The 144179-nt window shown below is 49.1% G+C and overlaps 1 protein-coding gene and 1 long non-coding RNA gene across 13 annotated transcripts; both read left to right on the top strand.

Annotated features, from left to right (window-relative positions):
• The first annotated feature begins 973 nt into the window (after positions 1 to 973).
• Positions 974 to 96190, top strand: LOC142924618 (uncharacterized). Of its 12 annotated transcripts, XR_012941725.1 has the most exons (7): positions 2307 to 2735; positions 33488 to 33544; positions 39068 to 39100; positions 44891 to 44943; positions 48258 to 48320; positions 91341 to 91561; positions 92831 to 96190. XR_012941725.1 is itself a non-coding variant. In XM_076067175.1 (6 exons), the coding sequence occupies exons 1-6, from the start codon at positions 2663 to 2665 to the stop codon at positions 92933 to 92935; spliced, it is 384 nt and encodes a 127-aa protein (XP_075923290.1). In that variant the 5' UTR covers positions 2307 to 2662; the 3' UTR covers positions 92936 to 96190. The 12 variants fall into 12 exon arrangements, 4 of the variants coding, with proteins under 4 accessions (XP_075923288.1, XP_075923290.1, XP_075923284.1 ...); XR_012941727.1 differs by lacking the exons at positions 39068 to 39100; positions 91341 to 91561 and adding an exon at positions 987 to 1708 and having other exon boundaries at positions 2691 to 2735; XM_076067175.1 differs by lacking the exon at positions 91341 to 91561.
• Positions 96191 to 122653: 26463 nt separating this feature from the next.
• On the top strand, positions 122654 to 124984 carry LOC142924625 (uncharacterized). Its single transcript, XR_012941735.1, has 2 exons — positions 122654 to 124038; positions 124329 to 124984. It is a non-coding gene; the product is annotated as an uncharacterized LOC142924625 (long non-coding RNA).
• The last annotated feature ends 19195 nt before the right edge of the window (positions 124985 to 144179 follow it).

Raw genomic sequence — 144179 nt, forward strand, 5'->3', positions numbered from 1 at the left:
TCACTCTCTCCTGAAGCCTTCTCGTTAGACCCCGACACTGACTTCTCGCTCCTGAACATAGCCCCCCCCCCAGCCACGCCCGGCCTCCCTTGTCGACCGCGTGCCGATGTTTACACCACAATGCACCGGGTGCTCGCTAGAGGTTGAGCCGATCTACGGGAGGCACCGTTTCAGACATCAGCCACTCTTGTTGGCTGTGAGCGGTAATTGAACTCGCGTCTTCTCGCGCTGGCCCCTACACGCAAATTATACAACGCGTGCACACGTCCAAAGATGCACACAATATGTATGTAAAGTGCGCGTGCGTAATTGCACGTCTTGTATGTGTGTCGGCATCGGCCTCTGCCGAAGGAGGCATTTGAAGGCAGTCGCTCTCCCAACAGCAACAACAGCAGCGGGCTGCAGGAGCGACGGGCGGTTATAGCGCTGCTCGCACGCGGTGGTGGTGATTGTGGTGATTGTGGTGGTTGTGGTGGTGGTGGTGGTGGTGATTGTGGTGAACCTGCCGATCATCTTCATCGTCACCTGACCCACGGCAATCGGGGCCTGTCCCGTGACCTCCTAACGGCGAGCCGGCGACGCTCAACGCCCTGCGTTCAAGCGCACCTAGCCTGGCACAAGCGCCCTAGTCACGTCACCGGCGCTTACTGACAAATGGCATTTGTTGTTGTTGATGATGATGATTATGATCTTAATGTCCACCCACGGCGAGAAGGTGATGCCGAACGAACACCGCGCGCGCGCGTGAGTTACGTAACCCGGAGTCGGACTCGAACCGCTCGGCTGAAACAACCTCGGTAGGGAACGACGGGTGGGGCGGAGGGGGAGTGGATCGAGGGAGACAGGGGGCTGGGGAGTGGAGACCTGGGGGTCGCGTACGTGGGAGGGTGAGAGAGATGGATGGAGGGAGCGAGGGAGCGTGAGAGGGATGGAGGGTAGGGAGCGATGGAAGGAGGGACGGAGGGCGGGCGGGAGGGAGCGCGCGAGGGATGGAGGGAGGGAGCGAGAGAGATGGAGAGATGAAGGAGGGGATGGGTGGGTGCGTGGTGGGAAAGTGCGGAGAAGCCAAGGGGCGAATGAGGACACCCCGAGTCTGCAGTCCTCGCGCGCAGGCACAGAGACGGCCGTGTCTCCATTCATCGTCTCCCTCCCCCCCCAACTGGTCACGAAGACACCGTGTCTGTCTGTCTGTCTCTCTCGTACGGACAGGGATGAGATCGTGAATGATTTCGTGTCACGCAGGTGACCGGGGGGGGGGGATCGAGACTGCGTCTTCTCGAGTCTCGCGGCGAGATCGAGTGCTCCTTGCGTTGTCCCGGCTGCTCGTCTCGAGAGAGACAGAGACAGCGTCTGGGACTCGAGACGGATCGATCGTGAGATGTAGAGACAGACGGCCAGCCCGTCTGTCGAGTTAAGAGCGCAGGGGGCGGCCAAGATGGGAGATTCGCTGATCAGAGCCACGAGGCGTAGAACTCGAAACAAGGGACTCTTCCACGTGACTGGGCTGCCAGATGAGCAGTTCTATAGGCGATGGAAGGTGCCATCAGCAGCATCAGCAGCAGCAGCCAAGGTCTATCCACTGCTGGATGAAGGCACCCCCCCCCCACCTCCGCTCCACCACGCCGTCGTCTTGCCGTGACACGATCCATCTCTCATCCTCTCGCTCCATCTCCGCAGAGGTCGTGCTCTGGGAGGAGGTTGCCCCCAGGTCACATATACTCTACATACATGCACACACATGTACATGCACACACATGTACATGCACACACATGTACATGCACACACATGTACATGCACACACATGTACATGCACACACATGTACATGCACACACATGTACATGCACACACATGTACATGCACACACATGTACATGCACACACATGTACATGCACACACATGTACATGCACACACATGTACATGCACACACATGTACATATAACAACAACCGCCATTCGCCACTAAGTGGCGGTGCCGTCAACACGGCGCTTGTACCAGGCTATGTGCACGTACACGCGCACACACGTACATACACATACATACACACACGTACACACATACCTACGTACACACACACACGTACACACATACACACACGTACATACAAACACGTACACACATACACACGGTCATACATACACACAGTGTACAATAAAACACATACGTGGCAACATATATATCCATACAAACAAATCCTAACACTGATTTTTAAGCAGAAATATATTTGTTAAATATATAATGATGATATTATTAGACACACATACACAATACATTTAAAATGTTGTGGATTTGCTCTCCAACACACCGGTGTGCTGTACTAGTTACGAATTGGCCATGTTTTGTTTACGTGACAACCCTTACTAGTTGGCTGTGTCGGGTGGTGGCGGGTTTAACGACACATCTATATATTTACGCGATCTAACCCAGAAAACCTCTATTATGGATATGATGATGGTTTGGGCAATGGTTCTTTTTCAGAGCAGAAATGAGAAAGATAGGATATAATATTTTTCAGTATTAATTTTTAACATTGTGCATGTGTATAGACCTGACATATGCGGGTACTATTAATACAAATGACGTAGCGTTAGAATATCATATACAGAGCCGGCAAAAATACTGAATCCCAGGTTTAATTAACATAATTATAAAATGTGTTTTAATGTTTACAAAAATAAATACATTTACAGATTCGCATGAAGAGGTTGACTGCATTACGACGTTCAACTGGCGTGGTATGTTATTATTACACACACACACAATACATACACACGTGGTGTGTTATTATTACACACACACAATACATACACACGTGGTGTGTTATTATCACACACACACACAATACATACACACGTGGTGTGTTATTATTACACACATACACAATACATACACACGTGGTGTGTTATTATCACACACACAATACATACAAACGTGGTGTGTTATTATGACACACACACAATACATACACACGTGGTGTGTTATTATTACACACACACAATACATACACACGTGGTGTGTTATTATTACACACACACACACAATACATACACACGTGGTGTGTTATTATCACACACACACAATACATACATATGTGGTGTGTTATTATTACACACATACACAATACATACACATGTGGTGTGTTATTATTACACACACACAATACATACACACGTGGTGTGTTATTATCACACACACAATACATACACATGTGGTGTGTTATTATTACACACATACACAATACATACACACGTGGTGTGTTATTATTACACACACACAATACATACACACGTGGTGTGTTATTATTACACACACAAACAATACATACACACGTGGTGTGTTATTATCACACACACACAATACATACACACGTGGTGTGTTATTATTACACACATACACAATACATACACACGTGGTGTGTTATTATTACACACACACAATACATACACACGTGGTGTGTTATTATCACACACACACAATACATACACATGTGGTGTGTTATTATTACACACATACACAATACATACACACGTGGTGTGTTATTATTACACACACACAATACATACACACGTGGTGTGTTATTATTACACACACAAACAATACATACACACGTGGTGTGTTATTATCACACACACACAATACATACAAACGTGGTGTGTTATTATGACACACACACAATACATACACACGTGGTGTGTTATTATTACACACACACAATACATACACACGTGGTGTGTTATTATTACACACACACACACAATACATACACACGTGGTGTGTTATTATCACACACACACAATACATACATATGTGGTGTGTTATTATTACACACATACACAATACATACACATGTGGTGTGTTATTATTACACACACACAATACATACACACGTGGTGTGTTATTATCACACACACAATACATACACATGTGGTGTGTTATTATTACACACATACACAATACATACACACGTGGTGTGTTATTATTACACACACACAATACATACACACGTGGTGTGTTATTATTACACACACAAACAATACATACACACGTGGTGTGTTATTATCACACACACACAATACATACACACGTGGTGTGTTATTATTACACACATACACAATACATACACACGTGGTGTGTTATTATTACACACACACAATACATACACACGTGGTGTGTTATTATCACACACACACAATACATACACATGTGGTGTGTTATTATTACACACATACACAATACATACACACGTGGTGTGTTATTATTACACACACACAATACATACACACGTGGTGTGTTATTATTACACACACAAACAATACATACACACGTGGTGTGTTATTATCACACACACACAATACATACACACGTGGTGTGTTATTATTACACACATACACAATACATACACACGTGGTGTGTTATTATCACACACACACAATACATACAAACGTGGTGTGTTATTATGACACACACACACAATACATACACACGTGGTGTGCTATTATTACACACACACACAATACATACACACGTGGTGTGTTATTGTTACACACACAATACATACACACGTGGTGTGTTATTATTACACACACACACAATACATACACACGTGGTGTGTTATTATTACACACACACAATACATACACACGTGGTGTGCTATTATTACACACACACACAATACATACACACGTGGTGTGTTATTATTACACACACAATACATACACACGTGGTGTGTTATTATTACACACACAATATATACACACGTGGTGTGCTATTATTACACACACACACAATACATACACACGTGGTGTGTTATTATTACACACACACACAATACATACACACGTGGTGTGTTATTATTACACACACACAATACATACACACGTGGTGTGCTATTATTACACACACACAATACATACACACGTGGTGTGTTATTATTACACACACACACAATAAACACACACGGGGTGTGTTATTATTACACACACAATACATACACACGTGGTGTGTTATTATTACACACACACAATACATACACACGTGGTGTGTTATTGTTACACACACAATACATACACACGTGGTGGGTTATTATTACACACATACACAATACATACACACGTGGTGTGTTATTAGTACACACACAATACATACACACGTGGTGTGTTATTATTACACACACACAATACATACACACGTGGTGTGTTATTGTTACACACACAATACATACACACGTGGTGGGTTATTATTACACACATACACAATACATACACACGTGGTGTGTTATTAGTACACACACAATACATACACACGTGGTGTGTTATTATTACACACACACAATACATACACACGAGGTACGTTATTATTACATACACAATACATACACACGTGGTGTGTTATTATTACACACACACACAATACATACACACGTGATGTGTTATTATTACACACATACACAATGCATACACACGTGGTGTGTTATTATTACACACATACACAATACATACACTCGTGGTCTGTTATTATAACACACACAATAAATACACACGTGGTGTGTTATTATTACACAGACACAATACATACACACGTGGTGTGTTATTATTACACACACACAATACATACACATGTGGTGTGTTATTATTACACACACAATACATACACACGTGGTGTGTTATTATTGCACACACACACAATACATACACACATGGTGTGTTATTATTACACACACACAATACATACACACGTGGTGTGTTATTATTACACACACACAATACATACACACGTGGTGTGTTATTATTACACACAAACAATACATACACACGTGGCGTGTTATTATTACACACATACGCAATACATACACACGTGGTGTGTTATTATTACACACACACACAATACATACACACGTGGTGTGTTATTATTACACACACACAATACATACACACGTGGTGTGTTATTATTACACACAAAATGCATACACACGTGGCGTGTTATTATTACACACATACGCAATACATACACACGTGGTGTGTTATTATTACACACACACAATACATACACACGTGGTGTGTTATTATTACAAACATGCACAATACATACACACCTGGTGTGTTATTATTACACACACACAATACATACGCACGTGGTGTGTTATTATTACACACACAATACATACACACGTGGTGTGTTATTATTACACACACACACAATACATACACACGTGGTGTGGTATTATTACACACACACAATACATACACACGTGGTGTGTTATTATTATACACACACAATACATACATACGTGGTGTGTTATTATTACACACACCCACAATGCATACACACGTGGTGTGTTATTAATACACACAGACAATACATACGCACGTGGTGTGTTATTTTTCCACACACACAATACATACACACGTGGTGTGTTATTATTACACACACAATACATACACACGTGGTGTGTTATTATTACACACACACAATACATACACACGTGGTGTGTTATTATTACACACACACAATACACACACACGTGGTGTGTTATTATTACACACACAATACTTTCACATGTGGTGTGTTATTATTACACACACCCACAATACATACACACGTGGTATGTTATTAATACACACAGACAATACATACACACGTAGTGTGTTATTTTTACACACACACAATACATACACACGTGGTGTGTTATTATTACACACACAATACATACACACGTGGTGTGTTATTATTACACACACACAATACATACACACGTGTTGTGTTATTATTACACACACAATACATACACACGTGGTGTGTTATTATTACACACACACAATACACACACACGAGGTGTGTTATTATTACACACACACAATACATACACACGTGGTGTGTTATTATTATACACATACACAATACATACACACGTGGTGTGTTATTATTACAAACATGCACAATACATACACACCTGGCGTGTTATTATTACACACATACATAATACATACACACGTGGTTTGTTATTATTACACACATACACAATACATACACACGTGGTATGTTATTATTACACACATGCACAATACATACACACGTGGTATGTTATTATTACACACATACACAATACATACACACGTGGTTTGTTATTATTACACACAATGCATATACACGTGGTGTGTTATTATTACACAAACACAATACATACACACGTGGTGTGTTATTATTACACACACACAATACATACACACGTGGTGTGTTATTATTACACACACAATACATACACACGTGGTGTGTTATTATTACACACTCACAATACATACACACGTGGTGTGTTATTATTACACACACACAATACATACACACGTGGTGTGTTATTATTACACACACACAATACATACCCACGTGGTGTGTTATTATCACACACACACAATACATACACACGTGGTGTGTTATTATTACACACACAATACATACACACGTTGTGTGTTATTATTACACACACACAATACATACCCACGTGGTGTGTTATTATCACACACACACAATACATACACACGTGGTGTGTTATTATTACACACACAATACATATACACGTGGTGTGTTATTATTACACACACACAATACATACACACGTGGTGTGTTATTATTACACACACACAATACATTCACACGTGGTGTGTTATTATTACACACACAATACATACACGCGTGGAGTGTTATTATTACACACACACAATACATACACACGTGGTGTGTTATTATTACACACACAATACATACACACGTGGTGTGTTATTATTACACACACAATACATACACACCTGGTGTGTTATTATTACACACACAATACATACACACCTGGTGTGTTATTATTACACACACAATACATACACACGTGGTTTGTTATCATTACACACACAATACATACACACGTGGTGGGTTATTATTACACACACACAATACATACACGTGGTGTGTTATTATTACACACACGTGAATATGCGCACGTTTTAAACAAGATTGGTGATGATATCATTCGCCACTGATAGAAGCCGACATTCATTTTGCAGTGCGCTAATCACTGCGCCACCGCTGCCCATTATTCTTATTGTTATTTCTGTAGATATTCTTGTAATGTTAATTTATCGTATGGTAATGGTACGACACGTACTTTACAGTGAACGTGGTTCAATGTTGACATGTCTGTTCACTTAAACGTCACACGACATCCCAATAGATTCAGCATTACACTTTTAAAGGTCCAATATTGAATTCAGTCTGAAGAAATCGTCGTGCCAATAATGATAATGAAAAAAAGTCATTTAATTTATTTGATTTAATTACAACAATCATAATGATGTTAATAAAATCATTTTATTTATTCTCCGATTCATAAGATGGTCCGGAAAGTAATACGCATCTAACGTTCTCCGCTCCTGTGTCAATAAAGTTATACAAATCTGATCTTTCTCACACACACACGCACGCATGCGCCTATCGGATTATAAGACGCACTCCCAAATTTTGATTGAAAATACAGAGTGGGTGGGAGGGGATGTGACGGGAGGGAGGGGGGTCTTATCATCCAGAGAATTCGGTATTCATCTGGTAAATGAGCAGCGTAAGGTCTCATGGGTTCTGCTGTTGGATGTTTGTCCAAATTCCTTTGCTTAACATTTGTTTGGGCCTGTTCATCGCGGTGACAAATCGGACCACGTTGGGTCATCAAAGTGTTGCTCTGTGTTTGACGTCGTTGTTGTTTACGTTATAAACTTGACACACGACAGTGAGAGAGATCGGAAGACTGCAGTCGGATAATGACACACAAAGAACACGTGGTGGTGGGGGGGGGGGATATAACACTCGAAATGTTCCGCACAGATGGGTTCACGATCCCCCCCACCCTACCCCACCCTACTTGCTGTACTACCGTCTCCTGTCCAGTGGGCAGCCTCGTCCCGACGTTAATTCCATGGATTTCTTTCCCTCAAGATCCTCTTTACGTGATCCGACCCACAGCTCGCCTCCAAAGCTGCGTGTTTGGAGGCGGATTATAAGACGCACTGTCAACTTTTGCTTGAAAATACGGAGGGGGTGGGAGCGGATTTGGTGGCGAAGGAGGTAGGGGGTGGGGTTGTTAGTGCGTCTTATAATCCAGAGAATACGCGATTCACATCGTAAACTTGCAGCGTGAGTCTCACGGGTTCTCGTGGATTCTGAATGCACGCAAAGACTACGTCCGGAAACCCCTCCCCCCCCTCTCCAACCCCCCCCCCCCCAACAAACACGCGTTTGTACACGATGACGTCACTTGTTTACAAACGTAAAACAACGCGAACAACAACAACAACAACAGGTCAACCAAGGAGCAACGCTTGATACAACGTGGTCATAAACACGGAATAGTCGAGGCTGTTGCCTGGCCGGAGGACACCACAAGCGCCGACGCGATCCGCAATCGAGCGAATCTTTGTCCTTCTCAACAAACACACAAACACCCCCTCCCTCCCCCTCCACGAATATTGTCTCACAAAACCCCCCGTGAGTCGCTCTGCGAAGGGCCTCTCCGTTCAGCACGAGCGGCCACGCACGGTGCGAAATAAATTCGACGCGCCGTGCGCACGGCACCAGCAGGATTATTGGCTCAGCGACAGCAAACCACGGGGAGGGGGATCGGTTTCGAGACACGGGCGGCTCTACTCGTCGGCTTTGGCAGCCTGGCTCGAAGCGATCGCTTGTCCGGACTGAGCCCAGGTGTTTACTGACGAGGGACGTCTACGTCTGACGTGGGGGGTCCTTGTCCATACCCGTCAATCCCTCATCAGTGCCCCCGCCTTATTACAGACCAATTCAGACCTTATTTGGTCATCCCCCCCCCCCCCCCCCGTGCGCTTATACATCTTCAATCGCACACAAATGAGACATTTTATTTCCTCGACTCAAATTTCCCTGTACAAGAATACGGGGTAAACCATATGTGTTGACAGCTATGTGATTACACACTAGGATACACTACACGACTGTAAACTACACTACTACACACTACTCTATAACACTAAACTACTAGACACTAAACCACTTATACACGATATTACAACACACCTGTCAACCCCGTATCAGTGCCCAACCTTACCGCAGACCAATTCAGAGACCTTATGGGGTCACCCCGTGCCCTTGTAAATCTCAACGTTCATCCTACAAAGTCCCATCACGAGGGAGAAACTCAAACAAATAGACAATTTGTGTCCCTATTGAAGCGGATGTACGCCGTATGGACCTGAGAACTCAATGTCCCTGTACATGAACACGGGGTAACCCGTATGGGTTGACAGCGATGTTTTTTTTTCTGATGCAATAACTTTTACCGTACACACGCGGCACAGACACCTCCTTCTCATGAATGTCATTCCACGTGAAATAAATAAACAAACGAGTATTTCCTTACCAATACCGACCAATACCCCGGCCATTCGTCACTAAGTGACGGGGAATTCACCACGGCGCACTGCCATGCCAGGTGCACTTTCCTTACGCAACCCGCAACATTTGCATCAATGCCCCCGACACGTACAGATCTCCGCACGTGTCCTTCACATTGGAATCTTCTAAACACCCCGCGATCAATCAAAACAAAGCTCCACCACGACGATCGTGATTCATAATGGAGGTTTTTTTTTTTGGCGAGATCGCGTAAAATATAAGTGTGTCGTTAGACCCGCCACCACCCGACACGGCCAATTAGTAAGGGTTTGTTACGGACACAAAACTCCAAATCGAGCATTCGAATGAGCGTACTCGAATTGTCGTGGGTTTACTCTCCAACACACCGGTGTGCTGATCTAGTAACGAATTTGCCACGTTCTGTTGACGTGACACAACTTCACTAATTGGCTGTGGCGGATGTTGGCGGGTTGAACGACACATTTATATTGACGCAATCTAACACACAAAACCTCTTTTATGGATAATATGGGTCGCGAAAGCCTACGTGTTACAATGAGCATGCTTAAACCAATAACACCACCACCGACATCGCCACCACCACCACCACCACTACACAAAACGTAGCTGTAAACGTACCCTTATGAAGCTACGTGTGAAGGGTCATGCATAGATATATGTCTAGCACGATACAGTTATCATTATAATTGCAGAATAATTCAATCGAATACACACGAAGCGACTCGGGCTCTGACTGACGTAAATGGTAAATTATGTCCCGCGATGTACATTGAAATCTGACTATTGGCACAAATATTATCGGTTGTGACTGCTTGCAACTCGAGGAAACGTCCCAAACGCTCCGTTTTGCGAATATTATTATTAGCTTAACCAATTTTTTGTAAAAAGTTGCGGCGAGGAGGCTGCCGATTGGTTCAACTCGTACGGGGCAGGGTCAGCCCTAACGTTTCGCACCCCCCACCCCCATACGGAACACACTACACACACGCGCATTGATAGCCCTCGCCTAGAGTGAACCGAGCCATTCGCCTCGTGTGTAGAGCGACGCTAAAGACGAATGAAAGCCCGCTTACGGGCATTTGTTGTTGATTTTTTTTTTAAATACAGACTTCTCTGTGGATATCGCTGCATGCTCGCTGAATAGAAAATTGCTCTGGAGCGTGTCAAGCGATGGGACTTATTGTGTTGTGTGTACGGATACAGGCAGGCAGCGCTTTCGCTAAGACGACTCTGATGAAGTCGGGCATATTACTCCGTCTTCATGATGTACTTATACACCTGTTTACACGATTAAAGGATTATAGGATGTAGGATTAGTACATCGGCGTATTATTGAAAGGCAGAATGTGTACTCTCGTGGCAGTGCCTTACGCCGCTAATTTCCTATGTATTATAGGCAGCGTTCCAGAAAAAAAATAACAATTAAGGCCTACATATGCGCACTCACAAATACGTACGAATATATCACAATAGCTACATGTATGAAGTCATAACATGCATGTGATAACTGTTTACATGTGTATACATATTTAAAAATGAGCTTTTAATGGTCGATAAAGTACGTGTGCCAGGTTCTCGAACATCATCGGAACTCACGTCTGTCACTGAATCACGATTGTCCTATACGTATCGATAATTGCATGCCGGTAATAATCCATGCAAGTAGGTCCTGTACGAATAGAAATATCAAACCGCATGAACACAATTTCGCTTCTGATGTTGTAGCAGCGTGAAAACGCACACAACGTCTACACAACGTCCACTCACACACACATACAAAGACAAAGATGCCCCGTGTAGCCTGCACAGGCTGCGGGGGCAAGTGCTTTAAATGGAGTTCAGATACCTGTGAGACACATTACTTGGTGGTGATCTCTGCTGCAGCAGCAACACTAACAACAAAACGCAACCACAATAGGCGGCGTTTCAGGCAACGGCCCTTCTTCACGGCATCGATGTATCAAGTCCGGAATAGTTACGCGGGGTGTTGAAGGGGGTGCGGGGGGTGCGTTAGGATTGAGAAGGGGGGAGGGGGGTAGTTAGTGCAGCTCGCACGATGGCCCGGCCACTTTTGTCTCCCTAGTGCTGGTGCGCATTCCCTGCACGAGGTAATCAGTTGAGGCTGAGTCGACCTTGGGGAAGGCCTAGGCTCGGTTCGGGTATTTGCCGCTGATTTGAGCAGTTGCCGGGATTTCAACTGCGTCGGTTTAATTTGGTAACACTGCGCTAACCCTCTGCGTCACAGTTCCCCACAGCCACAAAGACAAAGATCACCCGTATAGCGTTAATAGACTGTTGGTGGCAAGTGCTGTTAGCGAGCACCTATGAAGGCCAGCACTGCACACGAGGGGGGTGGGTGGCCAACACCACGCCCGGTCGCCTTTGTCTCCCCAGTGACCAGTTTACACACCGCGCCGGGTACTCATTTGAGGCTGAGTCGACCTCGGGGAGGCCCAGAACCGGTTCAGATAATCGTCACTGGTGTCGGCCGTGAGCGGGAATCGAACCCGGGTCGCCAGGTTCGTGGCGCAGCGTAGCGCTAACCGCTACACTATCACTCCCCACAGGCACACGCACGCGCACAGACACCCACACACAGTTCTGTCGACGTAACATAATCCATCCAGCACGCCGACATGCATAGGCCTACGTAGGCTACACGTATACATTGGTAATGAGATGCAAACATACATCATGTAATTATGCGTGGTGTGTATAGTGTATAGTGCATGTGTAGATTGTTAGCAGTCTCAACACGTCATTCCGATAATTATTTAATTTTAATTCGCATGTTTCCGTCTATATTCGTCTAACCAACACCAGCAACGATTATCTGAACCGGTCCTGAAACCTCCTCTAATGAGTATCTGGTGCGGTGTGAAAAACATCGTCACGAGGCAGACAAAGGCGGCCGGGCGTGGTGCTGGCCACCCACCAGCCAGTGTGCCCTGCCATCCTTCAGAGGTGCTACTCGCAAACAGCACTTGCCACAACAGCCTTGTTAAGGAGGCTACTCGGGGGACCTTTGTCTTTGGGTTCATCTCTGGTTCGTTCGGCTGAGTGACGAGACAGCCCTGACGTCTCTACTTCTCTTCCCCATCCTCGCCCTCTTCCCTCTCCATCCTCCCTCTCGTCCCTCTCCATCCTCCCTCTCGTCCCTCTCCATCCTCCCTCTCGTCCCTCTCCATCCTCCCTCTCTTCCCTCTCCATCCTCCCTCTCGTCCCTCTCCATCCTCCCTCTCGTCCCTCTCCATCCTCCCTCTCTTTTCTCTCCATCCTCCCTCTCGTCCCTCTCCATCCTTCCTCTCGTCCCTCTCCATCCTCCCTCTCGTCCCTCTCCATCCTCCCTCTCTTTTCTCTCCATCCTCCCTCTCGTCCCTCTCCATCCTTCCTCTCGTCCCTCTCCATCGTCCCTCTCGTCCCTCTCCATCCTCCCTCTCGTCCCTCTCCATCCTCCCTCTCTTCTCTCTCCATCCTCCCTCTCGTCCTTCTACATCCTCCCTCTCTTCCCTCTCCATCCTCCCTCTCGTCCCTCTCCATCCTCCCTCTCGTCCCTCTCCATCCTCCCTCTCGTCCCTCTCCATCCTCCCTCTCTTTCCTCTCCATCCTCCCTCTCTTCCCTCTCCATCCTCTTTCTCTTTTTTTACGATCAGAGGAAACAAGAAGATGCTCGGTGTAGTCGGCACTTTGATTCGTTCCTAATTTAGTTTTTTTCAATGCTCTGCTTTATGTGCCCCCCCCCTTTGTTTAAATGAAAGATTTCACAAAAGATTTAAAGCTCTGCTCCTTCTTCTTAACCCTTCCCTCTCTCTCTACCCCCTCTCTCTACCCCCTCTCTCTCTCTACCCCTCTCTCCCTACTCTATGTCTATGTTCCCCCTGTTTTCTATGTACATATTTTTTACTACAAGTGTTGCATCCGCACCCAGCCCTCCTCGCAGTCCTACGGCCTCCGACGGGTAGCTCATATCTGCATGCAGAGCTCTCCGTGTTCTGCCACCGAGCACACGGCCTCCTCCAGCGCCCACTGCTTCTTGAAGGCCGGCACGGCGTGGGTCAGCCGCGCACGGCGGAACTCCAGCCCACACACCCTGGCTCCGACCAGAGCGCGGAAGATGTCCAGGCTGTTGGCCGGACGTTTCCCCTACACGGCCACCTTCCTCACCCTGTATATGGTGAGCTTGGCGTAGCCGACGAGCACGTTGACCAGCCCCTGAAGATGTTGGGATCCGTTGCCCTTCGGATATCCAAAGATGAGGACCGTTGGGGAGAAGTGTAGGCTGAACCTTAGGAGGATGTTTCTCAGGACCTTGAACAGCGAATCCAGGCTCTTGCACTCCACGTATTGGTGCGCCACCGTCTCCACTTTACTGTAGAAACGGCACTCCGGGAACGTGTCAGTGAAGCGCGCCAGGGAGGCGTTGGTAGTGACGGTGCTGTGGGCGATGCTCCAGCTGAGGTGGCCGATATGGTTGTATGTCGGGCTAGAGTAGAGTTACAGTACCTCCAGAGAGCCCTCTCCGGAGAGATGCCAGGCAGGGCTTTCCTCCAGGCATGGTCCTTGTGGCTGCTGAGGGTGTCCTGTTGGTGAAACCGGACCATGTAGGAGTAGAGCACCTTCCACTTTACATTTGCGAAGGCCACCTCCGGTAGGTCTTCCAGCCAGCACAGGTTGTGATCCGCCTTCATTTGTCGGCATTGGCGATGCAGTGGCACGACGGAGAGCTCTGGTGGAAGGGGACCGAGATGGGCCTCGTCATCCCCAAAGCTGATGGCGGGCGTTCTCCCCACAGCTGCTGAGAAGGCCCCCTTGGTTTCGGCCAGGATCCGGGCAGCCACCCGGAGTGACTGCAGCCCCCTGTCTTTGCAGCCATGTCTGCTGGTCCGAGCCACCGGCCCCGTGTTCCAGGCTCCACCAGATCTCCCATCCTGGTGAGCCGCGCGTTGGTGAGGCGCCTCTCCATGCCAGGGGTGGTGGTGGTGGTGGTGAATTGCAGCTTTGTCTGCGGGTTCCTGAGGATCGGTTCGAAGACCAAATCCTTGGCTGATCGCGGCTGGTTCAGGCTCCTGACGGCGAGGGAGCTCCATGTCTGCAGGACGCTCCTGTAGAAAGATGGCAGCTGTTCCAGTGGGAGGCCCTGCAGGTCCATGTAGAATAGTTGTTTGGAGCACTGCAGACCCCCCAGCTGTTTCAGGAGGAAGGAGGCCGTGACACTCCAGGCCGGTGCAGGGGCGCGGCCTGCAGTTGGAAGGTGGCCAGCTGACTCCGCACGCACACCAGCCCGTGACCGCCCTCGTCCAGTGGCAGGGCCATGACCCCAGCTGCGACCTGGTGTCCTCCGCCCGACGAGAAGAAGTCGAGGACTCGCTTCTGAAGTGCGTTGACGAGGCTCATGGGGGGGTGCAGGGAGAAGAGTTGGTGCCACAGCATGGACGTCACCAGCTGGTTCACCATCAACGTCTTTGTCCTGAAGGTGAGGAACTTGCACAGGCGACTCCAGGTGCCCAACCACTCCTTCACCTTCTCCTCCAGCTCGACCCAGTTCCTCTGCGGTGGTTCCTCCTCTGGTCCCAGGAACACCCCCAGCTGGTACAGCGATGTTGTGCTCCAATTGATGGCTTTTGCCTTCTCGGGACACTGGGTCATGTCCCACGCTCCAACCAAACAGCCTGCTACACTTTTGCCAGTTCATTTTTGATGAGGAGGCCTTCGAAAAGACCTCCTGGCACTCGTGCAGCAGGGCGACATCATCCAGGGAACGCAGGATGAGGAGGACGTCGTCGGCGTGTGCCGTCAGGACCAACTTGACGCTTGGTTCCCTGAGCACCAGGCCTCTGCGTCTCCGCCTTATGAGACTCAGGAAAGACTCTAAAGCCAGGGCATGAAGTTGGCCCGAAAATGGGCATCCCTGTCTTACTCCTCGCTCGAATTTGACCGGGGCAGCGAGGGCACCGTTGACCTTGATTATGCACTCCGCCTCGGTGTAGAGTAGGTGGATCGTTCGGAAAAAAAACATCCCCAAAATCAAAGTCCTTGAGGGTTCCCAGGAGGTATTTGTGGTCTACTCTGTCAAAATCTTTTTCCTGGTCAAGGGCCAGAAACGCGATTTGGATGCCCAACCTCTGGGACACCGCGATGAGGTCCCTGACCAGGAAGATGCCGTCGTGGATGGTTTGTCCGGGGATGGTGTAGGACTGGTCCCTGTTTATGACTTGTGCAATCATTCCTTTCAGTAGCAGGGAGAGAGCCTTCGTCAATAATTTGTAGTCTGTGTTCAGGAGGGACACCGGACGCCAGTTTTTTAGGTACCTCAGGTCTCCGTTCTTGGGAAGCAGAGTGAGCACCGCCCTCCTCCAAGACTGGGGCATCACCCCGGTCACAGAGGCTTCCTCCAGCACCTCTCTGTAGTCCTCCTGTAGGGATAGCCAAAAAGCGGCGTAAAACTCCCCTGTCAGTCCGTCTAACCCTGAGGATTTATTTGGGGCCAGTCCTCTTACAGCTGCGTCAAGGTCATTCCTTGTGAGCTTTTGCTCCAGCAGCTCTTTCCCGTCTTCCCCCAGGTAGACCACTCCATGCCTCCGCCTGTGCCGCTCCCGATGTTTCTTCAGGGGAAAACAGGCTGCCGTAGAAGTCTATGATGATGGTCGACCTCTGCTGGAGTTCGTGCGCCCGGACACCGTCACCATCAGAGGCACTCCATAGATTTGCGCCTCCCGTTCTGCCTCCCGGGGGGGTAGAAAAGTGGGGATCCCGTGTCGAGGTCGGTGATGAGCTTCACCCGGGATCGCACAAACGCCCCTCTCTTCCCTCTCCATCCTTTCTCTCGTCCCTCTCCATCCTCTCTATCTCCCCTCTCCCATCCTCTCTCTCTCTCTCGCTCCCCTCTCCCGTCCTCGCTCTGTCGGCTATCCACTGCCTCTCGCGTCGGAGCCTGCGGCGGTGCGGGTGCCTGTGGTGGTGGGGTCAATTCACGCACGCTCTTCTACATCCCTCTCTGTGTATCTCTGCACTCGCGGTGCGCGTCGAGAGTCGCGTTTCGCCGCCCCAAACTGCCGCAACAAAGCGGTTCCCGTCATCCTCCTCCTCCACGCCTCGCTAGCACAAATAAATAAACAAAGCGACACGGTTACCGAGCGCAGGCTCAGAGGGACAAAACGCCAAGCGGAGCAGCCTCCCGCAGCAGGTACACTCACCATAACAACAACAACAACATACTCTCTGGTTCTTTCGGTAAAGTCACGTAGACAGAAAGAAAGAATAATAAAAGAGCACGACGTTTCGGTCGCAACACAAGTGTCCTGCAGTCACGAAAGCTTCAAATCAACAACAACGTCATCGTCAACACCAACAACAACATCATCCGCCCGGCGTCCTCTATCCGGCCAAACAGAAGCTGCTTGGGGCATGCGATGGCTGGGCATGCGGGCTACATGACCCAGCGAACGCAGCCTCGCTTGCCAGAGGAACTCACAGACACACACACACAAACTTGATATAAATCGACTTAAAGCGGTGAGGGATATTGATGGTTCAGCACTCACTGATTCACATCCAGTCACTCGCTCACCGGTAGGCAATCGCTTCCTTATCACTCTCCTATTGCTACTGCTACCACCATGGTGAATGCTCCTGTGACCTGCACTCATTGATTCCTCCACCTGTGCTGAGTACTTGGAATGTACCAGACACTGACTGTTGCCTCTCATACACCACCACTGTGTTCAACTACTTCTGTACCACCAACACAATGCAGGTCAAATCAACACACGCACTCGCCTACTCACTCACGAACTCGTCCACCCACCCACTCACCCACTCACCCACGCCATCTCTCACCCACCCACCCACTCACGCCATCTCTCACCCACCCACCCACTCACGCCATATCTCACCCACCCACCCACTCACGCCATCTCTCACCCACTCACCCACCCACTCATGCCATCTCTCACCCACCCACTCACGCCATCTCTAACCCACTCACCCACCCACTCACGCCATATCTCACCCACCCACGCCATCTCTCACCCACTCACCCACCCACCCACGCCATCTCTCACCCACTCACCCACCCACCCACTCACGCCATCTCTAACCCACTCACCCACCCACTCACGCCATCTCTCACCCACCCACCCACCCACTCACGCCATCTCTCACCCACCCACCCACTCACGCCATCTCTCACCCACTCACCCACCCACCCACTCACGCCATCTCTCACCCACCCACTCATCCACCCACTCACGCTATCGCTCACCCACCCACCACTCACGCCATCTCTCACCCACCCACTCACGCCATCTCTAACCCACTCACCCACCCACTCACGCCATCTCTCACCCACCCACCCACCCACTCACGCCATCTCTCACCCACCCACCCACTCACGCCATCTCTCACCCACTCACCCACCCACCCACTCACGCCATCTCTCACCCACCCACTCATCCACCCACTCACGCTATCTCTCACCCACCCACCACTCACGCCATCTCTCACCCACACACTCACCCACCCACTCACCCACCCACTCACGCCATCTCTCACCCACCCACTCACGCCATCTCTCACCCACCCACTCACGCCATCTCTCACCCACTCACTCATCCACCCACTCACCCACCCACTCACGCCATCTCTCACCCACTCACCCACCCACTCACTCACGCCATCTCTCACCCACCCACTCACCCACCCACTCACCCACCCACTCACGCCATCTCTCACCCACCCACCCACTCACTCACGCCATCTCCCACCCACCCACTCACGCCATCTCTCACCCACCCACTCACCCACCCACCCACCCACTCACTTACGCCATCTCTCACCCACCCACTCACCCACCCACCCACTCACTTACGCCATCTCTCACCCACTCACTCACGCCATCTCTCACTCATGACTCACCCACCCACTCACGCCAGCTCTCACCCACCCACTCACTCACGTCACTCTCACCCACTCACCCACCACACTTTAGAATTCCCTCCTCCCATCGCCACCATCGTCTCTTCCCCCCCCCCCCCCCCAACGTCCCTTACAAGTTCTGACAATAACCTTCGCTCAATTCATTACAACTGTGATAGTGCTGATTGTTGCTGGCCGTCGCTTGGCGTTTTGAGCCTTTGGGCATGCAAGTAAACAACTCGCACTCTGTCCAAACTATGGGCAGTCTCCTTCGCTCTCCTCTCTCCCTCTGTTGGGTTTCGTTCGTGCTTTGATTCACAATACCACCAGAGCACTCCCTTACGGGGGATTGATTTCTGATATTGAGAATATTATCCGGGGCTTCTCAACTCCGCCCAGAACCTGCGCGTCACAGGGCTCAGCGCATTGGACTCACGATCCAGAGGTCGCCGCCGGGTTCGATTCCATCTCCAGTGACCTGTTTTGCGGACCTCAGCCCCCCGTAGAGCTCCGGAAGAAACGAAGCTCCGTGTCTATACCGTGTACACACATCGAGAGGTAGCAGCGAGAGCAAATGTCCTGCATCAGATGAGCATCGAGGCCAGTCGTGGAAATTCCACATCCCTATGACCGAGGCCAGCGTGTGCATTGTAAAACCCACACAAAGCGGCCGTAATAATTGTATCGACCCCCCCCCCCCTCCCCGGGGGGTAGGGGGTCAGAGTTCGAACCCGAGTTCAATCTCCCCAAATCAGAATTTGAACGAGCATCCCTACCGGTCGAGACACCTGCTTTGACACCTGTACCCCACGGCGTTACCGGGGGGGGGGGGGGGGGCGGATTCGGGGGTTCGGGGGTTCAGGGGGGGGGGGGCAATGAGGCGCCTGGGTATGGGCGGCAGGCAGCCACGGCCAGCCGAGCAACAACACGCCCAGCCCCGCCACGAAGTCATTAATTACAACCCCCAGCGTAGCCGTTCGCGGCTGCTCCTGCCCTTAATGACTGAGCGGCGTATTTACCAGCTAGGGGTGGAGGAGAGGCTGTGGAGAGAGAGAGAGAGAGATGGGGAGTGGGAGAGAGAGGTCTTTGTTGCCTTTGTATGTACAAAGACAAAGGTCCCCCGTGTAGCCCTTAACGGACAAAGTGCTGTTAGCGAGCACCGATGAAGTCTGGGTCGTCACCGCCGCGCCCGCCCGACCGCCTTTGTCTCACCAGTGGCGACGTTGACACCGCACCAGGCACTCATTTGAGGCTGAGTCGACGTAGGGGAGGCCCAGGGGCGATTCAGATAATCGCCACTCTGGTGTTGGCGGCCGTGAGCGGGAATCGAACTCGGCACGCCGGGTTCTGGGCGCAGCGTAGCGCTAACCGCTTACACCACGACGCGCACGTGCGGTGACGTGTACACACACACACAGGTAAAGATCCCCGGTATAGCCTTTAACAGACTATTGGGGGCAAGTGCTCTTAGCGAGCATCACCTGTGAAGACCGGCACGGCACACGAGGGGGTGGGTGACGAACACCACGCCCGGCCGCCTTTGTCTCTCTCTCGTGGGAATGTTTACACACTAATTTGAGGCTGAGTCGACCTAAGGGATGCCCAGAACCGTTTCACCTATGAAGACCGGCACGGCACACGACGGGTGACGGGATGGCCATCATCGCAGCTCGACCGCTTTTGTCTCCCCAAAGCTGAAGTTGTTTATCCCTTCACATCGCACCAGGCACTCGATTCACGGCTGAGTCGACCTAAGGGAGGCCCAGGAGCGGTTCAGACAATCGGGACTGGTGTTGGCCGTGAGCGGGAATCGAACTCCGGAAAAGACGGTTTCGTAACGCAGTGCGCTAACCACTGTGCCACCGCTCCCCATTGAAACACCGAAACACACACACGCACACGTCAAGAAGAAACTTTACTCTGCGACGTAACAGATGTAAAGCTGAACAGAACGTGTCTACACGGAATGTTCTCTCTTTGTCTTTACACAACCGTTTTGAGACGAGGCTCAAAAGAAAGCTGTCTCTGGTGTGGACCAATCAGTTTCAAAGACAATGCATCATATATTATCTGAGTACGGTTTTTTTTTGGTTTGCATCTTACCACAAACATTGTGGTTAATGCAGACATGATTCCTTGTTTTGTTGCCAGAAAAAGGAGGAAAATCTATTCTCATGAATACAAAACTGCGCCTATTTTACCCGTGCGATGCAGAGGTATACGAATCATCATCATGTTTGTTTTCTATAAAGTATACAAAGACATGCACGTGGAGGAGGCTCGTGAAGGACGCTACTGGGCTACCGCAAGCAGTCGCCCTCCAGCAACAGCGGAGGATCGAGCAGGAGCGACGCTCACAACAACGAGCGGAGCGCCCGGCGGATAAAACGCAGCAAGTTGGCACAGTGTGGAGCACAGTCGGTGCATCTGCCAGTCACCTCAGCCAATCAACCCATGGCACCTGGGTCTGTCCCGTGACCTCCTGCCCACGCCGAGCCTTCGACACTTCACGTGAGAGCCTTAGAGGTGCACCACGCGTGGCACGAGCGCCCTGGTGATGCAATCTCCACTTGGTGGCGAATGGCGGTCGTTCTTGTTGTTTGGACTGTTCATCTATCCAGCCGACAGCTTTTCTCCTATCAACTCCACAGGGTTCGGCGACTGAGAAAGACGAAGCTTCGTCATCGTGAGCCGGCTATCAAGACGCCTCATTATAATTCGAGGCAAAGTGTTAGCAATTGCGCGTTACCAATTACGAGAGAGCCTAACGCACACTACAAAGCGATGCGCTGATGAGCGCGGTCTATAATTAGAAGCACAAGACGCCGTTTCGCAGTCACGAGAACGAACAATAAGTATATACGACCGCGATCGTCATACAAAGTGCACACACCATAGATGCGCATCCGCCTCGCTAATAATGAGTATACATCGCGAATGAAATGTGCAAGAGTGCGTGAGCGAGAGAGAAAGCACAACAACAACAACAATATTGTAAGAGCGATTAATAGTATAATGTGATTTATTATATTATCGTGTCTTAAAAAAATTTAGTTGCGAAGAAGATCGCGTTACAATTAAATATCCAACGATATTTTTTTTTCATGAATACAGTACTATCCCAGGAACGCGATGTTTAAAAGTTATATATTATTTGGTGATACTACGTTGACACACGTGTACAGACATTTTTTTAAACAACATTCGTCAATAACAAAATACAAAAATATGTATAATACGCGTCGACGTTCTGGACAATGGGCCTTCCTCATAGCACAAGGCAGCGTTATTGACCAACGTATTGTCTGTTGTTGCCTTTACGCAGATAAATAGATGTTCAAGTCGACTCCTTGTTACCAAACAATATCCACAATCCACTCGGCGTGCGACAACAACATCAATAACAATAATAATTGTTGTTATTATATTACAGCAGTTGCACTGCTCCCGTAACCCAATTAAACGTTTCGGAGCGCAGTGTATTTATATTTGTTTTAGCCTCGGGGACCCACTATCCTATGGGGATGAGAATTTGAAATATAAAATCGAATCTATTGTTGTGAAGGGCAACATGACGCTAATTGCAAGGTCACGTGGTGTGTAATTATAGTGTCCACTTCTAAAAGACACACGAACACACAGACATAGACACACACACACACGTCTCTGCACCCATGAAAAAGAATTAGACAGAGATCCCCCGCATGGCCTTAATAGACTTTTGATGCAAGTGCCGTTAGCGAGAGCATATGAAGCACACTCGTGAGATGGGTGGTTAGCACCACATAGGGCCGCCGTTGTGTTCCGCAGCGGCGATGTTTACACACCGAACCAGGCACTTATCTGAGGCCCAGTCGAACCTAGGGGAGTCCCAGGACCGGTTCAGATAATCGTGGCTGGTGTCGACGGCCGTGATCGGGAATCCAACTCACGTCGCCGGGTTCGCAACACAGTACACTAACCACTGCGCCACCGCTCCCACTAAGTACACACTCGTACATGCGTAAATGTCTGCCTGCACGCACACTCCTACAAACAAATATTATACATCGATCCCCCGTATAGGCTTGACAGACTGTCGGGGCAAGTGCTGTGATCGATCACCTACGCACAATCACATTATCACACACACACACACGCCTGTGCATCTGTACACGTGCACACTTCCCACATGTTTAACTACATACACACGCACAAACACACCAACAGACACGCACAGAAACATGTTTACGGCCACGTGTTAACCCACACAACATGTACGCACGAGCAAACACGCGAACACATACATATATACATCATAATATATTCGCTGACACGTGCATACATACATGCACACGTTCATACACGAAGCACACGTAATAGCATATGTACACACATACTATATAAAGTTAATACACAAGTAGACACATATATACATATAGAAAAAACACCACATATACATAAACGTGCATGTAAACACATGAAGGCACGCACTTTAACGCGTACACACAACAGAAAAAGACAGTGATTCCCCTATAACATGTAACGTACTTTTGGGGCAAGTGCTGTTAGCGAGTAGCACCTATGAAGGCGAGAACGGCACACGAGTGGGTGGGTGGCCGGCACCACGCCCGGCCGCCTTTGTCTCCCCAGTGGCGATGTTTACTACACGTCGCGCCAGGTACTCATTTGAGGCTGAGTCGACCTAGGGGAGGCCCAGGACCACTTCAGATAATCGTCACTGGGTGTTGGCCGTGAGCGGGAATCGAACTCGGGTCGCCAGGTTCGTACCGCATCGCGCTAACCGCTACACTACCGCTCCCCACACAGACAAACACACACACACCACCTGACCAACACACACACACATATATAACACACATAACGCACACACAATCACATCTCACTGCCACGAATTTAGACGAACGTATCTTGCATTTAACGTACAACCCAATTGCTATATAGTGTACGTATAACAACACCAATAATCACTCTAAACATTCTTACTCGGTACACACGAGGGTAATGTGAACAGAGCAATACACGTGTAATGCAACGAGTGCAACTTTAACAACCGCACTTTCACAACAGCAGCAGCAGCAGCGGTATCTTCTGCATGTACACAACGCGCGTGCAGAACGAGAGTGCACGGCGGCCTTAATGTACGGTGTCAAAGAAGATGAACGTGCACGCATACGATCTTGATTTGAAGCTTTCGTGACTGCAGGGAATCCATACCCATTGGTTCTTTCGGTAAAGTCCGCGTAGTAGGTAGACAAAATTAATAGCTGACGACGTTTCGATGGCAACGCAAGCGACCGTCTTCAGGTGACTGCAGGAATACATCATCTTAGGTTCAGGTGAAGACGGTCGCTTGCGTTGCGATCGAAACGTCGTCGGCTATTATTTTGTCTACCTACGTGACTTTACCGAAACAACCGAGGAGTATGTACACGCATACGTATAACCGCAGCACACAATACGAGAGCCGCGAGAATAAACACTGTCAACAACAACAAAAAAAAGAAAATAAAAATAGCATTATTTTATAATTTTTTTAAATTTTTCTTAATTTCAAAGCCGCGCCAGGAACGAAGATCGCTCGGGCTGATTGCGCTCCAATCGCGAATGGTCGGTGGGGCGCTGCGGTTTGGCGCTGGGGTTTCGTGTCCGGGGCGGGGGGGGGAGCTGGTGCCGGAGGTGGCGATCGGGGTCCGAGACGACGGAGAGGGCCTCGAGAACCCCCGGGGGTCACCGTCGTGCTCGAGAGGAGACGGAGCGAGGTGCGGGAGATGCGCTCATGCGAAACTCGGGGATCGAGGGAGCGTTGTTGTTGTTGTTTGTGTCGTGCCCGCCTTAATAGGTGCTCGCTAACAGCACCACTCACCCCAACGGTCTGGTCAAGCGGGGGAGGGAATGGGAGGTTTTTTTTTGGGGGGGAGGGGGACAATCTTCGTCTTCACGATCACACCTCCGATTAGCACGGTTGGCTACGTACGGTGCGAAATAAGTACGTACACACTCACGCGCTCTCCTTGTCCACGTGCTCACACGCGCATTCACGCGCGCGCTCGTTTATGCACACCGACTCACGATAATTAATCACATTTGTATCGGTGCATATACATACACTGTCTCACACAAAGGCAAAGCTCCTCCGTGTAGCTTTAAACAGACTGCTCGGGCAAGTGGCGGAACGACACACGAAGGGATGGGTGGCCAGCACCACGCCCTTTACCCCTTTGTCTCCCCAATGGTGATGTTACACACCGCACCAGCTACAGTGCTCAATTAAAGCTGAGTCGACCTAGGGGACCGGTTCAGATATTCGTCACAAATGTTGGCCGTGAACGGGAATCGAACTTGGGTCGCCGTGTTTGTTTTAACTACTGCCCCATCGCTCTCAACACATACGCGCCCACACATTCACAGCTCGCACGCATTCACGCCCTCACTTACACACTGACAAACAAAATAAATACAAAGATCCCCCGTATAGCCTGTAACAGACTGTTGGGGCAAGTGCTGTTAGCGAGCACCTATGAAGGCCGGCACGGTACACGAGGGGGTGGGTGGCCAGCATCACGCCCGGTCGCCTTTGCCTCCCCAGTGGCGATGTTTACACATCGCAGCAGGTACTCATTTGAGGCTGAGTCGACCTAGGGGAGGCCCCGGACCGGTTCGGATAATCGTCACCGTGGTGTTGGAACCCGGGTCGCCGGGTTCGTAGCGCGGCGCGCTAACCGCTACACCACCGCTCACACGTACTCACACAGACACACGCACCCCCATTTGTATTTGCACTCACCTCGAACTGAAACGACGACTCGTACGCATTCGCTCAAATGTCGCATACACGCTCATCTCACACTCTGACACGCGCTCACACACTCTCACTCACACACCTACTCGCTCGCACGCATGCACACTCACGCACGTGCACACTTATGCACCGAGCCCCACGTGCACACGCACAGACGAGGAACAAATATCCCCCGCATAGCCTTAACAGGCGACCGGTGCAAGTCCTCTTATCGAGCGCCTATGAAGGCCGGCACGGCGCACGGGGAGGGTTTGTGGTGGCCATATCCACGCTCGACCGCCTTTGTCTCACTACCGAGTGGCGGTGCTCATACACTGGACGACTTGAGCTATTCGCCACTGATGTCAGCCGTGGATCGTGGAGTCGAACTCGGGTTCTACGGGATCCGTAGCGCGGTGGGTCCGCTAACTACTACGTCACCGCCCCTCCAAAAACAACAACAACAAAGACCCCCGGTGTGTACCCTCGACGGGCTGTTGGGACAAGTGGTGAGCACCACGTGTGTCTGTGTGTGTCTGTGTGTGTGTGTGTGTCTGTGTGTGTGTCTGTGTGTGTGTCTGTGTGTCTGTGTGTGTGTCTGTGTGTCTGTGTGTGTGTCTGTGTGTGTCTGTGTGTGTGTGTCTGTGTGTGTCTGTGTCTGTGTGTGTCTGTGTGTGTGTCTGTGTGTGTCTGTGTGTGTGTGTCTGTGTGTCTGTGTGTGTGTCTGTGTGTGTGTCTGTGTGTGTGTATGTCTGTGTGTGTGTGTGTGTCTGTGTCTGTGTGTGTGTGTCTGTGTGTGTGTGTGTCTGTGTGTGTGTGTCTGTGTGTGTGTGTCTGTGTGTGTGTGTCTGTGTGTGTGTGTGTCTGTGTGTGTGTCTGTGTGTGTGTCTGTGTGTGTCTGTGTGTCTGTGTGTGTCTGTGTGTGTGTCTGTGTGTGTGTCTGTCTCTGTGTGTGTGTGTGTCTGTGTGTGTGTGTCTGTGTGTGTATCTGTGCGTGTGTGTCTGTGTGTGTGTGTCTGTGTGTGTGTGTGTCTGTGTGTGTGTCTGTGTGTGTGTGTCTGTGTGTGTGTGTCTGTGCGTGTGTGTGTCTGTGTGTGTGTCTGTGTGTGTCTGTGTGTGTGTGTCTGTGTGTGTCTGTGTGTGTGTGTCTGTGTGCGTGTCTGTGTGTGTCTGTGTGTCTGTGTGTGTGTCACAATACGGACACGCGCGTTGTCACATCGCTCGACGTTATTAATAAAACAACACAATCCCATCGGGAACAATGCAAGTGCGTACATCTCCTGCGCGCGACGGACCCAGCTAACCGCGCTCAGCTACCCTGACACAAACACAGACACCCAATAGCCGCTCGGCGACCTTCCTTCTAGCCAGCGCACCGTGATGTCCACGACCGGCACCCCTCCCTCCCTCCCTCCACACCGTTGTTCATGTCCAGGCTAATAACCTTCACCCGGCGTTATCTCTCTTGCTCTCCGTAAGATAATTATATTTCCGCTTTTTTTGTAGTTTTTGCAACGGCGTCTTGCAGGTAAGTTGGCGATCAGACGGTTATATTGCTCAAAATTGCATTGCGTTGCATAGCCTCGTGCGAGTCTACGAGAGAGCCGTAGACTCGCACTGGTTCCGTAGCTCTGCTGGTTAAATAAAAATGCCCGATTTCCGCGCAGCATTGTGAGGTTCCGTCCCCATTCGAACGGTGTTGGATATCCACGATGTATCTGTGCAGAGACTCACACAGACACCCACAGAGACTCACACAGACACCCACAGAGACTCACACAGACACCCATAGAGACTCACACAGACATCCATAGAGACTCACACAGACACCCATAGAGACTAACAGACACCCACAGAGACTAACAGACATCCATAGAGACTCACACAGACACCCATAGACACTAACAGACACCCATAGAGACTCACACAGACACCCATAGAGACTCACACAGACATCCACAGAGACTCATACAGACACCCACAGAGACTCACACAGACACCCATGGAGACTCACACAGACATCCACAGAGAATCGCACAGAGACCCATAGAGACTCACACAGACACCCACAGAGACTCGCACAGAGACCCATAGAGACTCACACAGACACCCACAGAGACTCACACAAACACCCACAGAGACTGACACAGACACCCACAGAGACTCATACAGACACCCACAGAGACTGACACAGACACCCATAGAGACTCACAGACATCCACAGAGACTCACACAGACACCCACAGAGACTCACACAGACATCCACAGAGACTCACACAGACACCCACAGAGACTCACACAGACACCCACAGAGACTCACACAGACACCCATAGAGACTCACACAGACACCCACAGAGACTCACACAGACACCCACAGAGACTCATACAGACACCCACAGAGACTGACACAGACACCCATAGAGACTCACACAGACACCCACAGAGACTCACACAGACACCCATAGAGACTCGCACAGACACCCATAGAGACTCACACAGACACCCATAGAGACTCACACAGAGACTCACACAGACACCCATAGAGACTCACACAGACACCCACAGAGACTCACACAGACACCCACAGAGACTCACACAGACACCCACAGAGACTCACACAGACACCCACAGAGACTCACACAGTCACCCACAGAGACTCACACAGACACCCATAGAGACCCACACAGACACCCACAGAGACTCACACAGACATCCATAGAGACTCACAGCCATCCACAGAGACTCATACAGAGACCCATAGAGACTCACACAGACACCCACAGAGACTCACACAGATACCCATAGAGACCCACACAGACACCCACAGAGACTCACACAGACACCCACAGAGATTCACACAGACACCCATAGAGACTCACTCAGAGACTCATACAGACACCCACAGAGACTCACACAGACATCCATAGAGACTCACAGACATCCACAGAGACTCACACAGACACCCACAGAGACTCACAGACATCCACAGAGACTCATACAGACACCCACAGAGACTCATACAGACATCCATAGAGACTCACAGACATCCACAGAGACTCACACAGACACTCACAGAGACTCACACAGAGACCCATAGAGACTCACACAGACACCCATAGAGACTCACACAGAGACTCACACAGACACCCATAGAGACTCACACAGACACCCACAGAGACTCACACAGACATTCATAGAGACTCACACAGACATCCATAGAGACTCACAGACATCCACAGAGACTCACACAGACACCCATAGAGACTCACACAGACACCCATAGAGACTCACACAGACACCCACAGAGACTCACACAGACATCCATAGAGACTCACAGACATCCACAGAGACTCACACAGACATCCATAGAGACTCACACAGACACCCATAGAGACCCACACAGACACCCACAGAGACTCACACAGACACCCACAGAGATTCACACAGACACCCATAGAGACTCACACAGAGACTCATACAGACACCCACAGAGACTCATACAGACACTCACAGAGACTCACACAGAGACCCATAGAGCCTCACACAGACACCCATAGAGACTCACACAGAGACTCACACAGACACCCATAGAGACTCACACAGACACCCACAGAGACTCACACAGACATCCATAGAGACTCACACAGATATCCATAGAGACTCACAGACATCCACAGAGACTCACACAGACACCCATAGAGACTCACACAGACACCCATAGAGACTCACACAGACACCCACAGAGACTCACACAGACATCCATAGAGACTCACAGCCATCCACAGAGACTCACACAGACATCCACAGTGACTCACACAGACACTCACAGAGACTCACACAGACATCCACAGAGACTCACACAGACATCCACAGAGACTCACACAGAGACCCAACGGCTCACATAGGGACTCGCAAACAGACGCAATATAAATCCACACCCGATATCTATCGCGCCACACAGGCACCAATAGAGACTCACACAGACACCGTAGAGACTCACACAGAAACCTAACGACTCGCATAGATACGCTGTAGAAACGCACACAGCATCGTGCAGATTGGCACAGAAAACCCCACGGACTCGCGCGAAGACCGACAGGTCCACATCGAGACGCGGCCGACTCGCGTCTCGAGGCTCGCAGAGAGAAGCCTCTCTCTCCGCGTGGCTCACGCGCAAAGAGGCTCGCGTGTAAATGCGACATTGGAATTGCGTCAACTCACACAAACCGCCATCGGCGGCTCGACCGAGAGAGAGAGCGAGGAGAGGCCTCTGTCACGAGTTCGTCTCACAAAGAGGCGGACACGCGGGGTGTCCGTTAGGCGACCTTTTTGTGAAAGGACTCGAGCACAATTAGCGGCCTTAGCCAATTAACCAAACACACAACACACACGTGGACGTGCGCGCGTATCTCCGTCATTGGGCGCCTAAATTGTCACGTTTTTTTTCATTTTGTCACGCAGCGCGTTTTAAATGTCAGAATCTCTTTTACAACATTTTTTTTGGAACAAAATACAATTAAACAGCAGGCCTTCCACCCGACGCCCCCCCCCCCCTCCCGCGATATAATACATGCATGACTCGTATGATTACGATGATACATTTTGTTATATATATATTTAAGTGTATGCTATACAAAATGTCTTGCGCGCTGTCGAGAAAAATACGACGTAAATCATTAAGGGCGTCCGTGCAGAAATCCTTCGCACGCAGCCTCGCAGCCCTTGCGGATTTGCGTGGTGACGTCACGCCGGGCTGCAGTGGCTGGAGCGGCTCTCCATCCACCGCCTCATCCCCCTGCCCCCTCATCCCCCTCATCCCGCCTCCCCTCCCCTACCCCCTTGCCTCCCTCTCCCCTTGTTCCCTCCATGCATCCATCCATCCATCCATCTCTCACCTCCCTCCCAACTCCACCCTCTCAAACCAAACAGCAGACTCGTCAACCGATACAACGCACGCGCAAAACGACAACAATAATAATAAATAAATACAAGGCACAGAAAAAATAGAGCCGGTTGCTTCCCAAGCGTTATATATTATTATTATTACATGTAGAGAAAAGAAATACCCCAGCAAAAAATTACGAGCAAATTAAAATCGCGAAATAAAACCGCGTGCCGCGCGCGCGGCGTGCGTCGATATAAAATAACACTGCGACGATTCCGTTGCGCGTGTGCGTGCGTGCGCGTGCGTGCGCGCGTGTGCGTGCGCGTGACGTCACACGCAAAGCCATACCTGCGCTGTATCGCTGCGCGGAGAGCGAGGGAGAGGGGGGGGGGTTGGGGACAGCGCGCGCGCTCCGCGGGTCTCAGACGGGGATCGTCACGAGGGCATCGCGGCCCGGGCCGGGCCCGATTTATTTCTCCTCTCTCTCGAATCTCGCTCGCTCGCTCGCTCCCTCCAACTCTCATTCTCTGTGTGTGTCTCTCTCTCGATCTATCTCGTCTCCTCCTTCTCTCATCTCTCCGTCTCTCTCTCTCTCGCGCGCGCGCTGTGTCTCTATTTCTCTCTCTCTCTCTCTGTTTTCCCTCGGTGTCATTCCTCATTCCCCCTCGCTCTCATTTCATTCTCTCCTATAATCAACCGTCTCCCCTCCCTCGCGCGCGATCGCGCTTTTCCTTCGCCTCATTCCTTCCCGCTCCCGTCTCATCACTCGCCGTCTCGTTCCCCCCCCCTACCCGGTGTCTCGTTCTAACCCTACTCATCGCTCGCTCTGTTTCATTCCTCGCCGCTGTCGTCCCCTCATATCCTGCCGCTTCGCTCGGCTCGTAAATTATCCCAGACTGCCGTAACCGCTCCGTCCCTCCCTCTCTCTCTCTCTCTTCGCTCTCTCCGTCTCTATCTCTTCCCACCTCTCTCCACTCCAAACTCAAGAACGTCGCCGTGTATGATTATTTACAATTATTATCATCACCATCGGTGAGGTTTTACGCCGAAGCGTACGCGACGACACTCGACCAGGTCAGCGCGCGCCCGTAGCAACACCCCCCACCACCACCTCACCGAAGTAATTAATTATAATAATTAGTATATCAATCGTCGACTGCGTTCTGCTCCGTTGGTACATCCTCGCCTCGCTGCAATTGTGCGCGATCATCGACGTCTTTGATGTGATTGTTATTTACCACCTCAACCACACTCACCCAAAGCAAAAACAATAACGCCGTTTGTAAAATGGCGGGTGGCGTGTCTATGCGAATAAGTCGACCGTGCATTCTAGATAATCCAACAACAGCAACTATAACTCAGACAGTCGTCTCGTTAGCCTGACATTCGCCGCTATTTGACTCTCACCGAGAGATGAAGAGACGCCTCAATGCGCGAACAGCGGCGAACTGGGAGCGCTACCGCCCCTCTCACCCCCCCCCCCCAACTTTCCTCTCTCTCTATCAACTATCTGTCTGTCTCTCCCCTTGGTACTCTCCTAGCTCTCTCCGAGTACTCTCTCCCGCCAGACTCTCGAACCCCGTCACCGCGATGTCTCCGCTCGCTCCGCTCCGGAGCGGTTTGTGCCCCGCGACACCGAAGCGGCTTCCCCAGGCGCGGTGCCCAAAATGTGCCTCGACGGGACCCACAATGGCCTCAATTGCGCAAACAAAAGCGGGGCGATGTTATTTGGTTTCAAGCCACGTTTTTTTTTAAATGCCGCTCAAGGAAGAGAGGGGAGGGTGGCAGTGGGAGCTGGGCGCGTACGCTGTGACGGTGGTTGGTGGCTGTGGTGGTGCTGGGTTGGGATTGCAGTGGTCGTGGTGGTGGGGGTTTGCGAGGGGTTGAGGTGGGGGGGGGTCGTGTGGACTTGGCTCTGGGCCCACTCTGGCCGGACAAGGTTCTCCTTGTGAGAAGGAAGAGAGGAGGAGGAGGAGGGGGGAGGTTGAGGAGGGAGCGACATGGGCGGCTTGGCTGGACGGTGGGTTTGGTGGTGGCGGGGGTGGCAGTGGTTGTAGGGGTAGGGAAAGTGGTGGGGGCAGTCGGGGAGGGGGGTGCTCGGAGTGAGACAGGGAGGAGGGGAGATCGTGGCGGGGGGCGTGGGGGGTGGTGAGCGCTGGGAAAAAAATACCCTCCCTGTGCTCTGCCCTTTCGGCGTCATTCAAGCAGATGTAATCCCAGCGAGACGCACACGGGGAGAGAGTGAGAGAGTGAGAGACGGGCCTCGTGGTGGTGGGAGACGCGGGCTCCGACACAACAACAACCACCAACAACAACAACAACGCTCGACTTGTTTTTTACTTTTGTGCTCATTCCGGGTTTTTTTCCCTTCTTCTGATCCTTCCTTTTTTGTGTTGCGTCGCCGCTGATATCGCGGTGGTGGTGGTGGTCACGCGTGGGCTCGCCATCGCGCGCGTCGCTCGCGCAGCTCAAGGGAAGCAGAAGAAGAAGACGAAGTCCCGGCGAGCCTCTGCGGTCCGCGCACGTGAGTAGACACACACACACACGTGTACACACACACACACGTACACACACACGTGTACACACACACACGCGTACACACACACGCGTACACACACACGCGTACACACACACGCGTACACACACACACGCGTACACACACACACGCGTACACACACACACACACGTGTACACACACGTGTACACACACACGCGTACACACACACACGCGTACACACACACACGCGTACACACACACACGTGTACACACACGTGTACACACACACGTGTACACACACACACACGAGTACACACACGCGTACACACACACGCGTACACACACGAGTACACACACACGCGTACACACACACGTACACACACACGTACACACACACACACACGAGTACACACACACGCGTACACACACGCAAGTACACACACGGACAGGCGCAACGACCCCACACATCTGCATGTTGGCACGTCGTATCGTGATGTAGATCACAGGCAAGACGCTTTCTTTGAATCGCTAAAAATAAATAAACCCCCGGAGCGAAAGCGGCTGAGCAGGAGGAGGAGGAGGCTTTGTGCGTTACGCACAGAGAGAGGGAGACACGCAGGGTAACCGCAGACAGACTCGGACAGAGAGACGACAGAGAGACGGACTGATCACACGGACGAATAGATGGACGGGCAGTGCCATGAAAGGCGAGCGGGCTGCATATTCGCTGGGTCCCAGCCGATCCCTCTCGCAGTGCGCGCTCATAACCAATTCAGCTTTCTCCCCTCCCTCCTTCCCTCGCTCGCTCCCTCCCTCCACTCTCCCCTTCTCGCCTCGTCCAAATCCAGGCTGCTCAACCCCTCCCCCGTCTACCCCCCCCTCTCTCTCCACCCTCCTCCGACTGCCCCCACCCCTAACCCCCCCTCATCTCTTCTCTCCGTCGACCACTCCGCCCCTCGCCCCTCCCTCCCTCCCGCCCCCACTGCGCCCGGTGTCGTCTGCTCTGCGTGACAATGAACTTGATTCCCGCGGTGAACTCGGCCAGTGCCGAACACCTCATTAGCATTTCCATTGCGGGGAGCCGAGCAGTCCCCCCTCCTCCACTCCAACCACAGCCACCCCCACCCCCACAGAACTAACCAACCTCCACCCCCCATCGCTACCTCCACATCCATCAACCCACAGCCCCCACCATCGCCTTCTCCTCCTCGCCATCACTCCCACCACCCCACCCCCTCTCCTCCATCGGCCACCCACTCCTCCTCCTCCTCATCACTCGCCGCCTCCTTCCCCGCGCCTCCGCTCGGCTCTCCCCGCGCGCCTTTATAAAGCGGGGAGCGTGGCTCTCTCTCTCGCCGCGTCTGACCGAGAGAGTTATTTTCGCCGAAAATCTATTGTTTTTGTATTTTATTCTCCCTCCTCTGCCCCCCTCCCCCAAATCTCTCTCTCTCTTTCATCGGTTTGTTGTTGGTAGCGACCGTAACCATAGCTAGCGCTCTCCGCAAGTTCAGTTTCACGTTTTAATGTTTTGTTTCATCCATTCGTTCATTCATTCGTAAGAAAAATAAAATAAACCGCACTATGATTCGTTAGCCTCTTAGGCCATCGAAGCTCTCTCTCTCTACGCGTCTGCATTCATCCGCGTTCTCTATTCGATTCATCCGTGCACACGTAGACACACACACACGCGCGCGCGCATAGGCACGGACACGCACACAAATACATCCTTGCGGACTCGCGTACGCACGTACGCACGCACAAACGCGACCACGCAACGCATGCGTACAGGGGCGGGCATTGTTCGTGAAGGGTACTGCTGGCGAATGGATGACAGGTAGGCAGGCAATCAGCGCTCACACGAAACATACACACGCGCGCGCACCACAAAAGTGAAGACATTGATTTTTCATCTCGGGGTTAGTGGGTGGGTGGAGTTGGGGTGGTGGTGTCAGGGCGGAGCTGTGATTGGCTCGAGCCGTACCGTTGGAATAAACGTCACACGATCTGCCTCCTGCCCGCCGACGCCTGCCAGCGCAGAGCATCGCACGGCACTCAACGCACGCGCCGAGCGCGCGCGTGCGTTGCGTGGTGTGTGCAGACATGTACACACACGCGCGATGCCATACACGCGCACACACACACACACCACGCACACACACCACACACACCCCACGCACACACACACACCCCACTGGACACACACACACACCCCACGCACACACACACACACGTGGGCAATGAACCTCGAGGATCGGAGAGGAAATCGGTCGCGTCTCGCAGTCGTCGCCGTCGGGAAGAGGGAGGGGAGCAGAGGAGCCGAAAACGCGGAGCTGTTTCCTTCAATGGCCGCGATTTTAGTCGATCCATCTCAGCCTATCATCATCATCATCGACATAATCCTCGTCGTCGTCGTCATCATCATCACGTCGTCGTCGTCGTCATTGCTGTTATTTTCATTTGAAGACAGGGCACGCTGCCACCCCTATGGGATCGATGTCGTCCGAGCGTACGTACATTCATGAATATATTCGCCGCACGGAGAGACAGCATCGCACAGGATATGCTGCGTGCGGACAGTCGGCACGGCACGGCAGGAGCACAGCGAGCAATAGCGAGGAAGAAGGCTGCGAGTCGTCGGCTGTGCCGGGGCACAGGCTGCGCGTCGTTGTGTATATCGGAGAGGTGGCCGCGCATATTGCGGTGCGATGCGTGAAGCTACGGGCGCCTGCGATAGCCGTGCGTAAGGCGTAGCGCAGAGGATAGTGACACACAACAACATAAGCCACATAGGCAGTGGCACAACGTATACAATGCAACTTAGGCTAGATTGCGACACACAATACAGGATACACAGACAATCATAGTAGCTGTACGTAGACAGTGACACACGTACACACAATACAACACATACAGACGCATACGCTGCATTGACGGTAGCCCACACACACACATACACGTTACATAATACAACACAAAAGCTACACAGTGGCACACACATCACAGCACACAAATACACGCACGCTACAACGTACTGAGCTACACACAATACCAGAAACACTACCTAGGGACACACACAATACCAGATATATATACACACACAATACCAGATATATACACACACACAATACCAGACACACACGCACACAATACCCGATATCTAAACACACACAATACCAGATACACACACAATACCAGATACACACACAATACCAGATACACACACACAATACCAGATACACACAATATCAGATACGCAGACACATAATACCAGATACACAATACCAGATACACAGACACACACAATACCAGATACACAGACACAATACCAGATACACAAAAACAATACCAGATCCACAGACACAATACCAGATACACAAAAACAATACCAGATCCACAGACACAATACCAGATACACAAAAACAATACCAGATCCACAGACACAATACCAGATACACAGACACACACAATACCAGATACACAGATACACACAATACCAGATACACAGATACACACAATACCAGATACACACACAATACCAGATACACAGACACACACACACAATACCAGATACACACACACAATACCAGATACACAGACACACAATACCAGATACACACACAATACCAGATACACAGACACACACAATACCAGATACGCACACACACAATACCAGATACGCACACACACAGATACCAGATACACAATACCAGATACACAGACACACACAATACCAGATACACAGATACCAGATACACAATACCAGATACACACACAATACCAGATACACAGAGACACAATACCAGATACACACACAATACCAGATACACACACAATACCAGATACACACACAATACCAGATACACACAATACCAGATACACATACACACAATACCAGATACACAGACACACACAATACCAGATACGCACACACACAATACCAGATACACAGACACACACAATTCCAGATACACAGATACCAGATACACTATACCAGATACACACACAATACCAGATACACAGACACACAATACCAGATACACAGACACACACAATACCATATACACACAATACCAGATACACAGACACACACACAATACCAGATACACAGACACACACAATACCAGACACACAGACACACACAATACCAGACACACACAATACCAGATACACAGACACACACAATACCAGATACACAGACACACACAATACCAGATACACAGACACACACACTACCAGATACACAGACACACACAATACCAGATACACAGACACACACAATACCAGATACACAGACACACAATACCAGACACACATACACACACAATACCAGACACACAGACACACACAATACCAGATACACAGACACACACAATACCAGATACACAGACACACACAATACCAGATACACAGACACACACAATACCAGATACACAGACACACACAATACCAGATACACAGACACACACAATACCAGATACACAGACACACACAATACCAGATACACAGACACACAATACCAGATACACAGACACACAATACCAGATACACAGACACACACAATACCAGATACACAGACACACACAATACCAGATCCACAGACACACACAATACCAGATACACAGACACACACAATACCAGATCCACAGACACACAATACCAGATACACAGACACACACAATACCAGATACACAGACATACAATACCAGATATACAGACACACACAATACCAGATACACAGACACACAATACCAGATACACAGACACACACACAATACCAGATACACAGACACACACAATACCAGATCCACAGATACACACAATACCAGATACACAGACACACACAATACCAGATCCACAGACACACACAATACCAGATCCACAGACACACAATACCAGATACACAGACACACACAATACCAGATACACAGACACACAATACCAGATACACAGACACACACAATACCAGATACACAGACACACAATACCAGATACACAGACACACACACAATACCAGATACACAGACACACACAATACCAGATCCACAGATACACACAATACCAGATACACAGACACACACAATACCAGATCCACAGACACACACAATACCAGATACACAGGCACACACAAAATACCAGATCCACAGACACACACACAATACCAGATCCACAGACACACAATACCAGATCCACAGACACACACACAATACCAGATACACAGACACACACAATACCAGATACACAGACACAATACCAGATACACAGACACAATACCAGATACACAGACACAATACCAGATACACAGACACACAATACCAGATACACAGACACACAGACACACACAATACCAGATACACAGACACACACAATACACAGCACAACACAGAGAACAAGACACGCGACGCACACGGACACCACCACCACCACGGATTCCTCGACGCACGATGAAAACGACCACGGCTCGACGAGAAACTCGAGTCAGGAGCTGGAGGCGTCTTCTCCCTCCTCCTCCCTTCCTCCTCCTCCTTCCTCCTCCTCCTTCTTCTTCTGCAGCCCGGCCCGGCCTCCACGTCGCGAGAAATCCGAGTAAGCGAATCGAGACGCCGTCGCGGCTCCCCTTACACGCGGACTCGCAAAGCCTCCGGGGCAGGATGGAGCACAAGGGGTAGGGGGTTCTCTGACCTCTCCCCCCCCCCTTCACCCCCCCCCCCCAAATTCCCCCCCTCCCTCCCTGACCCCCCTCCCCAAACCCCACCCCAGCTCCCTCCTTCCCACGGTTCGCCTCCCTCGCTAAGGCAGTGATTGCAGGGTTGACGGTAACGAGCTTCTTCAAGTGGACGATGATAGGGAGAGAGATTCACGAGAGAGCGCGCTCGCTTAGCTCTGCTGTGCCTGTGTACATGTTGGTGGGTTTGTCTACGCTGCCGTACCACTACGACTATATTACAAACACGCTATAGTTCGTGCCGTGTGTGTGTGGGGGAGTGTGGGCAGCTGTTAGGGTCCTATGTGCGGTGCAATGCGAGTTGCGGCGTGTGATGCGTTGCGCGCATTGTGCACGTGTTAGTGAGAATGTAATGACTGATTCTACCCATGTTGTGAATTTATAATTGAAATAGACACGTGTATATATATACACACACACATACACCACCTATGTATCGGGTTAAATACGTGCAGTAACAACACAATACATGCATGCAGTACGTGTTGCGTATTCGATGCTGACACAAGTGTATTTTATTACAAATAGTACACACTCACACATTCATGAATTATGGAAAAAAAAGTAATTAGTTAGCGATAGATATGAGTAACTCTATGTACTTTATGTATTAGCGTGGCCTTATACTTGCAGTGTAATACAATACGTTTATACAATGCGTCTACACGTATAATTAATAATATATGATACAAACGCACATGTAGATCTATAGCTTATATATATAAAGATAACAATGCAATGACTAACATTACATATACGTGCAACTTGATCCAGGCCTATTTAATGTGCACGTTGTATCCATGCCTACACGCGCGATCTAACCTCCTCCCCCCCCCCCCTAAAAAAAATAAAATAATCTTTAGTGTGGATAATATTGCTGGCGAAAGCCTACGAGTCAAATGATACCTCTAGTCGAATGCAAGACGTCAATACGATGCAAACGGTGTGTTATATATGATGCGTGGCAGGCCGTGAATGACTGACAATGTGACTGCTATCAAGGCCGTAGAGTCAACTTTGGGGGGGGGGGGGGGCGGACCAAATTCCAAGGTTTCTGGGGGGGGTCCCAAACCAGAAAAATATTTACATTTTTAAACTAATTTCCTGCCTAAAATATTTTAAAAAATTCACTAACACATGGGATGGACTTTTTACTTGTTTTTTTAAATTCACAATAATAATGTCTAATAGTGTACTGTATTACATTGCTCTGTTTTTACTTTTTTTTTACCATTTCTTGTTTCATTGTATGTAATGGCAGAGATTAGGGATTAATAAAGTACAACCATAACCACAATCATATAAACAGAAATCTATGCGTTGATTTATCTAAAGACAAGTCCAGATAGTGTGGCCAAGGTTTAGCAAATTGTTGTCTTTATTTACAAAGCATAACAATTATTTTTTTATCGCAATATTTGGGGGGGGGGGCATTTTGAGCATATTTGAATATTTGGGGGGGGGGATGTGTCCCCCCCAATATATATTATAATTAGGGCCTTGACTGCTAATATAACAATATGTGCAACTTTGTAAATATAGCGCTCATATGCAAATTGGGTGAAAGGTTATACGTGCGGTGATCGCCACTACACGTCAATGCAATACATTACGTGCTTATTATACACGCGGGATAAAGTACAAAATAGATATTTGTTCTCTGTAATATATTGTACACATCCACAGCGCATACATGAATTATTTAGATAACAATTACAATATTTAATATTACACACGAGTAACTATCGCTACTTTATACGTTAGTCGTCATGTGCACGTGCAGTGCAGTATTCCCACGAATACATTGGAGTGCTCTTATGCAAGGGAAATGTATTATTGTACACATGGCAAGTTGATAAATGATCATGTAAATAACATACTATTGCATAGTACAACTTCATATATGATACACACACACGGATATATCTATGTGTGGACTTCACACACTCGTGTAAGCGCATGCAGTACGTACGCCTATAGCAGCAACAATGTGTTAATATGACACTGTGTGTGATACATTGTATATTGCATGCATGTACACAGTGTAATTTATACAATTGCGTAGTGCAACTTCATATATTTACACGTGCAGCAGTTACGATGCGTTTATGCGGCACGCTTGCTCCACACGCAGTTTGTATACGAGCACCGTGTAGTATACGAGACGCTGTGGACACATTCACACACACACACAAATGCCCAGGATTCCCCCCCCCCAAAAAACACAACATGTATACCGTCATTCGCACGTATACGAGCGCACTCAATTTTAACATTACGCACCATGAGATGTAATGCACATGTCGTGAAACACTACAAATATACAACGCGCGCGCCTCTGTGTATGCGTGTACACATTTGACACGGTTGTTTCATATATATGTCAGTACATATTGCTCACATTACAATAGCGTTCAATACGATCTGCTGCGTCTATTTAATTTAAGTAGTATTCGCAATAGAATTAACATATTTGGCTATGATCCGTAACTTACGTACGCACGTGTGTGTGTAATGATGGCAAGTCGGTGTTATTTATAATGGAATTATATTACTATTTCATAACTAATGGATTTTTGTTTTCATACATAAGGCGTTATCAACTCCGGTAGTTGAGATGCAACTTTTTTAATATACAGTATATTCATAATTATTTGAATAATAATATTACATTAACGTGTGTATTGATATTAACACACGTTAATCATAATAATCAGCTATGACCATCATACTTGTTATTTTAAATTAATTTAATAAGTTTGTTATCATTATTTAAAGTACATATTCCACTTTTCAGGATACAGAATAGGCTTGCGATTTGGAATCTTGTTAATTCAAATGGTGAGTTGGTAAGCATGCAGCGTGTGCGTGACAATATGTAAAGATACATCACGAATATATATGTACACACACACGTACATGTGGGGGAGCGGTGGCGCGGTGGTTCACTCACTTGTGCTCTAAAACTCAGCGAGCTGAGTTCGATCCGGGCCACGGCTGTCGAGTGACATCGGATCAACCGGGCATGAGCTCTAACACCCTCCTAGACCAACCCACAGTGACCCGGCGTGGTGAAGTATGCTTGAGACAACCACCGTGACCGACCCGGCGGGCTCTCGTCGAGCAGTGGATAGACCACAGCTGGCGACGATGATGATTTCTTATAGCTATAGCTACACACCGCAATCACGTGACGACGCATGGTTCGTGGTTTCGCGAATCGTGACTTCATTCGGTTTCGCGACTATATATATACATACACATGTATATTTATTTGTTAAATCCTAGCAGTGCGAGCTCGGGATGAATGCCAGTATTACTTAGATAAATAATCATCTTCCATCGTCGTTATTAGTGCTGGTGTTAAGATTTTTTAGGGGCAGAGTCACAACCTAAATAACGTAAAACAATAACAGGTGATTTTCGCGTGCCAACTTGTTGCAGTACTGCTTTATTCCTCCTCCTCCTCCTTCATTTTCTTCTTCTTCTTGCAACTCACAGCGAGCCTCACAACAATCTGCGGTCGCACGCCACGTGCGCGTGCGAGCGTCGTGACGTCACTGCGCATGGGTAATTTAGCCCTTTAAACGATATGCTAATGCGGCAGGAACAGCTGCCGTTCGCTTCGCCGTATAGCGCGCCATGCTGCGCGCTGTTCACGGCCCCCACTATTATAACATTCCACGATTGATCTTTAGGGCCACAGGTAAAACGATCTGGGCAAAAGCTGTGTCGCGGGACCCTCCACCACCCGAAATATCTACACAAATTAAACCAACGCGACGATTCCTTGCGTTGCGATCGAAACGTCGTGATATTTGTATTATTTTTTTCAATGTACGTGGCTTTACCGAAAGACCCAAAGAACAAAAAAAAATTACGTATATTTTTTAGAAACTTCGAGGGAATAAAGGAGTTGACGTTTAGGCTTCGTTAACGTCGTGACGAATGTTGAATTTTAGCGAAATAATCGCCGATATCACCACCACCAACACCAAAGACAAAGATCCCGCTACGATAGCCTTAACAGACCGCTGGGGCAAGTGTTTTCAGCGAGCACCTATGGAGGCCGGAACTGCACACAAGGGGGTAGGTTTCCAGAACCACGCTCGGCCGCCTTTGTCTCCCCAGTGGCGACGTTAATACACCGCACCAGGTACTCACTTGAGGCTCCGTCTACCTAGTGGAGGCCCAGGACCGTTCCAGATAATCGTCACTAGTGTTGGTGGCCGTGAGCGGAAATCGAACTCGGGTGGCCGGGTTGTTAATGCAGTGCGCTAGCTGCTACCCTACCGCTCCCTTACATCACCACGGCTGCCACCACAAACGACAGGCACATGGCACGTGACTGTTCAATTGGGCCGCTTCGTCACACGGTGAATTGGATCCACAGTGGTTGTGGTGGTGGTGTAAAACATCGCCACTCGGGGAGACAAAGGCGATCGGGCGCGGTGCTGGCAACCCGCCCCCTCGTGTACAGTACCGTGCCGGCCTTCGTAGGTGCTGCTCGCTAAGAGCACTTGCCCTGAAATAATATTAAGGCTACACGGGGGATCTTTGGTGTCGGGGGTGAGAGAGCGTTGTCGTAGTTGGTCGGGTCTTGGACAGGTGCTGGATATCGGAGTCCTTGTGACTGTGTATTGTTATTGGCATTAGGTGGCCTGGGATTGTTGGCGTTATATGGTTGAGAGCAGTGGTTCTTTATCTCGGGAGTACCATGCACCCCCTGGGGGTGCGGGATGCTCTTTCTGGGGGTGCGAGACATGGCCAGATTTTCCTTTACAAGGTAAATCATCGGACACGCAAATTTAGCACGGGCACGTAACTACTACTTGTTACTTTGCTTCCTCAACCCCTCCGCATTCATTGACATTCGACACATCTTAACGAGTGGGAACCAAAGGGGTGCAAGGCTGCGGTAAAGATTCAGAACCACTGGTTCAGAGTTACCGCTCGTGCACCGGTACTCCATGCTGGCTCGAATGAGTACGCGCTAGAACGAATTCATTCGGTTCACTCGTCGGCTGAACGTCGCATTGAATGAACTCGCCTTTTAAATGCAATATTAATTCACGCAAATGGAGGTGCCTCGTTGATCTCTCTCTCTAAATGGATACAGTTCCACCTCAATCTCTGCATATTGTTCAGTGCGAAGCGGAGGTGAGGGGTGGAGGGCGTTGGCCGAGTTCGGCGACTGTCCGAATGACCCTGTACGAGTGACCTGACAGTGACGCAACGCACACACCAACATCACCAAAACATTCATTTTATGATTTAAAGCTTTCGTGACTGCAGGGATTCATATTCTTGGTTCTTTCGGTAAAGTCACCACGTAGAAGGGAAACAATAAAATCATACAAATATAAAACAATAAAATTCTCACGACGTTTCGACTGCAACACGAGCAATCATCATCAGCTGTGGTCTTCACACCTGGGCACTGGGCCCTCTTCACGAGGTCGTCTGTGTGCTACGAAGAAGGGCCATTGTCCGACACTCGCAAATCAAATATTTGTGTGCGAGTGACGAGCCTCTCGAATTGTGTCCGGTCATGTCGACGAGGCTTGTCGTCGCAATGGACACGCGTCAATGTGCGAGCACGTGACCAAACACGTGATTGGTTTTTTTTCTTCTTCTTCTTCGTCTTCCAGGGACGCGATTGGGAGTTCGCAGCTGTGACGACATCGTCGGGGCTGCCGACGAGGTACGAAACGCGATTTATCCCCAGAATGCACTGCACCTCTTCGCGTGCTGTATCACGAAACTCCACTGACTGACACACTCGGTTAGTCTGCTAGAGATCGTCATAAACATCAGCATAATCCATCATCATCATCGTAATCATCATCATCGTCACAATAATCATGCTCATCATTATTATCATAGTCATTATCACCGTCATCAACATCAACACGCTCATCATAATCATGATCGACACCAATACCATTATCATCAACACCATCATCGTCATTCTTATCGCCACCACCATTATAATCAAAATCATCATCATGATTCTTATCATCATCATCATCATCATCAACACAATCATCATGATTCTTTTCACCATCATCCTCATCAACACAATCATAATTTATATCGCCACCATCATCATAATGTTATTATTGCCATCATCATCAATATCGTCATCATCCTCACCATCAAATTTGATTGCGTTGCAAGGACTATGCCATGGTACTTGCTCGTGATTAATTATAATAATTATTAATATTATGGGCGATGCCGTAGTAACGCGATGACGCATGCATGCAGTCGAATCGTGACGATCACGTGCCTCTACTGCCCAACATTCACCATCAACACATCACCGCCTATTCATCATCACCATTCACCATCAACACCTTATATCCTATTCACCATCAATATTCACCATCAACACCTCACAACCTATTCATCATCAACATTCACCATCAACACCTCACTGCCTATTCATCATCAACATTCACCATCAACACCTTATATCCTATTCACCATCAACACCTCACAACCTATTCATCATCACCATTCACCATCAACACTTCACCGCCTATTCATCATCAACATTCACTATCAACACCTTATATCCTATTCACCATCAACATTCACCATCAACACATCACTGCCTATTCATCATCACCATTCACCATCAACACTTCACCGCCTATTCATCATCAACATTCACCATCAACACTTCACCGCCTATTCATCATCAACATTCACTATCAACACCTTATATCCTATTCACCATCAACATTCTCCATCAACACTTCACCGCCTATTCATCATCACCATTCACCATCGAACACCTCACAACCTATTCATCATCAACATTCACCATCAACACCTCACCGCCTATTCATCATCAACATTCACCATCAACACATCACTGCCTATTAATTATCAACATTAACCATCAACACCTTATATCCTATTCACCATCAACACCTCACAACCTATTCATCATCAACATTCACCATCAACACCTCACCGCCTATTCATCATCAACATTCACCATCAACACATCACTGCCTATTAATTATCAACATTAACCATCAACACCTTATATCCTATTCATTATCAACGTTCACCATCAACACCTAACCGCCTATCCACCATTAACATTCACCATCAACACATCACCGCCTATTCATCATCCACATTCACCATCAACACCTAACCACCTATCCACCATTAACATTCACCCACGTGCAGTGAATTGGGATAATTTGCAAACACACGTGTTTTTGACAAATCGAATTTTTATTGTTCTTAAGATCCCTCCTTTAACTGCTGTGTATACTATGTTTGTGTGTGCAAGCTGTGTGATCTAGAGCGCGTATTATATATGTCATGCATATATGGTGACGCCTAGGCGGTCTGCTGTCTATAGCCAACAGATGCATTGCATTACAGACTATTACAATTTTTATTAATATTTATCATTTATGACAATGAATTATGAAGATTCGGTTTTTTGTTCTGTTAACAAATAATTACAATTAATCACCCGGCAGAAGGCTCGCTGAGTCGTCTGTCCGTATGAATATTATCGGCATGCTATACCAAATGGCGTTAATTCATTGGCTATCATTGATACAATATATAGTAATTATATATACATTTTTACATTTTTATTTCGTTTCTGTAATGTTAACACGTGGGGTTGCCCCATTAAACCTTGAAAAAAAAATACGAGAAAACGCAGACGAAAAACTCGGCACATTTTGTCAAAGAGATGAAGCTTAAAGTAAAAAATAATAATAAATGGATAAACAATTGGTGACGTTTCGGGCAATGACCCCTTCAAGTCATTCATTGCTCTCTCTGCCAACGCGTGGATAATGGCTTGAGTAGCAGACTGTATAAATCGATGTTGTACATACAGCTGCTCGATTCCGAACTATGTCTGCTATGGAGAAGGGACATTGCCTGTAACGTTGCCTATTATATACTATGTATATATGCTTGTTCATTTTATGGGCAGTTGTTGAAAAATGTGTCGAGTCTTGGGTTTTTAGTGCGAGTGCCACCACCGGCAACTTAACAGCATCACATTTTGTATTTTAATGCAAAATGTGCCAGCAGCGTTTATTAATTAGAGAAAAATTTTTTATCGTGCACGACTGCTTACGACGCGTCGCCCGAATATGCCGAGTGGGCGGCAAGTCCCTATACCCCTTGTCTGTATGAGTGCAGTGGATCTGTGCGTGGCACGGGTATAGGGACTTCCCGCCCACCGCACGATACGTACAGCTTAAGCGTGTTCTCGTGGATACAAGTTAACGCTGTATTACTGCTAATAATTATTGATTGTATAGGCTACAATGTAAATGGAAAAAAATTCGTGCATTCAATAAGAGTTGAATTGAATATAATAACAGGGGAAAAATTATCTCGACGTTTGAAACGATGTTGCCTTATTCAAGCAAGTGTTAGAGTAATTGAGACGCATTTTGTAATTTCTTAAATATTTTAAACTATTTTATTTCAATCTGCAATGTAATTTAATCCATTATTGCGTATCTACTGTATTCTGATCACACACACACCCGAATACAAAGACAAAGAGCCCCCGTGTAGCCTTAAACAGACTGTTAGGGCAAGTGCTGTTAGCGAGCACCTATGAAGGTCGGCACGGCACACGAGGGGGTGGGTGACCAACGCCACGCCCGGCCGCCTTTGTCTCCCTAGTGGGAATGTGTACACACTCCTTTGAGGCTGAGTCGACCAAGGGGAGGCCCAGAACCGTTTCAGATAATCGTAACTTGTGTTGGTGTCCGAGATGCGGACTTTAACTCGGGTGGCCGGGTTCGTAGCGCAGCGCGCTCACCGATGCACCACCCTCCTTGAACAGCCGCGCGCACACACAAAGGCAAAGATCTCTCGAATAGTCTCCAATAGACTGTTGGGGCGAGTGCTGTTAGCGAGCGCAGACCCACGGCCTATACACCGCGAACACAAAACACGATGGATGTTTTCCCACGGTAACACACCTGCTGTTGTTGTTCCTGCTGTTGCTAGGATCGAGGGGCTTTTGGCGTCTCGCTGAAGACTTGGCTCGGAGCGGCACACCGCGGCCTGCAGGTAACGAGCTACGCGGGCCTCACGGTGGGGGGAGACGCGCACGTGCGGGGAGCGGTGGCGCAGCGGTTAGCGCGCTGCGCTACGACACCGAAGGCACGAGTTGAATTCCCGATGACGGCCAGCGAGACCTGTGACGATTATTTGAATCGGTCCTTGGCTTCTCCGAGGTCGAGGCGGCTTCAAATGAGTACCTGGAGCGATGCGTAAACATCGGTACTCGGTAAACAAAGGCGGCCGGGCGTGGTGTTCGACACCCAACCCCATCGTGTGCCGCCCCGGCATTCATAGGTGCTCGCTAACAGCACTTGCCCCAAACGTCTATTCGAGGTTATACGGGGGACCTTTGTCTTTGCGTAGGGTAAGAACAAAAGGCCTTTCTGAAGTGCGCGCACGCTCACACAATCTTCTCATCACCCTAGACCGAAATTGGAAATTCCACAATCCAATGCCGCTGCCATCTCTACTCATCGAACAGCGGGTTCTCATTATTGATTTCGTGCCACCCAGTTTAATCGACCTCAGAGATGATGATTGTTGCTACCGCTGATCATAATGTACAGTCTAAGACAATCCAACTTTAAGATTACACGATTGATGATGTTGATCACGATCATGATGATGATTATTCAACCCTGGCCGGAAATTAAACTCGTCCGATCTACGATCCTGTTAGATCGTATACAGTACTACAAACAAGATGAAGATCCCCCGTATAGCCTGTAACAGACTGTTGGGGCAAGTGCTTTTAGCGAGCACCTATGAAGGCCGGCACGGCACACAATGGAGTGGATGGCCAACACCACGCCCGGCCGCCTTTGTCTCCCTAGTGGCAATGTTTACACACCGCATTATGTACTCATTTTGATGCTACGTCGACCCTCTACAATATTACACGCACAGGATATGAACTCATTTATACCTTAGTGTGTGCTTTAGGAGAAGAAAACGAACAGACAGAATTGTTATCTCAGTGAGTTCTGAACCGGTTTTAAATACAGGTTTAAAATAAAGGACGGCGGAAATTGGCGTCTCAGATGTCCCCACGCCTCTCTCTCTCTCTCTGTGTGTTAAAACAATTAGGCGAGACATGTACGGCTTGGTGCTGGCAACACCACGCCGTGACCGGGCTGTTCGTAAGTTTGTTGGGGTGAGATCGCGGCAATATAAAAAAATGTGTCGTTAAGCTCGCCACCACCCGACACGGCCAATTCGTAAGGTTTGTCACGTGAACAGAACGTGCCAATTCGTTACTGCTACAGAACACCCGTTGTGTGTTGGAGAGCAAATCCACAGCATTCACAATCTCGAGTACGACGTTTCGCCAGTAATTACAACGGGCGTCATCAGGCGGGGAGCCAGATGTTGGTCGCGAAAGCCTCCGTGTGTTAAACCTTCGTAGGTGTGTGCTCCCAGCACTTGCCCCCCTACAACCCGCGTAAGGCTACACGGGGGACCTTTGTCTCTGGATCATCATTACGTATGCGCGTGATGTGTAGTATTGCGTGTATAGGCATACGTGTGCATATATGGGATGTTTGTGCGTGTACGTGTGCGTTTACAGGTGTGTGTGTGTGATGTGGTTTTTAATGAGTTTGCCGTGCATTCAAGTGTAGGTCGTGCATGTGCGCACGTTTGTGTATACTGTATGCGTATTTGTTTGAGTCTTGTGTATGTGTGCGACGTGTTACTTGTATGTGTGTAGATGTGTATGTGTATGGTTGACTACGTACGGGATGGAAGACGTGCAATATACATACACGAACCCGGCCACCCGAGTTCGATTCCAGCTCACGGTGACCAACACCAGTGACGATTATCTGCACCTCCGTCTCGTGTCTCCCAGAGGTTGACTCAGCCTCTAAATGAGTTACCTGGTGCTGTGCGTAAACATCGCCATTTGGGAGACAAAAGCGGCCGGATGCTCGCTAACAACACTTGCCCCAACAGTCTGTCGAAGGCTGTACGTGGAATCTGCGTCATTCTACCCGCGTGTATGAAATGTGGATCTTCGCGTCTGTGTTTCTGCGCGATTTGTGCGCGCGTGAGAGTTGTGCTGCGCGGTTTGTGTGCACACTGCGAGCGCGGTTGAGCGGTGGCATTGTGGTGAGCGCACTGAAACCACACAGACGACCAGGCGACTACGATTCCCGGCCACGGATAAATACGCGGCGAGCGATGTACCCGAACAGGTTTAAGGGGCTTCGCCTCGCTGCGTCTCAGTCTTAAATGAGTATCTGGTGCAGTGTGTGTGTGTGCGTGTGTGTGTAAACACTGGGGAGACAAAGGCGGCCGGCCGTGGGTTTCTGTCGATACACCATTCCCTCGTGTGATTTACCGGTCGTGGAAGGAAACACGCGGAATGCATATTTGTATTTTCGCGATTGTTGTACTATACAAACACACATACCATATAGGGCTTTCGACATCGTACATTCATCAATGGGCGGTGGCGCAGTGGTTAGCGCTTCGCACTGCTCAACTTCGTCGATATTACTCAGAAAACACATGGGGAGGCCTCCATCCAGCAGTGTATTGACAACGGACTGTAATTTAAAAAAAACCGCACGTAATTTCACTCATTCGACTGACACGGAACCCACCTTCCAAAGCCGTGTGTAATAGCACAACATGAGTCACGTTTATTCCGTGCAATGCACCCTGCAGTATCCCCGGAACTCGTTCAATATTCGTGATACGATAGTAAAATAGACAAATGTCTTAAATGCTCCAGAGATTGGCTGTTTTTATTTCTCTCCTTCCGCGGCGATTTAAAAATAAGTAAAAAAAAAAATCTGTTGACGTCAGAGAAATTGGTTGTGAACCGACAAAGATGGGGAGCGGTGGGGCAGTGGTTAGCGCAGCCTCACCCCTGTCCCCCCCCCCCCCTTCCCCAACCCGCTCTGACTAGCGTGGTGAAGTATGGTCGAACAGCTCCCACGACCGACACGCAGCTTTCATCCAGCAGTGGATTGATAAAGAACTGTGAACGATTATCGTGTTATAACGCACGCACAAACACAATGTGTTAGTACGTTTGGGTGTGTTTATACGTACACACACACGTAATGATACGTATACACTACACAGGCTGTTGGGGAAAGTGCTGTTAGCGAGCACCTATTAAGGCCAGAACGTGACACGAGGGGTTGTGCCCAGCGCCGCGCCCGGCCGCCTTTGTCTCCCCAGTGGCGATGTTTACACACCGCACCAGGTACTCATTTGAGGCCGAGTCGACCTAGGCAAGGCCCGGGACCGGCTCACAAAATCCTCACTGGTGTTGGTTACCGTGAGAGGGAATCGAACCCGTCGGTCGCCGGGTTCGTAGCGCGGCGCGCTATCTGCTCCACTACCGCTCCCCCACCCTATGCACGGTCCCATCACACGCGACCCATGGCCTATGCAGGACAACGCATCACGTTCTCGGTACATGGCGAGGAGCTGCCAATCCACGCTGCTCCTGTCGCACGCGTGGTTGGGGCCGCGTCGCCCATCGCGCCGATGGACATCTGTTGAAAGCCAAGAGCTTCGGAGGCTATCGGATTCCTCCAGTATGAATACATTTGATTCTGATTCTAACTCGAAAAAAAAAAGATTCCCTGGGACGCGAAGGCTTACTCGAGGGACCCAGATGTTGTGAGTCCCACACGCGCAGCTGAGAGGTCCTTCATCGGGGTTAGGACAAACATGCACGCTGAAAATGAGTCTGCAGACTCGTTGAATATGTTCGTAATATTATTGATATTGTTGTTGAGTGTTTCTTTCTTCCTAATTTTTGCACTTTGCTTTCTTCACATTGTATCGTGTTAATGTGTTTTTTTGTTGTATGTAAAATGTTGTGAAAGTAGAGTGCTCTTTCATCGTTTCTTGTCCTGTAGCCCACGAGGTTCGCCCTCTTGCATGGCTCTCAATGGGCGCAATGTAATCTCGTGGTTAAATAAAGGGCACTGCAGCAGCAACGCCAACAACAGCAGCAACAGCAGCAACAGCGCATATCGAAATTCGTGAAGTGTCCACCCCCCCCCGTGTTGACACGAGAACAATTGTACGGTGCTCAGCATCAGCAATGATCTATCCACTGCTAGATGAACGACTTTCCCAACACGTCGCAAATCTCTCACGGTCCGATGCCATTCCAGCAGCTAAGCACACGACAGGCGATCTCATCGCTGTACTTTCGAACACAGTGTCACTCATTTGACTGCCGTTCCGTAGCTACACTCGACCACCGACCATCATCATCACCACCACCACCGTAATCGTCTGAGTAAATCAGTCGGTGTATAGAGTACAGAATCAGAATATGTATTCGTATAGTCGCACCGATCCATCATTCCCCCAAACACACGAATGATTTGGGGATGCTACTCTACTACGACTACATTGACAGTTGTGCACATAACAATAACATCAACAACAAACAGCAAATTCAACCTTCCCGTCAATAACACCGCGGGCGTTAAACGGACGACTCTATTTACAAGGCGACGTTTCGGGCAATGACCTCTTTTCGTTATTGCGTCGCCGTTGCACGACGCTATCCCCATAGCAGCGGGGAGTGAAGCAAACGGGGCTGCCTGTGCTGTGCTTGACCCCGTGCTGTGCTTGAGCCGCACAGGGCAAGCTGCCATTAGGGGGGGGTCCCCCTATGAAGCTAAAAAAGGAAATAAAATAAAACACACTGCGGCTCCACAAAACTTTAGTTAGATAGTGGGTGCGATATGAATGCGGGCATAATTTTTATAATTATTATTTGATGCGGGATATAGATCGTTGATCGTGTGGACCAAAGTGAATATCTATTTTCCCCCAGGGAAATGTAACTTCCGACGCAAATAAACTTAACAAATTTGTACCAAAAAAAACCACGTACCTTGTGTTATGACGAAGGGTCATTGCCTGAAACGTCGCCTATTATATTGCGTGTCATTCTAAGGTCATAGTTTAATTGATGAACATGTTGAATTAATGTATGTTTTGTTCATTGTTGCTTGTGCAACACTGCCAACGTAGCAGCAGCAAAAGATTGTTTAAATGTAAATACACAAGTGCGTATGGTACGTGGTTTTATTTATAGTCCGTGACTGCATCGCCTTGTTGCGTGGAATTCTCCTCGACTAATAATTATATTTTTTTGTCAATAAATAGCAATGAACAGTTTGTACTGTAAAATACATCATACACATACGGCGTTTTATCAGGTCACACTTGCTGCCACGGATAAACACGTTCGCATGACCTACTTTATTTAAAATAAAGTGTGAATGTATTCAAGTTATATATGTAGTATACATGTACAGGTTGTGTTTACGTGGCAAATACGCTCGAGGACGATGCACAAACCGCGTGATCGACGATCGCCAATCACCATGAGCTTCGATCTCGTACTACTCATCCCCTGGAGACTTTTCCGATCCAGCAAACATCCATGGACGTTGCGTTAGAATCAATACTGGAAGTCGCTAAGCGGGCTTGATCCTTGTTGGCGGTACAAAGGCTTGATGGGACGCTTCCGTGGCTGGTGACTCGAAGTCAGCTCGCCGTGATTCGTAGACTCACTCACACGTAAAGACGTGTTCTGATGTAGCGCGTGCAAGTGCGCTAAGTGGCCATCCATTTAGTAGGTACGCAAACATCTGTCAAAACTTTACCCCTCCCCGTACGCACGCGTATTTTTTAACCCCCCCCCCCACCTGCGTACGTACGCCTGACGCACCCACCCCCCCGAATCATATAAAACGGCCGATATTTAATCCACGCAGAAACGATCAAGGATTAATAATATTAACGTGATTCATATTCTTGGTTCTTTCGGTAAAGTCACGTTGAAGGGAAACAATAAAATAATAAAATATATATAACAATATCTAATATATTATATAAAAGAATATCTAATATATATTTTATTATTTTATTGTTTCCCTTCAACGTGACTTTACCGAAAGAACCAAGAATATGAATCACTGCAGTCACGAAAGCTTTAAATCAAAATTTAAATATTAACGTGTTTAAGCAAACAGATAGTCCACCGCCTGACTATCTAACTCATTTGAAGGCCAACGTAGACAATTCTATATTTGAAGTTTTCGTGACTGCAAGGATCCATACTCTTTGGTTCTTTCGTTAAAGTCACGTAGTAGGTATAAAAATAAATGAAAAATAAATTAAATCACGACGTTTCGGACGCAACACAAGCGTCCGTCTTTCAGGTGGCAACAACCACGCTGGTTTTGTTTTTGCTGTTGTTGTCCCACCTGATGACGGACGCTCGTGTTGCGTCCGAAACGTCGTGATTTAATCAATTTATTATTTACTTTTCACCCACGTGACTTTACCGAAAGAACCAAAGAGGAATGTAGACAAATTATTATCGAGGCTTCACCCCCCCCTCCCCCCCCCCGTTTCCTATGCGTACGGGCATTGTCAGTAGACCCCCTCCCCCATACGCAAGCGTACGCATTTGGGTTAACCCCCCAACTCCATGCGTACGGACTAAGTGGATGGCATCTAAGCCAGAGCGCCACCGCTCCTCCACGCCCGCTCACCGTCTTTATTTGTAGCGGACGCTGTTGAATGTTTCTCAATGTATGTAACCCTTAAACAAGAACGTGCCACGATAGTAAGACCACTTGTTCACAAGGCACGGAGATATGTTTTTAGTCGTTTAAACACAAGAGACTTGAGATTAAATAGTTTTTTTATCCAGAGACCTGGGTTTCGATAACGTAACCTTAAGACCCGGGTTTAAGTAAATAAAAACCAAAACTACAAAATGTTAAATAAAGAGAGTAGGGGGAAGCAGACATGGGATAAAAATCGGTAATACAACCTAAATACGTATACTTGTGAAAACGCACGGATAATTTAAATCCATAAACTACAGGAAATATGTAACATATTTTAAAGCACGCGCCTATACCCGCTCAGTAAAGAAGTGTAGCCAGTTGCATCAAGTTAATGTTTCGATTTAAAGCTTTTCGTGACTGCAGGGATTCATATTCTTGGTTCTTTCGGGAAAGTCACGTAGAAGGGAAATAATAAAATAAAACATATAAAACAATATTATATATATTTTTTCAAATAAAACATAAAATTATTATATAAAAAATTAAGATAAAACGTAATATTATTATATAATAAAATAAAAAATATAAACCTTATATTACATAATAAAATAATAAAAATAAAACAATTACCTTGGATTGCGAGCATAATTCCTTCCGGAAACGTGTTTGTAATCCAAAGCAATCGTATATCAAAGCACTCGCTCGTTAATCAGGTGTGATCACGTGACGCTCGGCAGACACAGCGTATACGGTACCGCTCGTATCGCAAGACCCTCGCTCGTTTATCAAATTAATATTTATTTACAAATTTTGCTCGTCTTGCAAAACACTCGCAGACCGAGTTACTCGCAATCCAAGGTTTTACCGTATTATGTTTTATATGTTTATCATTATTTTATTATTTCCCTTCTACGTGACTTTACCGAAAGAAGCAAGAATATGAGTGCATGTTCTTTCCTTAAGTGAAACATCCCCCCCCCATAAGTCCGCGCGCTCATCTGCATCGCGAACTTAGGGGCTTCGAATGAGTAGCAGGTGATGGAGTTCATGCGTGCCGACCACAGGAATCTAAAGAGCTGTGATGCCGTCCCCAAATTGTGACTCACGCGCGTGGTGTTACTTGCACGCGTGCGGGACTTCAATTGTCGTGGCGGTTAACTCTGTGGAAGCTGTTCGATTGTCTTCCAATATTATACGCATATACTGTATGCGTACAGGTCTCACCCCGCTCCATGCTGATTCGGTTTGTGCTATTTCGCGCTGTATATACGGCGAAGTTATCACCACCCAATTATTCGCTATATGCGGTTTGACAACACTGCGTGTACTGTTTGTGTACCGTGTGTACTGTGTGTGTATACTGTGTGTACTGTGTGTGTACTGTGTGTACTGTGTGTGTGCACTGTGTATACTGTGTGTACTGTGTGTGTAATGTATGTGTGTACTGTATGTGTGTACTGTGTATGTACTGTGTATACTTAGTACTGTGTGTACTGTGTATACTTAGTACTGTGTGTACTGTGTATACTTAGTACTGTGTGTGTACTGTGTGTGTACTGTGTATACTGTGTGTGTACTGTGTATACTGTGTATGTGTACTGTATGTGTGTACTGTATATGTGTGCTGTGTATGTGCTGTGTATGTGCTGTGTGTGTACTGTGTGTGTACAATGCGCGCTACTCGGCAGGCAGCTGTATATCCTCTACACTTGTTATACATACACACACATATATAGCAAAACGAGTATGCGATAGCTTTGTCCGCTTTCTATCGGCTTTAGTGTCACACTCCACAAACGTCGATTTACCTTGTTCACTGACGGCGTGGATAAACCTGTACGTGTCATTGTCGCTGTGGTAGTAGTAATAATAATGATGATAATTTTAGTAATAAATATCTGATTCTTCTCGCCCTTCTAAAAATATATATTTTAATATATATGCAGGGTGGCCCAAAAGCCAGGACACACCAGAGGGTTATTTAATTTATTTTAACGTTTGCACGACAAAAGTTTAATTGTTTATTTTTGAAGTTAATATTTCAGCTATGATTATCATTATTACGTTTTTTTATCTTCTTGAATTAAGACAACACAACATAATTGATGAATGTCCACAGATGACGCAGCTGTAAGCTTAAAAACACAACAAGGTCCTTGATTCATTTGTAAAGAGAATGTATGCGTTAATGTAAATGAAAGGAAATTTTAAGACTTGTTAAAATAAGTTAAACAGCCCTTGTGTGTGATTTTTTAAATTAAATAAAATAAACCTACGCGTCCCGACTTTTGGGCCACCCTGTATAATTCCCGTTCTTTCAATTGTGAATGTCGACAGTTTGTAACGTGATTAAATGGAGCACATTATTCACGAACAATACACCAAATTCATCACCATCGTCACCATCGTCGTCATCATCACCATCGTCACTAATTACCATCGCTATCACGAGCCACGGTCTATCTACTGCTGGATGAAGGCTCCCCCCCCCTCCAATTCCCCACGCCATCGCTATTCTCTCACGCTCGTGCAGCGAGAACTCACCAAGATCTATCTCAAAAGGGAAGGATAGATTCCATCGCTCCATCTCCGCAGTGGGTCACATCCTCTCTGGCGTGTTGTTTCATCCTCCTCATGCGCTGCCATTCTGTAACCAGTCTCCTCCCGTCGTGAAGAAATCACGTCCAAGCCCACAGTCACTTTATTGAAGTCCACGGTGGGTTTATCTTTGGGCGCCGTGGTAGCAAGATGTCAGAATGAAGAATCTGATGTATATTTGGAGTTTGCACGTCTCTTTCCACATTTAGAATCATGCGTTTAGATATTTGGCTGCTATAAATGTCCACGTGATAAGCCACTTCGTTGAGATATCATTTGTGGCCAGGTCGCTTCTGAGAAAGAGCTATATAGCTCAGTGGGCCTTACCTGGTAAGATAAAAATAGTTTAGTTTAAAGTGCCAATTTAACGTCACTAATTTCTGAGTCTACCTACTGCGATGTAGTAACAGTGGTGGTGATACACCACCACCACCACACACCACTACCACACACACCACCACCACACACCACCACACACCACCACCACCACACACCACCACCACTACCACACACACCACCACCTCCACATACACACCATCACCACACACCACCACTACCACACACACCACCACCCCCCCCCCCCCACACACTACCACCACACACCACCACCACACACCACTACCACACACACCACCACCAGCCCCACACACACACCACCACCATGACACACACCACCACCCCCCCACACACACACACCACCACCCCCCCCCCCCACACACACCACCACCCCACACACACACCACCACCACCACCACACACACCACCACCACACACCACCACCACACACACCACCACACACCACCACCACTACCACACACACCACCACTACCACACACACCACCACACACACCACTCCCACACACACCACCACCACCCCCTCCCCCACATCCACCACCACCGCCCCCCCCCCTCTTAAGCTGGAAAGTATAAAGACCTTCCTAGCAAGGATTTAGGATTTGAAACTGACTTTTGAATCTGCAATATATCGAGATAATTGTCGACAATTGCGTCGAGTATTATTCTAATCCTATTGGATTTGCGCGCGCGTGCGTGTATCGTGTTAAGTAAAGTGTAAGCGACGAGTCTCTCGAACCTTAACAAAGGGCCATAGCCCGAAACGTCGCCTATTATAAATACGGCTATTTATCTGTTTTTTTTTCAGGCAGTGTTGTTGTCGAGTTAGATTCATTCTCTCAACGTGAAGAATTTGCAACGCGTTGAGAATTTGAACAACAGTGAGTCTCCAGTCTCCTTGACAGGAGGCGTCTTGCCCTGCACGTTTGACCAGTTTATCTGTGGCCACGCTTATCGCTGTTTACTAACACGGCAGTATCACGATTCGCATGTTGTTGTTGTACAACATCGTTACCATATTGTCCGGATTGTAAGGCGCTTCGGAGAGTAAGACGCACCTCACAAACTTGTTCCCGTTGTCCATGCAAGGTATACAGATTACAAATCTAGAGTTACACGCATACTCGATATATATAAAACCTGGAGAAAAAGATCCCCTGTATAGCCTGTGACATACTGTTAAGGCAAGTGCTGTTAGCGAGCATCTATGAAGGCTGGCAAAGGCACACGAGGGGGTGGGTGGCCATCACCACGCTCGGTCGCCTTTGTCTCCCTCGTAGCGATGTTTTCACAACGCACCAGGTACTCATTTGAGGCTGAGTCCACCTAGGGGAGGCCCAGGACCGGTTCAGATAATCGTCACCGGTGTTGGCCGTGGGCGGGAATCGAGCTCGGGTCGCCTGGTTCGTAGCGCAGCGCGCTAACCGCTACACCACCGCTCCCCATATACACAAACACACTCGTTCCGGATTATAAGACGCACCCCCTAACACTTGCTTTAATTTGCTCGGGAAACGAGCGCGCCTTATCATGCGGTGGTGAACTCGGTCATTCAAACGACGTTGCAGTGCATAATAGAGGTTGTCTGGGTTAGATCGCGTAAATATATAAATGTGTCGTTAAACCCGCCACCACCCGACACAGCCAACTAGTAAGGGTTGTCACGTAAACAGAACGTGGCCAATTCGTCACTAGTACAGCACAAAGGTTGTATATTGGAGAGCCAAGCCACAACATTTACACTACGTTGCAGTATTAATCTAAATTACAGTGCTGCGTTGTGGGTGATCTAACGAACGTCTTTAGAACGTATATCGGTTGCGACGGAGAAACATTGTTATTTTGCCAAGGCCTTTGATGATTCGTTCATGTTCACCGCCTACTTAATCTCACAGGATGGGCCATTGTATCATTCCAGAAAATTAGCAATCCTATATTCTATGGTTCTTTCGGTAAAGTCACGTTGATAGAAAATGAATAGATCACAAATATCAACCCTATATTGTAGACTTGTGTGTGTCTGTGTGTGTGTGTTTTTCTCTCTCTCTCCGTAAGTGACGCGACGAGCCCGTGGAATTGACCTCATAGAACACACCTTTAGGCACGTTATCTTGATTCGAACCAATAGGAGAACCGCACGGACTTGATCGCGAATTTAATGAACGACGTCAACATAGCACCGCGACTACAGCTCGTCTGTGGCGTGCTCCATTGGCAGAGCCGCTGCCGTTAATTTCAAGTCGATAAGAAGGAGCCTCTTATATTATCTGCGCATCTTGTTTGTAATATGTAATATTGTATCCACAACGATACGAATGATGATGATTCTTATCATGTGTGCGTTGTAAGTCAGGCATGAAATAGGGCGTCTGATTGGTTGGAAATTAATTGACAAGTTCCGTTATGATCATTTGTTCACAGACGTTAAATTGGCAATAGTAAGACTTACAAAAATAATGTGTATTATTATGATGGGTGGAGCGGTGGTGAAGCGGTTGGTGCACTCGGCAAAGAACTGGGTTACCCAAGTTTAAATGCCTGGGCACGACGAACATCAGTGGATGTATGGTTAATGCTATCGTTCATGCTATGGTTCATGCTATCGTTAATGCTATCGTTCATGCTATGGTCCATTCTATGGTTCATGCTCTGGTTCATGCTCTGGTTCTAACACCCCCACTGGCCCTAAACACGTTCAGCCCCCTCCACACATTGCATATACAAAATCCGTCGAATCGTTAAAAAACATACACAGTTAAACATTAACTGCACATCCACGCATTTATGTTTTAACTTTACCACCGATGGGTTTACGAGAGTCAAAGAATGATGCTAGGGGTTGTGCAAATATTATGCCTATGCGTTGAAAGGAACAACAATTATTTTTACAAAACATGCATGTGTTTACCGAACATTTTTGTAACACTTGGAGAATTTGTCGAAACTTCTTGTTGCGATTTATATATTTTTTTTACAAAACAAGCATTTGTACGTACTTCATGTGCATGGAACATGTGCTCTACATATCTACACGCTCGCGTGCGAACATGCTAGCATACGAAGCGTCATAATGCACGCTTCCAGACGCGCTGCCAAATACAATTAAACTAATTACTTGGTGATGCTGCCGTTACTGCGTTGGCAGTGGTGCACGAGCAGAATTAACAACAAACATCAACACACTCGTCACGTGCAAATGAAGAAGGGCCAGCGTCCGAAACGTCGCCTACTATATATACACACAGGGCATTTATCTTTGCAAGGTCACGGTATTGTTGGCGAGTGTTGAGTTTGTTTTTTTTTTGACAGTACGATGTGATTTTTTTTCCACGGTGACTAAAATGTCATTTCATCTCGTGCGCAGAAGCAGCGGCGGTGGGGGGGGGGGGTGTTTCATTGAGCACTGCACTTGAACAGAAGCAGGGGGTCGACTGCACGGGCGGCTGGGGGTGGCGGTGACGTCCCCAACGTCGCTTTATTGTTGTTTTTTATAAGCCCGGTGCACCTTGAGGCTCGCTGCTGACACGAGATCACGGGACAGACCGCAGGTGTTATGGGTTCACTGACTGACTGAGATGACTGACATGCTGCACCATTCGTGCTCCTCACTGCGCAAATAGTTATCTTAAAAAAAACAAAGATCCCCCGTGTAGCCTTAGCAGACTGTTGGGGCAAAGTGCTGTTACCGAACACCGAGGAAGGTCGGCACGGCACGCGAGGGGGTGGGTGGCCAGCACCACGCCGGGCCGCCTTTGCCTCCCCAGTGGCGATGTTTACTACATACCGCACCAGGTACTCAGTTGAGGCTGAGTCGACCTAGGGGAGGCCCAGGACCAGTTCAGATAATTGTCACTGGCGGTTGGAAAAGTCGAAGTAATTTCTCGTTAAAAAGAGGACGGTGTTCAAACTCCCGTTTACAGCCCTGAGCCGGTGGTGGAAATTCCACGTTCGTGTGGCGGGGGACGAGTCTATCCAATGTATAGAGCAGCTGTTGATTTATTCGCAAAGGTGTAAACGCATTCCCACGCACGGTCTGAGCGTGGACTCTCAAGAGCCGAGGTTATTCATTTTGTTTTCAAGATGTAGCAAGTAACGAGTTTGAATACATTAATTGGGTGATATTACATTGGCAGTAGTATTTAATTTTTATATATATAATGTAATAGCACATAAAACATGCATATGAAGAAGGGAAATTGCCCGAAAAAGTCGCCTATTATATGGTTTAATTTTATTTTAAGGCCGCAGTGTTGATCAAGTTTAAGACCAATAAGGCACCTGAATAAGTTGAATGTATATATATAAGCTTTGTATGGCTCGCCGATGAGTTCCAATTGTGGCGAAACTCGTCCGTGTCCCAGGGTGCGGAATCGCCTAATGCCTTCCATCCATCGCTGTCGAGGGCTAGAAACCAAACTCCCTTATTGATCGATCGATTAACATCGACGTTAAAGCTCGCGATACGTGCATCAATAACGTGTGCAGGGAAAATGTGTTGTTACGGTTCCTCGCGGGTTCGCGTGACCGGTCCAGCTGCTAGAGGCCGCTACAATTGTGAATTAATGAGAAAGAGAGAGAGAGAGAAGAGAGGAAAAAAAGCCAAAAACTTTAAACAATGAAAAGTGACGAATTCTTCAATGGAATCGATCGTCGGTACGTTATCGAAACGAACCGGCCGAATCTGCGAGCGATTATAACCTTTCACATCTTTTGCAGAGTACTGCAGAGTACTGAAGAGTACTGCAGAGTACTGCAGAGTACTCTGCACCAGCCTCTCTCGTGTGCTTCGGTGTGGGGGGGGGGGGTATGCGACTCTAGTGGGAGAGACACAGCCAGCGAGTCAGCAACCAAACTAACAAGAAGAGGCATTCGGTAACAAACAAACAACTCTCGATATTCCACGAGACGCAAGTGCGCGTGACGAACCCGAGACGGCCTGGCGGTGGTTCTCAATAAAAACAAAACAAAATAATAATAACAGTAACGTCACGAAGTAGTCTCTCGAAACGAGTCGCATTGTGGTTGCGGAGTCTCAGCCCTTCCCTCCCCCCCATTGGACGTGGCCATTATGCGCCTGTTCCCTCGGCGGGGGTGGCACTACACCCCACCCACAAAGACAAAGATCCCCCGTGTAGCCTTAAAAGACTGTAGGGGCAAGTGCTGTTAGCGAGCACCCATAAAGGCCGGCGCGACACACGAGGGGGTGGGTGGCCAACACCACGCCCGGCCGCCTTTGTCTCCCCAGCGGCGATGTTTACGCAACGCACCAAGGTACTCGTTTGAGGCTGAGTCGACCTAGGGGAGGCCCAGGACCGGTTCAGATAATCGTCACCGGTGTTGGCCGCGAGCGGGAATCGAACCCGGGGTCGCAGGGTTTGTAGCGACCCCACCCACACCACCACAACCACCTTCACCACCACCACCTCCACCACCTCCACCACCATCGCCACCTCGCAGGAAGCCGACACCGCAATCACAGCGCTCGCGCAATTAGAGACTCGGCAACGCCGGCATCTGCTGCGCTGGTCTCGCCCCCCCTCCTCCTCCTCTCCCTCCCTCCCCCAAGCCCACGCCCTCTCGGTGCGTCCCCGTCCACTGAACGCCGCACAAAGATCCCCCACACCCCGCACAGCCTCCACTAGACTGTTGGGGCAAGAGCTCTTGGCGAGGAGAGACAACTGCGAAGGCCGAAGCGGTGGTACACGAGGCTGGGGGGGGGGGGGTGTGGCCAACACCACGCCCAGGCCGCCTTTGTCTCCCCAGTGGCGCCGTTAACACATACACACACCAGGTATACTCACCGAGCCGATCTACAGTACAGTATATATAATAATAAGGAAGGCACCCAGAAGCGTTGAGCGGATATTCGTGGCCAGGGGGGGGGTTGGTGGTGGCCGTGAGCGGGAGTCGAACTCGGGTAACCGCCGAGTTCGTATGCGCGATGCAGCGCTAACCGCTGCGCCACCGCTCCCACGAACCTACACCACCCCCCCCACCTCCTCTTTCACACACACACACACACAGTCACAAAGGAGGAACAAATTACGGGAGGGCCCCCCAACGTCTGCTTACACGCCTCCTCCTCCTCCTCCTCCTCTCTCTTCTTTGTGGCCTCGCGATTCACCGCGGCCCTAAGCCGCTAAGTGCCGGTTTGGCCAAAGCGCCGTTCACACGAAGCCGTCGCTCGCCACCGGATCGCATGGGAACGCGCGGCGTTGCCCCGCCTCGGGAATACACAACGAGCGCCACGAGGGCCCCCATTCACAGCACGCACGCACGCACGCGCACGCACGAGCGCGCGCGCGCACCTGAAACAGCAGCGGCAGCCGCAATCATCGTCATCATCATCATCAGCCATCTGTTACCGTCCGCGCCGCTTCCAATGTCGCCGCCAGTCAACCGGACCAGGACCCCATGCGCGGTAGCGTAACGAGCGGGGGGGGGGGGGGGCAGGGGGGTGGTGCCTTGCCCCCCCCCCCACACCGCCGCGGCCCCCCTCCCTCTCTGATAGCCAAAGCTACGAGTTGGTGGCTCCCCCCCCCCGCCTTTGACAACCACCGCGAGAGCGATGTTTTCACGAACGGTGCATAAAAAGAACAACAACAAAGTGGTTAAAAAAACACGTGGTTGTAAATTTGTGTTTCACGAAGACCGCTTTCATTCACGCTCCGAGCCTCTGCTGTAATGTAATCAACAGCGGTTACGTTTGGCGACCGTGCGAGGCGAATCAAATGTTGGGGCCCCGACTGACCCATTGTCGCACCCCCCCCCCCGAGCTGATAATAATAATAATAATAATGTCGCCACTGCGGCCACTGGCTCTCCGTGCAGCAGCAGAGAGCAAGAGAGAGAGAGAGGAGTAATTGGTTCGATCGAGCCTGCCTCTGCCGAACGAGACACTGCATGTCGACAACCCGCTCTGACTTCGCTTGCGTTGATCCCATGCCGCTGACGTGTGTGTAACACACGCGTGCCATCCCGAACGCGCACGTGCACGCGCACGTGCACGCGATCATCACGCGCATTCACGCAATAACTGAACATTGTGACAGCGATTTTCGGCGTAGTGTACATACCTTTGGTTTAGTGGCAGCGGTAGCAGGAATGGTGTAGCAACGCCGCGCTGTGAACCCTGCTAGCCGAGTTCGATTTCCTACCACGGCTAACGCATCAGCGTGGGAGCGCCATCTGAACTGGCCCATTTCTGGGCCTCGACGTACACACAACTTTCAGCAACCGCCACTGACCAGCGTGGTGAAGTATGGTCGACCCTCTCTCCGTCCCTCCACCACCACCAGCACGCGACCCGCGCGGCGTAGGGACGTCTTCTTCTTCATCCACCAGTCGATCGAAACGTAAACAAATCACGAATAAATTTAGATTTAAAGCTTTCGTGACTGCAAGGATTCATCTTATCTTTCCTACACTTTGCACGCCTATCGTGTTTGTTTACTGTTTGTTGTTGTAACGTTCTGACCCACCCCTACTGGACATCTGTGAAAAAAAGAGCTTCATAGCTCATCGGATTCTTCCAGTACAAATACATATTCTGATTCTGTAACATGTGACCTCCGGGGGAGGGGGAGATGGAACCACGTGACAATCGTTTATAATTTGCAGCTCTCACAGAGTCGCGTCGCGCATGCTGGGGAAACAAAGGGGGCCGTGGAGGGGGGGTTTCAGGGTTGGTCACACAGTTCCGCATCATCACGGCGCCTCCGTCCACCGTCACCCTCGTTCTTACCTGCTGGCCTTACCACCTGAATGCCACATTGTGGATGTTTCTCTGCCTCTGCAGCAATACGAAAGAAGAAGACTAACAACCGTTATCATTAGCATCATGAGTGATTCATTTCTGCCGGAGCTGTCCTGGCCTGAGCTCCGGAAAAGATTTCGTAGTCCCCACTCCCTTCCAGCCGCCCACCGTCGTGAGACAAAGGCGAGGATTTGGGGGGGGAGAGGGGTAGAAGACGTTCATAGAATCGAGAGATTTGATCAGTGGAAAGCCATTGATCGGGGAGAGGCGCTGAGCGGCAGCGTGGATATCCGTCAGAAAGAGCTTCACAGCTCATCGGATTCCTCCGGTATGAATTAAGATGCTGATTCTGATCCGGAGCCCGCGAGGCGTGCGATGGAACGCCGCGGTGGAAGGCGCTGGCGCAAAATGGCAGCCTCAGCCATGCAGCAGATTGGTGGAGGCAGTGCCGCGACACATTGAGTGTGTGTAGATGTGTGTATGTAGATGTGTGTGTGTAGATGTGTGTGTGTGTAGATGTGTGTATGTGTGTGTGTGTAAATGTGTGTGTGTAAGTGTGTGTATGTAGATGTGTGTAGATGTGTGTGTGTAGATGTGTGTGTGTAGATGTGTATGTGTGCACTGTGTAGATGTGTGTGTGTTTAGATGTGTGTGTGTGTAGATGTGTGTATGTAGATGTGTATGTGTGCACTGTGCAGATGTGTGTATGTAGATGTGTGTGTGTAGATGTGTGTGTGTGTGTAGATGTGTGTGTGTAGATGTGTGTGTAAATGTGTGTGTAGATGTGTGATTGTATTTGCATGTAGATCCGTGTGTGTATGTAGATGTGTGTGTATGTAGATGTGTGTAGATGCGCATGTGTATGTAGATGAGTGTGTGTGCGTAGATGTGTGTGTAGGTGTGTGTATGTATGAGTAAGTGTGTGTGTACGTGTGTTTGTGTGTAGATGTGTGTATGTACGTGATATGTATGTACGTGTGGGGCGACACGGGTTCGATTCCCGCTCACGGCCAACACCAGTGACGATTATCTTAACCGGTCCCGGGCCTCCCCTAGGTCGACTTAGCCTCAAATGAGTACCTGGTGCAGTGTGTAAACATTGCCACTAGGGAGACAAAGGCGGTCGGGCGTGGTGCTGGCCACCCACCCCCTCGTGTGCCGTGCTGGCCTTCAGAGGTGCTCGCTAACAGCACTTGCCCCTACAGTCTGTTAAGGCTATATGGGGGATCTTTGTCTTTTTGTATGTACGTGATAGGTGCTCGCCCCAGTACTTGCCCCAACAGTCTGTCGAGGCTATACTGGGGGATCTTTGTTTGTACGTGTAGGTGTGTGTAGACTTGTGTGTAGATGCGTGTGTTGTGGGGAGCGGTAGTGTAGTAGCGGTTAGCGCTGCTGCGCTACGAACCCGGCGACCCGGGTTCGGTTCCCGCTCACGGCCAACACCCAGTGACGATTATTTGAACCGGTCCCTGGCCTCCCCTAGGTCAACTCAGCCTCAAATGAGTAACCTGGTGCGGTGTGTAGTAAACATCGCCACTGGGGAGACAAAGGCGGTCGGGCATGGTGCTGGCCACCCACCCCCTCGTGTGCCGTGCCGGCCTTCAGAGGTGCTCGCTAACAGCACTTGCCCCAACAGCCTGCTAAGGCTATACGGGGGATCTTTGTCTTTGACTTGGTGTGCAGCCAGTCGTCCTGTGTGCCTTGTGGGATGCATGCTTTATAGAGCAGCAGTCAACGCATCCGTCAGTAACACAGCGCGTGACTTGAACATTATACAGTGATGAGGTCGACGTTTCGGGCAACGGTTCTTCTTCATGGCAACGTAAAGCACGTTAATAAGGGTGTTTGGTGGCGGCGTGGGGGTGCTCACGTATGAAAGCAACCTCCCCCCGTGCAATTTCTTGAGACCAGCAACCATGCATGTGGCTATAGAGGCATTGGCTATCATCGGCAGCGCGTAGCCCGTTGGGGTAATACCAGTGGGTGCATTATGTTTCATTTGGTTCGCAGTATATTCCAGATTCTTTGGGTCTTTCGGTAAAGTCACGTGGATAAGTTGAAAGGAAATAACAAAAAACTACAACGTCTCGATCACAACACAAGCGATCGTCCTCCTGATGACGATCGCTTGTGTTGTGATCGAAACGTCGTAGATTTTTGCTATTTTATTTCAACTTATCAAAGATTGTGAATTCCTGCGGTCACGAAAGCTTCAAGTCAAGTATATTCCAGGTTAACCTCATAAAAATTGGGCATACAAAGTGAAACCGCACGAGACAACTGCCTGCCGAGTAGCGCGCAGAGTACACACACATCACACACACAGTACACACACACACGTCCGACCGCATAGCCGCACAATGAGTGAATTCACCCCGCATATTGCGAATTTGGGGTCTAAATAGGTGAGCCGCATATACAGCGCGAAACCGCACAAACCGAAGCCGCATCCAGTAGTGGATTGACCATGGCTGCTGCTGCTGCTGCTGCATGATGATGACGATGACGAGTGACGAGAATCTGGCGTGTCTCTGGGAAAGGTTTACTTTACATCTCAAACACATTTTTTGGGGGGGTGGGGGGGGTCTCGCTCATTTTGAAAACGAAGCGATTGAAAAGGAATGCTATTCTTGGTTATTTCGGTAAAGTCACGTATTTGTTATTTTCAACGTATTCTTTTTTATTTTTTTATGAAAATTTTATTTTAGTATTTTTATTTTCTATCCACGTGACTTTACCGAAAGAACCAAGAATACTAATTCCTGCAGTCACGACAGTTTCAAGTTAATATTTGAAAAGGAATGAGTCGATCTGCACACCAACGCGACGCAGAATAGAGCCAATCAACAGGCCAGGGGGGATATGGGGTGGGTGGGGGGAATCTCGCGCTTGTCAATATCCCACCACGCCACGTGCAGAGGCTACAGCAAAAAGAGGCCTCGCGATCCGCGCTGTTATTTCAATGCCGGCGATGAAATATAACGAGCTATTAATGCGATGGTTGTTTGCATCGTCCACGTTACCGGTCGCATCTTTGGTGGACTTTGGTCCACAGCACCGGTGGGGGGGACAGAGCGATGGAAAACGAGGTCGTATCTGATGCAGGCCCAATCAGTTTCCAAGGACAATGCATACATTTATCGAAGCGTCTGTTTTTGTTTTGTATCGACCACAAAGCACGCGCGACTTCGTGCGGGCACGGCGCCTTGTTAATACGTGTCTTATTTGGTGTCTGAACATCTCAACTCCTGCATTCATAGAAGGTGTAGGAACATCTTAACACCTGTACTTGTGCCAATAAAAAAATCATCCAAAACCTTGATACTGGCGAAAGGTTCCCGTGGACTTCAACGCCGTAACGTGAGCGGTGTATCGAAACCTCGCCTCCAAAGAATACTCGCGGGCGTTCCAGCGTTTAATCGCAGAGATCGCGACTCGTTAAATCCGAATTGATCCTCATAGCGGTACCCCGGGGTACCAAATAATACAAAAGGCCCAGGCAATTAAATATTTTATTTCTGGGCCACTATTTTTTTCCCAGGGGTGTTACTTAACTCCGCGACTGGGGTACCAATCAATCCGAAATCGGTGCCACACTCCGCGATGTCGAAACGCCAAACATCAGCATGAAAAAATCCGTTATCGAAAAATTATACTTTGGTGCATCGTGTACAGCTCGTCGAGATGAGTCGATTGCCGCATCGCCGACCATCTACAGACTAAAAATGACTGCATCACGGACATTATGCGAGAGCCGGGGTCCTGTGGTACCCCGGGGAACCGCCATGAGGTTCATTTACGCGTCGATGTTTCTTTGACGCGAGCGGTGGTGATAAATATTTCGAGGATTAAAATATCGTCTCGTCTCTCGCAGCAGACGGGCGCGGCACACTCTGTTGTTGTGAAATAACATAAAGTCACCGAGATTGTCATTCGTATCAAGACGTATACATATTTCTTTAAAATCCACGACAGATAGTTAAAAGTTCCCGCACAAAACGGGTTCACGAACCCACTGATTTACTGCCGATAAAAATAAGAAATAATAATTTAGTCCTTTATCAATCCATTTCTGATGCAGTGTCGGTCACGGGTGGGTCGTTTGACCATACTTCACCACGCTGGTCAGCGCGGTCTGGCGAGTGCGGGTAGCGAGAGGACAGTTTCGGATACCACTCGCCACTGATGATTAACGACAAGATATTAATAAACACACCGCTAACAGATGCTATACTTTTTTTTCTTTGCCTTACCTCCGAATGAAGTTGTTTCGTAACGCTGCCTGTGGGTGTCGTGTTATCGGATTCATTAATCTCAGGAGAATTTGTTCATTACGGCAACAAACACCAAAGGCATGCTTGGACTGGTTACGACGTCAAACAGTCTTATCAGCATGTCGAACCAATGCCACGAAGCGATATAAATAGACTATACATCTCGTCCGGAACACGATCAGTCGGATCGGATCTCAGAAGCCAAAAAATAAATAAACTGAGCCCGGTTTTTTTTTTAGTTGCACGGGTGACCCACCACCGCAACCACCACAACCACCACCACCACCAACCAGGATTTGCTAGGTGTTGCAGGATTGGGGCCGCGAGCTGTTACGGTAAGTCCTCGCTTACCGTGTGGTGTTCACACTTTACTCACAACGGGAAACGCGCCCCGCTATAACGCGGAACGTGCCCCGCTATAAGGCGGTTTCTGAGCGGTCGACGCCGAACTACTTTCTTGAGCCGCGCAGCTGAGCGGTGCAGTGATACAGCACGCGCAACGATACAGTAACTCGGCCTGCGTACCCTCAGCTATTTGTCCCGCGGTCTCACTGCCGTGATGCGGCCTAGTTACTAAGCACCATCGTGTCTCGTCAAACTTGATCGTCACATCATCATCGCGTTTTTTTTCCTGAAACGCGGCACTCTTGAGGAACGCATTTACTACTACTACTACGACGTTAAACGAGGACTCGCCATGCAGCGGCCTGTCGGGGGGAGGGGCGGGGGGTTCTCTCCGGGGTCCCTCCGGCTTCTTCCTCCCACCACGCGGTCTTGAACTCTCGTGAGCGGCGTTGGGCAAACCTCGCCACTGTGTAGCAAGGCAAGGAGCCTTGAGCAACCTCTCTCTTCTTGGGTAATTATTTAACGAGCAGCTTGCAACGGGTATTCCTCTTTCGCGTTCACCCTCTGCTTCGTTTCGTTGTAACGCTTGCTCTCTTCTTTACCAGGTAGGACCCCACTGAGCCACATAGCTCTTTGTCACAACCTGGCTATCACAAAGTAGACCGTGGCGAAGCAGGTTCTCGCGTGGATATCTGTAGCAGCCAAATCGTCTGAACCTGGAGGAGCCGGAGAAAAATCCACGCGACCACGGGGAGAGAGACAGGGTCGGGCTAGAACCCACAAACTCCCTGCATACCAGGCGAGGGAGTTAACATCTCCTAGCCACCGCGGCGTCTGTTAAAGGCGGTTCCCTTGTCTCTACGCTGGCTACCAGTCAAGTACCGAGTGGGCTTTAGGTTCCTGCTGCTGACCTACAGGGAGGGCTCTCAACGGGCCAGCCTCGCAATATTTACAGGAACCGATCCATCCGTGTTCCCCAAAACGGTCCCGCGGGATCTTCGAATCGCCTAATTCCGGGCACCCCGAGGTCAAGGCTCATTTCCTGCAGGGGCGATCGGGCTTTCTCCACTGCGAAGCTCCCCCCGGGCTTCGGAACAACGCTTTGCCTTTGCTCATAAGACAATCGGAGTGGTTGGATAGATTTAAATCGCGTCTTAACAACTCACCTCTTTAAAATGATCTTCAGCCCCCCCCCCCCCCCCCAGACTTCTGGTCGTTTACCCTGCAGGTTCTTCTTCTTTGGTTCTTTCGGTGAAGTCACGTAGAATGAGAATAAAATAGAATAAAATAAAAGAACCAAAGAAGATGATTCCCTGCAGTCACGAAAGCTTTAAATCGAAATCCTGCAGGGTTCTGTTTATTTCTCTGCTTTCCATACACGGTGACGCATTGCGATCTACGGATGAAATGTGCAACTTTACGTATGCACATACGTAGTACGTTGAACTTCTTTTCGCAGCGTGCTCAACGTAACCGTGATAATGTACGTTATTTTATTTTAATCATTATTAATGACACGTTGGTATTCCCCACCGTGTCCACAGTTCAACGTAAGCTTCGCGAGCGGCCGCGTTGAGTTTTGAGAGCTGCAGGTCTGTCAAGCGCCCCGGGGACTTCCACGAGTCCGGGAGACCAAGAAAATCCCCGCTCGTCGATTCCGCTACCGAGGCACCGTGACCTTAGCGAGTTTCACTTCCTCAATGCGCCCGGCCAACAACAACAACATTCAATGTCACGATAGCCGTTGGAAAAGGAGCGGTGCTATCGATGAATCGGTAGGCAACTCGCATTAGCCGCGTGAACACCGCGGTGCCACTGCCGTTTTACTACCTTAGAGGCAGTACCCCAAGTGTTTGTGTTTCCCCATTGAGTGTTTCACGTTCGTTAGAGTCCGCACAGGTTAACAAAGACAAAGATCCACCTCCCCCACCACCACCCCCCAGCACCACGCCCTTACCGCCTTTGTCTCAGCCCTGCTTTTACACATCGCACCAGGTACTCATTTGAGGCTAAATCGACCTGGGGGGGGGGGAGGGGGCGTGGGTGGGAGAGACCCAGAACCTGTTCTAATTGTCGCCACTATTTATTGGCCGTGAGCGGCAATCCGGTTGTCGGGTTTGTAGCGCGGCGCGCTAACCACTGCCCCACCGCTCACCAGATGTTGAACACACACACACACACCACCACCATCTCTTTATCGCCCGAGAGAGATTCGTAATTGGCTATATAAACCCAATATTTGTCCATCCAGCCGTGAAAAGGCGAGATGTTTCCTCCTTAGCCTGGTACGCAGGAGACCTTGGGTTGGATGTTTGGAGTCCGCGTGTTCTCTAAACCCAGTGGGGGTTGCGTTGATTTTTCTCCGGGCTCCTCCGGTTTTGCCCTGCTCCTCCTCATTTAGAATCAACACGCGTCTAATTGATGTGGCTGCGGCTATACATTACCACGTGTGGCGATGATGATGATGATATCAGCCACTTCGATCATGAACTATCATCACGTGTGGCCAGGTCGCCTAATCAAAATACACCAGCAGCTCAGTGGGCGAAACCTGGTAAGCAATAAACCCGTCTATATTTCGAATCAATTGACCGTCGGGCAGCGAGGGCGTTATATTGGTGGGGTAAAGTGTGGGGTAAAGTGTGGGACAAGTAAACACCAATTTCAGAGAGAGAGAGGCAGGGGAGAGGAGGGTTCTGTACCCAGCTCACTTGAGTGGAGGCCCTTCCGACAGTGATGGGCTCGAGAGAGAAATTGCAGGGCCGCGCCTTTAACTTCTTGACACGTACGCGACGGGATGGTGAGGCAGATTTCGGGGGGCGGGGGGCAGGAGGTGGGGGGGGGCACAGGTTGCGTGGGGGATTGGGTGGGGGTGGGATTGGGTTTCACGACAACAAAGACAAAGATCTTCCCTCCTCCCACCGCCTATAGCCTTAACAGACTGCTGGGGCAAGTGCTGTGAACGGGAAGCACCGATGAAGGCCGGCACGGCACGCGAGGGCGTAGGCGGCCAGCACCAACGCCCGGCCGCCTTTGTCTCCCCCCAGTGTCGATGTTTAAACGTGGCGCCAGCTGCTCGTTTGAGGCTGAGTGGACTTACAGCGACAGACTCGTCCACACACTCATACACACGCTCATTCACACACTCACACAATCGTCCACACACTCACACTCATTCACACACTCATACACACGCTCATTCACATACTCACACACACACACACTCGTCCACACACTCACACACACGCTCATCCACACACTCACACACACGCTCATACACACACTCACACAAACGCTCATCAATACACTCACACAAACGCTCATCAATACACTTACACATACGCTCATACACACACTCACACACACGCTCATACACACACTCACACACACGCTCATACACACACTCACACACACGCTCATTAACACACACACACACGCTCATACACACACACTCACACACTCATACACACACGCTCATACACACACACACACGCTCATACACACACTCACACGTTCATACACACACACACGCTCATTAACACACTCACACACACGCTCATTAACACACACACACACACGCTCATACACACACACTCACACACTCACACGCTCATACACACACACACGCTCATACTCATACACACACTCACACACACGCTCATTAACACACACACACACGCTCATACACACACACTCACACACTCATACACACACGCTCATACACACACACACGCTCATACACACACACACTCACACGTTCATACACACACACACGCTCATTAACACACTCACACACACGCTCATACACACACTCACACACACGCTCATACACACGCTCATACACACACTCACACACACTCGTCCACACGCTCACACACACGCTCATACACACACTCACACACTCGCTCGTCAACACACAGCAGCGGCCTTGGGAAATTGAGAGCAAAAACCGAGAAAATCTTCTCTAATTAGTTCCGTGACAAAGACAAAGTTCCCCCGTATAGCCTACTAAAGGCTGTTGGAGGGCAAGTGCTGTCAAGCGGCCACCGATGCGTGAACAACTCCACACAGCCACAGAGTAACGCAGTGGGTGGTGTAAGAATTACAGACAAGGATAGCAACAACACAAAAAAGCAACTTCAACCACAGACAGATACGAGCTTTAATATTTCTGGGTGGGAGGTGGAGGCAGGGCGCGGGGGGGGGGGGGGGGGTCTGGGAGAGGAGGCTGTGTGGGGTAGACGGATGATGATGGGGGGGGGGGGGGTGCTGAGTAGGCGGTGGTCAGGGTTAGGGGCGGAGAGATGGGTGGCGGGCGGGCAGGAGGGAGGGGAGGGAGTCGCGTGTTTAAGGGAGCCGGCCGAGCGGACTGAGCAGCTCTCTGCGGACGGCCGCGTTGGAGGCGCTGCCGCGCGTCGCCAGTAGCGGCACTCGAGCGACGAGGAGGTGGTGGGGGGGGAGGAGGGAGGGGGGTCCCCAACTTACACAACCCACACGGGACGGACCGACGAGGTGACAACAAACAGTGAGTTATCCCAATGTTGTTGTTGTCGTGGTGGTGGTGTGTACTAGGTGGGAGCTTTAAAACAACAACAGTTATCTTTTTGAGCGCGCAAAGGCGTTTTATTATGAATACAGAGGGCGATCCATTTGCAGATGCCCCAACGATTTCTGATGATAATGCTTGACGTTTCCTCTTTCCTCTCGATCGTACAACGATGGAATTGTCGCTGCCACGAACATTCAGAGGAGAGGAGAGATCGTTAGCAGGCGCGATACTCGTGGCCAGCGGTGCAACAGTTGCGAGTCGGCACCTCCCTCGCCTGGTATACAGGAGGTCGTGGGTACGATAATGATCTTGACGCCTGCTGCTGTATATTTTGAGTTTGCGTGTCTCTCTCTCATCATCATCACGGTGGCTAGGAGAGGTTAACTACCTCGCCTGGTATACAGGAGGCCGTGGGTTCGATCTCGACCCTGACTAACGCCTGCTGTATATTTGGAGTTTGCGTGTCTCTCTCTCATCATCATCACGGTGGCTAGGAGATGTTAACTACCTCGCCTGGTATACAGGAGGTCGTGGGTTCGATCCCGACCCTGACGCCTGTTGCTGTATATTTGGAGTTTGCGTGTCTCTCTCATCATCACGGTGGCTAGGAGATGTTAACTACCTCGCTTGGTATACAGGAGGCCGTGGGTTCGATCTCGACCCTGACTAACGCCTGCTGCTCTATATTTAGAGTTTTCGTGTCTCTCTCTCTCTCTTTCCGTGGTCGCGTGGATTTTCCTCCGGGCACTCCGGTTTTTTCCCCTCCAAATTTAGAATCAACATCACGCGTTTAGAGTATTTGTCTGCTTTACATTTCCACATATTTCGTGGCCAGGTCGCTTCTGATGAAGAGCTACATAGCTCAGTGGGCCTTACCTGGTAAAATACAAATAGTTAATTGGTTTATTGACATTGGAGGGAGACCACGTAAGTGATATGTAGTCTTTAATCTACAATTTTACCCAACTTGTCGTTACTGCGTTATCTATACATAGATCACTTTGCACCGTACTCGGACACTACGTTGTGCTATCGTGACGATGCCTTGGCAGTGATGCAAAAATAACAACAAACTCATCACATTCGTCAAAGTCCACTGTGGCTCTTGAGAGAAAATAAACAACAAATATGGGGCGACGTTTCGGGCAAATGTCCTTTTTCAGAGCAAAGCGAAAGTAATCAGAAGTCCGTAACGTGTCCCCACATCATGCTATTATATAGCCCATTATCCCAACTGGTTTTTCCTGACCTATAAACAGACACATATATCCGAAGCAGCAATTACTAGGCAAGCACACTCAGGATCGGCTTCGACATTCTGGGAGTTCATCGGGAGAGTCGCACGTGTTAAGCAAATGCTGCTGGATGAACCGGGCATGATTGGCTAGGGGACTATCGACGCTTCCCTACTGCATAGCGGTTTATTTTGGGGGCGTCGTCGAGAGGATGGGGTTCACTGCCCGAAACGTCGCCTCGTTTTAATATATACAGACAGAGCCAAAGATCCCCCGTATAGCCTTAACGGACTGTTGGGGTAAGTGCTAACAGCGAGCGCCTATGAAGGCCGGCACGGCACACGAGGGGGTGGGTGGCCAACACCACGCCCGGCCGCCTTTGTCTCCCGAGTGGCGATGCTTTTAAACATCGCACCGGGTACTCAATTGAGGCTGAGTCGACACAATATATACATACAAAGACACATGTTTGTCTATGGGCGCAAGTGGTTATTGAGGGGGTGTGTTGAGTGTGGTCGACTGTCGATGCAGGGAGGGGTTTTTTTTTTAATATACAGAATGTCGTGGGCGCACGGCTCACGCGGAATGACGATTGTTACTCTGTCCGCCTGGGTAAATGTGCCCTCGGTCACATTATATCTCAAGAACCGTCCAATTAACGTGGAGACACACAAAATAGCGAGAGAGAGAGAAGGAGAGACAAGGAGAGTGAGTGGGGGGGGGGGGGGGGTGCGGACGTGGTGAGTGAGAGAGAGGAATAGGAGAGTGAGCAAGAGCGAGAGAGGGGAACTTGGTGAGTGAGCGACAGCGAGAGAGCGAGGGATGAATAGGAGAGAGCCAGAGAGAGAGAGGGGAACTTGGTGAGTGAGCGACAGCGAGAGAGCGAGAGATGAATAGGAGAGAGCCAAAGAGAGAGAGAGAGGGGAACTTGGTGAGTGAGCGACAGCGAGAGAGCGAGAGATGAATAGGAGAGAGCCAGAGAGAGATAACGTGGTGAGTCAGCGACAGCGAGAGAGCGAGAGGTGAATAGGAGAGAGCCAGAGAGAGAGGGAGGGGAACTTGGTGAGTGAGCGACAGCGAGAGAGCGAGAGATGAATAGGAAAGAGCCAGAGAGAGGGGGGGGCGGGGACGTGGTGAGTGAGCAACAGCGAGAGAGCGAGAGATGAATAGGAGAGAGCCAGAGAGAGAGAGAGAGGGAACTTGGTGAGTGAGCGACAGCGAGAGAGCGAGAGATGAATAGGAGAGAGCCAGAGAGAGAGAGAGGGAGGGGAACTTGGTGAGTGAGCGACAGCGAGAGAGCGAGAGATGAATAGGAAAGAGCCAGAGAGAGGGGGGGGGCGGGGACGTGGTGAGTGAGCAACAGCGAGAGAGCGAGAGATGAATAGGAGAGAGCCAGAGAGAGAGAGAGGGAACTTGGTGAGTGAGCGACAGCGAGAGAGCGAGAGATGAATAGGAGAGAGCCAGAGAGAGGGGGGGGGGGGGGGGACGGGGACGTGGTGAGTGAGCAACAGCGAGAGAGCGAGAGATGAATAGAAGAGAGCCAGAGAGAGAGAGGGAACTTGGTGAGTGAGCGACAGCGAGAGAGCGAGAGATGAATAGGAAAGAGCCAGAGAGAGGGGGGGGGACGGGGACGTGGTGAGTGAGCAACAGCGAGAGAGCGAGAGATGAATAGGAGAGAGCCAGAGAGTCAGAGAGGGAGGGGGGGACGTGGTGAGATAAGAAGAAGAGCGGCTGCTCATGAAACTGTGACCACGACATTGAAGGTTGTGTACTCGACTCATTGCACCAGGTACATATACACATATAAGTATACATATATATTACACACACATGTATATACGTTAACATGTACACACGTAGTAACACAAAGACAAAGATCCCCCGTATAGCCTGAACAGACTGTTGGGGCAAGTGTTGTTAGCGAGCATCTACGAAGTCCGGCACGGCACACGAGGGGGTGGGGTGGCCAGCATCACGCCCGGCCGCCTTTGTCCCCTTGTGGCGATGTTTACGCACCGTAACCAGATACTAATTTGTGGCTAAGTCACCCTAGGGGAAGCCCAGGGCCGGTTCAAACACAGGGCTCATCAGAAGCAGCCGTATCAGGCAGGGTAGGAGGGTAGACTGCTGCTGCAGTCCCACGGACCAGGGCGAACGGCCTCAGAGAGCGTGACTCTACAGCGGTACCGCCGTAGATGTGGTCAATAAGAGTGAATTACTGATGAACCCCGCTCACTTTATGTTTGAGACTGTGTTGATGATCCGGTACACTGACAATCCCGTGAAGCCAGTTGCACGGGAAGGGAGCCGTGGTGATGCGTGAGTGGAGGAGCAGCAGCAGCAGCAGCATCAAAAGACAAAAATAAGTCAATATTATAATATAATAAATAAGTCAATATAGTAATATAATAAATAAGTCAATATAATATAATAAATACGTCGACATAATAATATAATAATTAAGTCGATATAACAATAAATAAGTCGCTATAGTAATATAATAAATAAGTCAATATAATATAATAAATAAGTCAATATAATATAATAAATAAGTCGATATAATAATTAAGTCGATATAATAATATAATAAATAAGTCTCTCTCATCATCATCACCACGGTGCTAGGAGATGTTAACTACCTCGCCTGGTGTACAGGAGGTCGTGGGTTCGATCCCGACCCTGACGTCTGCTGTAGATTTGGAGTCTGCGTGTCTCTCTCGCCGTGGTCACGTGGATTTATTTTTTATTTTTTTACCTCCAGATTTAAAATCGACATGCGGTTAGAGTATTTTGCTCCTATAAATGTTTACACGATCGCCACTTCATCGAGATATAATTTGTGGTAGCCAGGTAGCTTCTGAAAAATAGCCATATAGCTCAGTGGGCCTAACTTGGTAAAAATAAAAAATAGTTTATAGTTTGTACAGTTTTAAGTCATCATACGCCGACTCAGAATCAGATTACGTATTCATACTGGAGAAATCCCATGAGCTATGAAGCTATTTTTAACAGATATCCAGTAGGGGCGTGTAAGAACACTACAACAACAAACAGTACAACAACGCGATAGGAGTGCAAAGTACAAACAAGGTAATCACATCACCCAAAAACCCATACAAATAAAACGAAACCACCCCCATCCTACCAGACAAAGCCCATCGAGCTATTTTTCTAAAGCGGTCTCGGCCACAAATGACAGCTCAGCTAAGTGGCCCATCATTTGGACATTCATTAAAGCAAAATAATCGAAATAGTCTAAACGCATGTTTCTAAATGTAGTTCACAGATGTCCAGCGGTGAGCTCAGGGTGTGACCAAGGGAAATGTCCTGTGTTATCCCGTTGTGTAAAGCGACGTTAAACAAGCATCGCTCCATCTTGATTTGAAGCTTTCGTGACTGCAGGAATCCGTACTCTTTGGTTTTTTCGGTAAAGTCACGTAGGTAGAAAAAACTAAAATAAACAAAAAATTAAATATATCACGACGTATCGAACGCAACACAAGCGGTCGTCCTCAGGCGGAAAAAAATATAATCCACCAGTGGAACTGCTGAACCATCGCACGTGTACAGCCTCTTCTTAAGACGTCTTCGATTTACGAACTGCAATCCTTTAAAACTCCACTCGTGGGACGAACACAGAACAAAAACATCCAACTCGAGCTTACGGGACAACACGCATGGACATCATCTGGGAGACCGTGTGGATTTCGAGGGATGGTTAAAAACGAGATCACGGATCAAAATAAATAAATGGAAATGATAATTTTACAGGCTATGAAAATGTAAGCTCGCCACGTTCGTCATTAGAGCTGCCACGTGAACAGGCGACGAATAATAAATAAACAAAAACACACGCACAATATGACGACGTTTCGGGCAATGCCCCTCCTCCTTCTTGGTTTGATTTTATGGTAAATCACCGCCAGTTTTTCGTCCGTATTTTGTCGGTCTAAATGTTGGTTATTCGATTTAAAAATCGGCGTATTACGCGCATCATTTTAACAGCTGGATGATGCATTAATTTTATTCTTTAGGCTTTCAAGACCGATATCATTATGATTCGCAATACTATGTTTGTTTGTTTTTGCACAGGACAACCGTGTTGGTTGCAACGTTACTGTTTATAAACTATGCGCCTCAAATCACCCCGGGTAGAGCCAATCAAACCAAGTTGTCACGTGGGCAATTCATTTCGTCCGACGTTTCGCTGGAGATTTCAACCAGCATCATCAGGCGTAGGTAATAAACTCTTTGCGTGTTCAACGAACGTCGCGGTATGTAAGATGATATTTTAGCCGCGCCGGTCTGTCTGTGTGTATCTGTGTATCCGTGGGTGTGTCTCTGTGTGTGTGTCTGTGTGTGTGTCTGTGTGTGTGTCTGTGTATCTGTGTGTGTGTCTGTGTATCTGTGTGTGTGTCTGTGTATCTGTGTGTGTGTCTGTGTATCTGTGTGTGTGTGTCTGTGTATCTGTGTGTGTGTCTGTGTATCTGTGGGTGTGTGTCTGTGTGTGTGTATCTGTGTGTGTGTATCTGTGTGTCTGTGTATCTGTGGGTGTGTGTCTGTGTGTGTGTGTCTGTGTATCTGTGGGTGTGTGTCTGTGTGTGGGTGTGTGTCTGTGTGTGTGTCTGTGTATCTGTGTGTGTGTGTCTGTGTGTGTGTGTCTTAGGTGCTCGCTAACAGCACTTGCCCCTACAGTCTGTTAAGGCTATATGGGGGGTCTTTGTCTTTGTCTTTGTGTGTGTCTGTGTGTTCGGAGAGCGGAGGCGCAGTGGTTCGTAGCGGCCAGCGCCGCGAACCCGGCGACCCGAGTTTGATTCCCGCTCACGGCCACCAACGCCAACGATGATAATCATCACAAACGGTGCTGGGCCTCTCATGAAATGAGTACCTGGTGCTGTGTGTAGTAAATATCGCCACGAGGGAGACAAACGCGGCCGGGCGTGGTGCTGGTTCACCCACCCCCTCGTGCGCCGTGCTGGCCATCGTAGGTGGTCGCTAACAGCACTTTGCCCCTACAGTCTATTAAGGCTACACGGGGGATCTTTGTCCTACGTATTGTGTACAGGGAGTGGTGGCGCATTGATTAGCGCACTGCGCTACGAACCCAGCGACCCGAGTTCGAATTTTGGCTCACGACCGATAATAGTGGCGAATAATTTGAAACGGCCCCACACCTCTCCTGCGTCGAACTTAGGTGAGTACACGGTACGGTACGTTGTGTAAACGTCAGCGCCGGGGAGACAAAGGCGGCCGGGCGTGATATTGTTTATCACAACCCTCCTCGTGTGCCGTTCAGGCCTGCAGAAGTCCAATGGCACCAAGACTCTATCGGTGGATTTTTGTCTTCATGTATGTATATATGCATTTGTATGTTTGAGTGTTTCAGAGCTTCGTACGCGTGTGTGTGTGTGTGTATATAATGTAAGTGTGGTATAATGCACGTGTGTAAAATGTACATTTGGCCCATATCGAGAATATTTCTCTGTCGACTGTGTGGAGGCCAATATGCGTTTACATATGTTAAAACGGCCGTGTTTAAAATGTAAATATAGGTGTGCATGTATATGTTTGTATTCTGCAAGCATGTGTGTGTGTACGCATGCATGTGTGTATATAAGTGGTTGATGTACGTGTTATATACGTCTGTGTGTAAGTCTGAGTTTATGTACTCATTCATGTATGAACACACTTAACAGCAATGCACTTATGATCATTAAATATGTACATAATCAGTGGCTTTACTAAATTTTCTATTTTCCTGTCGAAACGGTATCGCGTTTGCAGCAGTCAAGTAACACACAACAGTCACAGCATTATCATCATCATCAGTCATGATCAATCCACTGCTGGATGAATGCCTCTCTCACGCACACTCCGTCACACCTCACGGTCCCTGCAGCTATGTAGGAAGGCAAGAATCCACCCGTACATCGGAACATTTTAGTCGAGTTAATTCTGATTTTGTTGCACGGATGATGATGATGATGATGGTAGTGAAGATGGTCCCGTTTAGCGCCAGCTTCCCGGCTATTCCACACGGGAGATCCGCGGTGCTCCGTGAGCGAAGAAGCAGCAGCAGCAAACAAAAATATAACAAAAACAATCAATTTGGCGGAGTACAGCAAGCTCCTTAAGGAATTATGCACAACTTACAAACGAGCCATTTTAACCGGGCGCGCACGCGCTCATCCCCTGGTGATGGCAGTAGCCTTCCAAGAACATTCTGGGGCTTCGTGAACCACACGCTGACGAGCCGAGCCCCGCTGTGCGTCACGCCATTCGGAACATTGCATCATCATCATCATCACCATCGTGAGCATCGTCAGCCATGGTCAGTCCACTGCTGGCTGGATGATGGCCTCACCAAGCCGTCGCTCGCCACCTCCTCTCACCTGCCAACAATGGCGAGGTGTTAACTACCTCGCCAGGTATGGAGGAGGTCGTGGGTTCGATCCCGACCCTGACGCCTATTTATATATTTTTTTCGACTTTCCACGTTCTCCCTGTGGCCGTGTGGATTTTTCTCCGGGGTCCTAGGGTTTTTTTAAATTTTCCCCTCCACGTTTAGAATCAACATATTCGGCTGTGAAAAAATATCCGCACGATGAGCCACTTGTTCGAGCTATTGTTTGTGGACCAGGTCGCTTCTGAAAAAACGAGCTGTATAGCTCCGTAAGCCTCATCCGGTACAGTGAAACTCATTGATAGTTATACAGTTTTTATAACTAATTCCATCGCTCCATCTCCTCCTCCACAGTGGTGGTGGTGGTGGCGGGTGCACTATCGGACACGTTCCATTCCTTGGCTAACCGGTTCGTTATTACTCTTGACCATCGGCCACCGTGACCACTGGACATCACGTGCCCTGCCCCGCATACAGCCTTACTTCCTTCTGTTCACAGTGCTTACCACGTCTCACTATTAGTCTGCGTGTGTTTAATACATGTAGACAATTTTATATATAGATGAGAGAGAGAGAGAGAAAAAAATAGATGTAACACACGTTGTGGTAATTTATTAGGTTAATTTCTGAGATTCTCTGTGTTCTGTGCTGTGACATCGTTACCGTCTAACCTGTGTGTGTGTGGTGGGGGTAAGGGGGAGGGGGGGGTAACGGTAGTGTAGTGGCTTGCGCGCTGCACTATGAACCCGGCGGCCCGAGCTCGATTCCCGTCCCACGGCCGAACACGGGTGACGAGAAGGTCTGGAGCGTTCCTAGATCGACTCGTCCTTAGAAGAGCCCCAAACGAGCACCCGGCGCGTTGTGTAAATAACCAGCACCGGGGAAGAGACAAAGCGTCCTGGGCGTGCGGTGCTTCAAATATCCACCCGCTCGCGTGCCGGTGATCGCGAGCAGGACTTGGCACACCACAGTCTCTCTCTTACCGGCTGCAAGGAGCGGGGAGGGGACTTTGTCTTTGTGGACTCGAGTGTGTGTGCAGTGTGTGTGTGCAGTGTGTGCGTGCGCGGTAAGTAATTGTGAATGCATGCGTGTTTCGTAATCGTGTGCTTGCGGTGACCGTCGAGCAATCGTCACATGACCGGCTCCTTTCATTTCTCAATTAACGACTCATCGAGGTTTTGTTCGACTCATCCCGTCAGCGAGGGGGGGGGGCGGGGGGGGGCGGGGGGGGGGCTCACAACCAATCGCAGTCACGCTCAGGGGGATTCGTCCGCCTGGAATCGGTGTCTGGGAGGGGACGCCACGGAGGGGAGGGTTCGCGTGGGCTGGGTTGGTTGAATGTTCGAGTTGATTTTTTGTTGTCGTTGAGCCTGGGGGTGAGAACTCTGGGAGACCAGGAGAGAGTCTCGTTCGCCAGAGTGCCCTGGGAAGGAAGCGCACGTCCTACTGGAGTCGTAACGTGGACACACAATGGCCTATTCTTTCGAAGGACGCCCGGCTATCTTTAACGTCCACTGTTAAGCAGACGGCGGCTATCATTGTCGTGATCGCACGCGCAGTTATAAACAGGGCAGCCGCTGGATTAGAACCTCGCTGCCCGCTGGGCAATGTACGAACGAGAGAGAGAATGGGTGAGAGAGTAAGTGGATGTGTGGTGATGATGGTGATATTAATGATGGGGGTAATAGTAGTGATGATGGCAGTCGTGGTGATGGTAGCGGTCGCGGTGATAACGATGAAAGTGGTCGTGATGATGATAGTGGATCATGGTGATGATTATTTCAATGATACTGATGGCAGTGATGATAATTGGTGATTATGATGATGGTGGTGGTAGTAATGTAGGTGGTGGTAATGATGATAGTAAGTGTGGTCATCATGGTGATGATAGTGATGGCAGTGGTCGTGATAATTGTGGTGGTGGATGCGAGGGTAATATGATGATCATTGTATAGTGGTGAAAATATTGGAAACAGTGGTGGTCGTGCCAGTGATGATGGCGGTGATTTTGATCGTGACCGCGGGTAGTAGAGATGATGGCAGTATTGATGATGATGATAGTAACGACGGTAATTATGGCATTGGTGGTGTTGGTGGTAATCTTTGTAGGAGTGACGGCCGTGACTGATGGTGGTGATCATATTGATTACAGTTGTGGTGACAGCGGTAGAGGTGGTGTTGGTGATGATAATGGCGAAGATATCGGTAGAGGTGGTGTTGGTGATGATTGGTAGTGGCGTTGGTGATGCTGATCGTGGGAGCGGTGTTTTACGCAGCCGTTGGGTGATCTCAGCCAGCGATGCCATTCGCAGCGGTGGCTTTGACCAGACGGTGGCATACGGCGGGCGAACGATGACAGACGCGAAAGGCATCAACGATTACCCGAGTGACACTTACCAAGTACACACCTGTACTATTCGCAGCGAGTTAATAGCAGCGTGAATCGAAGCGCGGCAGGGGACACGTGCGTGTGGTGCGTGCGTGGAACCGGCTCGAGCCGAGGCGCGCAGTTCCGGGGGGGGGGGGTGGATATGAAGAAGGGAGCGGTGGCACTGAGAGCGGGAGGACGAGCTGGTGCGGGGGGGGTGGGTAGATAGAGGGAGGGAGAGGGCAGGGCTGGCGTGATGAATGGAGAGGCATGTTTTTCTCGGGGGTTGATTTACCATCCTCTCCGTGTCTGCATCGCGCGCCATCTTCGCTCTCGCTCGCTCGCTCTGGCATCGCCACTGCGACGGCGAACCGCCCAGAGGCGCGGCTCTGGATAATTCATGGACGCGAACGCCGAAACAACGCCCCCCTCCATCCCCCCCCCACCTCCCCTCCCCCCGCCTCCCCTTCCACCCGTCCTCCATCCCGTCCACGTCGCTCCATCACAAAGACCACCTATGACAGAGCACTAATAATCCGCATTACAATCCGCAAGTACAACAACGCACACACACGCGCGCACACGCAGACAAACGTCACACTGACACATACACACACACGTGTCAACGACACCTGAATCGCACCACCACCACCATCACCACAGTCATGGCATCCATCTGGTGCAAGGTATGAAATGGAGTTCCAAATTCCAATGCCCCTCTCCCTGCCTCAACCTATTTGGTGATAGCACGGTGCCGGGTGCAGTTGCACCGCCTGTACACTAACTCCATAGCGCCGTCACTGCACTGCAACTCCTTGCTACGGCCGCTGCTAACGACTCGGACTAATTGTATCATTAATTAGAATCGCCCGTCGCTCTTAGTTACCGATTGATCATCATCATTATCATCCTTGCACATGTCAACACGTATTGCTTTTGCTTCTCTCGACATCTCAAGGGCGGGGGTGCTGAATGCATTGTCCAGGAGGGGCGATTCCTCGGCGTGGAGAAACGCGCGCGACGCCTCCGCATTGGAGGGGGGAGGGAGGGACGAGAGTGAGAGAGAGAGAGCGTGAGACGAGAGAGATCGTGAGACGAGAGAGAGAGAGAGCGTGAGACGAGAGTGAGAGAGTGTGAGAGAGCGTGAGACGAGAGATTGAGACGAGAGTGAGAGAGTGCGTGAGACGAGAGAGAGCGTGAGAGAGCGTGAGACGAGAGAGAGAGTGTGAGAGAGCGTGAGACGAGAGAGAGAGCGTGAGACGAGAGAGTGTGAGAGAGCGTGAGACGAGTGTGAGAGAGCGTGAGACAAGAGAGAGAGAGGGAGAGCCGAGCGTGAGACGAGAGAGAGAGCGTGAGACGAGAGAGAGAGCGTGAGACGAGAGAGAGAGCGTGAGACGAGAGAGAGAGAGCGTGAGACGAGAGAGAGTGTGAGAGAGCGTGAGACAAGAGAGAGGGAGAGCCGAGCGTGAGACGAGAGAGAAGACGGCCGCGCGTGGCCTTCAACGGGGGGGTGGGGTGGAGTGAACGATCACAACGCAGTGAATAAATAAACAACTCCACGTATTCGCGTGCCGTACGTGATGCAACGCATGCGTGCACGTACGCGTCTTGCTGTCACCGTCTCGGGCGGGCGACAGCAGCTGCAGAAGCCGCAGCAGCGACAGCAGCCACAGCAGCGACAGCAGCGACAGCAGCCACAGCAGCCACAGCAGCCCGCTCCGGGCAGGAAACGGGGTTTTTATTTTCAGCCTTCGCGCAATTTTTTTTTTTAAAGCAGCGGTCCGTGGCCGACGGAACGGGTCGGGGGGGGGTCTCGTATGCGAAACACGGCGCGCGGACAAACCCCAGCGGGCGGGCCCCGGGATGCCGCTGGGGCCGAGGCGCGTGGCGTGGACGTTCGGGCGACGTTTGGCGCCCCTCACTCTTCTCACGTCAGTGGCTGATGTCTGGACGGGGGTCGTGGAACCTTCCCCCGCGCCCCCCCCCCCTTTTGCGCACCTACGCACGCACCCACCCAGCCGGACCCACACAGCCCCCTCCCCCCTTACCCCACCGCTCCCCTCTAGCCCACCTCCACCCTCCTCTTTCCACAGCTCAAAACCTATACCGCCACTAGGTTGGCTCAGCCTTAAATGAGTAGTCTGTCTGCTTGCGGTTGTGTAAGCGTCAGCACGGGGAGGGGGGGGATTGGGGAGACAAAGGCAGCCGGGCGTGGGTTGCTGAGCGGTGGCGGTTTTGGATCGGTGCTCGTGAACAGCGCCTGGTACAGTCGACGACAAACGATGTGAAAATTCTAGTTCAAGAAATCGACGTGGTGCCTTGTGGACATCATTCCCCCCCGCCCCCGCCCTCCATGTTTTAAACGAATGAGTTAAAATCGATTTATATCGGGGGAAGTCCCTTACACTCGAGCGCGCTGGTGGCTATAATTGTCTCCAAGTCCAACGAAGAGCGCCTGCGTCAGCCGCGTTGGTGTACGGCCGCTACGCCCAGCGGATTGTCAGGCCGCAACTCGCAAGGCATCGCTCGCGATGGGCCTTCATCAAACGGCGGATTTGATCATGGTTTCATAATTACAACGATGCTGCTGCTGATGACGACGATGAAGCGCTTGCGTAGGATACACGCAGCGCGCAATGCGGATGAACTTCGCGCTAAGAGCACCGTGCGGGTCGCGAGTTGGGGGGGGGGGGGCGGAGGTAGCCCGAATCGCGCCGCCGCGTTAGTTTCTGTGGCCAATTACGAGAACCCAAGATATTAGAGCGGTGGGGGCTTTAACACTACCCTAAGGCGTCCCTAACGCATATAACGCGGTCCTAACGCGACTCTAACGCAGCCATAGCGCAGCCCTAACGCGACTCCTCGAACACGACTGCTCTATATCGAGGCCCTAACGCAGCTCTAACACGGCCCTAATGCTAGCTCTAACGCAGCTATAACACGGCCCTAACGCAGCTCTAACGCAGCACCAAACGCGGCCCTAACGCGGCCCTAACGCAGCTCTAACACGGCCCTAACACGGCCCTAACGCTAGCTCTAACGCAGCTCTAACACTGCTCTAACGCAGCTCTAACACTGCTCTAACGCGGCCCTAACGCTAGTTCTAACGCTAGTTCTAACGCGGCCCTAACGCTAGCTCTAACGCAGCTCTAACGCGACTCTAACGCAGCTGCTCCAACGCGGCTCCCCTAGCGCGGCTCCCCTAAGGACTCCCAACGGCTGCTCGCTTCCCCCCCCCCCCCCAGGCCCGGTGCCCCGCTCCCCAGCCTCGGACTCTCTTAGTCGTAGACTTTGGGTCACAAACAACTTACAACGTAACAAACCAAAAACATCCCAAATTAAGCGTACCAAAAAAATATGTGTCCAATAATTAGCGACGTTTTTTTTCTTGGTGGCGAATTCATCTTTTTTTAAATTTACTTATATTCTGTGAACGTGGTATTATTTAAAGATTGGTTTTACTTATTAAAATCTTGTCGATTGTTTTACCACACAGCGGATCGCGTCGGTTTGTTTTACGAAATGAAATGATATATCATCTATTCAATTTCAATAAATAATCAGTACAATATATATTATCTATTCATTCCGATAACCATTTAAACAAATAGATAGAATCTACTCATTCCGATAACGACTCAATAAAAAATATATAATCTATTAATTCCGATAACCATTCAATAAAATATATATAATCTATTCATTTCCGATACATATTTAATAAAATATATAATGTATTCATTCCAATAACTAACCAATCAATTTTATTTATAATCTATTAATTCCGATACCTATTCAATATAATATATAATCTATTAATTCCGATAACTATTCAATCAAATATATGTAATCTATTCATTCCAATACCTATTCAATGAAAGATATATAATTGATACAATTCCAAGGCAGCACCGTTCAATGTCCCCCCACTCATCGGTGCGCGTTATATCTGCACCAAGCGAGGTCCGGGCCGGGCGCTCTTGTAGCGTGTCGGTACACGCACCCGCCACGGCTCGCTCAGCCAAGCATCGCCACCACACGAACAACACCACACGAACAACACCGCGCGAACAACACCGCGCGAACAACACCGCACGAACAACACCGCGCGAACAACACCGCACGAACAACACGACACGAACAACACCGCACGAACAACACCACACGAACAACACCACGCGAACAACACCACGCGAACAACACCACACGAACAACACCACGCGAACAACACCACACGAACAACACCACACGAACAACACCACACGAACAATACCACACGAACAACACCACACGAACAACACCACACGAACAACACCACGCGAACAACACCACACACGGCACCCAGGTACTCATTTGAGGGCGAGTCGACCTAGGCGATGCATTCTTGGTGGTGTTGAATTTAAGTTGTTTTAAGCGACCGCTTCATCATTGTTGCCTCCGCTTCATCCTCCTCCTCATCATCATCCTCCTCCCCCATCTCCTCTTCTGTATGCAAAGATCACTCCGTGTAGCCTTCAACAGACTGCGAGGGCACGTGCTGTTAGCGAGAGGCACCTACGAAGGCCGTCACGGCACACGAGAGGGGGTGGGGGTGGCCAGCACCACGGGCATGTGGGTCGCCTGTGTCTCCCCAGTGTTCGACGTTTAACACCGCACCGCGACCGGGTACTCATTCGAGGCCGAGTCAAACGCCGAGAGAGGAGGCCCAGGACCGGTTCGGGTAATCGTCGCTGGCGTTGGCGGCCGCGAGCCGGAGTCGAACTCGCGTGGCCGGTGTGGTTCGTAAGCCACCGCCACTCTTCTGTATGCGAGGTCACCATCACAGACACGGGGTGGTCTGTGATGGTGTTTACTCTGTTCGCCCCTCCCCTCCCCCTCTTCATATTCCTTCTCGTCCTCATCATCCTCCTCCTCGTTGTTGTCGTCGTCAACATTATGATGCTGACGCTGCTACTGCTGCTGCTGATGACCACAACGGCGAAGCGAGAAACGAGCTCTCTGCGCGGCTCGGCTCCCGCGCAGTTGAAAGTGCGCGCGGGTTTGAATCGGCGCGGCATTAGCCATTGATAATTATTCACAAGCAGAGGTGTCGCTCGCTCGTTCGCCAGAGAGAGGACGAGCGAGGTGGTGGTGGTGGTGGGGAGATCGAGGGGAGGTGGAGAGGGAGGAGCAGGGGCTGTGTCCGCTACACGTGGTCAAGTCCACACGCACCACGCAATTTGACGTTCAACCCCAAAGGCTCACCCACCAACCCCGATCAGCAAGCCTCCCCAGCACCCCCCCCCCCCCACCGTGTCAATGTCCCAAATTAAGCTCCCCCCCTCGCCACCCACACCCCCATCCAGCCACGCCACGCCAGACTTTCACTCCCTCTACGGATCCTGACCGACCACAGCTCCCTCAAACCTCCTCGCATTCGGGCTCCACCTCCCTCCACCCCCCCTCCACCCACCCCCTCGACAGCGTGCCCACCACCCCCTCCCTCCACGACTCGCCACCCACCACCCCCAACAACAACCACCAAGCCAAAGCCGCCAAGACGTATGAATGCGAAGGGCTCAGTCACGCTTGATAATAAGATTCCACAATCACATGACATCATGATCCCGGTCACCCAGTCTGGCTGCTGCACCCACCTCCCTTCCCCTCATTCACCTTATCATCTTCCTCATCATCATCATCCTCCTCCTTCCCCCATCTCTTGCTTCCTTCATCTCGCCCTAGCGCTGCCGTCACCACCGCCCTGAGCCGAACGGAGTTCCCGGAGCTTGGGGCGAGCACCAGGGGCGGGTTCAGCGCCGTTTGCCGCTCGACTCGGTGGGAAGGAGAAGTGAATGAGGGCTTGGCTTCGGGCGATGGAGGGGAAGGAAGGGGGAGGGAATGAGAGAGATAGAGGGGGGAGGGGAGGTGATAGGGAGTGGTGGTGGTGGTGGTGGTGGGGGGGGGGGCTATGTGTGAGCCGAGGCGACTGGCTGGTGCGGTGCCGAGCCGGGTGTGCGGTGTGGGGGACCTGGGGCCGTGCGGCGAGGAAACGAGAGGAGCAAGAGGAGGAGGAGGCCGTGGTTTTTGTGGAGTAGGTGGTGGTGGTGGGGGCGGCGAGGGCGGGGGTGGTAGGGGGGGTGAGTGCGATGAATGTGGGCAGGGAAGGGGAGTGGGGGGGGTCTCAAGCTGCCTCCGTCTCTCGCGTTCTGCGGGGAGGAGAAGAGCGAGCGAGCGCGCCGCGTCTCTCCATTCGCAGGATTTCCCACCATCACCCTCCTCCTCCTCCTCCTCCTCCTCCATCATCCTCCTCCTTCACAATCCTCACCACCACCACTACCAGCAGCAGCAGCAGCATCATCATCGCGACACCGATAGCGGTTCCATCGTCCGACCCGGACACGAAAATATCGCTCGACGATTCTGTGTCGCGTTCTCGCTCACCCGGCGAGGGAGGTAAGTGGTGGGGCTGGGGGGGGTGGCGAGGGGTGGAGTGTGGTGGGTGGGTGGGTGGGGGGAGGTTGAATTTATACTCGGGCCTCCAGCGTTCGCGAATTGGAGCCATCTCTCCTCTCTCTCTCTGCCGGCGGCGGCAGGGGCGGGCGGTAAGCGGCGGCTCCCTCGTGCGGATTTCTTGCGGTCCTCCGCTGCTGGGAACTGCAACGCGAGACGGGGCCTAGGCGCGGGGCCTCCTCGTACCGCGATCGGCCTCCGCCACCACCACCACCACCACCACCGCCGCCGCCACCACCACCACCACCGGCGCGCGTCGCCGCGCTGATTTATTGTCGGGATGAACGTCGAGGGGACGAAAATGGTAACGTTACCGCTCCATTTATGCGTCGTGCATTACGTTGCGATCCGACGGGATCGCCCGAGATGGGAGGGATGGAGGGAGGGGAGAGGAGCTTGGATGGGAGATGGAAATAGTGGGGGGGGGGGGGGGTGGAGTGGAGGCAGGGAGGGAGGAGGGGGATGGTGGACGAGGGAGGTGCCGTAGGCTGCACGATTGTGGGTGGGTGAGTTGCGCGGTGCCGCGAGCGCGTTCAATGACGCGCTCGCCGCAATGTGAAGCGATCGTCCTCACTGGCCGCAGCGGCTACTGCTGCGTGCCCCCCCCCCCGCCCCCCACAATTTCCGCCACCCACCCTGAAGTCGCAGGGAACGTTCGTGGTGGAGGGAGGGTGGGAGGGGGCTGTGTATGTACGTTGAACTTCTTTCGCAGCGTACGTACCCAACCGTGCTAATCGGAGGTGCGGGTGAAGGACTAAAACACCGCTGATAGCCCCCCTAGCCGGCGAGCTGTCGTGCTGAGGCCTCTGCGCCGGGTACTTCTCTCCTGTCTCTCTGTCTCTGTGCGTGTGCCTCTCTCTGTCACACAGTCCCACACAGACACGCACGGTCTCTCTCACACACATACACGCATCGGCGCATGCACACTCACGCACGCTGTCTCTCACTCAAACACAATCAAACGTACACGTGCATACGCTCGCCTTCCAACGTTCTCACTCGCACAACACACGACGCGTACACACACACACACACACGGTACTCTCTTAGACACACCCTGTCTACCGCACGCACTCGCTCTCATACGCACTTCTCACGCAGAGAGACAGAGAGACAAAGATGCGACGAATAGCCTTAACATACTTTTTGGGGCAAGTGCTCTGTTAGCGAGCACCTATAAAGGCCGGAAACGGCACACTGGGTGGGGGTTGGTGCGTGTTCACCACCACCACGCCCACCCGCCTTTGTATCCCAAGCGGCGATATCTCCACACCGCTCAGGGTACTCGACACTGCTTGTGTTACGTGGACACGTGCACACAACTGGGAGCGCGCGCGCGCACACATCCTTTGCGTTCGACTCGTGCGTGTGTCTGTGTGCGTGTGTGTCTGTGTGTGTCTGTGTGTGCGTGTGTGTCTGTGTGCACACCTTGTGTACACACAACACGCGCGCGCGCACCCAGAGAGTCAACAGCATCGCCTCTTACGCGAGACCCACCACAACCTACACGCGGCGCCTCGCGCGTCTAACGCCTCGCAATGTCTCCCCTGCATCTTTCTGCTTTCCCATCCAGAAGCAGCGGCAAGTGGCGCGCGGCATCGACGGCGATTTCCAGCCCCTTAATCCGGACGGAATGCACGGGGAGAGGAATTATTGTGGGGGGGGGGGGGGGGGGTGAGGGCGGTGAGGGCACGGGGCTACTACGCGGACCAGGGCTGCTACACGGGGCTGTTACACAGACGGGGCTGCTACACGGGGCTGTTACACAGACGGGGCTGCTACATGGGGGCTGCTACACGGACGGGGGCTACGACACAAGGCTACTACTAGAAGGAGCCGGCGCGGTACGCTGCAGGAGGTTTCTAGTAGGTGGTATCTTTGGTTATCTAGCTGTATGAGTGTGTCTGGCCGTCATAAAGCTAGATAACCGAAAGTACCAACGACTTCCATAACCGCCAACCACAAGAGCAGCACCATCAGCAGCAACATCGGCAACATCATCATCATCATCAGGAGCAGCAGCACGAACAACGTCGCAAGGACTATCTTTGTTCGCGGATGCGTGCGTTGACTCGTATGCGTCCCTGTGTGTCTGCGTGTGCGTGCGTGTGTGTACCCGCGCGTCGGTCACAAGGAAGGCTGCATTGTGGCTTATATACTCGCCAATTTGTGTGCACGTGCAACGATGCGAGCGCCACGTGCTCCGATGCGCGCGCCACGTGCTGTGATGCATGGACCACGTGCTATGATGCATGGACCACGTGCTATGGCGCATGTGTTAAGCGCGAGTTAAATTATTTAAAGTTCTAAATAAAATAAAAAAACTCGATGATCGTTGATAACACTCCTCCACAGAGTACAGTACAATTACATAACAGCAAGTCCTGATTCATTGCCCGAAACGTCTGTTCTATTTGTTTTTCTCTGCAAGGGCAGTGGTTTTTGTACGATTTTTTTTATCTAATAATAATTATTGTTTTAGTTTTTTTAGTTCTCAGAATAATCGTACGGTGGAGAAAAAAACCACTTCGAGTTTGGGTGCACGTAGCTTGATTAAGTAGCGGGCACACAGCCCTAGCCACTGACGGGTAGACGCGTGTGGGTTCCACTCCCGTTGCAACCCCACGGATGAAGTGTTTATTATATTGTATTTAACAGTGGGCGGCTGGGCAGTTGGCACGAGTCAGGCACAGAAACGCGCAGTGCGCCTTCCAAGAAGCTGCCATAGAGCGCGTGGTGTGATTACACGAGATTATGGGAAATGTAAGCCATTGGTATAGTAAAAAAAATATATAAAATAGTATGTTCAAATAATAATCACACTTTAAAAATAACATACACATGCATATATATGAAGCGACTACGACAATAGAATGGTTAAGAAAGACATATACCTAACTCAGAACATCCCTAGATCTCCCTTGCAGCAACAGGCATAAAAAAACAACGAAAATGAAGATGCATTGTCAACACACACAGGGCAGTCATCGATTGAAGAACAGTAACAAGTGCAATGGGACCCTTTTTTATTAATGGGACCCGTTTACCTACGGGATAATTTTCTTGCAGGTATTAAGATGATGGTTTTAAACGCATACATATAAAAAATAAAAATAAATTATTTTTTTATAAATTTATTTTTTTTATACTGACGCGACTTTTTAGCGAAAGAACCAAAGAGTATGGATCCTTGCAGTCACGAAAACTTCAAATCTTGGTTTTAAACGCCTTAACACACCTGCGTTATTGCCGAAAAGGATAAAGGCTTAGAGTACGTTTTCATCATAATGTTAGAGATCGTAATCGATACACTGCTGGTTGAAGACCTCCCTCCCTCTATACTTATCGGTCATAGGGGTCGTTTTGACCTTACTTCACCACGCTGGTCAGTGCGGTTTGGTGAAGGGCTGGCGGTGGTTCTCACAGGACCGGTTCAAGATATCGTACGCCACTGCTGTTCCTCCGTTGCCGTGAATCCAACAAACTCGGGTCGCCGGGTTCGTACCGTAATGCGCTAACCGCTGCGCCACCGCTCCTGATTAGTAAAACAATTATTTGATGGGCGGTGGTGCACAATCACGTGAACTACTGCGATTTGTTTTGAAGGTTTTTTTTCCCCCTATGCTCTTTTCTAATAGCCACTGTTAGGTATAACTAACTATTCGTGCACCTATTTAAACGTTGGTTTCATCATATTGATTTTTCTTTCAAAAATGTAATTCTCATCGGACCTCCCACATGGTGTAAACAAATTCAGTCTCCAACTCTTATTGTTATTATCGTCATCCACTCTCCTGGCCTCTCTATTCATGTGATATGAAGAAGGGACATTGCCCGAAGCGTCACCTATTTCACATATGTTTGTTTATTTTTAAGGCAACGGTGTTATTGACGAATGCATAGCGTTTGTGTTTGTTTGTTAATTTTAACCAAATATGGGATGGGTTCGTGTCATCATCACCATCGCGTTATTGGTGATTCCACGTGGAGCTTTAGGGTCAGGGGCTTATGCGTCGGGCCAGCCCTGGAGTGAGCGGTCCAGGAAAACGCTGGGGTTAGGGGGTTCATGTTCAAGGTCAAGTGTTGTGCCTGCGGGTGTAGCCACTCTGTGGAGAGCGGTGGTGCAGCGATCAGCTCGCTACGCTACGAACCCGGCGCCCCGGGATCGATCCCCACCCCCGCGGCCACTAACAACAGGCGACGATTAATCGGAACCGGTCCTGAGCCTCCCCGAGGTCAACTCAGCCTCAAATGGGATACCCGGTGCTGGTGTGTAAACATCGCCACTCGGGAGAGACAAAGGCGATCGGAAGTAGTGCCGGCCCTTCGTAGGTGCTCACGATGCAGCGATTGCCCCAATAAAGTCTGTCATGGCTAATACGGGGGCATCTTTGTCTCGTGTGGCCACTCAACAATTGATGGGACGTAGAGCATTGGTGGTAGGAAGTAGCGAAGGAGATATTTGTGCGTGAACGTTTTGTTGTTCAGTGCTCGCGGGTGTTTTTTCAAACGGAAAATAAATTATTTTAACCACAATTTTGTATTATTGACGGTTATAATGATATTCGCTGGGGTTTTTTTACGAATATTATGATGAACATCGTGACGAATGTTACATTACTTATCGTGAAAATTGCTAATAACACGTGGCCCGACGGCTCAAAACGCCGTGCGACCAGTAACAAATAGCACTGTTGAAGGTGTCACATATATGACTCAATTCCGTGCAATTAAACGCAGTCTATTTGTTACCGTACTTAATAAGACATTTCCAGAGATGTAAATGCAATGGACAATTGGGGTTAAGGGGTATTTGCGTTACGACCATGTAAGATTAATAACAAATGAGTATATATGTAAACCATGGATATAATCATCACCATCATTGTGATGTACCACGTAACATTCAATAAAGCGAACGAGTCTCTATGCACACACGCGTGTATATCCTTTCAACCTCCATCGAGGTGGCGTATGCGTCTGTGTGCGCGTCAATAACATTCCACATCTAAAAAGGTCCTGGGCCTGCCCCTAGGTTGACTCAGCCTCAAATGAGTTACTTCGTGGCGCTGTGTAAACATGGGGGAGACAAAGACGTCACGGTTTCAAGTTGGATGTGAAGCTGCAGCCCAGTTGCCTGCAACTCTTTACTCGCCGCTGTCATTACGGAGGTGTTCATCGTTAGTGCGGCCACGTGGTTTAGGTGATGGCCTGCCGCAAATGTGCTGAAAGACAACGATCACCCATTTTAGCCTTCAACAGACTGTTGGGGCAAGTGCTGTTAGCGAGCACCTATTAAGGCCGGCACGGCACGCGATGGGATGTGGGATGGTCAGCACCACGCCCGGGCGCGTTTGTTTCCCTCGTAGCTATGATTACCACACACCACACCAGGTACTCATTTTAGGCCGAGTCGACCTAGGAGAGGAGAGCCCCAAGACCGGTTCAGATAATCGTCACTGGTGTTGGCAGCCGTGGGCAGGAATCGAACTCGTGTCACAAGACATAAGACAAACACGAATCTCTCGAACTGTCAGCGAGCACATCTGAACCATAAACTAAACTTTGTTTTTGGTATTTTAGCAAGTAATGCCCACTGAGCTATATAGCTCTTTTTCAGAAGCGACCTGGCCACGTGATAGTGGCCTATCATGTTGAAATGTATCGTAGTAGCCAAATACTGGAAAACCATGTTCATTCGACATTTGTAGGGAAAATCGGAGGACCCGGAGAAAAATCCACGCGACCACGAGGAGAGCAGCAGGCGTCAGGGTCAGGGTCGGGATCGAACCCACGACCTCCTGAATACCAGGCGCGGCAGTTAACATCTCCTAGCCACCGTGATGATGATGATGAGAGAGAGAGAGAGACACGCAAACTCCAAACATACAGCAGGCGTCAGGGTCGGGATCGAACCCACGACCTCCTGAATACCAGGCGCGGCAGTTAACATCTCCTAGCCACCGTGATGATGATGATGAGAGAGAGACACGCAAACTCCAAACATACAGCAGGCGTCAGGGTCGGGATCGAACCCACGACCTCCTGAATACCAGGCGCGGCAGTTAACATCTCCTAGCCACCGTGATGATGATGAGAGAGAGACACGCCAACTCCAAACATACAGCAGGCGTCAGGGTCGGGATTGAACCCACGACCTCCTGAATACCAGGCGAGGCAGTTAACATCTCCTAGCCACCGTGATGATGATGAGAGAGAGACACGCAAACTCCAAACATACAGCAGGCGTCAGGGTCGGGATCGAACCCACGACCTCCTGAATACCAGGCGAGGCAGTTAACATCTCCTAGCCACCGTGATGATGATGATGATGAGAGAGAGAGACACGCAAACTCCAAACATACAGCAGGCGTCAGGGTCGGGATCGAACCCACGACCTCCTGAATACCAGGCGAGGCAGTTAACATCTCCTAGCCACCGCGGCGCCCACACAGCCAGCACGGAGCACGAACGTGTCTTTAGTGTGGCGAGAACAACCACGCCCGGCCGCCTTTGCCTCCCCAGTTCTGCTGACGCGCACCGCACCAGGTACAGTTGCATGAGACAACATAATGGAGGGAAGGGAGTGGTCCGTGACTGCTTCAAATATCACTCGCCACTGATGGTAGCCGTCACCGCTAATCATAACAAAGTTAAAAGATCCCTATATAGCATTTTAGCAGACCGTTGGGGCAAGTGCTGTTAGCGAGCGCCTGTCAATTACGCGTGCACACACGCGCGCACCTGGGACAGATATCCCTGCCAGGCTCTCAAGTTTAAATTAAAAAAAATAAACATTATAGTTTTTTTACATTATAGTTTATGTTTCTAATGTTTATTTTACATTTTATTTTCTTCTGTCCACCTTTGCTACGACATTCTCGGGAGGCACGAGTCACGCCACTGCATGGCGCACTAAAAACATTCATTCACTTATTCATTCAGCTCGTCGATCCTTCAAATCCACGTGTGCGACGCCCTTCAAAGAGACGCTCAGAGGCGCGGGAGAGGTGAGCGACAGGCGAGTCCAAGTCTGCTGATCCCGACAGGAGGAAGAACAACCGATACCCAGTTGCGCAGAGAGAGAGAGGAGGAGGAAGAGGAATAAGCGAATTCCAGACACAAGCGTGTTTTTCAAACCATCAAGAAGGCGTGACATTCCGGTCTTGCCCGTTTAGTTGGGGCCGCGCGAATCGATCCAAAAAATTCGCTCTATGCGGTTTGAGTTCACTCAAATACGGCGACTATGCAGTCGGAATGTGGTACAAAATTGAGTACTGTGTGTGTGTACTGTGTGTGTGTACTGTGTGTATGTACTATGTGTGTGTACTGTGTGTGTACTGTCTGTGTGTGTACTGTGTGTGTACTGTGTGTACTATGTATGTGTATTGTGTGTGTGTACTATGTGTGTGGACTGTGTGTGTGTACTGTGTGTACTATGTGTGTGTACTGTGTGTGTGTACTGTGTGTGTACTATGTATATGTACTGTGTGTGTACTGTGTGTGTGTACTGTGTGTGTACTATGTATGTGCATTGTGTGTGTGTACTGTATGTGTGTGTACTGTGTGTGTACTATGTATATGTACTGTGTGTGTACTGTGTGTATGTACTATGTGTGTGTACTGTGTGTGTACTGTGTGTGTGTGTACTGTGTGTGTACTATGTATGTGTACTGTGCGTGTACAGTGTGTGTGTACTGTGTGTGTACTATGTATGTGTACTGTGTGTGTGTACTGTGTGTGTACTGTGTGTGTATACTGTGTGTGTACTATGTATATGTACTGTGTGTGTACTGTGTGTGTACTATGTATGTGTACTGTGTGTGTGTACTGTGTGTATGTACTATGTGTGTGTATAGTGTGTGGATTGTGTGTGTACAGTGTGTGTGTGCTGTGTGTGTACTGTGTGTATGTACTGTGTGTACTGTGTATGTGTACTGTGTGTGTACTGTATGTGTACTATGTGTTAGTACAGTGTGTGTGTAATGTGTGTGTATGTATTGTGTGTACTGTGTGTGGACTGTGTGTACTATGTATGTGTACTGTGTGGGTACTGTATGTGTGTGTACTGTGTGTGTGTACTGTGTGTACTATGTGTACTGTGTGTGGGTACTGTGTGTACTGTGTGTGTACTGTGTGTACTATGTATGTGTACTGTGTGTGTAGTGTATGTGTGTGTACTGTGTGTGTACTATGTATGTGTACTGTGTGTACTGTGTGTGTGTCCTGTGTGTGTACTATGTATGTGTATTGTCTGTGTGTACTGTGCGTGTACAGTGTGTGTGTACTGTGTGTGTACTATGTATGTATACTGTGTGTGTGTACTGTGTGTGTACTGTGTGTGTATGTATTGTGTGTGTACTGTGTGTGTGTACTGTGTGTGTGTACTGTGCGTACTATGTATGTGTATTGTGTGTGTACTATGTGTGTGGACTGTGTGTGTGTACTGTGTGTACTGTGTGTGTGTACTGTGTGTGTACTATGTATATGTACTGTGTGTGTACTGTGTGTATACTGTGTGTGTACTATGTATATGTACTGTGTGTGTACTGTGTGTGTACTATGTATGTGTACTGTGTGTATGTACTATGTGTGTGTGCAGTATGTGGATTGTGTGTGTACAGTGTGTGTGTGCTGTGTGTGTTCTGTGTGTATGTACTGTGTGTACTGTGTATGTGTACTGTGTGTGTACTGTATGTGTACTATGTGTGTGTACAGTGTGTGTGTACTGTGTGTGTATGTATTGTGTGTACTGTGTGTGGACTGTGTGTACTATGTATGTGTACTGTGTGTGGGTACTGTATGTGTGTGTACTGTGTGTGTGTGTACTGTGTGTACTATGTGTACTGTGTGTGGGTACTGTGTGTGTACTGTGTGTGTACTGTGTGTACTATGTATGTGTACTGTGTGTGTACTGTATGTGTGTGTACTGTGTGTGTACTATGTATGTGTACTGTGTGTACTGTGTGTGTGTCCTGTGTGTGTACTATGTATGTGTATTGTCTGGGTGTACTGTGCGTGTACAGTGTGTGTGTACTGTGTGTGTACTATGTATGTGTACTGTGTGTGTGTACTGTGTGTGTGTACTGTGTGTGTGTACTGTGTGTGTATGTATTGTGTGTGTACTGTGTGTGTACTGTGTGTACTATGTATGTGTACTGTGTGTACTGTATGTGTGTGTACTGTGTGTACTATGTATGTGTACTGTGTGTGTACAGTGTGTGTATGTATTGTGTGTGTACTGTGTGTACTATGTATGTGTACTGTGTGTGTGTACTGTATGTGTGTACTGTGTGTACTATGTATGTGTACTGTGTGTGTACTGTGTGTGTGTACTGTGTGTATGTACTATGTGTGTGTATAGTGTGTGGATTGTGTGTGTACAGTGTGTGTGTGCTGTGTGTGTACTGTGTGTATGTACTGTGTGTACTGTGTATGTGTACTGTGTGTGTACTATGTGTGTGTACTGTGTGTGTACAGTGCGTGTATGTATTGTGTGTGTACTGTGTGTGTACTCTATGTGTGTGTACTGTGTGTGTACTGTGTATGTTCTGTGTGTGTGTACTGTGTGTGTGTACTGTGTGTGTACTGTGTATGTGTACTGTGTGTGTGTATTTTGAACCATCGGACACTCCACCGCCACAACTCCCAATCGGTGATGGGGCAGTTGTGGAGAGAGTGGAGAGTTTCCCATACCTGGGCAGTGTGCTTATGACCGGTTCCAGTTTAACAGCAGAGGTCTCACTCCGAATCAGTCGAGCGGCAATATCTTTTCATCGGTTGCGTAACGCTGTGTGGAAGCTACCTGGTCTGTCGCTCCGCACTAAGCTTCAGGTCTTCTCGGCCACTGTCATTCCCTCCCTTCTCTACGCTTGCGAAACGTGGACCCCCCTAATGGAACATCTTCGCCGGTTAGAAACATTTAGGCTGGCCTGCCTACGATCCATCCTGGGTTTAACCAGACTGGATTGTGTGAGGAGCTCACAAATCCTTGAAAGATCTGGGCAAGGTCCCATCGGTGAGCTCCTCCGGCAGGCAAGGCTGCGTTGGCTGGGTCACGTAGCCCGCATGCCCAGCCACCGCATGCAGAAACAGCTTTTGTTCGGCCGGATTGAGGGGGCTAAGCGGGCGCGGCACGGGCTAGAGAAGAGATGGAGTGATGTGGTACAGGAGGACGTGGAGCTGAGTGGACTTGCCGATGACTGGTACCAGCGGTGTCAAGATCGGCCTCTGTGGAGGAGGCTTGTGAAGGACGCTGCTGGGCAGTTGGAGGCAGTCGCCCTCCAACAACAACGGAGGGCGGAGAAGCGACGCTCACAACAACGAGCGGAGCGCCGGGTGGCTAAAGCACAGCAGGTTGGCACAGTAGGGTGCACAGGTGGTGCATCAGCCAGTCATCTCAGTCAGTCGATCCGTGGCACCTGGGTCTGCCCCGTGGCCTCCTGCCAGCGGGCGTTCGACACTTCACGTGGCCTCAAGGTGCACATGGCCTGGCACAAGCGTCGTGGTGACGTCACCGCGACTTAGTGGCGAATGGCGGTTGTTGTTGTGTGTGTGTGTACTGTGTGTATGTATTGTGTGTGTACTGTGTATGTACTGTGTGTGTGTACTGTGCGTGTGTACTTTGTGTGTACTGTGTGTGTGTACTGTGTGTACTGTGTGTGTACTATGTGTGTGTGTGTACAGCGTGTGTATTGTGTGTACAGTGTGTGTACTGTGTGTGTACTGTGTATGTACTGTGTGTGTGTACTGTGCGTGTGTACTGTGTGTGTACTGTGTGTGTGTACTGTGTGTACTATGTGTATGTACAGTGTGTGTGTACTGTGTGTGTTGTGTGTACAGTGTGTGTGTACCGTGTATGTACTGTGTGTGTGTGTGTGTACTGTGCGTGTGTACTGTGTGTGTACTTGCGTGTATGTATTGTGTGTGTGTACTGTGTGTGTACTGTGTGAGTGTAATGTGTGTATACTGTGTGTGTACTGTGCGTGTACACTGTGTGTGTACTGTGTGTGTGTACTGTGTGTGTACTGTGTGAGTGTAATGTGTGTGTACTGTGTGTGTACTATGTGTATGTACAGTGTGTGTGTACTGTGTGTATGTATTGTGTGTGTACTGTGTGTTCTATATGTGTGTACTGTGTGTGTGTGTACTGTGTGTGTACTGTGTGTGTAATGTGTGTGACAAGTGTGTATGTACTGTGTGTGTGTGTACTGTGTGTGTATGTATTGTGTGTACAGTGTGTGCGCTATGTATATGTACTGTGTGTGTACTGTATGTGCACTGTGTGCGCTACTCGCCAGGCAGCTTCGCGCGCCCCTATTTTTTGAATGCATCTACTACTACTACTACATCTACTACTACTACATCTACTACTGCTACATCTACTACTACTACATCTACTACTACATCTACTACTACTACATCTACTACTGCTACATCTACTACTACATCTACTACTACATCTACTACTACTACATCTATTACTACTACATCTACTACTACTACATCTACTACTACTACATCTACTACTACTACATCTACTACAGCTACTACTACTACTACATCTACTACTACATCTACTACTACATCTACTACATCTACTACTATATCTACTACTACAACATATACTACTACAAGATATACTACTACATCTACTACTACATCTACTACTACTACATCTACTACTACTACTACCACTACTACTACTACATCTACTACTACATCTACTACTACTACTGCTACACTGACTACATCTACTACTACATCTACTACTACTACTACATCTACTACAACATCTACTGCTACTACATCTACTACTACAGCTACTACTACTACATCTACTACATCTACTACTACTACATCTACTACTACATCTACTACTACTACATCTACTACTACATCTACTACTACTACATCTACTGCTACTACTACTACATCTACTACTACATCTACTACTACATCTACTACATCTACTACATCTACATCTACTACTACATCTACTACTACATCTACTACATCTAGATCTACTACTACATCTACTACTACATCTACTACTCCTACATCTACTACTACATCTACTACTCCTACATCTACTACTACATCTACTACTACATCTACTACAATATCTACTACTACATCTACTACTACAACATCTACTACTATATCTACTACTACTACATCTACTACTACATCTACTACTACAACTACTACTACTTCTTCTACTACATCTACTACAATATTTACTACTAGATCTACAATATCTACTACTACTACATCTACTACTACATCTACTACTACATCTACTACATCTACTACAATATCTACTACTACATCTACTACTACATCTACTACTACTACATCTACTACTACTATTACATCTACTACTACTACATCTACTACTGCTACATCTACTACAATATTTACTACTACATCTACTACAATATCTACTACTACTACATCTACTACATCTACATCTACTACTACATCTACTACTACATCTACTACAATATTTACTACTACATCTACTACAATATCTACTACTACTACATCTACTACAATATCTACTACTACTACATCTACTACAATATCCACTACTACTACATCTACTACTACATCATCTGCTACAATATCTACTACTACTACATCTACTACAATATCTACTACTACATCTACTACTACTCATCTACTACTACTACATCTACTACTACTACTACATCTACTACTACTAACATCCTCTACTACTACATCTACTACTACTAAATCCTCTACCACTACTATTTCTACCACTACTACTACATCTACTACTACTACACTGACTACATCTACTACTACTACTATATCTACTACTACTACCACTACTACTACATCTACTACATCTACTACTACTACATCTACTACAACATCTATTGCTACTACATCTACTACTACAGCTACTACTACTACATTTACTACTCCAGCTACTACTACTACATCTACTACTACTACAGCTACTATTACTACATCTACTACTACATCTACTACTACTATATCTACTACTACTACATCTACTTCTACGGCTACATCTACTACTACTACTACATCTACTACTACATCTACAACAACATCTACTGCTACTACATCTACTACTACATCTACTACATCTACTACTACATCTACTACATCATCTACTGCTAGTACATCTACTACTACATCTACCACTACTACATCTACAACAACATCTACTACTACTACATCTACTACATCTACTACTACATCTACTACTACTACATCTACTACTACTACATCTACTACTACTACATCTACAACAACATCTACTGCTACTACATCTACTACTACATCTACTACATCTACTACTACATCTACTACATCATCTACTGCTAGTACATCTACTACTACATCTACTACTACGACATCTACTACTACATCTACTACTACTACATCTACTACTACTACTACATCTACTACTACTACATCTACTACATCTACTACTACATCTACTACTACATCTACTACTACTACATCTACTACTACTACTACATATACTACTACATCTACTACTACTACATCTACAACAACATCTACTACTACTACATCTACTACTACTACATATACTACTACATCTACTACATCTACTACTACATCTACTACTACTATATCTACTACTACATCTACTACTACTACATTTACTACTACATCTACAACAACATCTACTGCTACTACATCTACTACTACATCTACTACTACTACTACATCTACTTCATCTACTACTACATCTACTACATCATCTACTACTACTACATCTACTACTACATCTACTACTACATCTACTACTACTACATCTACTACTACTACTACTACATCTACTACATCTACTACTACATCTACTACTACTACTACATCTACTACTACTACATCTACTACTACATCTACTACATCTACTACTACATCTACTTCATCTACTACTACATCTACTTCATCTACTACTACATCTACTACATCATCTACTGCTACTACATCTACTACTACATCTACTACATCTACTACTACATCTACTACATCTACTACTACATCTACTACATCATCTACTGCTAGTACATCTACTACTACTACATCTACTACATCTACTACTACATCTACTACTACATCTACTACTACTACATCTACTACATCTACTACTACATCTACTACATAATCTACTGCTAGTACATCTACTACTACTACATCTACTACATCTACTACTACTACTACATCTACATCTACTACATCATCTACTGCTACTACATCTACTACTACTACATCTACTACATCTACTACTACTACTACTACATCTACTACTACTACATCTACTACTACATCTACTACTACATCTACTACTACATCTACTACTACATCTACTACTACATCTACTACTACTACATCTACTACTACTACTACATCTACTACTACATCTACTACTACTACATCTACTACTACATCTACTACTACTACATCTACTACTACTACATCTACTACTACTACTACATCTACTACTACTACATCTACTACTACATCTACTACTACTACATCTACTACATCTACTACATCTACTACTACTACTACTACATCTACTACTACTACTACATCTACTACTACTACATCTACTACTACATCTACTACTACTACATCTACTACATCTACTACTACATCTACTACTACTACATCTACTACATCTACTACATCTACTACTACTACTACTACATCTACTACTACTACTACATCTACTACTACTACATCTACTACTACATCTACTACTACTACATCTACTACATCTACTACATCTACTACATCTACTACTACATCTACTACTACATCTACTACATCATCTACTGCTACTACATCTACTACACTTTGCGACTCGTTTTGCTACACGCTCGCCGCCATCACGTGAACGTGGATTTGATGGCGCTCAGACTCGAACGGCCGCGCAAGACACCAGTTCACCATGATTGGTAAATCATTTACTGCACAGTACTGTACTTTATTAAACACCCGCGTACATTTACACACATTCTATGTACACTCTTGCATTCTAGATATACTACGCTCGTATAGGCGAACACATCCAACTCTCGCGATTTCGCGCTTACGCGGGGGGTTACATGGAACGTAACCCCATCCACTTACTCCGAGACCTGACTGCATCCACCGTGGGCACGTGTCCACCGTGGGCACGTGTCCACCGTGGGCACGTGTCCACCGTGGGCACGTGTCCACCGTGGGCACGTGTCCACCGTGGGCACGTGTCCACCAATTGCACACAGCTAAGCGTGGACACGTGGTATGTTGTTTGTACACGCACGTGACATTGCGTTCATATTCCGTAGATGGTTTATATCACGTGACTTGATTCCCGCCCTAAACAATATTTCTATAACAATATTTCTCAATACTCTTTGGGTCTTTCGGTAACTTTGGGTCTTTCGGTAACTTTACCGAAAGACCCAAAGAGTATGAATTCCTGCAGTCACGAAAGCTTTAAGTCAAGATTGAATATTTCTCAATATTTCTATCAGTCGCCCCGCGTTACCGTTGCTTTAATGATAGTTGCTCGTAAAAAAAATGCTACCGTATTTTAGTTGCTATCATACAGAACTTTGATTTAAAGATTAAATAATTTGAAAAAATATCGTTGGTTGCATCTGCCAGCCTGGTGGATTACCGCCAAGACATTAAAAGGGCCAATGGCTCTAGGAGCATATCTTTAAGCACCCATTGGTGTGAACAGCTCCCTATGGGAGACCACGTCAGCACAGAGGGCATCTTCAGACAGCATCGTCTTCACCATCTCCTCTACTTTCATCCCCGTTGCCCGATCACTCTCCACTCGTTGCCTGATCACTCTCCACTCATCCTCCGATCACTCACCACTCATTCCTTGATCACTCTCCACTCATCTCCATTCCCCGATCACTCTCCCATCATTTCCTGATTACTCTCCACTCATCCCCATTACCCGATCAATCTCCACTCATTCCCTGATCACTCTCAACTCATCCCCACTACTCGATCACTCTCAACTCATCCCCATTATCCGATCAATCTCCACTCATTCCCTGATCACTCTCAACTCATCCCCACTACTCGATCACTCTGCACTCATTCCCCGATCACTCTCCACTCACCGCTATTACCCGATCACTCTCCACTCATTCACTGATCACTCTCCACTCATTCCCTGATCACTCCCCACTCATCCCCATTCCCTGATCACTCTCAACTCCTCACCTATTCCCCGATCACTCTCCTTACATTCTCCACGACGACACTCAACACTGATTGTGTGTTAAGACAAAGACCGCCCCCCCCTCCACCCCGTACAGCCTTCATCGACATTTAGGGCAAGCGCCGTGAACGAGGACTTATGAAGACGCGCGGTCAACTTTTTGCGGCGCTCCAACAACCGCTGGCGGCTGCCGCTCCCGCAGAGACGACAGAGAGAGGACAGAGAGAGAGAGAGATAAGGGAGGCGAGCGAGCCGAGCGACGGACAGAGAGGCATAGCGACAACAAAAATAAAACCACAGAGAAGCGATGATGCGGGCGAGGTGGGGGAGCGCGTGACGGGGATTGGGATGGCGCTGCGTCTCTCCGCCTTTCGGCGCTCGCTAATCGGGGCGCCTCCCTCATCGCCGACGCAGCTTGGGCGGTCCGCGAGCACTTTGGTGCGGGTGCGCGCGACCCTGTGTGTGTGTGTGTGCACCTAGGCTGGCACAGGCGCCGTCGGTTATTTGGGTTGTTGAAGTGAACACCTCCGGCTGGCGTTGCTTGGTGGGATGGGGATGGTTTGGTTTTACTTTTGTGTGTCTGGGTGATTTAATCTTTGGTTCTTTCGGTAAAGTCACGTAGAAAGAAGATGGATTAAATAATAGAGTACGACGTTTCGATTTCAACACAAGTAACCGTAATCAGGTAGAACTAAATTTGAGAAAGAGAAAGACACACAACATAGACTCACAGACAGACATACAAGCAGAGAGAGACAACACATAGACACACAGAGAGAGAGAGACATAACATAGACACACACAGAGAGAGACAACACATAGACACACAGAGAAACACACAACATAGACACAGAGAGAGAGAGACACACAGCATAGACACACAGAGAGACACACAACATAGACACACAGAGAGAGACACACAACATAGACACACACAGAGACACAACATAGACACACAGAGAGAGACACACAACACAGACATACAGAGAGAGACACACAACACAGACACACAGAGAGAGACACACAACATAGACACACAGAGAGAGACACACAACATAGACACACAGAGAGAGACACACAACATAGACACACAGAGAGAGACAACACATAGACACACAGGTGTGTCTCTCTCTGTGTGTCTATGTTGTGTGTCTCTCTCTGTGTGTCTATGTGTTGTCTCTCTCTCTGTGTGTCTATGTTATGTGTCTCTCTGTGTGTCTGTGTTGTGTGTCTCTCTCTGTGTGTCTATGTTGTGTGTCTCTCTCTGTGTCTGTGTTGTGTGTCTCTCTCTCTCTGTGTCTATGTTGTGTGTCTCTCTCTCTGTGTCTATGTTGTGTGTCTCTCTCTGTGTGTCTATGTTGTGTGTCTCTCTCTGTGTCTATGTTGTGTGTCTCTCTCTGTGTGTCTGTGTTGTGTGTCTCTCTCTGTATGTCTGTGTTGTGTGTCTCTCTCTGTGTGTCTATGTTGTGTCTCTGTGTGTGTCTATGTTGTGTGTCTCTCTCTGTGTGTCTATGTTGTGTGTCTCTCTCTGTGTGTCTATGCTGTGTGTGTCTCTCTCTCTGTGTCTATGTTGTGTGTTTCTCTGTGTGTCTATGTTGTGTCTCTCTCTCTCTCTGTGTCTATGTTGTGTGTCTCTCTCTGTGTGTCTCTGTGTTGTCTCTCTCTGCCTATGTGTCTGTCTGTGTGTCTCCGTGTCTGTGTATTGTCTCTCTCTCAAATTGAGTTCTACCTGATGACGGCTGCTTGTGTTGTAATCGAAACGTCGTACTTTATTATTTAATTCATTTTCTTTCTACGTCACTTTACCGAAAGAACCAAAAGAGTTATTCCTGCAGTCACGAAAGCTTCAAATCTGGGTGAATTGTTTACCTCTCCTGGACTTTGCACTTCTTGCCATGCGCTTTGTGTACTGTTTGTTGTTGTGACGTTCTTACCGGGCCCCTACCGGAGACATCCGTGAAAAATAACTTCATACCTCATCGGATTCCTCCAGCATACATAAATATTCTGATTGTGATTGTGGCTACTGGCAGGCGATTGGTGGCGGCTGGTTGTTGTTGTCCTGATCGAGGGTTGGGAGTTAGCGGACACGTGTCTATCGTAGAACATTGTACAGGTGTCTTTGTGATACAGGTGTGTTTGTGATACAGGTGTGTTTGTGATACAGGTGTGTGTGTGATACAGGTGTGTTTGTGATACAGGTGTGTTTGTGATACATGTGTGTGTGTGATACAGGTGTGTTTGCGATACAGGTGTGTTTGTGATACAGGTGTGTTTGTGATACAGGTGTGTTTGTGATACAGGTGTGTTTGTGATACATGTGTGTTTGTGATACAGGTGTGTTTGCGATACAGGTGTGTTTGTGATACAGGTGTGTTTGTGATACAGGTGTGTTTGTGATACAGGTGTGTTTGCGATACAGGTGTGTTTGTGATACATGTGTGTGTGTAATACATGTGTGTTTGCGATACAGGTGTGTTTGTGATACAGGTGTGTTTGTGATACAGGTGTGTTTGTGATACAGGTGTGGCTAGTGGCACCCACGGCCGCCTTTGCCTCCCGAGTGACGATGCTTTTACACACCGCACCAGCTGCCTATAACCACACACATCGTACAATCACGTGACGCACACCACACAACATCGTACGCATACCACAGAACGCTCTCCCCGCCCAAACACGCGTCACGCAGACACATCACACTAACATCGCACACCACCACCCTTACCCAAGCATCAGCGCACACCCCACGAGCATCATAACACACGCATCACGGCCCCCCCCCCCCATAACTGCGTGTGCTGTCTGTGTTGTTGGAGTGAGGGGGGGGGGTGTTTGGGGGAATTCTTTTTTTATTTTTCACTTTTCGTTTTTAAACCTAAACTGGCAACAGAGGTTAAACTCCGCGCTCGCAAATCCGCGAGGCTCCAATCCGCTCTAATTGCCGGGTGAGGGAGGGGGGAGGGAGGGGAGGGGAGGCAGGGGAGGGAGAGGGGAGTGGGAGCCGCACTGTGAACCCGCCTGCGCCCTCGTTCCCACGCCCGGGGAGGCACTGCGAGATCGGCTCAGCGAGGCTCCTCTCCGCCCAGCCAAGAGCCCCTTGTCCCCAATACAGCCGGGCTGGCTCATGCCGACATCATCAGCAGCAGCAGCAGCAACAGAAGCGTCATCGTCATCATCAGTTGTAGCAGAGTCAGTAGAAGCGTTATCATCATCAGATGCAGCAGTTGCAACAGTCAGCAGCAGTAGAAGCAGTAAGAGCAGGCGCGTTATCATCATAATCAGTTGCAGCAGTCAGGATCAGTTGCGTCATCGTCATCAGTTGCAGCAGAGTCAGCAGCAGTAGAAGCAGTAAGAGCAGACGCGTTATCATTATCAGTTGCAGCAGTCAGCAGCAGTAGCGTCATCATCATCATCAGTTGCAGCAGAGTCAGCGGCAGTAGAAGCAATAGCAGCAGACGCGTTAGCAGACGTGTTATCATCATCATCATCATCAGTTGCAGCAGTCAGCAGCAGTAACGTCATCATCATCAGTTGCAGCAGAGCCAGCAGCAGTAGAAGCAATAACAGCAGACGCGTCATCATCATCCGTTGCAGCAGTCAGCAGCAGTAGAAGCAATAACAGCAGACGCGTTATCATCATCATCATCATCCGTTGCAGCAGAGTCAGCAGCAGTAGAAGCAGCAGGAGTAGCAGGAGCGTCATCAGCATCGCTGTAATCTTAATCATCGTCATCCGCAGAAGCGCCACAGTAATCATAGTCGTGATCATCATCTTCGTCGTCATTTACTCACGCGTGCCTGCTCAGGCGCGCGCGTGTAGAAGGCGCGCCTGAGGCCTGGTGTAGGCTACAACGCCAAAGATCCCCCGTGTAGCCTCTAACAGAATGTTTGGGGCAAGCGCCGTGAGCGATTAGCACGCGAATGAAGGGCGGCACGCACACGAGGACTGTACACACATGGGCGAGACCAACCCGACACCTCTCTCTATACACCGCTCTCAGTCTTACAAGCAAATATTGATAGACAATTGAACACGTATAGTAGACTTTCGCGACCAATATCATCCATGATAGAGGTTTTTTTTTTTGGGTTGGATCGCGTAAATATATGAATGAATCATTGCAGTCACGAAAGCTTTAAATCGAAATATGAATGTGTCGTTAAAACCCGCCACCACCTGACACAGCCGACTAGTAAGGGTTGTCACGTAAACAGAACGTGGCCAATTAGTCACTAGTACAGCACTAGTGTATAGTGTAGTGTATAGTGTAGTGTGTAGTAGTGTATAGTGTAGTCTATAGTGTAATGTCTCGTAGTGTATAGTGTAGTGTATAGTAGTGTATAGTGTATAGTGTAGTATACCAGTATAGCACTAGTATGTAGTGTAGTGTATAGTGTAGTGTATAGTGTAGTATACTAGTACAGCACTAGTATGTAGTGTAGTGTATAGTGTAGTGTATAGTGTAGTATACTAGTACAGCACACCGGTGTGTTGGAGAGCCAAGCCACAACATTTACAATCTGTGTACGATGTTTCGCCAGTAATTACAACTAGTTTCATCAGGCGACAGCCAGATTTGTGTGCTGTACTAGTGACGAATTGGCACGTTCTGTTTACGTGACAACCCTTACTAGTTGGCTGTGTCGGGTAGTGGCGGGTTTTAACGACACATTTACATATTTACGTGATCTAACCCAAAACAACCTCTATTATGGATTGAAAGAGACGCGTAGAACATAGACACGAAGTCAAACGCGGTTGTCAATAACACCGAGGGCTGAAGAAGAAGAAGAAGATGAAGAAGATGAAGATGAAGAAGAAGAAGAAGAAGAAGAAGGAAAAAGGTATAATGAATAGACGACGTTTTGGGCAAATGCCCTTTCGCATAGATAGATCTCCGGGAAACCTCTCTGCGACTTCTCTGGTCTCGCCGTTGCTAATCACTCGCCAAACCAACCACGCATTGCATTTGTTGGCTCTTGCCCGGGAACGACATCGGAACGTCACGCAAAATCTGTGCTGCTTGTGGCTGGCCTGATGAGTGATAAATACGAAGACAAGGCGCCAGAGGCGAATTGGCGAACGATTGCCAACGCTGCGCAGATGTCTGGGCTTTCAGAGTCCTTGCGAGCGCTACGAAGACGGGTCGTTGCCCGAAACGTCGCCTTTTACGCACGCTTTCTTGTCCAAGGCCACACGCAGAGTTGCTATTGACGAATGTGTCGAGGTTGTTGTTGTTGTTATTTTCTGCTTTTGCATCGCTGCCAACGTAGCAGCGGCATCACCAAACAATTTGCCGACAAATGCACGGTCGGTCCCCCTTTATTCGCGTAGCAAGGCATTCACCTCATGTCGAGTGTGACGCTAAAGCCGATAAAGAGCGGACAAACCCAGCTACCGGTTACTAATTATATATCTATCCACACACACACACAGTATATAAAGAGCAATGCGTTACGAGTTTGTAAAAATATATGTGTGTGTGTGTGTGGGTTTTTACTCATTGCCCATTCAACACGCACGCGCTCATTTCTAATGCTCACCCCAAAATCGGGTTATGAACTTTGGTGCCACGCACTCATTTGAGGCCGAGTCGACCCAAGGGGGAGAGCCATTGGCCAAAGTTGAGCACAAGGGCAGCAGCGCTTCTAATCACTTTCCAGAAACCCTCCTCCGTGTGAAACCTTTGCAGACCGCTTCGGGCAACTGCTGTTCGTGGTTAAATTTAAAAAAAACCCACTCTGGGCCGCATTTCGTATGCAGAGAACCAAATACTCATTTGCTGTGACCACACGTACACGCGCACACCTCACGCCTACATATGTTCAAGGTCAAATCGAGGTCAAACCACCAGAGTATCTATACACAGATGCTGCGAGTCAACACCCTATTGCGCAATTTTTTTTTGTCCCTTACAACCTCGTTCCGAACACGACCTCTGTTCACTTCGGTAATGCAGACGAGGAGATTCCTCCACTCTGCGAGTTGGCAAGAGATAACGGCCGCTCGGTAGGGGGGGGGGGGCTTCATACAGCAGTGGATTGATCATGACCGATGATGATAATGGTGACAATTCTTCACAGCTATGCCGTTCTATAAACTATCTCCGTGCCCCATGGGGCATTTAGAACCCTCAGAATTGCCTTTGGGCCTTTGCCCGGATCTGTGAGTCTCAGCATGAACAATGAACTCCGTAATGATTCCAAAGAAAAACTCACATTAGTCGATAACAAGAAAAATAGATGATAGGCGACTTTGCGGGCTAATGGAATTCTAAAGATGCACTAGCCTTCCTCTTCGAGTCTCGGGCGTTAACATTGGACTATAAGAATGATACAGATGCGAGACACATTACTGAGAGCACGTTGCCGCTTTACTGTAGCATTCAGCTTACTGTCTCGTATCCCTCAGCCGCGCAGCTCAATAAAGTAGTTCTCTGTTGACAGCTCAAAAGCCGCGTTATAACGAGGAACGTTCCGCGTTATAACGAGGCACGTTCCGCGTTATAACGAGGCATGTTCCGCGTTATAACGGCACGTTCTGCTTAATAACGAGGCACGTTCTGCGTTATAGCGGGGCACGTCCTCCGTTATAACGAGGCACGTTGTGCGTTATAACGGGGCACGTTCTGCGTTATAACGGGGCACGTTCCGCGTTATAACGGGGCGTGTTCTACGTTATAACGGGGCACGTTTTGCGTCATAACGGTGCACGTTCTGCGTTATAGCGGGGCGTGTTCCACGTTATAACAGGGCGTGTTCCACATCATAACGGGGCGTGTTTCACGTTATAACGGGACACGTTCTGCGTTGTAGCGGGGCGTGTTCCACATCATAACGGGGCGTGTTTCACGTTATAACGGGGCATGTTCCGCCTTATAATGGGGCACGTTCCGCCTTATAATGGGGCACGTTCCGCGTTATAACGGGGCCCGTCCTCCGTTATAACGAGCCACGTTCCGCGTTATAACGGGGCACATTCTGCGTTATAACGGGGCGTGTTCCACGTTATAACGTGGCACGTTCTGCATTGTGCGAAAAGTGTTTCCGAATGGAGGAACCGCGTTCTGCCGAAAACGCGTTATGGTGTGAGTGACCACCACGTGTTAAGCGAGGACTTCCCGTCATGCTATGAGAGTGTGGACGATTCGCTTTAACAAGTGTACGTATGCAGCTACGGGACATATAACGAGTATCACTGCGACACGAGCCTCTTTTGCGAGGGAGACCTGGGGATTTCAATGTGAGTGTTGTTGAGTTCATTTGATTTGTTACACGGATGTATGATGGTCCCGTTGAGCCAGTTGCCCGGCTAATTTACACGGGAGATCCGCGGTGCTGCGTAATCACATCAGCAGCAAAACAAAAAAATATATAACGACCCAAAGGACAACCATCGTCAACATTACAGAGTAGGAGGACACCAGGAGTCCTTCAGGAGCGTTCCGCGACGAAAACACGAGGTCTTTGACGGCCTCTAAAGTCAGGGCGCACAGGGTTATTATATTTATTTTAACATAATCACATACGTAGATACATTATATTTGTCTTAACAAATGTCTAAAGACTGACTTCTATTCGCTTTACTGCATGCGTTGACTGTCTTTTCGAAATGAATTAAATACTTTTATTCATGTTGAGATTACACGTTGATAATATTTGAACGATCAGCATTGATGTTTTGTGTCTCAATTCATTCGGGGTATCTTAGCCGAGTTTTGCAAAAAGACGGATTTTTGGCTGACCGCCACAGAATGAAGAAGAAAAATAGATATTAACAATAGATATTAACAATAGATATTAACAATAGATATTAACAATTGATATTAACAATATATATTAACAATAGATATTAACAATAGATGTGAAATTTTGATTTAAAGCTTTCGTGACTGCAGTAATTCATATTCTTAGCTCTTTCGGTAAAGTCACGTTGAAGGGAAACAATAAAATAATAAGATACATATAAAACGTGACTTTACCGAAAGAGCTAAGAATATAATAGGTATGAATATATATATTAAATATTAGCTTAAATAATTAACAATTACAATTGTTGTTATTGCCAGTGTTATAATACATTAAATAGCCCTATGTGGCCTGACTTTTGGGCTACCCTGCAGATAATGGATGGGGGAATCATAGCAAGACCGTGAGAGACGGCTAGTACGTGCGGTGTGAATGGGCCTTGATCCAGCAGTGGATCGAGCAATTCTAGAAGGCCAATAGGCCAATCGTCTAAAATGTATTTGCGTTTTATTTGTTAAATGACATCATTACTCTACTGGACATCCGTGAAAAAGAGATTCATAGCTTATCGGATTCCTCCCGTCGAACTAAATATTCAGATATAGTTCACAAATGTAAGGCGTGATTGTTTGAATGCATGTTCTGTACGCGGTTGGAGATGGTCGTATTAAAAGACAGAGCTAATCTGTCGACACAGCAAGACAGATCTCTCTGACAGAACATTCAAGGTCGGTTTTAATCAGAGCTTTGTGGAACACAAAGAGTGGTGGTTAAACAGAGTTCTCGATGAACGTGACTGAACGTCTTTTCAACCGAGTGATATCTACGAAAGGTAACGATACATATGTATGTACTAGCTGTACAACCCGGCTTCGCCCGGGACTTGGATTCACCACTCCCGCCGCCTTTGTCTCCCCAGTGGCGATGTTCACACAGCAGAGCAGTTACTCGTTTGATGCTGAGTCGACCTAGGGGAGGCCCAGGACCGGTAAAAATAATCGTCACCGGTAGTGGCCGTGAGCGGGAATCGAACTCGGGTCGCCGGGTTCGTAGCACGGCGCGCTAACCGCTACACTACAATGCGTTACGCTTCCACGTGCGTGGGTCACGTAACAGATTTGACCTTACAGCTCACTTGGCGTGCAAAAAAATACATTATTGAGCCCCCCCCCCCAAAAAAAGTGTATTTTTATAATTTTTGCATGGTCTACACATGGCAAATTTCAAGTTTGTTGCATGTCGGGATGTACGCTAAACATTTTGAACAGACACACACATTCACAACTTTGCCTTTTATATATATGGAGATATATGGATATTTGCACAAACAAATGAGGTTCGGTTTAATACGCAGGTCTCTATGCAAGCTAGTGGAGTTTAGTTTGATCGACAAATCTCCATGAAAGCGAATGAAGTTTGGTGTGATAGACATATCTCTATGAAACAAGGTCTGTTTAACAGTATAAATGTGGTTATATTGGAAGTCGGGTTAATATACATGTCTCTGTGATAGTAAATGAAGTCCGGTTTAATAGACACATCTCTATAAAAGTGCAGAGCGAAAGGTGGAACAGACCCCATCAATGCACACAAAATGCAGTAAAAGAAACGCCACTTGAATACAGTCTGTTCCAATTAAGCGATTCATTGGCAATACATATCCAATAGAACTTCCCATGATTGTGTTTCCACGTTAAAGAAATATAATATTATTTTAGTCCATCAGCCTATCGGCCTTCCAGACCAATATTATCTACAGGATAAATCAGCAGACAACAAACGTATGTACGTACGTTGAACTTTTTTCGCACCGTACGTAGACAACCGTGCTAATCGGAGATGCGGGGGGGGGGGGGGACACAACAAACCAAAGACAACAAAGCAGCCGTCGTGCAAGTATCTATTCCCATTAAAAAAATATATATAAAATTTTGACTCGTCCCATCATCCGCACGGCCCGCTTGCTGGCAACCGCATATTTGCAAGCATCATTGGTTCAACCTCAAAGACTAAAATCCGGAGACCGCTTTCCACGTTCCGGCTCTCGTCAGCAGGGTCGCGGTTTCGCTCAACGGCGATGGAAGCGACGTCCATTGGGGGAGTGAGCGGCGCGGCGAGGGGTCTCAGAGCCGCATTGTGACGCGGGGTCTGTGGGTTTAGTCGATGTCATCCTCATCCCCCGCCCAGCCACCGCCTCCTCCTCCCCCATCCCCGGCTCCTTTTATTGAGCATTTATCGCCCCGGATACGGAGGCCGGTGGCCGCGGGGGGACTCTGATCTTTAACATCTCAGGCGGACTCCCGCTGCGTCGGGGCACGCCGTGGCCCCGTGACAGCGCAGTGGGGGTGACGCTCGGCGTTGGCTCAAGCCGCGCCGCAGCCGCCGCCGCCGCCGCCTCTCTCATCCAGCACCCCCCAGCCCCACCACCACCCAAACACCCCACCAGCCCACTCCCTCCCCCCACGTCCCAACCACCACCCCCTCTTAACCTCTCCTCCTCCTCGATGCCTTTTCCCTTCGCGTCCGCGGTCTCATCTCGCCGTCCAGTTTCCCGCCGCTGGCTCCGTCGTCTGGACACGTGCCATCAAAGAGCCTCACAGCTCATCGGATTCCGCCAGGGGGGGCGGGGGGAAATAAATGTTTTGATTCTATTATTTGGGTCTTTCGGTAAAGTCACGTGGATGGATTCTGGTTGCGTTATCTTCTTCTCTTTCCTTCTCTGTCCCCCTTCCTCTTTCCTTCCGTTGTCTCCTCTCCCTCTGCTCTCACTTTCCCTTAACTCCTCGCTTCTCTCCTCTGTTCAGCGACTTCACTTTGCGTCACTTGCTCAGCTCTCGCTTCCCTTTCACTACATTTCACTCATCTCCTCTCTGCTCTGCTCACCTCGAGTCTCGCCTGCCATCCCCTATAGCCTTTACATCCTCCGCGGTGGCTCGGGAGATGTTAACTCACCTCGCCTGACGTGCTGGAGGCTCGTGGGTTCGATCCCGACCCCGGACGCCTGCTGTTTGCGTGCTCTATCTCGTGGTCGCGTGGATTCCGAAGTGGCCACGTGGACAAAACTTTTCCGATAACATCACAATTTTACCACGAAGTAAAGTCATACACAACACTTGCACGATTACACACACACACACAACGCGCGATGCACCACAACGCGACGCGATTATACACACCATCAACACAATTGGCGACAACGAATTGAGACGAGGGACGAGAGTTTGTGTTCGGCAGTTCGATTCGAAACTGAATTTCAGGAATACAAATTAAAATTTCGCCAAAGCTCCCCCGCCCCCACTCATCGACATCTCCCCCCCCCCCCTCTGCTGCCCCCCACTTTTATTTGTTTGCCCCCTCCCCCAGCCGTCCCCCCACCCCCCCGTCTCCTGAGTAGAGCTTCAGACTCCGGGATAATCGTCTCGGCAGAGCCCCTCCCTACCTCGCCACCTGCCCCTGGTGAGGCGGGATCTCAGTTCATTAAAGTCTCTGCCACAGGGCGGGGCGGCGCGAGAGCGGGAACGGTGGCGGGAGAGGAGAGAAAGGGGGGGAGCAAGAGGGGGGGGGAGCAAGAGGGGGGGAGAGAAAGGGGGGTGGAGAGAAATGGGGGGAGGGAGAGAAGAATATAAGAATATGTTTTACCCTTTCTGGCAAATAAAACAGTTTGTGTTAAGATGTTAACACACCAAACAGAGACCTTTTGCAAGTATTCATGTCCGCATTCACCACACGTACTTGTGGTGAACATGAAAAAAAACATCCTCTGGTAGTATATGATGAATTGTCTTTAAAACTGATTGGTCCCACACCAGAGACGGCTTTCTTTACAGCCCAAGTCTCAAAACAGTGTCAGACCAGAGGACGCCAAAAGGCGAACAGCACAAAGACAATGCCACTATCAGGGAATTGTCTTTGAGAGTTCGGAGTTGAGTAGCTACATCATAGGAGCTCGCACGAGGAAGAGACGAGGTCGTGGAGAGAAGAGGAGGGGATTGGAAGAGAGGGGTTAGGGGAGTGGAGAGGCGATGGTGGGAGAGGGTGTAAGGGAAGAGAAGGCCAAGGGAGAGAAGGGTATGTATGTACTGTATGTCGAACTTCATTCGCGCCGTACATTGCCGACCGTGCCAGTCGGAGTGTGTGGGGGAAGGGCCACAATGGCGGAGGCGTATCCAGCACGCCTTGATTTGACTGCCGCTGTCGGGTGGTGGAGGGCTACAGTTGAGACATTAGATCATATCAACCCAAAATACACCCATTAAGAATAGATCAATTAACAGTTTATGGTGTGTTTAATAACAAAGGCAAAAAAAAGACAAAGATCCCCCGTATAGTCTTAACAGGCTGTTGGGTCAAATGCTGTTAGCGAGCGCCTATTAAGGTCGGCACGACACACGAGCGGGTGGGTGGCCAACACCACGCCCGGCCGCCTTTGTCTCCTCGGTGGCGATGTTTGCACAACGCACCGGGTAATCATTAGCGGCTGAGTGGACCTAGGGGAGACCCGGTTCAGATAATCGTGACTAGATTTGAGCTGAGCGGGAATCGAACTCGGGTGGCACGGGTGCGTAGCACCACGTGCTCGCTAACCGCTACACTACCGCTGCCCCACCAATAACACAAAAAAACATAGCAAACACACAACAACAACAACAATAACCCAATTGTGTTCCAACAGCTTGTGAGCTGTCCGGAAAACAACGTTTCCCAGCAACAGTTGACCCTAGAAGCCGAACTAAGGCAGCAACAACAACACCACCACCACCAACACGTGGCCGTGAGTGTCGAGAAATCGGAGGAGTGGGTGGTGGTGGTGGGGTGGGGGATTAAAATCGCACCCCCAAGGCGGCATGAGCGACTCACGGCCCGCGGTTGTAGCGGCGATCCCGGGTAGACGCCCTCGCATTCCGCGCGAAAGAGGAAATAGTTGGAAGCAAATGGGGTATCGACGGGGGGAGGGAGGAGGAGGGGGGAGAAGCGGGGGGGGGGGGTTGCTGGAAAAGTTAAACAAATTATAATACTAACACGCGTAGACTTTCGCGACCAATGTTATCCGTGGGTTCGACCGCGTAAATATAAATGTGTCGTTAAAACCTCACACCACCCGACGCAGCCAAGGGGTAATTCTGGCTATGGCCTGATGGTGCTGGTTGTGATTACCAGCGAAACGTCGTACTAGAATTGTAAATGTTGTGGGTTTACTGTCCAGCACACCGGTGTGCTGAACTCGTAACGAACTGGCACGTTTTGTTTACTTGACAAACCTCACTACTTGCCTGTGTCGGGTGATGGCGGGTTTAATGACACATCTATATTTACGCCATCTAATTACATATTATTTTTTAATTTCTTTAACATAACAGATGAATTAAAAACAATACCTGCGCTGTTAAACTGTCACTTGGAGTCAAAATTAAGATCTGGATTTTTTTTCGTCCCTTCTCTGAGCCCCCATATATGCAATACCTTGATCCCAATAAGTGTCTAACATAACGTATGCACTGTATTTGGAACTTCTTTCCCACCGTACGTGGCCAACCGCGCAGGTGCGGTAAGGAAGGACAACAAACGTCACACGAAAAAAAAACCAAATTCAAATAAATTAATTTTCAATCTAAATCTCAAAGCGCATAGCTCCAGTGGCTTCCTGATATCAGTACTTATGGAGGCGATTGCAGCCTATGCATAAATGATTACGATCATTGTTGTTGGTGGTGTTGTTGTCTTGCCCAGTATATTTTACTTCTGTCCGTCCCGTCTGCTGTCTGTTGGGCGCAGGTTTTCACGACAAATTCAAGATCGCAAAATCAATCGCTTATGAAACTTAACCAGGACAGCTCGCAAGGATGCGAATGACGCTGCCCCAAGGTACCGTGAGACCCCGGTTAACGTCGCGAATGCGCTCCTGAAATGTGCGACGAATGTTGAACCGACAGTAAAATCAAAAGCGATTTACAGGGTAGGTGGAGACGATGGATACGAGACAGGATGGATGGCAGTGGTGCAAAAGCACAAACGACAACTACTCAACACACAACTCTTCAATAATTCTTAGGCACGATCACAAAATCAACGATGACAACGCCCTCCCCCCCCCGTGTATCCCTCCAAAGCAAAACTGAGGACCTCTCTCCATCCCTCCATCCCTCTGTGTGGCTCAGCCGAATCTCGCCAGGGGTAACAGACTTGGTGCATTTCCTGCGGTGCCAGGGAGGATCTGCCCCACCAGTACTTACGCTGCCAGCGGCTCAAACCAATGTTCCGTCTTTGGGGGGCATCTTCGGGAAACTGAGGGTGCCCTTCTACAACAGCAGCTTCGTATATGGGCTGCCTTACCTGGCTAACAAACACCATGACCTCGCCAACTTCGCCTGTGCTCAGGCGAAGATGGCGGTGTACAGAACGAGGAAAAAGATGCTGCAAGGTGACACTGACGGCTGCTCTGTGCTGCTTCCAGTGTTCAGGGGCCTGCTCAAGGCGCGGCTCCGGCTGGAGCACGCCATGTACCACACACACGTGTCGGTGATGTGCAGCGCGTCTTCTTCGAACGCTGGGGAGCCGGAAAAGCCCCTCTCTGTACCAGCGTGGACGGCACCCCACGTGTTCAGCTTCTGAAGCGCTCGCTCGTCACCGTGGCGTGCGCGATGAACACCACCACCACAACCACCACCACAACCACCACGTGACTTTTCTTGTAGCATGTAGCGCCACAGCGCGTGGATTTATAGTGTTTGTTTTAATTTGTGTTGCTGGTCACTTTGTGTATTTGTGTTGCTGGTCACTTTGTGTGTTTGTGTTGCTGGTCACTTTGTGTATTTGTGTTGCTGGTCACTTTGTGTATTTGTGTTGCTGGTCACTTTGTGTATTTGTGTTGCTGGTCGCTGTGTGTATTTGTGTTGCTGGTCACTTTGTGTATTTGTGTTGCTGGTCACTTTGTGTATTTGTGTTGTTGGTCACTTTGTGTATTTGTGTTGCTGGTCACTTTGTGTATTTGTGTTTCTGGTCACTTTGTGTATTTGTGTTGCTGGTCACTTTGTGTATTTGTGTTGCTGGTCACTTTGTGTATTTGTGTTTCTGGTGACTTTGTGTATTTGTGTTTCTGGTGACTTTGTGTATTTCATATCGGAATCGCTTCCAGTGCTGTTGCTGCTGGCGGCAATAAAAAAAAGTTGTTTAAAAGTTAGAAGTCTCTCTCACTCTCTCTCACTCTCTCGCTCTCTCTCACTCTCTCTCTCACTCTCTCGCTCTCTCTCGCTCTCTCTCACTCTCTCGCTCTCTCTCACTCTCGCCGCCCGTCGCGGCGCTTTTCTCTTCACTGCGGATGGTGGTGGTTGGTGGAGGAGGGAATAAGAAGCCAAGAGGGAGAGAGAGAGAGAGGCAAAAAAAATGCGCTCTTGGACACAATGCGCGGCATTGTAAAGAATGCTACAGAAGGAATTCGCGCTAAACAAACACGCTGCCAAGTCCACGCGGCCACCCGATGAACAATGACCCCTCTGTGCGACCACGGAGCAAACGCAAGCAGCCCCAATGGGAACTTTTCTTTGGCGGAGTGGGGTTTGGTGGTGGTGGGTAGGGGAGGGGAGTGGACGACGTGGGGGAGACGGAGGGGGAGCGGGATTGGGAACGGCGGGCGGCGTCGTCTGGAGCAGAAGAACAAACTTGGACCTCCACGAGGTTCCTATAACATCACTCACCCCAATACAGCACTATATATAGAATCCACCCATACGGGCTTTCGGGTAGGGGGGGGAGGTAACACCGTGCCTAGCAGCACGCGGCGGTACAACCCACGAAACCACAGCGAAGCACGCGTGATTCTACGCAGCCTTACGCGGTTAGTAGAGCTTCGCTCACCACCCCTCCCCCCCTAAGACGCGTGGTGTCTGGTCACAAACAAATACGATTAGGATAAGTAGTGTTCGCCCCGTCTCACGTTTTGTCTGTCTGCCTGTTGAACACGGCAGCGGCTGAGCCGCCTCCTTGCTGGACGTCTGTGATCAAGAGCTTAATGGCTCATCGGATTCCTCTTGCAATCGAAGCAGAGATTCTGGTTAAGACTGCCAAGTTCGTGTTTGAAGGCTCAATGTAAAAGTGAATTCAATTAACTACATTGTCTATGATCGTGAGATGACTTTACCATATATTAGATATTTTGCATGCCATAGTGGCTTTAATTGGGTACTCTGTATATCAAAATATTATATCGATATGCACATTATTATAATACACATATACATTTATAGTCATACAAGGACAACGCTTTTTGATGAGTGAATAATAATATATATTTATATTTTCCATCGGCCTATTAGCCTTCCCGACCAATATTTACCAGCGGTATTCGTTCAGAAGGCAGTGCATGGGTGGATCTCTCAAACCCACCGCCCCATTATAAGAGCGTCCACACGTGCGCATTCTCATTAGTCCAACATATAAAACGCATTGCTAAACAATTTGAGCGCATTATACAGTCATCACTGGTATGAAATTAAATTAACGTGCGATTAAAAATCTAAACATACGTCAGCCTATTTTGGAGGAAACGCACGTGCGAAAAACACCGACAGACTTTTGCAATGAATTAAATCATTTGAAAACATTTTAAAAGCAACATTTTGCAAGAGGCGACGTTTCGGTGGCTATGGCCTTTGATTTGTTTTACAGTGCATGAAGACTTTTGCAGGCCATCCGTCTCCACGCCATGGCGATCATGCAACGGTTCGGCTTCTGACCTTTTATTAGCACTCACCAGCCGGCCACAAGCAGCACAGGTATTTTTGTGTGTTATGCCGGCGCTACCGCTGCTCTGTGGAGAGAACCAATGACAAACGCAACGATTGGTTTGCATGCGATTAACATGTAATTTACACACATCACAACGAGTAATTGACGTACATTCTGTAACATCAAAGAATATCATTAACACGTAATTGACACTTTCGCTCGTAAACGGAATACGCTTAAAGCCTATTTAACATGTAATTAGCGCCCTCATTGTATATGCCGTATTCGTGGATTCGCCGCCCGGAAATCATGATCACAGTTTTTTACCCTGTGACAGGGACTGCGGTGTCAACCAACAAAAGGGAACCTCTCGACGTTATAAGGAGAGCATCATCGTTCCAAGCGCACGGGATACCTCGGCTCCAACCATGGACGTCGCGGTGGCTAGGGGATGTTAACTACCTCGCCTGGTACACAGGAGGACGTGGGTTCGAGTCTAACCCCGACGCCTGCTGCTCTATATTTGGAGTTTGCGTGTCTCTCTCTCATCATTATCACGGTGGCTAGGGGATGTCAACTACCTCGTCTGGTTCAAGTTTCAAGTTTCATTTATTAGGTATAGCCCTGTGAGCCATGCGGATCTTGAGTCGGGTGCAACCGCAACAAACAAAATATGAACAGAGAACATCTTGAAGCGACGAAGCGCAACAGAAACATCCTAGATAAACCAGCAAATCTTCCAGAAAAAAAACTCCACCGTATTACAACTCTGTGTGCAAAAATCCCAGTGTGATGCAAGACAAACAATGACAACCGTAAGACAATTTTGATTAAAGTTATCAGGGCGACTCCGCACTTCCGCAAGAAACATGGCTTAACCATATGTTTTCTAAATCACCAAAATAAAGCTATAAAAACAATGTAACAACAGTAATCATAGGAACTGTGATTCAAATTTAACAATAAACGATATACATAACATGTACGACCAAACTTGCAGCCATAGCTGGCAGCATGACAATCCCAGTGTATGATGTGTGAGTGAGTCAGTGTATGATGTGTGAGTGAGTCAGTGTATGATGTGTGAGTGAGTTGGTGGTAGTGTGAGTGAGTGTATAATGTGTGAGTGAGTCAGCGTATGATGAGTGGGTGTATGGTGAGTGAATCAGTGTATGATGGGTGAATGGGTCAGTGGTTGTGTGAGAGAGTGTATGATGTATGAGTGAGTCAGTGTATGATGTGTGAGTGAGTCAGTGTATGATGTGTGAGTAGTGGGGAGCGGTAGTGTAGCGGTTAGCGCGCTGCGCTATGAACCTGGCGACCCGGGTTCGATTCCCGCTCACGGCCAACACCAGTGACGATTATCTGAACCGGTCCTGGGCCTCCCCTAGGTCGACTCAGCCTCAAATGAGTACCTGGTGCGGTGTGTAAATATCGCCACTAGGGAGACAAAGACGGTCGGGCGTGGTGCTGGCCACCCACCCCCTCGTGTACTGTTCCGGCCTTCATAGGTGCTCGCTAACAGCACTTGCCCCTACAGTCTGTTAATGCTATACGGGGGATCTTTGATCTTTGTTTTTGATGTGTGAGTGAGTCAGTGTATGATGTGTGCGTGAGTCAGTGGTAGTGTGAGTGAGTGTATGATGTGTGAGTGAGTCAGCGTATGATGAGTGAGTGTATGGTGAGTGAATCAGTGTATGATGAGTGAATGGGTCAGTGGTTGTGTGAGAGAGTGTATGATGTATGAGTGAGTCAGTGTATGATGTGTGAGTGAGTCAGTGTAAGATGAGTGAGTGAGTCAGTGTATGATGTGTGAGTCAGTGGTAGTGTGAGTGAGTGTACGATGTGTGAGTCAGCGTATGATGAGTGAGTGTATGGTGAGTGAATCAGTGTATGATGAGTGAATGGGTCAGTGGTTGTGTGAGAGAGTGTATGATGTGTGAGTGAGTCATTGTAAGATGAGTGAGTGAGTCAGTGTATGATGTGTGAGTGAGTCAGTGTAAGATGTGTAAGTGACTCAGTGTAAGATGTGTAAGTGACTCAGTGTAAGATGAGTGAGTGTATCACGGCCTCCTCCCTGCCATCACGGCCTCCTCCACGCCATCACAGCCTCCTGGTATACAGGAGGTTGTGGGTTCGATCCTGACGCTTGCTGTTTATTTGGAGTTTGCGTGTCTCTCTCTCTCATCATCATCATCACGGTGGCGAGGAGATGTTATCTGCCTCGCCTGGTATACAGGAGGTCGTGGGTTCGATCCCAACCCTGGAACCTGTATGTTTGGAGTTTGGATGTTCTCCCCATGGTCGCGTGGATTTTTCTCCGGTCCTCCGGGGTTTCCTTCCACATTTAAAAACACGCGTTCAGAGGATTTGGCTGCTGTAAATGTCCACGTGATAAGCCACTTCGTTGAGCTATCATTTGTGGGCAAGTCGCTTCTGAAAAAAAGAGCTGTATAGCTCAGTGGGATTTACCTGCTAAAATAAAAATGGTTTGAAGTTTAGAAGTGAATCTTCAAGAGCTGTTTGCTATTTAGGCCAGAGTATGTGCGCCTTCCTTTCATTAGCTCAGCAAGGTGTAAACCCCCTGCTATGATTTACCACCCCCCCCATCGTGCGATAATTACTTTGGAGATAAATTATATGGTTTGTTAAGAGTCGATAGCAACGTTGTAAATTGCAGAGAGAGAAAAAAAAAACCCTCATTAATCACCACCAACTAGCCCCGGGGTCACGTGGTCGTACTGCGCGATGCTAACGCGCGTGTAGATTGCGGAGTCACGTGGTGTGCAGAGCGGCTCCACGTGGTCGATCACACGTGGTGTGCACAGCGGCACACCACGTGTGATCGACCACGCGTGCTGTTGATCTGTTCTCGTTTGCTCTTGTTCTCGTTGAACAGACACACAACTAAAAAGCACAACACTGCCGAGTTTTAAGAGAACAAAAAAAATGTGTCTTTAATTGTGTCGGGCTCGGCTGTCGGAGATATTCGGCGGGGGTTAAGGATCGTCAGTAGTCCACAGCCACAAACACATCAATCTCCACGGCGATCACAATGTGTGAACTTCTTTCGCATTGTACGTAGCCAACCGTGCCAATCGGAGATGCGTGGGAAGGACGATAAACTTAACACACACATTTAAAGCTTTCGTGACTGCAATGATTCATCTTCTTTGGTTCTTTCGGTAAAGTCACGTAGAATGATAATAAAATAATAACGTTTCGGGGGCAATTATAACGTTTCGGGGGCAATTGATAAATAACACTCCAGCGCTGTCCTACCAGACAGTCTCACTCCCTTCACCTGATGAAGGCCGCTTGTGTTGTGGCCGAAACGTCGTGAGAATATTATTGTGTTATTTTATTTTATCAATTTATTATTTTATTATCATTCTACGTGACTTTACCGAAAGAACCAAAGAAGATTAACACACACACACAAAAACATCAACACCAGAGGACCATCACCAACGTCAGCACCAGCACCACCATCACCATAATTCATCACTACCAACACCAGCAATTGCTTTAACTTCGAAAGTGGCAACCAACACCTTCACCATAGCTCCAACACCTCCACGACTACAATCAATATAATTCACCACCAACACCACCACCACGACTACCATCAATAGAATTCACCACCATCATAATTACAACCGTTAATATAATAAATCACCACCACAATTACTACGATTATTATAATTCGTCACCATCACCATGTCATCAAAAACTTGCACTATCACCACCACCACCACTTCCATCACCACTATCATCACCGCCAGTACCAAAGAGAAAGATCCCCCGTATAGCCTAGTCGGACTGTTGGGGCAAGTGCTGTTAGCGAGCAGAACCTTCGAAGACCGATAGGGCACACAAGGGGGTGGGTGGCCAGCACCACGCCCGACAGCCTTTGCCACCCCCCCCAGTAGCGATGTTTGCACACCGCACCAGGTACTCGTTTGAGGCTACGCCAACATACGGGAGGCCCAGGACCGGTTCCGATAATCGTCACCGGTGTTGGCCGTGAGCAGGAATCGAACTCGGGTGGCCCGGTTCATAGCGCAGTGCGCTAACCACTGCCCTACTGCCCCCCACACACACAACCAGCAGCACCACAACCACGACCACTGTTTCTCGCACCGCCGCGGCCGCGAGCTGGAGTGAGTGTGCGGGATTGTGAGCGAGTGCGTGGGTGAGTGAGTGCGTGATCGGGCGAGCAGGTGGGTGAGCGAGTGAGCGAGCCAGCGATATTGTGATCGAGTGAGTTTGAAGAGCGAGCGAGGCCGTGCTCGCCTCGTCTCGCTGCGCTCGCTGGAGTTGAAGTTTCCAGGGAAACAGGGAGGAAGAAGCTCTGCGCGCCGGAGCATCTCCCCCCCCCCTCTGCCCCCCTCACTCCCTCTGCCCCCCCCCTCACCGCCTTCTCCCCCCCTCACCCTCTTCTGCTAACCCCTTACCCCCCTCTGCCCCCCTCTCTGCCCCCACTCACCCCCCTCTGCCCCCCGTGCGACTGTGCGTGGCGATACACGAAACTCGCGTCTCGCTGTCACCTCCACGTGACAGAGCCCGTCTGCCACGGTGGCTCGGAGATGTTAGCTACCTCGCCTGGTGTGCAGGTGGTCGTGGGGTCCATCCCAACCGTGACGCCTGCTGCTGTATATTTGGAGTGTGTGGTGTCTCTCTCACCGTGGATTTTTTTTCTCCTGCTCCGGTTTTTCCCCATTTTGAAACACGCGTTTCGGGTATTTGGCTGCTATAAATGTCCACACGATAAGCCACTTAATTGGGCTAACACTTGTAGCCAGGTCGCTTCTGAAAAAATAACTAGATCGTTCAGTGGGCCTAACCTGGTCAAATTAAAAATAGTATAGTATAGGGTGTGTGTTAATGTGCACCTAGCCGGACACAGGTGCCGCGGTGACGTCATCGCCACTTAGTGGCGAGTGGCGGATGTTGTTGTTGATGTGAATGCATTCACCGCAACCAGCACCATCACCACCATCACCACCACCACAATCACTACCATCAATCGCTGCATGAAATTCATCGCATTGCAAATTCACAGCAGCGCGAAGGCAACTCCACGTTACAATGCTTGAGAGTGCGTTTGTGTGTGTAGGTCGACTCGGCGTCAAACGAGTACCTGGTGCGGTGTGTACGACATCAGCACGGGGGAGACAAAGGCGGCCGGGCTTGGTTCTGGCAACCCACAGCCCCTCGCCAGTTCTTATAGGCGCTACTCGCTGACACCACTCGACCCCCACAGCCTGCTGAAGGCTGTATGCGTGGGATCTCTGCCTTCGGCGGAGGTGCGAATGCGCAGCACGCGTTTACGCGTGGAAACGCGTTGCGTGACGAGACCACTCCGTCAAAGAGTCACCACTTCGAGGGCTCTTGTCCACCCGCTTCTGGACGAAGGCCTCCCCCAAGGCCCCGTGAAACCCTCTGTCGACCCTGCAGCGCCTCCTGACTCGAGCTCATGCCCGTGCAGTGCTCACGGTGAACTTACACGCGCCGTCAAGAAGGAGGAGAAGAAGATTTGGCCCCGTTGGCCCCCGAAACGTCGCCTATAATAATCTTCTTTGGATCCTTCGGTAAAGTCACGTCGGTTAAAAAAAAATGAAAGTAAATGATAAATAAAAACTACGACATTTCGATCACAACACAAGCGATCGTCATCAGGAGGAAAAAAAGCCCCCCCCCCGTGCCCCCCTCGCTTTCACCCCCCTTTTTCCTCCTGGTGACGATCACCTGTGTTGTGATCGAAACGTCGTAGTTTTTTTATTTTGTTTACTTAATTTCACTTTTTCTATCTACGTGACTTTACCGAAAGACACAAAGCATAGGAATTCCTGCAGTCACGAAAGTTTTAAGTCAAAATTAGTCGCCTATAATTATTGCAGGTCGGTAGGTGCAACCCTTTCGCAAGTGTGCGTGCGTGCCACGCCGAAACGAGGCCGCTTTGCTGGTTTCGGGCAAACGCTCACGACGACGACGATGATGGTGGCGGTGGTGGTGATGGTGACACGAGGCCCCCTCCGTGGGAATTCTGGGGGTAAGGGCGAGGGGTGGTGGTGGTTGTTGTTGTTGTTGTTGCTGTTGTTGTGATCGTGGTCCGGTGCGTAACCACACGTGGTCCCGAAGTGGCGCGGAAAATCGCGAGAGATTAAACAATTTACATCAGAATCAAAATTAAGATTATTTGTTTATACTGGAGGAATCCGTTGAGGCTAGGAAGCTCTTTTTTCACAGCTGTTTCCAGTAGGGGCAGGTCAGAACGTCAGAACAAGAATACAAAATCACGATAGGAGTGCAAAGCATAGGAATGGTAAATAAACCACTTAAAAATAAACAAAAACTAAACTAAATTTCGTGACTGGAGTGATTCGTATTCTTGGTTCTTTCACACCTGATGATGACTGCTTATGTTGCAGTCGAAACGTCGTGAGAATTTTATTGTTTTATATATATACTTTATTATTCTGTTGTTTCCCTTAAACTAAATTTGTTTAATCTTACGACGCTTAGGTCCACTGAGCTATCAGCTTCTTGCTCAGAAGCGACCTGGCCACAAATGATGAGCTCAACTGGTCAACGAAGTGGCTTATGACGGGAAAATTCACGGGAGAAAAATAACAAACACAACATCGATTCCTCCCCAGTCGCCTTTCTTTATATGCACGCTCATAACAACAACAACAACAAACGCCATTCGCCACTCAGTGGCGGCGACGCCACCGCGGCGCTTGTGCCAGGCTACGTGCACGCTAAGGCCTGAACATCCACATCCATATATCCCTACAGCCACACCCACCAGACCCTCTCCCGGCCAAACATTCACACACACACACCAAATCCCCACCCCCCTCCACCACAATCCCACACCACCCTCCCAACATCTCACGCTGTCTGCCGATGCCTCGCTTCTGTCCGTCTCATCGTCCGACTGTCTGAGCAACCCCCCCCCACCACCAGTCTGGGAATTCATGGCTTCCCGTCTGTGGGTTCAAGGTCGTGCGACAACGGAGACAGTCCCAGGGTCCAGTCACACCCCCCCCCCACTCTCTACCCACCCCCACTACCCCCACACCCCCCTCGTCCCTGTTTGTTACCCACAGGAGCTCAGTCCCCCCCCCCCTCAAGCCCCAGCCCCCCCCGCGAGGATTCACGCCCTCCGGCACTAAGATCCGCCTCCCACCCGGCCTGGCCCATTCACAGATCGCGGAGTCACCGATGAAATACGAGCGTCGTGGCGATTCCGACACGCGCACCCCACCACCACCAGACGCATGCGTCGGTCGGGCCCGTCTCTTTGTTTCCCTGCCTGTCGCTCCGTCTGCGTCTCTGTCGGTTCGTGTGTGTATGTGTCTGTCCGTGTCTCTGTCAGTCTGTGTGTGTCTGTGTCTGTCCGTGTCTGTGTCTGTCCGTGTCTCTGTCAGTCTGTGTGTGTCTGTGTCTGTCCGTGTCTCTGTCGGTCTGTGTCTGTCTGTGTCTCTGTCGGTTCGTGTGTGTCTGTGTCTGTCCGTGTCTCTGTCAGTCTGTGTCGGTCTGTGTGTGTCTGTGTCTGTCCGTGTCTCTGTCGGTCTGTGTCTCTGTCGGTCTGTGTGTGCATGTGTCTGTCCGTGTCTCTGTCAGTCTGTGTGTGTCTGTGTCTGTCTGTGTCTCTGTCAGTCTGTGTGTGTCTGTGTCTGTCTGTATCTCTGTCGGTCTGTGTGCTTCTGTCTGTCCGTGTCTCTGTCGGTCTGTGTGTGTCTGTGTCTGTCAGTGTCTCTGTCGGTCTGTGTGTGTCTGTGTCTGTCTGTGTCTCTGTCGGTCTGTGTGTGTGTGTCTGTGTCTGTCCGTGTCTCTGTCAGTCTGTGTGTGTCTGTGTCTGTCTGTGTCTCTGTCGGTCTGTGTCTCTGTCGGTCTGTGTGTGTCTGTGTCTGTCTGTGTCTCTGTCGGTCTGTGTCTCTGTCGGTCTGTGTGTATCTGTGTCTCTGTCGGTTCGTGTGTGTCTGTGTCTGTCCGTGTCTCTGTCAGTCTGTGTGTGTCTGTGTCTGTCCGTGTCTCTGTCGGTCTGTGTCTCTGTCGGTCTGTGTGTGTCTGTGCCTGTCTGTGTCTCTGTCGGTCTGTGTCTCTGTCGGTCTGTGTGTGTCTGTGTCTGTCTGTGTCTCTGTCAGTCTGTGTGTGTCTGTGTCTGTCCGTGTCTCTGTCGGTCTGTGTCTCTGTCGGTCTGTGTGTGTCTGTGTCTGTCTGTGTCTCTGTCGGTCTGTGTGTGTCTGTGTCTGTCTGTGTCTCTGTCGGTCTGTGTGTGTCTGTGTCTGTCTGTGTCTCTGTTAGTCTGTGTGTGTATGTGTTTGTCCGTGTCTCTGTCAGTCTGTGTGTGTCTGTGTCTGTCCGTGTCTCTGTCGGTCTGTGTCTCTGTCGGTCTGTGTGTGTCTGTCTGTGTCTCTGTCGGTCTGTGTGTGTCTGCGTCTGTCTGTGTCTCTGTCGGTCTGTGTGTGTCTGTCCGTGTCTCTGTCAGTCTGTGTGTGTCTGTGTCTGTCAATGTCTCTGTCGGTCTGTGTGTGTCTGTGTCTGTCCGTGTCTCTGTCGGTCTGTGTGTGTCTGTGTCTCTGTCGGTCTGTATGTATCTGTGTCTGTCTGTGTCTCTGTCGGTCTGTGTGTTTCTGTGTCTGTCCGTGTCTCTGTCAGTCTGTGTGTGTCTGTGTCTGTCCGTGTCTCTGTCGGTCTGTGTGTGTCTATGTCTATCTGTGTCTCTGTCGGTCTGTGTCTCTGTCGGTCTGTGTGTGTCTGTATCTGTCTGTGTCTCTGTCGGTCTGTGTGTGTCCGTGTCTCTGTTAGTCTGTGTCTGTGTCTGTCTGTGTCTCTGTCGGTCTGTGTGTGTCTGTGTCTGTCTGTATCTCTGTCGGTCTGTGTGTGTCTGTCGGTCTGTGTGTGTCTGTGTCTCTGTTAGTCTGTGTCTGTGTATGTCTGTGTCTCTGTCGGTCTGTGTGTGTCCGTGTCTCTGTTAGTCTGTGTCTGTGTGTGTCTCTGTCGGTCTGTGTGTGTGTCTCTGTCGGTCTGTGTGTGTCTGTGTCTGTCTGTATCTCTGTCGGTCTGTGTGTGTCTGTCGGTCTGTGTGTGTCTGTGTCTGTCTGTATCTCTGTCGGTCTGTGTGTTTCTGTCTGTCTGTGTCTCTGTCGGTCTGTGTGTGTCCGTGTCTCTGTCGGTCTTTGTCTGTCTGTGTCTGTCTGTGTCTCTGTCGGTCTGTGTGTGTCTGTGTCTGTCCATGTCTCTGTCGGTCTGTGTGTGTCTGTGTCTGTCTGTGTATCTGTGTCTCTGTCGGTCTGTGTGTGTCTGTCTGTGTCTCTGTCGGTCTGTGTCTGTCTGTGTCTCTGTCGGTCTGTGTGTGTCTGTGTCTGTCCATGTCTCTGTCGGTCTGTGTGTGTCTGTGTCTGTCCATGTCTCTGTCGGTCTGTGTGTGTATGTGTCTGTCTGTGTCTCTGTCGGTCTGTGTATGTCTGTGTCTGTCTGTGTCTCTGTCGGTCTGTGTGTGTCTGTGTCTCTGTCGGTCTGTGTGTGTCTGTCAGTGTCTCTGTCGGTCTGTGTGTGTCTGTGTCTGTCCATGTCTCTGTCGGTCTGTGTGTGTCTGTGTCTGTTTGTGTCTCTGTCGGTTTGTGTGTATGTGTCTGTCCGTGTCTCTGTCGGTCTGTGTATGTCTGTGTCTGTCCGTTTCTTTGTCGGTCTGTGTAGGTACTGTGTCTGTCGGTGTCTCTGTCAGTCTGTGTGTGTCTGTGTCTGTCCGTGTCTCTGTCGGTCTGTGTGTGTCTATGTCTGTCTGTGTCTCTGTCGGTCTGTGTCTCTGTCGGTCTGTGTGTGTCTGTATCTGTCTGTGTCTCTGTCGGTCTGTGTCTGTCAGTGTCTCTGTCGGTCTGTGTGTGTCTGTGTCTGTCAGTGTCTTTGTCGGTCTGTGTGTCTGTGTCTGTCTGTGTCTCTGTCTGTCTGTGTGTGTCTGTGTCTGTCTGTGTCTCTGTCGGTCTGTGTGTGTCTGTGTCTCTGTCGGTCTGTGTGTGTCTGTGTCTGTCAGTGTCTCTGTCGCTCCGTATCTCTGTCGGACGGTGTCTCTCTCTAATTTGCCATATGAATATTTACCTTACAGTCGCCATTCACTTACCGAAAACCCCTTCAATAATGAGAACAGTTTTACGAAATAAACTCACTCATTTCAAAAAGCAGCAATTGTAAAACGTCGCTGACACACTTCGCATCGTGCCCAGGAAGACGTGGTATCGTGGGTCAAATACGGATCATTTCCCGAAACGTCGACCATCACATAGTTTCTTTTTGAGGCCACACGGTGTTCTTGACCAACACCTCGCAACTTTCGGTTTGGTTATTGACGATGCCTGTGCACCCCTTCCAGCGCAGCAGAAGCAGCAGCAGCAGCAGCAGTAACGCCAGAACGATGTGCAGACGTCAAGTCTGGTAACGAGAGGTCACCTGGAAGGAATCTCGGATGGGGTTCGGCAAATACCTTCTTCCGCGGGTCGATGCCAACACAACGATCGGAGTACAAAACGTACTCCAAGCGGTTTAAAAAATATATATATCTGACGATAATCTATTTATGAACTGGTAGTGATTTGGTGCGGTATTTATTTTTAAATCATCGCTAGGCCTGCTTCGCTTGCGTTAGGTTCTTCCTGTTGTTTAATTAAAAAAAAATCACATCATTAATTTCATTTTCTGTTTTTAGCTACTGTACGGCACATCGCGACCTCCGGGTGAGATGTGCTTGAGAAAGTGAAAATTATAATGATGATTATTTTTTATACTTTAACATAACAGGTGCATTAAAAATAATACCCACGCTATTAAACTGTCACTGGGAGTTAACATCGAGATCTGGATTTGTTTTATTTATTTCTCTGAGCCCCTATACAGAACACTTTCATCCCGATACATATGTAACATAATGCATGTTGAACTTCTTTCGCACCGTACGTAGCCACCCATGCTAATCGGACGTGCGGGGGAAGGACAACAAACTGAACACAAAAAGCAGTTCTAAAAAAAAAAATATTTTCAATCTTGATTTAAAGGCGCATAGCTCCAGTGGCTTCCTAATATCGGAACGAAGAGCGTTCCAGACGGCCGCAGAAGCGCACCTGAAAGCGCGCGCCATGCACTAACCATCATTGTTCGATGGCCAGCCAAGTGCTGCTGCTGCTGCTGCTGCTAGGATGAGCGGAGTGTCGCGTGATCTCGGTTCCTGCTCCTTGACAAGATCAGCAAGGTACTGTGGTCCAATTGTGGCAAGCAACTTCGTTAAAAACGCGACGCGAGATGGCCTATTACAAGCTGCTGCAACGGCCCGTTCTTCAACAACAACAAAAAATCGTGTAAATTAATGTAATTCTAGATGTGAAGTTTTCGTGACTGCAAGGATCCATACACTCGTTGGTTCTTTCGGTAAAGTCACGTAGATGATAAAATAATAATAATGAAAATAATAAAATTAAAATAACTACAAATTTATTGTATTATTTTCTTTATTTTTATTTTTCATCTACGTGACTTTACCGAAAGAACCAAAGAGTATGAAATGAATATAACCAAACAAAAGTGACGGGTACACGACCCGTCCAATATATCAGAGATAACAAACGAAACTCAAAGTAAACTTTATTTATATAGTTGGCTATTTATTTATTTATTTTACCAGGTAAGGCTTACTGATCTACATAGCTCTGTTTCAGAAGCCCCCCAAATGATAGCTCAACGCGTGTTTATTAATGTGGAGGGAAACCCGAAGGACCCGGAGAGAAATCCACGCGACCACGGCGAGAGAGACACGCAAACTCCAAATATACAGCAGCAGGCGTCACGGTCGGACTCGAACCTATGACCTCCTGTACACCAGGCGAGGTAGTATCGTACAACATTCCGTGCACCGTTTCATAGAACTACGGAATAAGTGGCTGGGTGGGGGGATGGCCACGTGGTGCGTTTGTATTTGTTGTAAAGTCTAAAAAAAGAGTGCACGGGCATTCACCTTCATTTCAGAGGATTTGCTCTCTCCTGCGCTGGGTTACAGAGTTAAACTCAACACCACAAAGGGACGCACACACACAGAGAGAGAGAGGAGAGTGAGAGAGAGGAAAGAGAGAGAAGAGAGAGAGAGAGGGGAACACACGCACTCATTTTGCCTGGAAAGTTGCCCAGATTTCGGGCGCCCTTCTTATACCCCACGCGTTGATGGCATGGGCAGGAAATGATTACGAAGCGCTCATTATGGCAGCCGTAGCTGAAGGAGAAACATTGGAAGAGGTTGGCGGGTGGGGGGGGCGAGATGGCTGGGGTTGTGGAACGGGGTGAGTAGTGGGGGAGAGCGGGGGGGGAGTGACCTCACCTGAGCTATCGGTTGCGCAACCAAACCGCTCTAGGAAAAGTGACGCGATTGAATCGCCTGCGGCTGCTTCTTTGTCCACATCGGAGCGAGCGGTCGCGCAACAAAGGCGCACGTCGCGACAAACCGATCACAGCTCGCGCCGATGCGTCCACGTGGCGAAGGTGAAACGCGTGGCGAAAATTCCTTTTTTTTGTGTCGCTGAACCGATGAAGGGTTCGACAAAAAAAAATGCGTAAAAGAGCTTCACAGCCCAACGGATTCCTCCGGTGTAAAATAAATATTCCGATTGCGAGTCTGTATCACGACGACCCCCACCGCCCCCTCCAAGCAAGCGGGTCGCGACAACAGTGTGTCGTGGAGACGTCCACGCACATGCACGATTCAGTTTGCACGCGACTACAGCTGGGCGACTCATCGCTCGGACGTGCCCATCAACACCCCCCGCGGGATTTGGAGGCGAGGTCGCCCTCGTTGCGGCGCGAGACTTGGAGGAGGAGGTGGTGGAGATGATGGTGGGTGACTTCGAGGTAGTGCGCACGTGGTCGTACGTCATAGTGCAGCAGTCCGTCTTGCCCATCGACATCGCGCGACTGGAAAGTTCTGCAGCGATACACGAATGTGTATTAGCGGGGGGGGGGGGGGCATTTGACCACCGGATTCATCGTCCCACTTCGAGAGAGGCGAATTATTTGGTTCACTGATGATGGGGGTCGTAGGTGGTGTTGGGGGTGGGGAGAGCGTATGAATATTTTGTTTATGAAGATATAAGCACCGAAACGCAATGCAACGTGGATCTTTCAGCCGACACGTCTCCCCTCAACATTCGGGAGAAATAATTAGATAGATAGGTTGTTGGTTAATTTATTTATTTTCCGGAAGTTCCAGGAGATGAAGCGACGAAATGAGCTGGTGACGCAGGCGCTCGGTGGATCTGTGAGCTTTCACATCCACCAGTGGATTGAGCATGGCTGCTGGTGCTGCTGCTGATGATGATTGCATAATGCACTTTGTAGGCGTCGCTTCAAATGTCGTTTCGGTACAACTCCAGCGTTGGGAAGTCAACCCACAAGTTAAATATTCCGGTGAGGGTGTGTGGGGGGTGGGTAACCCTTGCGTATTTAATGCCCCGTCTCAAACGTTTGAGTGTTGAGTTTTAATCGATGTGTTACACGGATGATGATGATGGTGACGATGGTCCTGTTTAGCGCCAGTTTCCCGGCTATTTTAGACGGGAGATCCGTGGTGTTGCGCTGGAGTGCAGCAGCAACAGCAGCAGCAACAACACAAGCACAACAGAACAAACGCATCAACATTGCAGAGAACGAGTTCTCTACGGGGTCTTTTAAGGAATCCACCGACTCAATAACAACAACAACAACATCAATAGCAGCAGCTTGGAAATTAGACGCGCGTTTTGAACCCCTCCCGCACCCCCATCGTCTCCTGGTTCTTTTCTCCGGTTAATTGTTTATTTTTGTGTTAAAAATACATCATACACAAACTTTTCCCCGTGTTGTTTTCTTCGCCTAGCTTCGACTCCTCTTGCTGATGTCGCGAGAAAGGCAGCGAACGGGGGGTGGGGGCTGTTGCCTCCGCAGAGATACGCAGACATTCCACATCGCGAGTTCTATCTGCTTACAAAAGCGCGGAGCGAGGCGCCGGGCAGAGAGAGAGTCGGTGGTGGTGGTGGGGGGGGGGGGATACTGAGCGGTGGCTCCCCCACTCCTGCCCGCCCCCTCTCACGGAGATAAATTGCTCGGAAAAAGATGGCAGGATTAGTAGGGCAGAGCGAAGCCGAATAATAACGGCAGTGGGCGAATGTTGGGGGGGGGGGGGGGGGGTGTGCGAGGCGAGCCCTGTTATTAGGTCCATTGTCGCGTTTGTGTGAGCTTCATTTGTGGGAGCGGGAGGAATAAACGGATCGGTCGAGGCGGCGCATGGGAGGAGGAAGGATGGAGGAGGTGTGTAAGGGGTTCGGGGGGGTTGGGCGGCGTTGTGGTCGGTGTGGTGGTTGGAGGAGGTGGTGGTGGGGCGAGGGAGAGCGGTAATGGGATGCTGTGGTCGTCGGTGATTGGGTACGAGGCTGGCTGGCTGTCTGCTTGGATGGATGGATGGCGTGTGGAGAGTGCAGTGGCTGCCGTGGGGGGTTTCTTTGGGTGTGGGGGGGGGTATGGGAAGGTTTGGTTGGTGGTGGTAGCGGTGTGTGTGTAGGGGGGGGGTAAAGAGGGTTTGTGGTTGTTCTGTCTGTGATGGGGATGTGACGGTGGGGGGAAGGGAGGGGGTGAGAGAGGGGGAAGGGGGGGGAGGAGGCTCAGGCCGCCACCTGTAGAGCGATTGCGTCTCTCGCGAGGTTGAAGGAAGCCCCTTGTGGGTCGCCTCCCACCGCCGCTCACAATGAGGCGATTAACTTCCTCGCTGGTCAAGCAATCACTCATTCAATCATGGAGCTAATCGATGTAGCTCGCGAGCCAATCAATGCAACGAGTAAATAAGTTGACTAGCCCATCAACCAGCCAGTCACTCGACTAGCCAATCGCACGTCTGTCAATAAATAAACTTCGCCGATGAACGTATCGATGGAACGGACAATACACGTGGCAACGAGCAAGATAAAATATACAAGCCGGCCAAAACATCAATTAGCCGGTCTATCAATCAATCAAATAGCCAATCAATCAACTGACCACTGAAACAAGCAATTGACCCATTCAAGCAAGTAATCACACGCTCGGGATGCGTGCATCGAAACCGTGCGTGATGAGACGTTCAAACACCACGTAGTCGCGCGTGCACACACACACACCGCATGTCTGCATTAACCACACTCCCCCCCCAGAGACAGCCAACCTCGTGGCCTTGCATCTGCACCGGTGTGAGACACGAGAACAACGCCACAAGATGATCGGCGCAAAGACGCGGCAAATATCAGTAATGATTATGTCAAAAAGGGTCCCATAGACACGATGGGTTCCCTGATTGAATTCCGCGATCGTGCGCCGTGTGTCTGAGAGCACAGGTACAATTTTTTTTTTACAATTTTGTGAACGTTACGTATGTTAAACTTATCTCGCACTGCACGTAGCCAACCGAGCTAATCGGAGGCGCGGGGGAAGGACAACCGACTTCGCGCAACAACAAAAAGTAGCTGTAAAGAAATGGGTTTCCAATCGAGATGCTTTAGATGTGCGCAGCTCCTTCAGCGGCATCCCGAATACCGCAAGGAAGCGAGAGCGTTCCAGACGGCCGCGGAAGCGCATCCGAGCGCGGGGTTTTCGCGTGACGATGGTTGATGCTCCTCAACGAGCCGAGAGGCCTTTGTCGCTCTGCCACGGAAAGAGAAGCAGCAGATGTCACGTTACAAGTATTTCCGTGGGCTTCGCCTGGCGGGATGGGGATGGTTTAGTTCCGTGTACATGTGTTTGCGCGATCGGGTTACCCTTTCGTCTGCTTTGCGCTCCGATCATGTTTTTGTAACGGTGGTTCTTTTTTTCTCTTACCCGCCCCTACTGGACATCATAGCTTATCGTATTCCTCCAGTAGAAAATACATATTCTCATTCTTATTGACTCGGAGCAATGAACGTCAGCTGCTTTTAACGTAATAATAAAATCCCAAAATAAGAAGTGTCGTGTTCATGTTACCAGGAAAGGCACATTGAGCTATATCGCTCTTTTTTAGAAGCGATCTGCCCACAAATGATAGCTCAACGAAGTGGCCCATCGTCATGTGGAAATGTTTAGCATCCACATCCTCCGAACGCGTGATGCTAATTCTCAATGTGGAGGTAAGTTCCGGAGAAACCCCAGGCGAGCACGGGAAGAGAGACACGCAAGCTCCAAATATACAGCAGCAGCAGCAGGCGTCAGTGTCGGGATCGAAACCACGACCTCCTGTATACTAGACGAGGGAGTTAACATCTATGGCTGTGGTGGCTATGGTATTGAGTGGCTGTGGTGGCTAGGGTATCGGAGTGGCTGTGGTTGTGGTGGCTAGGGTATCGCAGTGGTTGTGGTGGCTAGGGTATCGGAGTGGCTGTGGTGGCTAGGGTATCGGTGTGGCTGTGGTTGTGGTGGCTAGGGTATCGGAGTGGCTGTGGTGGCTAGGGTATCGGAGTGGCTGAGGTTGTGGTGGCTAGGGTATCGGAGTGGTTGTGGTGGCTAGGGTATCGGAGTGGTTGTGGTGGCTAGGGTATCACAGTGGTTGTGGTGGCTAGGGTATTGAGTGGCTGTGGTTGTGGTGGCTAGGGTATCGGAGTGGTTGTGGTGGCTAGGGTATCGCAGTGGTTGTGGTGGCTAGGGTATTGAGTGGCTGTGGTTGTGGTGGCTAGGGTATCGGAGTGGTTGTGGTGGCTAGGGTATCGCAGTGGCTATGCTTGTGGTGGCTAGGGTATCGGAGTGGTTGTGGTTGTGGTGGCTAGGGTATTGAGTGGCTGTGGTTGTGGTGGCTAGGGTATCGGAGTGGCTGTGGTTGTGGTGGCTAGGGTATCGCAGTGGCTGTGGTTGTGGTGGGTGGTAGTGGAGGGTAGAGGCGGCTGGCGTGGCTCGCCCCAGCGGGCGACCCCAGGATTAGAGTCGGCGGCGCAGATTAAGGGCGCGCTCCTATAGCTTAGCGGCTGCCTGCCAATTACCGAGCCACGGGGAGTGGGACTGCCGCGCAGGCAGGAGCCCAGGGAGGGAAGGAGAGGAGGAGGAGTGGGGAGATGAAGAGAGACGTGGGGGTGGTGGTGGTGGTGGTGGGGGGTATGAAGGGGTGGCTGGACTCGAGACAGGAGGGCTCAGCGAACGCGTTCCACATTCTTATTCCCAGGAGCGTGATAAGGGATTTGTGGGGAGTGTGTGGGGGGTGGTGGCGGCGGGGCGGGGGGGGGGGCAATAGGTGGGGCAGGAACAACTGATGTGACCGCAATCACGGTCACGTTTCAACTGCGTAAAAAAAATCAATAACCAGACTTAACGCCTCCTCCCATCACCCCACATCTATCCATTCTCATTTAAATATATATACCGTAGAGAAGCGCTTCAGTGTTACACATGCCTCTCGCCATTCCTTCTGGCAGTGAGTCACATCTGACCATCATGGGCATTGGTTAAACACGGGACCCGGCAACCAAGATAACAAGAAGAACCATTTGTCTTCACGAATTCGGTACAACATTTCAAGAGTCGCCAATGCCACGCGGGGCATCTCAATAGACCGCGTCACGAGACGCAAGCGGGGCCGGCCCCTGGCTTAACGTGAGCGAACTCCGGTCATGGCTTCAACGTACAGCGTCTCACGATACAGTGAGGGGAAGAAAGTATTTGATCCCCTGCTGATTTTGTACGTTTGCCCACTGACAAAGAAATGATCGGTCTATAATCTTAATGGTAGGTTTATTTGAGCAGTGAGAGACAAAATAACAACAATAAAAATCCGGAAAAACGCATGCCAAAAATTTTATAAATTGATTGGCATTTTTAATGAGGGAAATAAGTATTTGACCCGCTCTCAATCCGAAATATTTCTGGCTCCCAGGTGTTTTTTTATACAGGTAACGAGCTGAGATTAGGAGCACACTCTTAAAGGGAGTGCTCCTAATCTCAGCTTGTTACCTGTATAAAAGACACCTGTCCACAGAAGCCATCAATCAATCAGATTCCAAACTCTCCACCATGGCCAAGACCAAAGAGCTCTCCAAGGATGTCAGGGACAAGATTGTAGACCTACACAAGGCTGGAATGGGCTACAAGACCATTGCCAAGCAACTTGGTGAGACGGTGACAACAGTTGGTGCGATTATTCGCAAATGGAAGAAACACAAAAGAACTGTCAATCTCCCTCGGCCTGGGGCTCCATGCAAGATCTCACCTCGTAGAGTTGCAATGATCATGAGAACGGTGAGGAATCAGCCCAGAACTACACGGGAGGATCTTGTCAATGATCTCAAGGCAGCTGGTACCATAGTCACAAAGAAAACAATTGATAACATACTACACCGTGAAGGACTGAAATCCTGCAGCGCCCACAAGGTCCCCCTGCTCAAGAAAGCACATATACATGCCCGTCTGAAGTTTGCCAATGAGCATCTGAATGATTTAATGGACAACTGGGTGAAAGTGTTGTGGTCAGATGATACCAAAATGGAGCTATTTGGCATCAACTCAACTCGCCGTGTTTGGAGGAGGAGGAATGCTGCCTATGACCCCAAGAACACCATCCCCACCGTCAAACATGGAAGTGGAAATATTATGCTTTGAGGGTGTTTTTCTGCTAAGGGGACAGGACAACTTCACCGCATTAAAGGGACGATGGACGGGGCCATGTACCGTCAAATCTTGTGTGAGAACCTCCTTCCCTCAGCCAGGCCATTGAAAATGGGTCGTGGATGGGTATTCCAGCATGACAATGACCCAAAACACACGGCCAAGGCAACAAAGGAGTGGCTCAAGAAGAAGCACATTAAGGTCCTGGAGTGGCCTAGCCAGTCTCCAGACCTTAATCCCATAGAAATCTGTGAAGGGAGCTGCAGGTTCGAGTTGCCAAACGTCAACCTCGAAACCTTAATGACTTGGAGAAGATCTGCAAAGAGGAGTGGGACAAAATTCCTCGTGAGATGTGTGCAAACCTGGTGGCCAACTACAAGAAACGTCTGACCTCTGTGATTGCCAACAAGGGTTTTGCCACCAAGTACTATGTGATGTTTTGCAGAGGGGTCAAATATTGATTTCCCTCATTAAAATGCAAATCAATTTATATCATTTTTGACATGCGTTTTTCGGGATTTTTTTTGTTGTTATTCTGTCTCTCACTGTTCAAATAAACCTACCATTAAAATTATAGACTGATCATTTATTTGTCAGTGGCAAACGTACAAAATCAGCAGGGGATCAAATACTTTTTTCCCTCACTGTAAATTATTTTTTTGTGTTAGATCGCGTTACAATAAATGCGTCGTAACCCTCCACCACCCGACACAGCCGGCAAGGGGGTTATCACGTAAACAACGCGTCAATAAGTTACTGCTTCAGCCCACCGGTGTGTTGGAGATTAAATCCGCATTTGCAATTTGAATACGTCGTTTCGCTGATTTGCCAGAATAGTGAAGCAATCCGCCTATTCTGGCAAATCGCCCGATGATTCTGGATGTAATTACAAGCGAGACGTCGTACTAGTCACATTGTAAGTGATGTGGATTTACTCTCCAACACACCGGTGGGCTGAAGCAGTAACTTATTGACGCGTTGTTTACGGGACAAACCCCTTATCGGCTGTGCCGGGTGGTGGAGGGTTACGACGCATTGACACTTACGCGGTCTAACCCCCCAAACAAAACCTTATTTATGAATAATAATATTGGTCGCGACAGCCTGCCACGTGTTTAGCGTCGTCTCATCAGCAGAGCCACGATCACCACCACCGCCACCGCCGCTACTTTGTGAACTGACCCCGATGCGTTTACCCAGGGAACTCGTGTTCATTAAAGTTTTTTTGTGTGGCTGATGATAACGTTATTTGTTGTTGTTGTTATTGTGGGTTTATTAGCACACTCCAGAAATAAAAGCCGGTTGTTGTCTGCGTCTCTCGTTAAAGATGAAAACACATTTATTGAAATAATAAACAGGTCCCTGCAGGGTGGGCTGGTAGGACAAGTCTCTGCGCTGTCTATTGCTGATTTTACACCCAACAGCACGAGATTTCACTTCGTTAAAGTATTGAAAGGGGACGGACGGACGGACACATTAATCTATTGCAGGCTGGTACACTCAGTTTACAACTTCGTTCCTACCAGTATAATACTATTACCCACTGGTCTGCTCTCCTTTCAACGACAGAAAG

The sequence above is a fragment of the Petromyzon marinus genome, chromosome 1 (assembly GCF_048934315.1).
Source record: "Petromyzon marinus isolate PM22_M1 ecotype Great Lakes invasive population chromosome 1, UKy_Petmar_22M1.pri1.0, whole genome shotgun sequence".
Taxonomy (NCBI): Eukaryota; Metazoa; Chordata; class Hyperoartia; order Petromyzontiformes; family Petromyzontidae; genus Petromyzon; species Petromyzon marinus.

What these genes read in the sequence shown, in the direction of transcription:
- LOC142924618 (XM_076067169.1), top strand. Translation starts at nt 2,697, where the DNA reads ATGAAGAGGTTGACTGCATTACGACGTTCAACTGGCGTG. An exon ending in TACGACGTTCAACTGGCGTG is followed by an intron (nt 2,736 to 6,831) that starts GTATGTTATTAT and finishes CACACACACGAG; the next exon opens with GTGTGTTATTATTACACACA.